This window comes from Ascidiella aspersa, chromosome 4, assembly GCF_963924565.1.
Source record: "Ascidiella aspersa chromosome 4, kaAscAspe10.2, whole genome shotgun sequence".
NCBI classification, from domain to species: domain Eukaryota; kingdom Metazoa; phylum Chordata; class Ascidiacea; order Phlebobranchia; family Ascidiidae; genus Ascidiella; species Ascidiella aspersa.
The window spans coordinates 2,979,600-3,103,418 of NC_139450.1; the positions used below are offsets into that span (position 1 = coordinate 2,979,600).

The window sequence follows — 123,819 nt, forward strand, 5'->3', positions numbered from 1 at the left end:
CAACTTGAAAATACTTTTTGTATTTACCCAGTAGGGTTTGCCGTGAAATTAAAGCTACAATTGTATAAAAATCTACTATTGCCGTTTATTTTTTATTTCAACGTTTTATATTTGTTTTGCAATCCCCAACAAAATTTCGTCCGTACTTTACGTAGACTTGAAGTCGATTTACACACCGAATGAAGCGGAAAACGCTCCAAACTCGAACACGACATCAACGCAGGAACAATTGCCATCATCTATGGTAAATCTACAAGATGTTATAAAATACTTGTACAGTGTTTACCAGGAACCTTTTCAGACTTGAATCATTTATGTCAATGACTTATCTTATTTGTCACTGAAGCTGTTTTCTTATTGACTTTGTTTAACCTAATATTTAATGCTAAATGACTTGACTAAAGTCTTATGTTATTTAGGCAAATTACTTATTTATTTTATGACTTTTTTTTGATAAAAATAAACACTGTTTAAAATTAGAAATTATTGTTTTTTTAAGAACGACGAGGAAGAGACCAGACCTAAAACACTCTCAACAGTTCAAACTGGTAAGATTTTTGTTAGAACGTTGTAGTCAGCGTATAAACGTTTTGAATCAACTTTAATGTATTTCTAACAAGCTTATAAATTATAATACAGAATTACACACTTAGGAAATGGACTGAAGTCTTCACTTTATAATGAGATTAGTTCGCGTTAACAGTTATGCTCTGTATGGATTAAATATCATCACACACCGTGTACGATGTTTTGTAAAATTGACTCAACGTTGTATTGCAGAAGCAAAGCTTGTTACGAAACCAGGAAGTAGTCCAAGTGTTCCGGTCTCCAGTAAGCACCCTACAAATGTTGCTGATGTGCAAGAAGAAGTAAGTTATAGCGATGTAGGCGAGGCTAGACACTCGAATTCGACTCCTGCATAAATATAACACCGAGACTCGGGCAAGAAAATAGATTGGAGTCAGACTCCCGACCCCGACTCCAGCCATTAAAATAAATGGAGTCCCGAGTTAGACCCAGCCAAATTAAGCCCTTCCGTAGAGTCCCATCTGGCCCCTTCTCCACAGCCTGCAATACATCCATCTAAGTATAACTAAAAAACATCACTAAAAAAAACCATAGGGGTGTTGCATGACCCACCTTATAAATACGTCCATATTTATGATTTACTACAATATGCAAACTTTTTTCGCACCGAGCTTTCTACCGCGCAAACGCACGTGGGAATACTTCAGTTTCGGGCCAGACCTTATTTAAAGTTGTTTATGTAAAATTCTAAACACTTTAGAATTTATTTAAAGTTGTTATTAGTTTTGGGATGATCATTTGTAATGCAAAATTTTATTGCCCCCTCTATAATAGTAGATGTCCATTTCGACTGAACCGAGTAACGGCACAACCGGATAAATATATTTACTTGGGAAATGCTGATAAAGCTCAATACAAACCATACCTTGAATTCTGTATTAAAATATTATTGATTTTTGAATAGTAAACCGGACTAAGCAATATAAAAGTTTTACGGATATTCAAAATTTTGGTTTAAATAATTAATTAATCAATTCCAATCTAACTTAGCTTCGGATATTAGGATAAAAACTTAGTGGTTAGGCTGGTATTCTTTCAGTATTTGTTTTAACATTCATGTTTTAAGGGGCCAAGAGTAGCGCAAGACATCAAAGCGAAAACTGTGAACATCATTTCTGGTGACTTCAACATGTTTGTCGACACAAATGCCATCGACCAAGCACAACCGCTATCAAAGGGTACTTCATTAATATTCAAGGGCGTTTATATCTGATATTTAAAATCATAAATAATTTTTTTTTTTACATTTTTGTCAAAAAAATTGTGAATAGTAAAAAAAAACATTTGTCTATGAGTAATGTGTAAAACTTTAAGCTCTATGGCACTTCTTTTGGGTCACTTAACGTTCCACGTATTTTTAAATCTTTCATCTTATTGAGAGCCGTGTAATGATAATTATTACTCAACGTTATAAAATGTATTTATAATAGCTTTGTTGAGGCCATATGTTAGCAAGGCTTCGGATTCGGAGCCAGGACTCGAGACTCGATGGAGTCGGTTAATTTTGTTGAAGTTTGTTTCGGGAGTCGGGACTCGAGTAAGACTCCGTATGACTACCCGAGTCCCAAATCCGACGTGACCAGTTGTCAATTAGGAACTGATAAGGGCGCAAATTGTAGATGGTAAAGGCGGAATAGCATACTAGAATATTTTCCAACCATGCATTGTGGGTGGATGAATTATATGACGCCCCTATAAGTGGATTGCTAAATATCCACTTTATGTTAGATATGAAATGGGTAAAATACAAGTGTACAGTCGTAGCTGGACTCGGGATTTGGGAGTCGAACTCAATTTTTTAGCTGGAGTTTAAATTCATTCCAGTCCCGGCCTCGGCTCGTCAAACGTAATATAAATGTTTGGCTACGGAACTCTGGGGCTTCGGCGACCCTGCCCTGAAATTATTCCAACATAACGTTATGGTAAGATTCGAACTCCCAAACTCCAACAAACTTTGTTTTTGTACAAACCAGTTGAAGCGCTGAAAGAGCAACTGCTGGGTCCTTATCATCGTGGATGGATTGGATGAAGCCGAGTCAAGCGAGATGCTCGAGTCTTCCGGAGCTTGCAATCCTCTGAATAAATGCAAAGTATCAGCACAACTGAAGCAGTTGATCGGCGGGAGTTCGCTCCCGGATGCAACTGTGGTGGCCACCTCTCGTCCCCGGCAAGGCCAGGAACTGCACAGGAATGTCCGGCCTAGGACGGTCCTCCAGTTGCTAGGTCTTGATGAGGATTCCAGAGATGAATTGGGGAAGGATGTGTGTCGTGAGCTGTGGTCGGATGTGAAGGAGCAGATCATGGAAGCTCCGCAGGTTCACGCCATCTGCTATGTCCCGGTCTTCTTCCTCCTTGCTGTGCTCTCAATCCGAGAGGCTCTTTCAAGAGGAGGAGCAAGGGTGCGGCTTGACTCCGTCACGAAGATCCTGGTCTGCGTCCTCGACAACTTCCTGGATTCGGAATCCATGCGCGAACAAATCACCGATCTCCCAAAGCTGGCCAGACTGGCCTTTGTTCAATTCCGGAAGCGAAAGTACATCTTCGACAAAGCGGCGCTTGCGGAGGTTGGACTCAAGGGATGCCAGTCGTTCCTCTCCACCTGGAAGAGCGGCTCCGGGGTAAGGATTTTCCAGAGCAGCGAGAAGAGTTACTTTAGCCACCTCGTTTGGCAGGAGTTCTTCGCCAGCATCTACATTCTCTTCTTTGCAACCGAGGAGGAGTTTCGCGTCGTTCTTGCGCGGCTCCGGAAGCGCAGGTGGGATATGGTGGCTCGCCTCCTCTTCGGACTTTGTCATCCCGCGGTGGCCGATCGGATCCGCGCGATCTTTGACGTGACCAATGGCGTAATGACGTCACAAAGTCAAGAAGCGCTGGTCGCGCGTGCCGCTCGTCACATGCAAGAGGTTAGAGGCAACGCGCTCCGGACGCAAGAGAAGATGCACAAGCTGATGAAGATCTGCTCCTGGATCCACGAGATGGAAGTTGGAGGGTGGAGGATTGCGCGTTATCTTCCTGGAGAGATCAGCGTCCGAGGAGACGTCTTTCCGGGAGATGCGTCAAGTCTTGTAAGCGCCATAAGAACCAGTGGAAATAGAGTGATGTTAAACGTCAGCAACGGGACGACGTTTTTCGGAAACAGCTTGTTTCTGCTCTTCGATGGTGTTTCAAAGACAAACTCATCTGGTTCTTCGGGGCCTAGCACTTCTACAGCCGATGTGGGCCCGAAAGTCCAGGTTTGCCAGTTTGTTTTGTTTTACTTTGATTTTTAGTTTATAAAATATAACTAATAAATTAGATCACGCTGCCTAAATTATTTGAATACTCTACTGACTTGTGTTTGTATGTCCAGTTTTGATGTATTTCTTAAGGGTGTCCCTTTTATTAGGGTTAAAACACAATTTTTCTATTTTTTTATTTCGGCAGGATGGGATTGTAAAGATAAACCGATATATCGACTTTCTCTAATAAAAAGTGGAAAATTAACCCGTGTGTATTGTTTTTTAATGTTCACTTTTTATGTTTCCACAGCTGAGACGCGTTTTTCTCAGTCGAAACAAGATTGGGGACCAAGACGCGAAGGTGGTCGCCCAATGCCTTGCTGGGGCCGAGGTAATCTACATCGATCGCACACAAATCACCGAACGTGGACTTCTTCACATTCTACAAGCGATCGCTGCCCTTCAACCTAACGTAAGAGTTAAGTTCCACTCGGGTTAAAGCAGTGGTTCCCAAACTTTTTTTGGCTTGCGGCTTCAAAAAAATCTTAACTATTTTGCGGCACACTTTGAACAGAACAACAGTAGAGAAATTTTGGCCCTTAACACACGACAAGCTATATGTAGATGTCTCAAAATTATGAATTTGTAATAAATAGTGCGTATTTAAGTCTAAAATGCTTACGTGTATGCCTCTTGGTAATACAAATAGTCAATTTTCCGAAATTAACCCAGTGATTCCCAAACTATACCCAGTTATTCCCAAACTATAAGTGCCACGGCACACTAGTATGCATCGAGAGATAGTCAAATGTGCCGCAAAACTTTTTGTAAAGTTTAGGTAGTTTTTCAGTAATGCGGTGTTCAATGCTTAACGTGGAGCTAGTTTTTGGTACAATCCACAACAAGATCTATTGTGGTCAGGGGAGGTTCCAGGGGGTTAGCAATTTGAACTACGTGAATGCAATAATTTTTCGCAATTTGCGCGTTACGATGTAACTTTGTGACGTCACGTTGGGACGTAACCTTGTTGCGTCACGTTAGGACGTAAATTTGTGACGTCACGTTTTGACGCAACTTTGTCAAGTCACGTTTTGACGTAACTTTGTGGCGTCACGTCTGAAAAAAATGCCACGCCCTTAAAAAAAAGCTAAAAAAGTTAAAAAAAGCAGGTTTATGGATAAAAAAACAGCAACTAATGCTGAAGATGACGTATTACGTGGGTGGTGGTCACGGAAAAGGGTTGAGAAATACTGCGTAAATGTAAGTTTTTCGGCGATATTTTACACAAGATTTTTCCAGCTACAAGAACTGAACTTGACTGAAAACGTCATCAGCGACAGAGCAGCCACTTGTCTCGCCCAAGCGCAGAAGTACGCCCAATGCTTGTTCCTGCTTCGATGTCAAATCACGCCCATCGGAATCAATCTGATTTGCAACGGCATAATAGAAAGAAGCACCCCAGTAAGCTACACTTTACCTAATCTGAATGCCTAGAGCAGCGTTTCTCAACCGGTGCGCCGCGGCGCACTGGTGCGCCATGGAAGGCTGCTAGGTGCGCCGCGAGCGAAGGGAGAAAGCATGTCGAAATAAGTCCAAAATTAATCGGAATAAGACTTTAATGGAAAAAATAACGTTTTTAGTCCCAAAGGCTTTAAGTCCTTTTAAAGATATGCAACTGAAAAACCCATATAATAAAAAATGCAGGCAATTTGAGAGAAATATCGGTACACCTCAAAAATTTCGCGCCCGCTTCGCTCGTGTGGTGCGCCGCCACGTTTTCGTACGTCTCTAGGTGCGCCCCCGAGTAAAAAGGTTAAGAAACACTGGCCTAGAGTAATATAGATACGATCAGGGTCTGATAATATCGGTTCAAAACCTATACCCGATACTAAGTAATAGCATCGGTAACTTATGCCAACTTTTATTAGGCATTTAACACAGAAGCAAATTTTGTCCCAGCTGAAAACCATAAGAAAACAAATCATTGGCACTTTTCAACTGGATAATTTTCTTTATTTTATTTTATCAAATCGCTGTACTTTTCTTTAAAATATCGGGTATTAGAATAAAATACAAATTATATTGGGCATTCTTAATTAAATCTTTGTGTGTGTATTAGTGGAGGTCATTTTAGCAGTTAAATAAAATGATGTTGTGAGACATTTTTGAGTTAATTTTTTACATTGCTCTTTATTAAAAGCAGGTCGTTTCCATTATAAAACAACTTCCACTTAAGTGTTTCAACTTAATTGTATTTAAGCAAAACCAACAAAGATGTCAACTAAATTGAGACACAAAATGTAGTTATTTCTAAAAATTAGGAAAATAGGAATCTACGAAACAGCGTATGTGTCTAAATAGTGCAATCCGACCAACCTACCCCCCAACTAAACTATATTTCGATTTCAAACCTTTTTATCGCAGATTCAGGAGTTAAACCTGCGGGGAAATCCCCTCAACGAAAACTCGGCGTCCGCCATTGCGCAATGTTTGCACAAAATCCGGGGACTTTACATCCACGAATGTGGGTTGGACGCCAACTCTGTGAAATGCATCGTGAAAGCTGTTGGTAGTTTAATTACCCCGGTGAGTTAAGAGGCCTTCACAGTGTTGTAATGACTTAAGTCCATAACTTAAATTTAATTTAAGTCCATAACTTAAATGAGTAAAGTGGAGTTATTGTATATACCATGGCTTCAATGCTTTGTATCAAATGTGAAATATTCTTGCGGCAAACAATTTTTATTAAATGTACCAACATTTGAATCACCAATGCAGGAAATCTTCATCAGTGAAATAACATTGCAACTGGTCGAGAAAAATATTATTGCTTGTCAGCTATATATTTTTCGCCCAGTTGCAATGTCATTGACCTGATGAAGATTTCGTGTATGGGTTTTGAAATGTCGGTACATTTAATAAAAAATATTTGCCGGAAGAACAATTTAACAATTGAAGTCATTGTGTTTAAATGACATAGGCCTAACTTACTTTAGGTTTTTTGGTTAAAAATACTTGACATGGCTTGAAGCTTTTGTACAAAAGACTTGATCTTGTTCAAATGACTTGAAATAATTCTTTTTAATGAAATACAATTATAGTAAAATTAGGGGAAACAAGCGCTGTTTAAATATAAATGGTTTAGAAAATTAAACTGTTTTAAACTGCAGTGTTTTTCAGGGGACTTTCACACTCTGTCTAAAACAAATCTTAAAAAAACGCCAAAGGTAAAACAAGATCCTTCAATAAACAAAAAAATACAAACAATACAACAACAAAACACCCCTCCCCCCTCCACCCCACCAAAAAAACATTAAAAGCTAAAACCAATCTTTGTAAACTACATATTTATTCAGATGGAGGACCTCTATCTGCAATACAACAGCCTCGGTGACCGTGGAGCGGCTGAAGTAGCAGCTTGCTTGCACAAAGTGAGCAACGAACTTCGTATGGATCACTGTGGAGTAACTTCAGCAGGCTACCAGCTTCTATTGAATGCTCACCAAAAGGCTACACAGGTCTTTAGTTATCACGTGTAGATATTGAAATTTAGCAAATGAGTCTAAAATAGTGGCGAAAGAAAGCCGGAACGAACTTCTGGTAAATTAATTACTCCCAAATTAATTGAACAGCGTTCCAGTTAACGAATTTTCGTTTGCTTGCTGCACCGGTGAAAAAATGTCTTTACCTGGCCATTCCGCTATCTAATTGCATGTAGGGGAAAGCGGGGTAAAACGGACCCCCGGGGCAAAACGGACCCCTCACCTTTCTCGTTAACGAAAATTGCCAGCTTCAATATTTGTTTTCTGAACAGTGACTATCGTCGAAAAAACGTTTGTCGACAAAAATCAGACTGATTCGATTTCGCATAAACCAGGGAGGGTAGAAAATGTGTTTGGGGAATATTGATATAAGGATAGCGCAGTAAAATGATGCGTTTATTAGTAAAGTTCAAGTAAAAACGGAGTTACTTTTTTTGCTAAATAATTTGTAGGTAAGGGTGTGTTTATTAATCCGAAACAGTTGGCGTTTTAAGTTGAACGATTTTAAAGAAACCAGGTTTTCATGCGACTGATAGTGTTGGGGCAAAACGGACCCCCAAGCGGGGCAAAACGGACCCCTCACAAGTTAATCTGTTATTACTAGCCTCAAACTGCACTGTTTGTATTTTTGATTAGCCTTTCAGTAAGTTTTACCAAATTCTTTCAGTAAGTTTTACCAATAATTTAACCAATATCTGTTGTAAAACAGCTCGATTGCTATTTGTTTTAGTACATGAGTTGGTATACATTAAGATAAATATAAAGCAGTTTACGTACGGTACGGCCTATTTATAACCATGTGACTTATAAAGAGTGACAATGCTACCAGTACTTAGTGTAGTGCTATTTTGTTTGTTTTTTGTATGTTTTGGCTTACTTTAAACATTTTAAAGCTATAAAGGCGCCATTTAGGCTATACCATTACTTAAATTATGACGTCACGTTGTGAAGTAACTTGTGACAATATCTCTGAAAATTTCTACTCGTCACTTGAACACAAATCCTTGATCCGGCATTTCCACACAACAAGGCACATAAATTATATTTTATAAGTGGGGTGTGTTTTGCCCCGCCAGGGGTCCGTTTTGCCCCGTTTAAAAATCGACAACAAAAGTTAATTTATTCAGAAGGTATGATTCTTTCAGTTGTTTTTTTAGCATAGGAGTAACTTTCAGTAAGACCTTTCAGTTGATACCCTATTCATCAAAAAATATTTTGTGAAACTCGTAATATAACATCTATCCCTTAAGGGGTCCGTTTTGCCCCGCCTTTTCCTATTCGTTTTAATTACATATTTGTGCGCCATATCGAAGAAAAACCTTAGATTTCTGTTTTTGACTTCCAGTTATGACATAACTTTGTGACGTAATTTCTAAAAAAGACATCCTTTCGGCGAGTAATTTATGCTACTTTTGCCCGTGGTTTGCAATGTATAGCAGGGCTACAAACAAACAATTTGAAAATGATCCCCCAGTCAAGTGATTTGCAAAATAACTTTAGTGCGAACCGTGTGAAATCATTTGTCCAAAAGACATAAGTCAAGCCATTTAAAGAAAATAAAGTCATTACAACACTGACGTATGGAGTCTGCATTCAGGTAGACCAACTATGTGAAGAGCTAAGTTCCAACACTTTTCACTTTTCATACGATATTAGGTAAGATAATTTGAATCAAAACACGCTTACTAAATTGACCAAATTAACTATTAGTGGGCCTATTTTCAGACAACCCCACCGGAAATAACTAAAATAGTATTTATTAAAATATTAATTGTTTTCACAGAAACCTGAAGTTTACCTTGGACACCTTTCAGATGGCAGCGAAGAAATCAAACTGGAAAGAGATTCTGGTTAAGCATATCTGTCTAATAGCACCAGATCGGAGCCGATATGATGTCAATTTGATTCGTTTATTTACCTAGCCTTCGTATGTATCCGCGTGATATTTGCCGGATTCCAAAATATTAATTTGATTTACGTGTCGATTGTCTGACTTCGCTAATTTTAAATGTTGACTTGTTTTTATTTTGCCTTAAAGCAGGGTTTCTTCAACTTTTTCTACCGCGGACCCCTAAAATTTTCTTTCATCTCGCGTGGACCACTGTAGGCAACAAAAATTAAAAAATGACGTCATAGATTGACGTCACAATAGAAATATACTTCATAAATTTGCTGATTTTGGTCCAAAAATGCGAAAGTAAAATGGAGTCTAAATACATTCAGTGCAATACCGTTTTATTTTTAATTAAATTGTTTTCTTTAATGAAGGATTACTTCCTAAATATGCACTAATATTTTAATTAGATCTTCATGGACCCCTAAAACTAGTTCACGGACCCCAGTTTAAGAAACCCTGCCTTAAAGGCTGCACACAAGAACCCGTCATATTTACTTTTATGTTTACTCAAATCGTGCACTGTTATGTCGCGTTGTTGTTTCCTAAATGTGATCAGGACAATTTACACTTTGATATCAAATAAGAGGCATTTTTTCTAGTAGCCTATTTCTGACACTACTGTGAAACTTTTATAAACTTTATTGCTTTTTTGTAATATATGCATTTTCACAAATACAGTTTACATTGTTTATATTACGGAGTAGATTTGTGATTGAAATGTTTGTCAATTTTGCAAACACGTTTTCAAAGAGGCCGATATTTCCAAAACCAGGATCAGACTCCTTTGAATGGCTAATGGCATTAAACAGAATTATAATATTTCTTCTTAGCCTTTAAGCTGACCAGTGGATAGATTCTGTTCTAGTGCCCGTAGAAGTATATGCTTGAAGCGGTCACGTCGTTCTACTCGAGCATATTATATTATTTGGGTGAAAGAAGCAATTTTTTCAGCCGCGTAAAGAAGTGCGAATTTTGAAGTTCAAAATTCGGTAAAAATAGCTTTTTTTAAGTAAAACATACAGTGGTTTGTTTATTAAATTGCGTTTAGAACGTCCCTCTGAAAACCTAATTTAAGTAAAGGGTCAAATCGATCGCTCAGCGGATAATTTTTTTACAGCATCATAATTTTTGCGGTTGGCGTCAGGATTGGTTAAATTACCCCAGTTTGGCATTTTTTTTTTAATTTTTGCTCTTATCCATACATATGTGGCGTTACTATTCTACGTAGCCAGTGGATGAGCAGATATCTACTACAAGGCCGAAGATGAAATCTAATCGGGCTCAAATTTGTCAGATCGACGGAATGAGCTGTAAGAGCAGTTCCTTTTTTACTGTCGGAAGAGTTTTAAGAGTCGCCGTGAAACCCCAAAGACCTTTTTACCAGCCGAAGATCAGATGAAGTTATTATTGCTCCGAAGCAAAATTCCTCGACTATAACTCCACCAAGAACCGAATTGAAATTTTAATCAGGCAGGAATGGCGAGAAACGCACAAACAAACGAACAAACAACAAAAAGAAAGGAACCAACACGCGAACACGATCCAACATCACTTGAGCGGTCTCACAAGCAGCAGAAGCAGAACGAACTAAAACCGAAACTTTGAAATTGGCCGAAACGAGCGAGATCAGTCGGTGGACGCCGTGGCGCCGTCTAGCGGTGGTGTGTTTTCGGCTTCACGGACCATCCCGGGTTGTTGAAGGAACTCCTTGAGACTTGGAAGCGAAGATTCTGCGAAGCCAGCGCTCATATCGCGACGCTGCTGGGGAAGGTTGCCCAGACTGCTCGGAAAAGTTTGTATATTATATTAACTGTTGCTACCAGGTAAAAAAAAAATACTAAAACAACACAGCTCCTCTGTGAATTATATTTTTTCAACATTTCGGCGACCTATATTTTTTTTTCAAACATTTCAAAGTAAAATTTTACACATTTTAAATGTTCAACTTAGATGCGAGTGTATTAATCAACGAACACAGTTCATCTGGTAATTGTAATTGTTAACCAACGTTTCTGCAACCTATTCAAGTCGCTTTCTTTAGGGTAAATGACCACACGTTAAAACATTTGCGATGACGAATATAAAAAAAAGCTACGGTCATTCGTTATCGCAAAACGTCTTTATCGCAAATTGTTTTATACGAGTTGATGCTCGCGTTTTAAGGCTGACCACCGACGAGTAACATCTGATTAGTGCAGATACCCGATGCCGAATAGTGATATCTGTATTTAAGTGATATAGGTGAGGATTACATATTAAACTGGCGTCCATATTTCGGTCATGGTTTGTGATTCAACGTGATCAAGAAAAGGGTAATTCTTCATAAATACTAAGTTAATAAGGTTAATACAATGGGTGCCTTAGGAAAGAATCGGTCATCCTAATCAGGATTAAAGTGCCTCAATGCCAGGCTAAAAAAACAACTACAGTCTGTGGTGAGGTTCGAACTCACGACCTCCGATCATACCGGGACTGTTGCTCCACCAACTGAACAACACAGGCTCAAAGGGAAACCGTACGATTGCCTGCTGCGTGTGTTCGTACTTACAACCTCATATTAAAGAAATTAACACTCGTAAAATAAATAAAACAATTTCCTAACGGTGACCAGGAACCATTAATAGCGATTAAATACTGACATATTTCATAAAAACAAATTTAAGAATGCAAAGAACTACACTGAAATACTTACGACGGGTCTTTGACCGAAATTCCAGCTTGACCGGCCGACCGGTTTGTTTCTGTAAAAAAATTACACTGTTAATTGATAAAAAGTGCTTGAAAACTTGAACGATAAAGCTACGGTGAAGTTGTCGGTCAGACTCTAAAACTAGTTTAATTTTTATATTTATCGAACCCGTCGGATAAATTTGTAAGTTCAAGTTTTTTTTTGAATTTTGCAAACTAGTAATGAAATTAGATAGAAGCTAAAAAAATTCGTTCAGCATTATGTTAAGATAGAAATGCAAATTAATGGTTTAAATAAATAAAGGTGAATAAAATTAAATCATATTTTAACTTCATTTTAAATCAAATCAAATTTGGACCACATACAAGGTACCGGTATCTAAAAAAAAGGTACCGGAAAATGTTTAAAAAGAAAAAAATATTAATTATAAATCTCCATTACCCTTGAGATTGTGTACAGGCTTGATAACGCTTGTCGTTCCGCTCATGGGTTGTCCAGATATAAGGCCAGTCACCTCCCTGAAAGTAGAAAGACAATTTAATAAGTTAAAAATCAACGTTTGGCTTTCTCGTGAAACGTTTCTACTCAGAAATTCTTTACTTTAACGAAAAAAAAAAGTTATAGTTATTTAATACAACAGTTGAGTTTGTAATAATAAGAGGTTCAATATTCAATAAACCAGTTTACACAGGAGAGTAAATACAGTATATACAGAACCTCATACAGGTGTTGGTAATTGTGTAAAGTGTTGAACACAAGAACAACAACAACACGCAATGTTCGCCCAATAAATATATCGGAGGAACCGCAAAGTTTCTAAAATAATTGCTGTTAATCCGCCGCTCGAAACTTGGTCAAATATTTTTTTGGTAACTTACTTCAATACTTTAATAAATGAGTCAAATATTTTTTAATAAATTAGTCAAATTTTTTTTGGGTAACTTGGTAAACATTATTTTTTATATTAGTCAAATATTTTTTTGTGACTTCGTCAAATATTTTGTTTGTTGGTAACTTAGTCGAGCGATTCCCAAGGTGCCGAGACTCACTTTGGTCGTTCTGCGACGTAATACTGCGTCTGTCCACTGACTGGAATGTACTGCTGTTGCTGGTGAATCTGTGAAGCACTGTGCGTTGGAGCAACATTCTGGCCACCAACCACCTAAAAATAGCCTACATTTTAAGGTTGGAAATACTATTTTTATCCGTTGACTTAAAACATTGGTTTACAAACTTTTTCCTTGCAAGTCTTTGAGAAAGTTTGGTGGTCTTACGACGAATTTAGCGATTTAAATTTTGGTAATGTTTTAAAACTTATTTGTTCGTAACAGAATAACAAAATCAATCACAGTATATTTTTAGCAACACTGATCTGAATGCACGTGTTGGTGGAATTAAAGTAGGTTTGCACTAATTTTATTTCCGCAATTGAGTTTGGATATAAACCAAGTATGGCTTTCAAAAAGTATCACTTTTTTTTTTCAGTGTAACGAAAACCCAAATTCCTAACATTGTCTTCAAGAAAAAAAGTTTTTAAAAAAAAAAACCTTCAAGTTGTTTTCACTCGCCTGTGGAATAAGCAGTGACGTGGAGGGCTGGTTTTGCACGAATACGGGTGAGGATTGTGGCTGACGATGTGCGATGTTACCTGCGATGCGCATTCCACCTGTGAAAGACAATTCATAGTACAGCCGACTTGGACAACTAAATAATCCTCTAGTTCTATAATCCACTAAATACAGCTAAATGCGGCTAAGTGTTTTTGTTACATTCCACGTGTGAAAAACATTTCACACCACATAAGTGTTCTCAGGTGAAAGAGTAACTTTCCTGTGGTTTGAAGGAAAACGGTCTGAGTGACAAACACTGTATTAGAATTACTATGTGGACAGTTGAGTTAAAATACAGGGTAAACTAATTTCAAACAAACAACCCGGACATATTTGGAAACAGGAAATGTGCTTATTCTAAAGCAACTAGAGTATATTTAAATGGTCTGGCCGAATCTGGCCTGCGGGTCGCAGCTTAATGACCGCTGGTCTTAAGAATAAACAAAGTAACTGAACCTCACATTGGGGCAAACGTCCGTCAAATGATTACAAAGCCTGTTTTAATAGTGCCAGCAAACTTACACATAAAGTTATTAATATCAAAATCCTATGAAAACAATCAACACGTAGCATCCCTATTTAGTACAACACTCACCTGGCGTGTGCATATACGATATCTGCTGTGGTTGTATTCCCATGCTGCCAGGCTGGGGCTGCGATTGCTGGGCCATCGCGTTCATGCCTCCCTGGGCCCCATCGAACGGGGGAAACACCAGGGTGCCGTTGCTATGGTTATACGAGTTGAGGTAGCGCGACACTCTGGCGCCCCTAGTGTTCTCGGTAACGGCGTATAACCACGTGGTGCCTTGGCCTAAGCGACGTCGCTTCGGACGAGGCTGGTAAGTCCAATCTAGTAAAGTAGAAAAAAATTGTATTTTGTGGCTGATCCAAAATTTTGAACTAACAGTCATCAGAGCTACGCGTGGTTGTGCTGACACTTAAACAGTTTTGGTATAAAGGGTCTGGTAAAAAGTTGCCGATTAAGTAGATTTGGTGAGTGGGAGGAAAGAGTCGGTTCTCGTTTATTCAATGTTTACCCTTTTATTTTGTCGTTATTTCTTGTTCGCCAAACGTTTAAGAAATCCTACGAAAAGTTGACAAAATTATACCACCTTTACTGTAGCTATGTGGCACGAATCCTACTTTTGCATGTGGGACTATTACGAAAAGTTGACAAAATTATACCACCTTTACTGTAGCTATGTGGCACGAATCCTACTTTTGCATGTGGGACTATTACGAAAAGTTGACAAAATTATACCACCTTTACTGTAGCTATGTGGCACGAATCCTACTTTTGCATGTGGGACTATTACGAAAAGTTGACAAAATTATACCACCTTTACTGTAGCTATGTGGCACGAATCCTACTTTTGCATGTGGGACTATTAACTTGGTTAAGTTTTATTTTAAGGGTGTAACTTCTTACGTGTCCAATTAACATTATTTTTTTTCGGACAAGGCTGGTAAGTACTATCTTAGCAGAAAGAAAAATAAGAGAGAACTAAGATGTGAGAAAGAGAGGTGTTTGTGGCTGAACCATAATTAGGCAATCTGAGCTTTATACAATTGTGTTAACGGTTTCGGCAAGAGTAATTTTTGGGTGGCTAACGGTTTTAGCGAATGAGAAAAAAATACCACTTCTCTCTTTTTTAACGGCTGTCGCTTTTAAACTGTTTTTATATGCTGATATTTGGTAGAAATTTATCTTAGTTGTGAGCCTTAAATAGTCGAAGTTATCCAGGTAAAAAATTCCCCCCTTAAACGTTGAAAGGGAAAACACTGACATAGAGCAACATGTAACGTACCGGGATGGTCCTTCTTGTGCTGTGCCTTGATCCGCTCGGCTTGGTCGAAGAACGGCTTCTTCTGAGCTGGGGTCATTGAGTTCCATCGCTCGCCCAAACGAACACTGATGTCAGCGTTGTTCAAACCTGGACGAACATCAAGCACGCAACAAAATGGTAAATTGTGGGTTTGAAACAGCATTAAAAAGTCGAAACTTTTTACGAGTTATAAAAAGGTAACTGGTAGATGCAGAATTTAGCAGACACATTTCCATAGTTGTTTTTAAGCCTAAGTGCCTAACCCCTTGGTAGCAAAGGCCCCGTAACACACAACACTTTTTTAAATCTAACGATTTTGTATAAGTTTGTGTTTTTGTAAATTTAAATATAAATCATTTAACAACTCTTTTGATTATGGAAGGGAAAACAAACTTTTTCAACGTGAAACTGAAAGACAACTTACCAAAAGCAAGGGTGCAATAACCTATAAACTATAAGTTGCCACAAGGATGCAATAAAGTATGGTCTGGGCTTCGCTAATGTATAAAAAACAGCTGCTAAATTAATTAATTGAACCTGAAAAAGCGATTTAATCGATCGGGAAACTCTATTTTGCTCTAGAATACTGCAAATAACCTGGGTTTTCACCAACGAAAGTTAGTTATAATCTTTAAGCTTTAAGACGCTATACTTTTAAAATAACCTCGGCTTAGGTTAAATTTCGCTAAATATTCACGTTATATAAACGAAACCCAATATTTTAACTTACTTAAAAAGCTGTGAGACTATACTTGCGTATCTCAAAGCTGAAAGTTGCAAAGCTGCAAATAACCTATAGGTTGGACTTCGCTCGTGCAAAGTTGTCGCAAACCAGCGGTACAATAAACAATGAATTAAACTTCAAAATTATAGTTATTTAAAATAAAGCTTTAAATTTGCAAACTGTAAGTCGCCAGACTTCTGAAAAAAACTGGATCTGACTTAATGAAATGATTTTTTATCCCATAACAGTTGCGAAATACGTCTTTGTGCCCTGCTAACAATTGAACTGAAAGCTGTATACTTTGTCATAGACATAGGCTCCTAGGAATCCTGTAAATAAACTGGATTTGACTTAAATGATTTTTTTGCTAATACAGTTGTAAAAACCTCAAAGTTCACAGGTCATATTTAAACTGAAAGCTATAGACTCCTGCAAGTAAAAAAAAGTTCCCTTGTTATAATCAAACCGAACGCTGTATTCATTGCCATAGACTCCTGCTTGCAAGTAACCTGGGTTCGACTTTGCGAGCGACTGTCTCTTCTGCCTGGCCCACACCATGAAGGCATTCATGGGCCGCTTCACCTTGCTCTTCTTGCTCGCTCTCGCCTCTCTGCTCCTCCCACTCCCCTCTTCGTCGCTCCCACCCTGCTCCTCCTCGTCCTCCTCCTGCCAATCCCGATCCGGGTCGCCCATGAAGGCGTCGAACGGAGCAGGAGTCTTGGAGAAATGGGGGTTTGTAATGTGAATAATGGGGGATTGTTGCGTGTTTTATTTTTGCTCACAGTTTGGTTACTTATATTTGTCTGAGTAACTTGAATTCCATTTACTGACCGGATGACTAGTAAACGTTTTTTAGTTGATCCTTTCGTCACTTTGTTTAATTTTAATTGGTTTAATCTTGAGTTACAGCCTTGTTGCCGTTAGTCTTACTTATTTAGGGCAAGACGTAGTCCTAACATCAGTTTCTACAAATTTTAACTAGTCTCTTCGCAAACAATTCTTTCCTATTAAAAACATGTTCGTTTGTGAAAACTTGATAAAGACAATATAATCTGTTTTACTATGTACGTATAGTAGTTTGGTATTGAATCTGGACAAAGAACTCGTTTAGCGGGTAAAACATTAAGAAATTCTGTTCAACGCGGAAAACTTTGTGTAAAACGTAAACATACATAATTATACAAAGTAAGTAATCGGACTTTTAGCTTAGCAATATATCAATTAATTAGTTTATTTAATTGTGCTCTAAATTTGGTAATAATTAAACGGTAGGGTGGTTAATCTGGACAAAAGAATTCGTTAAAGAAGAAAAAACCATACCTTTCCATGGCAAAGTTACCGAAAAGCGTCTAAAAACATGTTAACAAAAAAATAATGTAATCAAACTTTCGCGTAATGCTAATTAATAAACAAACCTGCACTAATGTCAGTTAAAAAAACAATATAGACATTGTAGCGTTTTCTGAAACCCACGCACGCACACCTACTGTACCTACCTGTAGGTTACTGGTAGAGGCAAGATGATATCCGCCCCTGTATCCACCCACACCTACACCACCGACGCCATAGTTCAGTCCATGAGCGTTATCCACTATCTCATACTTGTAGCCGTCGCCCCCTGGCTGTAAGAAAAAAACAGTATTCAGGAGTGTCCGATAATTAATAATATCGAAGTCGATGCATGATGGCGTGTGGTAGTATCGATAGACGTCCGATATTAGTAGACTTGGAATAGGTTAAAAGTTCAATTTCTTGCATAAAGTAAAAAAATCTTAAATTCTGAAGAAAAATCTGGATTTTAATGTCGGTATCCATAAAAGCTAGAACAAACCTAAAGGAAAACGGCAGTTGGTTTACTGATGATGCCCCAAAATACGACACATATATAAATATTATTAATTTTTTGATAACATGCGCGACCCCCTATTATAGTTTATGATACATGAAACAGAGTCAATAAAAAACACATTTCAAAATTGGCAAAACTCAAGTTGGGAAAAATCTAGACGAATTGTTTTAAAATTTGGCTAAAATGTCCGGATTTCAGTTTGCACAACAAGATAAAGTTACGGTTTGAGGGTTCATTTATTTTTATTAGACATTGTTTGATTGAAGCTACGCTTGATTCATTAATTGAAAAGTGAAATGGTGACGTTCGGTTGCTTTTGCTCCTTTTATACTGCTAAAATTTTATTTCATATTGCTTATTTCTAATAAAGCTTTTTTTTTTCAACACTACAAGGCGATCGCCAGGTTAAAAATCACTGCCTTAAACCAAGAGTCACCAAACTACGGACAGCAGATTTCATGTTACCGACCGGCGACCTATATTGTTTTTAAAGATGCAATTTCAAACTAAATTTTGGGGTGAAATTTTAAATGGAACCGCAATTTATCAAGACGTACAAGAATTTTGTTTCCTAATTATTTATATTCTCTTTGTTCAATGATAATCAAGCCAATAAAGTTCGACACAAAATGTTATAGCCTGCCCGCGATCGTCAGACCTAACATTTTTCCGGAGTTTAGAATAAAAAGTTTGGTGAACCCCTGCCTGAAACATTATCTATAAAAAAAAAAAGTTTGGTGAACCCCTGCCTGAAACATTATCTATAAAAAAAAAAAGTTTGGCGAACCCCTGCCTGAAACATTATCTATAAAAAAAAAAGTTTGGTGAACCCCTGCCTGAAACATTATCTATTGGTCCGGTGCGCAAAAATCATGAATCGCGCCACACTTACCACGGTTCTGAAGCACTGTCCGTTCATCCCAAAGGCGTACTGTGGAACGTACGAAGTCTGGCTGTGCCTGCCAAAACAATACACCATGAACAACAGAGTGGAACAGACGAACCCACACACAGGTGCAGCTTATGATGGCGGTATACCACAATAAAAAAGTGGGCAGAAATTTAGCTTCGTCCATATTTTAACAACCTTTTGCGTTGATCTTGACATTACAACAGGTCTATAACGCTATTGGGCGCTCCATATTTATTGAACAGTTATTTTGCATAATAATTTGGCATGATGTCAAAACCCAATTTTTGCAAAATAAAATGGGTAATTTGTTGGTCTTAGAGGAAAAACTGTATCATATTATCGTAGTAAAATATCGGCCAAAATTTACCAATACAGATATATCGGTAGAAGGCAAATATCGGCCGATATTACCAGTATAGCGGTTACAGCTTGTAGGTTGAACCTTCAACGATATAATGTATACTCACCCGTACTGTGCCACGTTGGAAGGCTGTCCTTGGGCTTGGTAAGCCACAGATGGGCCGGGGTTAGGGTCGAACTGTGCATAGCGGAGTCCCTGTGCTGTGGACTGGATACCGGGCTGTGCGTAGTGTAAGGCAGCGTCGTGGTCTGTCATAACAAAATACGTAAGTATAGCATTAAACAGAACAACTTGTCGTCTCAAAGATACGCAAAGTGTTGCAGCTATATATTAACTTTTAATGCACTTTTCTGACTTTCGATACGAACAAATAAAGGATTGCGAAAAGTATTATGGACCTTTAACATGAAAATCAATAATTTAACTAAACTTTGCAAGGCTAACCCCTGTTTCTTTAAACAGGATGACGTCAAAAAATAAAAGTGGTTGCAAGAATATTGGATTTCAGATTTCGGCTGATACCAAAATAATACCATTTATGTTCTAAAAATTGCACTTTTTGACTGTAGCACTTTCTCCAACTGAACGGGTTACAAAAGAACTTCGATGTTATCAGCGTACCAAGGACGCTGAGTTTGGGGGGCTTAGGGAGCTCCGAGCACCCCTAGCAGAAACTCGGGGTGCTCAGCCCCCCTAAATCTAGTGTAGTAATTAACCAAAATACCTGCCTAGCAAATAAAACAAAGTTTAGGTTATTAATGCAAACGTTTATAGTTATTTTATTATCATATCATGAAGACCGCTGTTTGTTAACGAGACCGATTGGATCATTAAAGCGGCATTCCTCAAAATGCGAACACAATTTGTTTTTGCATTTATCAAGCAATGGATGCATTAAATAGCGAAATTTAAATTATTTTACTCCACAAATAAACTAATAATTTTGGAGGGCGTTTAGTGACGTCATATTTAGCGAAAGATTTTGAGCACCCCTGTAAAAAACAAAAGTCGGTGTTCATGCATCGTACAAGTAGAATTCCTTGATCATAACATACACAAAAAAGCCTACATTTTGCACCTACAAAAGGTTCACAAAAATAATACCAAAAATGAACATTTTTCAACGCATAATAAATAAAATTTTTCCGTCCTACCCTGAATGGCTGCTGCCTGTCCCTGCATCACTGGTGTCTCGCTACTGTACCAATCTGCACCTAACTGCTGCTGCTGTTGCTGCTGCTGGTACAAGGTATGCTGGTCGTAGTCTAAATACTCCTGCAAAACGACAGGTGAGGCGTTAGCAGGCTGACAACAACACTATAGTCTGAATACTGTTTGGGCTGTTTTCGTTCAAGTTGTGGGGGTAATACGTTAAAACCCTGACTTTACTATTACTGAATCCAAACCTAATAGCTCATCTTAAGCATACAAAAATATGGAAATCATTGATTTAGCCCGATGAATTGACTTGGACTTGATTTTATATTAAGTTGTTGATTGTTTTCGTCTTTAAATCAAAAATCCTTGTTAATGATTTTACCTTTCAGATGACTATTGGTAGAATATTACTTTGTTTATCGCCCAAACATGGCAAGGTTTTAATACATTCGTTAGGCGATGACAGCAATTTAAATTTAGGGAAACGAAAAAAATGAAAAAATTGGCCAAAAATGCCAGTCACCAGAAGGCTGGCTAAATTCTGCTAGCCTGTTTACATGTATTTTTGAAGACAAAAGTAGGACTTATTTGTTAAAATAACTTTTACAATGACCTTGCTGGATCTATTTAAAACGACTTGTTCATATTTCTGGCAATCACACAGCACCTGCGGTACGCTCTGGCTAAACGCTGATCTCTGTCCTTGCTCCTGCATCGTCTGTTCCTGCATTGACTGCTGCTGTTGTTGTTGTTGTTGTTGTTGTTGTACACTCGGCATCGTACAATCAGTCATCTCGACAAACTGCTTGCCACCTTCACCTCTGTTGCTGTCGCTTCTCCGAGGTTCGTTGCCAGTCTCGCTGTCACTGCCACCACTCTCCTCGCCACTGGCAACCGCCGCTGCGCACAAGGCACCCGTCATCCTGCCACCTGTCACTAAGCTCGCCTAGTTGTGAACTGTTTGCTCAGCTAATATATATTTTCTATATTGAATAAGGCACATTTTCCGACACAGAAGCGTTTAACTAGGGATGTTTTGCACCCAGATTTACAATCGCTCGTTTACTTCAAACCAGACTCTGGCTCGAAATGGTTTTACTTCGCTTTAAAAAATGGGCGACCAACCTGATCAACTAGCTATTCCTCAGCAGAATAAAAAAAAAAATAATAAAGATATGGACATGGATTAAATAGCGAGTAGGTTTCGCTTTTCGTGCGATTGCAAAAAATTCTCCTCACACCAGACAATTGTTCTGGTGGTATGAATTGGTAATTTTTGTATATTTTAATCTTCGATCGATATAGATACTTTGATCGCTGTTGCATAAATGTAGAATACTAACTTTAAAACTAATACAAATTACCCACTAAAAAGTAACTTAGCATAAGGCATCGCAGATAACCGATGACTTGACTTTTCGCAAAACAACACTAAACCTTAAAAAGACCGAAACTGAAATACAGTTGTTTCAATCGGATATTTAAACAAAACAATTCACAGTATAGCGTTCTGCTTTGGTACCAATTACCAAATGGCGTAGTTACAGCGAATTACGCTTTATCTAAATATGCCATAAACCGCAGAATTCGCTACTCAAAAAAACTTATCATAAAAAGGCGTCGAACTTACAAATGGTGATTGCGATGCGGTCAGACGGTGTAAGATCCTTGCTAGCACTGTCCGCCAAAGAGTAGCTGGAATACAAGAACCGACGGTTAAAAATGTTCGTGGTAAGCAGCGATTGAAGGTTTATGTAAGATCGGCAAAAGTCCGAGTCAAATATCGCGCAATTACTCGCCTGGTATGAGATTACTGAGACAGTTTGCGAAATTATTTGAAAAAAAAAACGGTGTTTCATTTAAAAACGTAAAGAGTCGCAAAAAGTTTTACTAAATCAGTGTTTCCTTAAACTTTATTTGCGACTTAGAGTACCCAATTCTCTTACCATGTTTTTTATTGCTTGAAAAGTTCTAAAATTAAAAAAAATCTTGATCTAACCATGTGAAAACTAAATTAAAAAAGCTAAATTAAAAAAGTACAACGTAAAAGGTTGGAAAATCCAACAGTTATAAAAAAAAAAAAGGAAAATCCAACAGTTATACAATGGAAAGGCCGTCTATGGAAAGTTTTTTCGTGATGATCTGTATTTCGCATTAATCTACAAATCCCCGAAAATTAAGTTTTTGTTCGGTGTATTAAGGCTTTAGGAATATTGTCACGAATTCCAGAGTTTGCCTTGATCAGTTTGGCTGCTTAAGGCAAGACAGACTACAAATAAACATGGTTAATGCGCTTACCTCGCGGCAACTATGTCTTCCTGGTTTGTGTTGCCTGTAAATAAAGCAAAGTTGACGGTGGCTTCTATATTTAAAAGACCAGGAATAGGCCCGATTATACTGGAATTATGCACCTAATGGTATCTTAAAAAGGGCACTTTTTGAATGACCTATGTTACCTAGAAGACAGTGATAAATAAAAACACAATGCCAAACCACGTTTAATTAAAGCGACGACGAGTACTTTAGCGAAAAATATATATATACTTAAACAATAGAAAAATAGAAAAGTGTCTACGTCAAATATAGGTGTCAAATATTACTAATAAATTGCAAATATAATAATTTGACCGACACTTGAAACATAAAAATAGAAACTTGGCGATTTGTGAAGAAATAGGATTTATGAAAAAAACGCTGCCGACAAATTAAAAAAAACTCAAATAAAAAACATTAATCTTGGTTGATATCTATTAGAAAAGACGAGTTCATTACCTGTCGACTGTCCCGAAAGGGTATTCCCCTCGGAAGAATCGATCACCACGGCAGTCACTTCTAGTCCGTTCTCTTTTATCACAGTGGTGTGTTGCTGGCAACATCAAATCAACACAAAGAGGTAATGACTAGTTTAGTATAAAGAATTAAGGAAACACTTTAAATAAATACAAACAAAACAGGTAAGGTAACGTTAATTTTGGTTTTATACGTTTTCTATCTTGAGTAGTTTGCCTCAAATCTTTGGTTGGTAGAGTAGCGGCTATTAATTTCATTTTTTAGTTTGTGATTCGCATTATTTAGTAACATTTCTGCAGCCACAAGTTCTTTCACACTGGCAAAGGTTTTTATGACACAATTTAAATGTTTTTATTACTTTACAGTGAAGTGTTGAAATACAAAAAGTGCTATAATATATAAATCTGCAGTTTGGCTGGATATTTACTGCGTAACAATTTATTTATTCAGAAAAAAAAAACGTTTATTAATTTCATGCCTCTTAAGGGGCAACGACCAAAGAGACAGTTTTTGAGCTATTTTTGTACACCAAAGACGTTTTTCCCAAACCGTTCTTTCGTTTACATTTATTTGTATTTATTCCACAAGCCGTTGAAATATATATTTTTAAAGCGTTTTAAATTTCCACTTACCGAAGGGAATTCCCCGTCTAATCCAGATTCGTCGATAATGATGACGTTGTTCACGCCGCCAGAGGGCGCACCGCACTCTCCACCATCAAGGTAGCCTGGTAAGGAACAAAAATGGCGTTTAAAATAAATGAAAAGGCAGTTTAGACCAGGGCGTAGCAAGTCTGGCCAAAAAAAGGTTTTAGTTGCAAATGTTTTTAGAAACGTTATTTTTTTATAAAAACAAAAGTCTTTGGGCAGACGACTAGTAAAAAGCCCGTTTTTATTGTAACACTTACATTGCGATGCTACATTTTCAAGTGTTCGAAAGTTACTGACCGTTTTGTCCCATTATTCGTTAAGTGAGTGTTTTATTTTTAACTGAACAGATCTTGCTTTATTCGAGTTTGAAATAGCGTTAAATTACTTTTCGATTGTTTAACTTTTGGGGAGTGCATTTCACAAAAAAAACATAGGCGTTTATAACCTGAAAGTGGCGTTACAATTGCGAACGTTATGAAATGACATTTTTGACGTCTACCGAACCAAAATAATGGACTACATTGTCAGTTCAAGAGTGAACACACTAAAAACTAATACATGCTTTCATGGAGGCTAATAAATAGGATTGATTGATAGCAGGTAAAACAAGGAAAACGACTCGCTAAGTCTGTCGATGAGTAAAGCGCACGAGACTTAAACATCGGACACGTGTTTTACCGGTGTTAGCTTTCCAAGATCACGCGCCTAAAAGTGTTGACACAGTTAAGTGCACAAGGGCGACAAGGCAAAAGAAAGTAGGCGAAAATCACATTTAGAATGTAAAAAAAAACTTATCAAAATTGTAAAAAAAATTTGCTTGGTCACTTCTTTATAATTTTTGGGAAATATATTTTTTCCAATTTTTTTAATAACCATTTCAATCAAAGGAATTTTTGTAGAAAGAACTAATATTCGAAGAAGGACCAGACTTCTCCGCTACAATTCAAATTTCAATCTAACACTTTTATAATTATAAAATTGCCACCCAATTATAACGTTAATTATCGTTTCATTTTTTAATGAACAAAGCTTGCTTTATTCGAGTTTGAAATAGCGCTAAATTACTTTTCGATTGTTTAACTTTTTTCGGGAGTTCATTTCACAAAAAAAAAACACAGGCTTTTATAACCTGAAAGTGGCGTCTTGCGTCACGTTTGTTAACGATTTGAAATGACATTTTTGACGTCTACCGAACCAAAATAATGGACTACATTGTCAGTTCAAGAGTGAACACACTAAAAACTAATACATAATAGCTTTCATGGAGGCTAATAAATAGGATTGATTGATGAAAGGTAAAACAGGGAAACGGCTCGTTAAGTCTGTCGATGAGTAAAGCGCACGAGATTTAAACATCGGACACGTGTTTTACCGGTGTTAGCTTTCCAAGATCATGCCAAAAGAAAGTCGGCGCAGATCACTTTTAAAATGTAAAAAAAAATTGCTTGGCCATTTTTCTTTCTCATTTTTCATTTTTTTGAAGTTTATTTTTTTCCAATCTGCCTTACATTCTGACGAAAACCAGTTACACAGATGCTAAAAAAAGAAATGGAATAACCTGTAAGCGGCGTTTATTATGTTAGCACTTTGCTGGGCTAAACCAAAAAATGGCTCGTTAAGTCTGTCGATGAGGTAAAGCGCACGAGACTTAAACACCGGAACACGTGTTTTACTAGTGTTAGCTTTCCAATATCACGCGCCTAAAAGTGCTGACACAGTTTTTTAAGTACACAAGGGCGTCACGGCAAAAGAAAGTCGGTGAAAATCACGTTTAGAATGTAAAAAAAAACTTATAAAAATTGTAAAAAAAATTGCTTGGTCACTTCTTTATAATTTTTGGGAAATATATTTTTTCCAATTTTTTCAAACACCTTTTAATCAAAGGAATTTTTGCAGAAAGAACTAAAATTCGAAGAAGGACAAGACTACTCTCATGCTACAATTTCAAATTCCACGTTTACCGAACCAAAATAATGGACTACATTGTCAGTTCACAAGAGTGAGCCCACTAATACATAATAGCTTTCATGGAGGCTAATAAATAGGATTGATTGATGGCAGGTAAAACAAGGAAAACGACGCGTTAAATATATCGATGAGTAAAGCGCACGAGATTTAAACATCGGAACACGTGTTTTACCGGTGTTAGCTTTCCAAGATCACGCGCCTAAAAGTGCTGACACAGTTAAGCACACAAGGGCGACATGGCACATGAATGTCGGCGAAAATAACCTTTCACTCAATCACATATCGGTTTTTCAGAACTCTCCGGTTTATTATAGTTTAGCCACATTTTTGTGCTCGTTTTTTTTATCTTAGGTGATTTATGGCTTTCACAAAGCTCTGATCCAAATCCAGGAAAATCCGGTAACGACGAAACTTTAAGCCAACATATTTAGATGATATATACATAAACGCATGCGCAGCCATGCGTAAAAGTATAGTTTTTTATTAGGGCAGTAAACAGGTTTGTTTTTAAAGAGAACAAATTTAAAAACAACAGGGTGTCGTTACGCCCTTTTTCGCTTCTTTTTTGCGTGGCGTCTTTCGTGTTTAGCAGATAACTTGCTCGTTTTAAACGAATCCATACCTCCAACTACGGATTGCCAAGAAGTTATAGTAAATAAAACAGGAGTTTATTACTGTCAGTCGGTCAAGTGTGCTGTAAATGGTTGTAAAGTGTCTTAAACCAATACTTCATAGCGTCATTACGTTTCTCGTTCAATTTTAGACGATACGAATTACGAAAGCCTATTATATATAAGCGTTTTTATTAAATTGTGCGAGAACCCAAATAAGTTCGTTAAGTTCCTACAAACCAAGCATACTATTTACGAATGGTATCATAGGCTTGAAAAAAGCGAGGCGTGGGTTTGCTAGAAACTGTTACTGAGATAAGTCAGGGTCGCGCTAAACGTAGTGTGACGAAACATTCACGTCATCTGGTGCGTGCCGACGTAAACAATAGACGCCGTCGCTTGACAATGGGCCGCTATAGCACGCTACTTAAAGCGACACCAATAAATGGTAACATTACCTCCATATGGCAGCAACTGTTGTGGGCACTATTTATAGTTTTCACGGCATAAGTGTAAACTTTTGAAGACGCAACTTTAACCTTTACCCCTGCTGCATATAAGCGCTAAAGGGCATAAAAGTGACTGTCCAATTTCAGTTTTGTTGGTGTACAAAGCTACAATATAATGTTTTACGGGAAATAAAATCAGCTCAAACAACTAAACTAAACTTATAATTCTTTAAGATTCGAATTCAGGCTCTATTTGCTCTATTGCCATTTGTTTTTACGCGATTGCGTGTAATAAATTACAAAAAAATATTTTCCAACATTGCTAACAGTTGAGGTATGCTGTTACGTTGCAGTAAACCATTTCGCAAAAACGCTTAATATGACCAAAAATATTGAGAACCAAGTACTCTACAGGTTAACAAACGCTAAAAACAATATAATAGAAACACAACAACTTTTGCCCCGCGGCGTCAAAACGTAAACGACGTAGTAGTGTCTTAATGTAAATATTTTGAATGTATAAAAACCACTGTCAATAGCGCTCTTTATCAAGGTTTAGTAAGCCAATTCGCCTAATTTTAGATCAAAAGAACGTTTATTCGACAATTAATCGATATATTTATGAGGGTATATAAGTGTACACTTGTTTATAAAACGACATGTAAAATTAAGTGCTGTGATACCGGGACTGTCGCTCTACTAACTGAGCTATACAGGCTCAGAGGGAAGCAAGTCGAGAAACAACCATAGCAACGTTGCCTGCTGCATCCTAATCGTAAAACTAGTCTGTAATGAGGTTCAACTCACAACCTCGGTCATACCGGGAGCGTCGCTCTACTACACAAGCTATACACGCTCAGAGGGTAGCAAGTCGAGAAGCAACCATAGTACCATTACTTGCTGCATAATCTTACCTTGTGCTTGTTTGACGCTTAGGTCAGCGGCATCTTGGCCAGAATCCGCAGCAGAATGATCCTGCGGGCCGCGTGAGGCCGCTGGAGCAACAAACGGCACAGCTTGCGGATCTGGCGTCCTATCTGGCGTCGTGCCAGACTCAGCAGCGCACTTCCCTGTAGCTCGTCCGTCAGGCCGCGCAGAGCCATGCTTCTAACACATGCCGAATAATAAAAAGTGCTTTTTTTACTGGTCGGAAAATGGGAAAAAGTTTTCTTTTGAATGGGAGTTTGTGAGAAAAACGTGCACTGAAAACTAGCGTCTGATATTATTTAAGGCAGTGTTTCTTAATCAGGTGAATGGTTCACCCCAGGGTGAATACAATTTTTGCAGGGGGGAACCAACCAAAAGGGATGAATAAGGGTGAACCGTCAGAAATGTATGATAGATTGCGAAAAAAACAAGTTATTTTGTGTTGTTATGACGAGATAGTTTTATCATATCATAAGACAAGGGTGAATAAAATCTGGAGATAGATGCTAGGGGTGAACAAAACTAAAAAAGTTTAAGAAGCACCGAGTTAAAGCGTTATCCGATGCCGAGTGGTAGTTATCAGTACGTGTGTGATTCTATGGTGGTATCGGTACTGAACTGATATAATCTTGACATTATTTTCAATATATAAACCTTCCACCGTATGCAAGAATGCGCAGAAGTGCATATTAACACACCCAGGCTGGCGGTTTTAAAGCAACTGTCTGACAAGCAATCCACTCCCGCTGTGCTACATCTAACATACAAAAACAGAACTAGTTGGCATTTCTCTGTGAAAGCTAAACTCACAATCAACCAACAGGCTTTATGTGACTGCCTTACGAAGTTTTTCGAGCGTAACTTGATATACAAAACGGTATGTAACTCGATCAGTTGGTTCAGGGAAATAAGCACCAACTTGCTTTTCTAACGTTCAAAACTGTCACAAAAAGGCCAACTTGGCCCTAGATCTAGATCAGCGGTTCCCAAACTTTTCTAAAAATTTGGCCTGGTGGACCCTTTCGAAGATTTCGATATTTCGCGGCCTTATAAAAGTTGTAGGGTCAGTTGACCCATATTTCTCGTAGTATACATTGGTGCAGTTACGATTCTATCTAATATAACAAATTTCTAACTAATATGAACAATTCGCTGATAGAAAGTATAGTACAGCATAATAGATGCTTTATGATGTCACAAGAGACATCATAAAACACGCTTTATTATCGAATAATAAAGCATAACTTGCTGCACGGACCCCAGTTGCTCCGCGCATCCCAGTTTGGGAACCGCTGATCTAGATGCTCCTAACGTCAAATGCTGTGACTAAATTCTAAGCTATGTAGAACGCCGATCGGCGTATCAAAACAACCTTATTCCCACTAAAGCATGAATGCCCTGAAGCCAACGTATTCATGCTCTACGATTTTTGTCAAAAGGATTACCGCTTTAGAACTACAGAATGCAAGATAACGTTTTTAACTGCAACAAATAAAAGTTGTACCATGACATTTGTAAAACGCGTCAACCCACAAAAAAGACTAAACCTAAACCCAACGGACTGGCTGACTGGATCCTTTCTAAGTATACATTTACAATTATCATAGTGGTTTAATGACGTTAAAGGGAAAAGAAATACTGAACAACTCAACTAAATGACTTAGCTTCAATAATAATGATTTAAGACGTTCAAATAACTTCCCATATCCTGCGTGAGCCTGTAAAAATAGACTAAAAGGTTGTAAGCAGTTTAACAGTTATATAAGGTGCTTCAAAGGGCGCTTGGCACAACGCCGCGCTTTCCTTAATCTCCCAATCTCGCAAATATTTGCCTTCCAAAAGGCCGAGGTGCCGCTCGACCTACTTAGGCGTCGGGCGAACCGCGAAGATCTCATTATTAGGCAAAGAAACTCTCTGGCAATTTGGGACCTGTGGACGGGGCAAGCAGGAAAAAAACTGACAACGCCCAATTGTGTAACATAAACAAAAGGCGGCTCTTTATGAGGTATTAGGTGGGTGTGTGACGTAACACTGCGTCGACACGTGGGTGATTAAATGTGGCAAACAAAAGCGATTTTTTCTGTTTTCTGCATACTGATATTTATTTTACGTCTAACTACAACCTCAAGCCATTACCTTAAGATTTATTCGAAACGTTCAAAATATGACATCTATTCTTTACGGGCTTTGATATTAATTTTACGTCTAACTACATCCGGCCATTGTGCTCTAAAGATGTACATTATATAAAACCTGTAAAAATTCGCGGCGACTTGATCGTTTAAGCACGCCGGCATTTTTTCCTGTTCAAAGTCCAAACTCCAAGAAAGCATGTGCTTAGCGCGAAATAGGCTCGTGCTAAAGAGGACCGCTCTAAAATAGCACTCGTCTCGGCCAATATTGACAAATTGTCAAGCCCTTTAATTTATAAACGGTGCCTTGGCGAAATATTGACATAAATTATAAAAAATTGCCCCGTGGACGAAAAAATCACAAAACAAACAAAATGCGCTCTGGATATAAAGAAACAAACAAACAGCAATTAACAAACGAAATAATAAATTGGGACAACCAGGGAGATATGTCGGGCAAAATATATCGAGAACTTCTTTTCTATGTTTTAAAAATAAAGAGCCAAAAAGGTTACACAAGATTACAAATTTCGAACCATGCTTTGAGTTGGTTTTGGGTGTGGATTAGGGATGTCCGATTTGCTACTAACATTTTGTTCCGCCGATATCTTTAAGAAAATGTATCGCTATCTGAGCCAAAACCATATCACGTCAATACTATGCTTGAACAAGCAAAATAAATAAAATTGAAACATCTAACGGTAGTTTTTCAAGGTCAATGTGTCAAAATTTGGTTTAGCGTTACAAAATTTAGTTACCTCAGGTTGTTAACTTGTTATTTTTAGACAAATTTACCTTGCAAGGTATAGGATCGATGCGTTGGTCTTAAATAATAGCTAAAATAACAATAATATTATTGCATTGTATCGGCACCAATACCACACTAATATGAGACGAGTGCCGATACTACCACTCGGCCATAGGTATGGGCTCCTCTACTGGACAATACCAATTGGTATCAGTTAATAACAATCAAAGTTATCGGACATTACGCGCGAAAACTTATATGGGGTTCAACAGCGCTACTTTTAATATCACGGTATATTCTGAACATTTGCAATCACATTTGATAAAATAATGGGTTATAAAAACATTCTAATTGTAATTCTGTTTGGAGCTTGATGCTGTTAACTATAAAAAGTTACAAAAAATTTGTTGCGTCATATGTTGCCATCAAGTACGGCACAACTATTAAAACGACAATAAGTCAACACTCCCTTCAATGCAAAAAATTTCAGAAACGCACGTCTTTAACCTGCAGCTGGACAGCCAATATCGACTTTTAGCATGCCTTAAATCTGTACAAGCATGGCAGCACAGTGAACTGTGAGAAAGGCTACCTTAATACAACCACAGTCGCTATCACCGCTTCAACAGAGAACAGACCTGGCGACAGTTGCGATAACACTACTCTCATGTTGTTAAAATAGCTAAAGCCGTATCAGCCTACATTATAAAAAGTATACCAGAGCCGTACAAAATTGGCTGGCACTGTTTGAATCGCTATTTGGACATTTTCTTTGATATTGTCTATCCGTCTTTTCTAGGGCGTAAAACATGAATCCTGCAAACTTACGTTTAGTTTTGCAGAGTTCTTGATAGGCACGTTTAGCTTGATCGCTGCTAGATTGTTGCCTTTCTTAGCAGGTCTGCCCGCCCTCCTTTTCTTTGGCTCGCCTGCGCTTTGGCTTTTTGATTTGGAGAGCTGAGTCGAACTTTTCTCGCCTGCGAAGAAAATTTGCCGCTAACGTAAAGGCTAAGATTGAAACTGCTTCCGAATTCAGGCCCAAAAAGTCACTACTTGTAACCTAATTGTGAATGAATTGCGTGTTGTTATTTGAGATATAATTACCGATTCCAGCGCAAGTTGTTGTGAGGAAATAAAGCGGAATAAACTGCGCACTTATCTGCATCATGAATTGAACAAAATTAATTCTGGTTGCGATATAGTTTAATTTATAGATTTGTGTATCGTAAAACATTATCTCAAACAGAAAAAACTGTAAAGCTTTAACTTAAATGCTAATATAATTCAAAAAGCTAGAAAAAATTCTAGTTGTTTAAGTCTAATTCACAAGAGCCCAAACGCAAAACGCTACCTTATTTCAGATTGGACTTACAGCCCCGCCTGTACACTTTCACTTTCAGGCCAATTGCCTTTATGTTTAACACACATAGCTGGGGCCGAAGTTCAAAGGAAAGCAACGATTGGTCTTCCTGGATAGCGCGATTGCGCGTATACCACAATTAACTTGCATTTCTGGCTTTAGCTGCAGGAAGACTGACTGCAGAGATATAGATTAAAAACAGCAGCCGTGCGCAATTTGTCGCATATACTCACGAACTAAACATTTGCGTCTAAATGTGACGCTGATAAATACTGGCTTTTAGGTAATGGATAGAGCTATTGCGTCAAGGCCGAAATGTTTTTTCCGTGCACAAAGCCTATTTTTTTATAAGGATGTCAATCGTTTGTAGTTGTCGTCGTATACTTTTAAGGGTTGTCAGAAATGCCCAAAAGTCATTCTGTTATGTGTTTAAAAAGTAAAACTAAATCGTAATCGGCGCAAGTAACCTTTTTTAACAACGTGCGATTTTAAATAAAAATCGCAGTAACAAACTGATCATAAACGCTGTTTTAATTAAGGCGGGGCAAATTTACAGTCCTGGTGTGTCCAGCTAAGGCAATTGCGCTTCACTTCATCAACAGTTAGCCAAATCTATAAGAAAAGCGACTTACAGATTTTTCTCTGTGTTTGCAAAGTATTTTAAAGACCGACGGAGGTTTACTAGGAAATTATCGCTTTGAGTTAAGAACAGTCGCAGGTCCTTGAAATCTCTTTTTATACATACCCATTCCATTAATGCTTTCAGCAAAATCGCTGAATTTGCACATGGCCGGCATTCCCGCCATAACCAAAAACGTAACGTTGACCTTAAAGGCCCGTTTGCACTGCAGCTGCACCGAGCTGAGCAAAGCGTAATTTGCATTTAAATTATATTGTGGCGAGCGTTTCACGCTTTGCTAAACTCAAGCCCCGTGCAGCTATAGAACAACGTTACGTTTGGAGCGATTTTTACGCCCAGCTTAGCTCAGTGCAGCTGTAGTGAAAATAATTTCACGCCCAGCTCAGCTTAGTGCAGCTGTAATGTAAAAGGGCCTTTAGTCTGCCGCTGTTTAAATTTGGGTTTTAGGTAATACCGGCTTTATTTGTTAACGCTACAAGTGTTAATATAATTAGCAACAAGTCACAAGTGTTAATATAGTTAGCTCGCCAAAAATTCGCAACAGAGGTGTCTACTTACGCGCAATTTCGATTTTAAACTGGGTGATTAGGGAATTGACGACCTTGGTAAAAGTAGACAAAAAACAACATTTTAGCGCCGGTCTAGAATCCTACCACATTTTCACCCGGGGGATTATATTGCTCACATTATTTTGGTTAGGGTGCGAGTTAGCCTCTTTGTTTGGGTGGGTCAAGTATTATTATACTTATTCTCCAATTTAAATTTACTCATTTCATTACTGTAAAAAAGTGGTAGGACTCTAGGCCAGCGACTGGAACTTAAACCAAAATAGTTTGGCCCGTCCTATAGCGATTTGTAAAACCCTGCAGAAATATATTCCGTACCCTAAAAAGGTAGAAAAAATAGTTGAAAAGCAACGGCCGGATACTAACAATTTCGGAAAGCCTACCACAACTTTGAAACATTTATTAAAGCATGGGTGGGTCAAGTTTTATTATAATTATTATTTAAGAATGTTGCTTAACCTACCCTAACCCAAACCCCCACTCTAACCTAAATAATGTTCGTTGTGGTAGGATTCTAGACTAGCGCCAAAATTACCAGTAACCTTTGCAGACAGCCTGTGTAGTCTTCTGACGTCTGTGCTTAATTGTAAAGGCTAGCTTTACAAAACCTACATGTCAGCCTTTTTTACAGCTAATCTAACCAAACAAGAAGTTACTCACAATTCAGCCAAGAGTTACAGCAAAACAACTAATCTAATTGCTTTACAGCTGAAACACAAACCAGACTTACCTTCGTTTTTGCTCGCTTCATCAGACATCCTTTCCTAATTTCAATTAACAATGCCCGGCAACAAATGTTACTCACATGAAACAATCGCGAAAGAATGGCCTTAAACAGGCAACAAAACCTTTTGAAACAAATCACGATTGTTCTATTCTAAACAATGCATGATAATACAGGCTTGTGACGTCACTATCAAATGCTGCCGCCGATTTGAACGGATATTTTTTACTGCTGGGTGGGACCTTGAAAAATATATATTTAACTTTTAGGATAAGCTTTATTGTTAAGACTTTGCAATTGGCAATTTATTCAATTAAAGTGCAACCTTTTGTTGTTTCAGCAATAGAAATATATATATTTGAAATTAACTAGCAGAAAGTTAAAATACAATGAATTATTTAATATAAAGGTCAGGTACGACAACAAAGCATAGAAAGAAATATAATGCAGGCTACATTTTGAATAAAAACGTTTTTATGATTCAATCCATTGCCACCACTAATATTACCGTATCTGTAACATCTTGAGAAGCTTCTCACAACCAGACCCAGCAAATTGGGTAGAGTGATAATAGGGATTAGGCCTATGGGTATGTCTAAAACTTGACATATTATTTAGATACAAATACCGTATCTTTTTGACAAAAAGTATTTTAATCTAATTCGATACCAAATGACGTCATTACTGTGCTCAACCAAGCAGAATAAATGAAATGAAAACGTTTAAAGGTGTTTTCTACTGGGTTATTAAGCAAAATTTGTTTTAGCGGTAATAAGTTTAGTAACCTCGAATTGTTAAGCTACTAATCATAATAAATTTATTTTTCAAGGTAGAATCACTGTTTTAAATCGCGAATCAAGGCTAACATCTTCAGTAGAAAGAGAGTGGCCCAAATAATAGATAAAAGATTCATTCTTTTATTAGCAAACGTTTCGGCAAGTGCTTTTGCAATCATCAGTGCAGTAAGTGAGGCTAAGATAAAAACGACTATATAGATCGCCTTGCGGGTGTACTTTTTTCCGTTGCAGTTCTTATCACCGTTACTTCGCGACTTCCTTTTCACTCTCTTTCTACTGAAGATTATGAACAGATCCGTGTTTAGTGTTCCCAAGGCTAAAATTGCTATATAAATTTATAGCCTAGTATCGGACGAGTACCCTGATCCTGTTGGTTTCTTACGACTTGCGAACGGACTCCAGCAATAAGACCGAGATAAGAACAACATCAACGTCGGAAAAAAACACAGTTTGGAGTAAAACCGAAAAAGGACTAATACCTAATAATCGTAAATCGTAATGACATATAAATCGGAATAGGCTAAGTCCTAATCCCGTCGAAATAACGCCTAATTGGGCAGAATTCGGCCTATATAACCTTTTACCTAATCGCAAACCACACCCTAAGTTAATCACTACCCCCCTAATAACTTCAACCCTAATACCATATATTAGCCTACCCACCAATAACCCCAAACAGGGCCAAAAATCCGGTGCTAAAACCGCGGCGCAAAACCGTCGACACCATAACGGCCGATGTCAGATCGATGGTCCCCCGATCTTCCCATACCCTCTCTATACAGTAGCGTGATTTGGGCCTTTTAGGGCTTATTCCAGGGATGTCCAACCTGCGGCCCGCCTGACATTTACGTGCGGCCCACCACTTATTCTCACTTTCAGTAGCCTTTATTTAAAACAATTGTCTCGACTATCATCAAAACGTGTAGAACGCGCAGTATTTGATGTTGGCCTAATCTTATGTTTTTTCTGAGACTATAATCGAGTCTAAAGTCGCATTTCAACATCCATCGACCACTTTGTGCACCAATCATTGCTAAGCAAGATGTGTATTTTTCTAAATATGTGTTTTTGGTGACCGTTTTAAGGAAATGTATCAGCCCAAACATGTAAAAACTCAAATTTTCGCGCTTTGCCATAATAAAAAAATCAATAAAGTCGAGATTACTTGCATATTTGCGCATGAGTTCAATCTCGAAGAGCGGTTGTTTATAAGTTAAGTTGTTTTATGACGTCACGATATGACGTAACTTATGGTGCCACTCCTTTAATTTGAGAGGTTTTGCGGCCTATCGAAATTTTTTTAAGGGGTAATGCGGCCCATTCTGCTAAAAGGTTGGACATCCCTGGCTTATTACAATGAATTTAGGACTCATTCCGATAGGTTGTGATACCTTACTCAGACGATTAGCTTCTAATTCTGTCGCGGATTTTACTGCGTAAGTGGCTTTGTTATGTCGTTGGTAGGCTACTATGATTTTATAGACTGTTCTGTTTAGGGCAGCGGTTCTCAACCAGTGGGCCATGGCTCACTGGTGGGCCACAGATCAATTTAAAAAGCTGGATTTAGTTTCATTTGTGTCGTTATATTTAATTTTACAGGAATAATGGCTTGGGGAGGATTTAAAAAGGAATGTAAATTAATTGTTCAGCCGTAAGTATCTCACTAATAAACGGTTGAATAAATAATCTGTTTTGAAATATGTTCTGCTGCGTTTTGTTCTAAACCCATTTTAAAGCTTTTTCTTTCATAAAAATTCTATTGGGCCACAGAATTTTTTTGCAACGTAAATGGGCCACGAAAGAAATAAGGTTGAGAACCACTGGTTTAGGGTATTATTGCCTTTTAGGTCCTATTGTGTGTTCCCTTGCAAACATACCAACTGACCGACAAATAGTTATGTTGATATTTTTAGTAAAAGCACAGGTCTAACGATTTTGTTACGGAAACCACTAAATGTTTGTTAGGGAGTCGGCAAATAAATTTACCATGTGAACTATAGATGCAATTGTAGCAAGCGATCATCATTTTTAATTAGTAATTCATAATTATTAAGTGTTTATTTGCGTTTGTACTCGAAAATATTGTTTAAAACGTTCTGGCCATTTCCTTTTCCCGTTTGCATCCTGCCTACCGAGGTCGTTAACTAACCAGTTAATCCCTAATGCATTCGCTTTTCCTGCAACGTTAGTTTTATTGGAATTCTAGCCTACTGCGAACTAGACAACGATGTAAATGCTGAATTTTTCAAATGTACAATACATTTATAAGCGACCTGACAGTATGCCCTTTAAAATGCAATAGGCAGTTTGTTTTTCGATTTACTGGAGTTCAGATAGCACGGTGGTCAATGTCTCCCTTGTTTAATTATACACAATTAACATTTAAAACATTTCTAAGATATTAAAAAAGTAATTCATAGATTTATACGTCACAAGTCATGTAACTTTTACATCAAACCGTTATATACTTTTAATTATAAAACGACGGAAAGTACTCGCGTGCATCGTGAAAGCAAGTTCCTTTCATTTGTAGCAATAAACGGACGTCGCAAGCGCATATAAGCTTCCGGTTTCCATAGAGAGCGTTACCTATAGTTCCTATATATGCCACAATGGATGCACTGTTGCTGGCAGGCATTATTTCAATTGTAAGACTGTCCGGCAAAATTGTATTAAAGTGCCAACGTTCCGACCACCTATTCGGGCAATCTTCTTCGGGGCAATATAGTTACAGCTATAGGCAAAAAAATATGTATTTTTTTTTCAGGCAAACAATAAAGGAAAAAACACAATGGACCACGAGGCGAGAAAGACCATATAACCGGGCAATGCGAGGCTGCAGCTTTCTAAAAAAGCGAGGTCTACTCTTCTAAAAGAGCCATGACTCGACCGCCAGTTATTCGGGCATAGAATATTAATATTCATTCGAAAATTCATAAACGTCCCATAACTCCAGTAATAGCCAAGATTTTCAGTCAAACTGTTCACAATAACTTAATGCGACAGTGTGCTCTTTTTGAAAAGTAGACTAGTACGCATCACCCTATGTAGGCACGTTTCAATTTTAGGGCCGAATATGACTGAAATCCCAATATTCGTAAATATAACATTACTATACTTTATTGATAAAAGTCTGATTGCTATAGCTAAGTTGGCGACTAATGTGTAAAAATTTCTGATCGGTATCTTGTTTACCTCCGGGGATATCACGCGACAAATTTTTTAGCCGCGTTCTTCCCTTTGGTGTCCAAACGTTGGTACTTTGATATAATTTTACCAGATGAACAATTCAACTGATGTGTGACAAAAAACAACTGATGTGTCACAATATTTTCGTATTTTTAGTCGCTCTGACTTTTATTTGTATTATTACACTAACAATTTCGGTCCAATATTTGTGGACATCAGTATACATATTGTAGCACAGTGGGTGCCAACACATTTTTAAGGCGACCCATTTTGAAAAAAAAAATAATTTGGTATAATCTTGCGACCCAAGCAAATACAAGATTGCGTTGCAAACAAACTGCACTACAAAAGCAGTTACTTTTTTCGAAAATAATATGTTTATTAATTTACTAATGAGATAGTTGTGCTCGCTTGCTCTCAGTGAGTTTTTGAAATCGAGGCGTTATTTTGCTTGAGCATATAGAGTCACGCATGTCAGCTTTAACTTCCAGCCGGTTTCGCTGTTTAGTTTTCACATTTTGTGATTATGATTTCCAGTTTTGTGAAAAGATACAATATGCCTGAAAAACAAGCGACCCCAAAAAATAATCAGGCGACCCAACTTTGGGTCGCAACCAATGCGTTCGGAACCACTGTTGTAGCATAATATCACACTGATATGGCAATCAGTGATATTTTGGCGGCAGAACGCCTGTGAAAAACAAGATTCTAATGGACAGAAAATATCATACAAAAACATTTATTTTCAAAAACGAACAGGATTTTTATGAAAAAAAAAATTTCGTAGCGAAACAGAATACAGAAGAAAAAACACAGCCATTGCAGACTCACCGAATCTTTCGACCAATGATGCAAGCAGGGCAGACTAGAAAAACAACTAGCCTGCAGTGAGGTTCGAACTCACGACCTCCGGATAAGCCGGGAGCGTCGCTCTACCAACTGAGCTATGCAGGCTCAGAAAGGATAACATGCACACATATGTGCGTGCATGTTTCATTCAATAAATAGTACTTTTTTTGCAGTGGTTATTTTTTTAAAACAATTCTATGAATATTTTAAAAATTTAATTTTAATTTGCGAATAATACAGTTATATTTCAATTAGGCCTTTATGAGATTGTTAAAACTAGACATGTTTTAATTGAGGGGGGTCCATGGACCCTAGATTACGAACCCCTGATATAAATGCAGAGAAAGAAACGGTAGCAGAATCAATAAAGGGTACACTATGCACGGATCTATAATGTAGCTTGATAATAAATTGCAAAGCTTATCAACACCGCTGTACTTGTTTAACACCTGAAGGTGCTAAATAATGGCCCAACTTTCGAAACTCAGACTGATAACAATTGCGTCCCATCTCTTATAAATGATGCTTAATGTGCTTTTCAGTCACATCAACTGAAGATGATACAAGCTCGTATCGAAACGTCTTAGTCAAGATGATGTCGATCTATACCTTTTTGGCTTTGCAATTTATTATCAATAACTACAAGGTTGTGGAATTTAAGGCAGTTAAAGTATTTAGAACACTTTTCATATTTCGCAAGCCCAAAGAGAATCCTAAAACACTTTTACATCCACACAATGTGGAATTAAAAGTTGATTAAGAAATGCCAAAAATTGCAAAACTTTATTATTTAATTCAAAAAGTGTTTTAAATGGATCCAACACTGAACTTCGGCAATAGTTTAGAAATCACAACAGAACAACTTACGTAATTCAAGGTGTTTTTAAAAGTTTTTCGAAGTTCAATAAAAAAATGTATATGCATTGATAATAATTGTAAAACACACAGAAAATGCTGGATTTAACATATAACACAATTTAGTTTGCTTTACCATTGACATTTTCAAACATCGAAACAGAAATAAAATTATACTCTGTCCTCTTTTAAGAGTTCAAACATAACAATAAAAAAAATCATAGGCAGTTCTTTAATTAACCCGTTAAAAAAGTGAATAAAAATTTCAAGCAATTTCAACAATATGTTACATTTAAAAGTATGTAAAAACGTTGGCGAAAAGAGCTTACTACAAACTAGCTTTGGAAATGTTGTCCACGCGCAAAGTGACAAGCAAAAGTTACTCTGTCATTGCAGTCTTTACCGCACACATTGCAACAGAACGGATTATTGTAGCCATGGCAGCCCATATGTACCGTAAACATAACATAGTCTTGAAAGGCGATTAGGCAGTGTTCGCATTCATGATTTTCGGTGGGAGGCCTTGATACATTGCTAGGCGAATGTGCCTCCACAGTGGCTAAGCTGTTATTGTGTGAAGGATCTTCAGCAGTTAAAAAGTTGGGCATCGAACAGGCAAAACTGGAAGCGCTTTGATTGTCCGATGATAGAGAATCGTTCCGACTTTTAGGGGAGCGATTTGGCAGTGGGGATACAGGGGTAGTGAACACTGTTCTGCTCTGATTTTGAGTGGTTGAAGGTAAATTAAAAGAAAGTTGTTCCTCCATTTCATCACTGTCAGTAAATATTCCAAGGGCTCGGTTACGACTCTCATTTCTATTGCTGCTAAGTCCGGCTGGATTGTCACTAGCAATGTTGGGTTGATTTAGAACATTAGATATGTTGCTAATATCTGGGAGTTGATCATCGGTTTTGCCGGTCAAATTGAAACGCTTATTTGATTGCTGCATTATTTGGGTGAAGTCGTTTTTGTTTTGTAAGTGAAGACTCGCTGTGTTTGGTTTTGCGACAAACGGCACGCTTCCTTGGGTGAGCGCTTGTGAAGACCCTGGCAAATCAGGCTGCGTGTTTGTTTGCGTATTTCTATAAGAAGACTGAGCTACAACAACGGAACTGGTAAAATTATTCAAAGCGCTGGATTTCTTTATGCGGGAAGCGTTTGCGATCGACTTTTTGGCTGCCTGGCTGTACGAGCGGCCAGAGTAGATTCTACACATCGGAACTCGCTGAAGCGTGCTTTTCAAAATCGACAGATTGGTCGGTGCGGAGTGTTTGCGCTTCCGGTGGCTGTTCAAGTTGCTTCGATCGCTAAAGGCACGCTCGCAAAAGTCACAGCGGAACGGTTTCTCGCCTGTGTGACGGCGCATGTGGACGCGGAGATTTCCGGCATAGTGCGAGGAAAAGGAACACTTGAAACAGGTGTAGAGCTTCTTGGCCTCGTTTTCGTCCGTCTGTAAAAGTCCGCCTTCGATCGAGCTGATTTGCAAGTCGGATTTCTCCACGGCCAAATCCATATTTGAATATTTATTTTTGCAAAAACCACAGTGGACCTATACACAGCTTTTACAAACTGTTAAAACCAGCTTTAAAATCTCGGCCAGTCTGAAAAAGTTTATCTGTTTAAAATTAAACAGATATTCTGTTAGTTCATCAACCAGGAAATGCAAAAAATAGCGAATGGATATCTGTACTTAAGTTTACAAAAATCCTAACATATCACAAAATATTTTGCTTATTTACCAGTTATACATAGTACTAAACATATTATATAATTTGCGGCTGCCAAAGTTACCCGCAAAAAGTTTTTGGCCAAAAAGTCTACTTTTCATTGTAGCACCACAATATTTTAGTCTAATGACCTCACTGGCATTGTTTTGGCAACATTTTATGCCAAAGATCTTTGGCGGGAAGGCTCTGTAATAAATGTAGCGCATGACAAATGTTTAGATGGTACCAAAGGTTGTAATAAATGTTTAACACCCTATTTATTGTATTGTTTTTTAATTTAAGCCTGGTCTCAAAACCAATAAAACCAAACAAAATAAAAATGTTTTACATTTAAATAAGAAGATAAGAAGAAAAGATTAAAATCAATAAAAAGAAATCTTGTAAACTTTGACGCAAGGGAAACACACAGCTTGAAAGTTTATTGTGTAATATTTCTGGAAGTAAAAATGTATTGAGAATAAATTTTGACACATTACTTAACACAACATAACTTAGCGAGTAATCAGACTTATCAAAAAAAAGATTTCTTAAGAATCATATTAATGAATGTTAATAATAATATTCAGTCTCATTCGGTCTTAAAAATCAAGCATGCAGAAAGACTCACATAGGGTAATACCTATGGATCTACTCTTTAAAAAAACATGACAGGACCGCCAGTTATTCAGGGATATGGTATTAATTCATTCAAAATATCATTAAATTATGTCAAACGTCAAACTTTTCAAATTGGGCTAAACAGGTTTTATGATATATTGGAAATATATATTGGGTTAGCATATGAGAAAACTACTACTGAATACCACTGTAGTAATTCACCTGATGTATCAAGTTTATGTATGCTGTTGAATTTATTTCTGTTTGAATTTATTATGTCTATTTTAAATGAATGACATGTCACTCACTAATTTGGAAATACATTTCAGCAAGCAAGCTAAACACAGTTTCCAATTTTAGAAAAGTTTTAATCTAAAGAAATATTACATGTGAAACGTGAAAAATGTCGGCGCTGGTCTAGCATCCTATCACTATCACCTATCACAACGAACATTATTTGGGTTAGGGTGCAGGTTAGCGGGCGCTCGTCTAGAATCCTACCACAACGAACATTATTTGGGTTAGGGTGCCGGTTAGCGTTTGGGTTTGGGTGAGTCCAGTAATAGTGTTAAACAATATTACTTGACCTACCCACACCCAAACACTAATCGACACCCTAATCCACATATTATGCATTGCTTAATAATCATTTCAACGCTGTGGTAGGATTCTAGACCAGCGCCGGTTAGCGTTATGAGTTAGGGTTGGTCAAGTATTATTATTAAATAATGAATGTAATAATACTTTACCCACCCACACCTAAACGCTAACTCGCACCTTAACCCGTGCGTTGATTTAATAATAGTGGTAGGATTCTTAGATCAGCGCCAAAATGTCAAATAGTTCCCTTGAAATTCGTGTTCGCTGTTGGCATATAACACCCAGCAATGAATCTTATGAATTGATTTGGGTCATTCATTGAGTTGTGGTGGTAAAATTGTTAGATTTAATTTCCTAAATGCTCACTTAGACGGTCACTCAACGCTATTAAAAAATAAAAACAAAAACTTTTAGGAGATCTCTTTCAAGTAATCTAAAGTAAAATCATGGATGGCTGAGATTGCGGAACAATTACAAGTGCACTCAAGTGTAAAATAAGGAACCACGATACGGAAAAAACTAAATGTGGACAATTTGGCGCAAATCAACCGCTTTCCTGACGATTGTTTTTTAGTAGGCTAAGTTTATTGCAGGGGTGGTCAGCCTTTTCCTAGTCGCGGGCCGAAACTAAACTCAGAAAGGTCTCTGCGGGCCCTTAAATTTTCACTATGTAGATTTTACGCATTTTATTATAACAACCGCTTCGACTATAATCAGGGATAACACTATGGTATTTTGAAATCGAAAAGAATCTAACAACACGTTACACTCAGAAGAAAATATGCGCAATAAAGCGCAAAAAATGCTGTAACTTAGTTGAAACAAGCAAAAAATAAATATAAGGAATGATCTCGTGCCCAGATTGTAAAATAGGTCGCGAGCCGGATGATTTGCGTTGGCGGGCTGGATCTGGCTCGTGGGCCGTAGGTTGCCCACCCCTGGTTTATTAGGTTTCAAAAGTAAATAATCTGCATTTGGCTACTCTAGGTCTAGGACAAATTTTTACTCAAAAGAGCATCAAATGCCAGAGACTCAGAGTGTATCTAAGAAATTTTTATATGAACAAATGCTTTTTAGTGGTATTAAAACATTTTAAATCCCTTTTTTAGTTGGCACGAATATTTTAAAACCTTTTTAGCAAATACCTGAACAAACTAGAAACTTTGTAAATTAGCGTTATATTTTTAAACGTCTTTCTATACCTTATATCGTCACTGTATGAGGTTTGTGCATCAAACTTCAAGTTTGATATGAATTTGCAAGCCTACGTATATATGCACATTTATTTGTGAAGTAAAACGGAAATCAACGTCATTCAAAACAAGAGGAGACATAAAATCATAATAAGGAAAGTCATTAAAATAAATGGCAACAATTATTCGTATCACTGCAAAGTCACTGTGGTTTTGCAAGTAAATGCATCATTCAAATCTACGCAAGTGTGAAATAAAGACAAGAGGCAAAAACAAAAAAGTTGATGTTTCTAAGCTTTGCTGTCGTCCACTGTAGCACCGGAGTCCTTGGCGTAATGGACAGGGGGGCTCTGAAAAAAACATAACGGAAAATGATTTAACTGCTTAAATTTTGAACCAATGTTTGAAAGCTTAGGCCTACAAGGCACTAAAAAATAGGAAAATTGCGCCAAACAGTTTTCTTAAAACTACTGAAATGCCAGAATATCATCAGTTAGTTAACGGTAAGCGTACATTTATGTATTGCATGATTTGCATGCTAACCGTAATAAGATTAGATTGTTTTTGGAAATAACCACACAAAAAAGAAACTTGCGAATCTATAGTCTAGAATGTACAGTGTACACTAGTGTAGGGCTGTAGGCCTATATGTATATTGTCTAACTTCGACCAGCATACATAAAATGCCAATTAAATCACCTTAAGTTTATATATAGTCAAATACGAGTATTGATATATAACTGTTAAAATTGATATTATGCCAATTATATGGGAAATCTAAAAATCTCGGAATTTTAAAGAAAATTCGTCAGGCATTTTGCAATTTATGTATCCGACAATTTAATAAAATCAGCGGCAGGTTAACCGACGATTTATTTGGACAAACCTTACAAGTTTAACTCACCACTTCTTTGTCCACATCAGTTGGTGGCGGTGCGTTGCCAGACATTGAGTACAACTTGTTCACGATTCCTGATGGAATTTCCGAAGCACTTTCGGCTGAATAATGCAACATAATAAGTATTTGGTCTTGGGTGTCTGTTAAGGCGGTGGTTCCCAAACTGTTTTTTTCTCGCGACGCCCTGGTAAAAGTTTGTTAATCTTGCGACGCACCTAGCTATAGAAATCTAATATTTTTTTACTTATTTGTGTATAAAAACGTACAAAATGTATCAAATAACGTAAAAACAGCGAATAAGTCAAATAACATATTATGTTTGACGTCTGGTCTTGCTCATAATCGGACAAGCTTACTAATTTTGATAGTTTTAAAGTTTAAGTCTTATGACAAAGACCTGACTAGCCCGAATTATGGCTTGACCAAGACTTGACCTGTTCGTTATTTCAAAAAACTTGACTTGAACTTTACTTATTTTAAAAATTACGTGTTTACTACGTTTTATATCTTAACCAAGGCACAGCGAACAATCAATCGAACATCATCGCACCTATCTTGCTTGCAGTGTCGGGCTGCTTCTTAACGATGTACACAATTGTTCCTGTGATGAGTAGAACGGCGAGCAGTATCCCGATAATGACACCGGCGATAATTGGACCGTTTCCAGCTTCGCCGCGCTCTAAGGATGCAAAATGAGGTTTACGTGAGAGCCATTGAAAAAAAACGTGACGTGAGTTAGCTTTATTAGGCCGGGTCGATATATTTTATTAGGCCGGGTTGATATATATAAAATTATACATAATATATAAATCCTATGTTGTAATCAGGACTACGGAGTCGGACTATGGGCTCGGGACTCGTTGGTTTGTTTTGCTGGAGTGGGCCCGGGACTCGACACTAACAGATACCCGAGTCCAGCGTGCGCATTTTCGGTAGGCTACCAAATTGGAAACCAATAGAGACACAACTGTAAATTGTTAAGGTGTATTAGCAAATGGTTGCATATGTTCCAACCATGTGTTGTGGGTGTATGAATTATACGACAACTCTTTGAGTGAATTGCGTAATATCTACCTTATTTTGGTTACGTAAATGGGTGAAATACAGGCTGTAGAATCCAAGTCAGACTCGACGGAGTCGGTTTGTTTTGCTGGAGGCGGACTCGGGACTCGGGTTATTTTTAACCGACTCCGCAGGCCTGGTTTTAATGGCTTAAGTCAGTGTTTTTCAACCCATGGGTCGCGATCCGAAATTCGAGGGCCGTTTGATTTTGACCGACTGCAGTAGTTCGCCATGTTGTTTTGAGCGAGTTTTCTCCAAAATTTGAGAAAATTGGAGGACAAACACCAAGACATGGATCATAATAATTAATTTGGAATTTATCCACGCTTAAAGTCTCCTTTGTGTTTTGTTCAATTGCAAAAAGTTCAGTAAAGAGAATTGGGTCACCTAAGCTTATCGCTATTATGTTTAAACGCTCAGTATGTGGGTCGCCATGAAAAAAGGTTAAGAAACACTGACTTAACTCAATGATTTTACTTAAGTGACGACTTAAGTTGAATTAACTTTGGAGCATAATGGTTGGAGGTTGTAGTAAGACGTAATAAGAATATCAACGCCCATACAGAAGTAGGTATCATTTTGAACGTTTCGAATAAAGCTTTTTAACATCAGATGTTGAAAATGAATAAAGAGTTATTCGAAACGTCCAAAATGATACCTACTTCTGTATGGGCTTTGATATTCTTATTAAGTTGAATTAAGTTTTTTGTACAACTGACTTGACCTCGACCTAAGTCAATGGATGATAAAACAATATTATTTCTTATTTAAAAAACATTAACATATTTTGTAACTTACCGTCAGGCGGGGCTGGTGTAGTGTATCGAATGACGTTTCCGTCTGAGTCAGTGCCGAGCGCTACACAAGAAATAACAGCGGTTAATGTGAGGTCGGTAACTTACACATTACCTTAGCGAACACATCAAATGAAAAAAAACGATAAAAACAGGTATAAAAACTTATAAAAACAGGTATAAAAAAAACCTCGTTTCACAAAATTATTACAGAAATATATATTTCGCCTTATGAATAGGCATCTTCTGTTTTCGTCCAAAAAAACAAACATGTATAAAAGGCCAAAAATAGTAGTTAAAATATAGTAAAATATATATATATATATATATAAGACCGCCTACAAAATTCTAAAACAACCTTAAATCAAATATTTTGTCTCTGACCTTTGCAGGTTCTTTACAATTTTATAGGCGATCTTATATATATATTTTACATTTTGACTACTCTTATGGCATTTATGCATGTTTGGATTTGTACCGAAACTGATGATGACTATTTATAAGTGTTATAAATCTGTTTTATGAACAGTCTTAACATCATCTGATACAAAAGCATGAATCTTTCTTGCATTTTATTGTCTGCGTAAGACTCCTTATTTCCGAAAGCTTTTTAAGCTTAGCCAAGAAAGGGAATCATTTTAAATACCTATGACTTATTATGCATTTTTCACATTGGCACCAAAACACAATTATTGTCGTCTTTGTGAACTTTTAAAATTAGTTTGTGAATAGTAAAAGGTTTGGATGCGGTAAAAAAACATTAAATAAAATCTAGCCTTGTGGCTTCCTGTATTTTTTCTGCAAGTAGGCTTTTAAAAAAACAAATATTCAGAACATATCTATATTATAACCAGACATATAGAAGGGTGTGTCTTTATGGAATCCAAAACCATTGGTCGCAGGTTTCTGCTTGTCGATCGCTGTTCCGCTGACGCGTGTGTTTTTAATTTTTTTTACTTAATCTATACTGAATCCGAATGTTATTGACTCTGTTTTATAATTTTATTATTATTTTGCTTTGTATATTATGTATTTTACTTTACTTATAGGAACTGACGATGCCAGTATAAGCAAAATATATATTCCTTTACTTTGGTTTTTAAACTTTGAGTTTTATTGTTTATAACTAAATATAACTAAACATACAGCGCACCTTTTGGCGAAATGCACATGTATCCCTGCAGGTCAAAGCACGATATGTCGTTCCATTTCCCGGTGTCGCCGTACATTTCCACGCAATCCTCGCCGTCTTCCCCCGCGTTGTTCGGTTCGCCATCGCTCCAGTACATAAAGGATACGGGACGACCGTCAACCCATGACCAACCGCCTGAAAAAAATAAAGGAAAGCTAAGTGTGAATAGTTTTGAGTGCACTTTTTAGTCGGTAGAACGACGGTTCCGATGTTCAAACCTCACTGCTGGCTACTTTTTTTTAGCATACCTTGCTTGCATCATTGATGGACAGATTCGGTAAGTCTGCGATGGCTTTCGGTGTACAGATTCGGTTAGCCTACACAGAAAAGCCGCTTTCGGTGACTCTTTGGTGTAGGCTAACCGAATCTGTCGATCAAAGCAAGACAGGCCAGGAAAACAAGTAGCCTGCAGTGAGGTTCGAACTAACGACCTCCGGTCATACTGAGGCCGTCGCTCTACCAACTGAGCTACACAGGCCCAGAGAGGAGCAAGTTAAGCAACAACCATACGCCAAGGCTTACTTTTATTTAGTTTATTGCCTTCTAATATTTTTGCGTAGTTTATTTTGACCCTTTTGTTTTGAAAGAACAAAGTCGTAAAGTAATTGAGAAGCCACAATCGAGGCCAATCTGTATCACGAAGACCCGTAAACGCAACCTCTGCCTGTTGTATGCCAAGTTGTTAAATCAGAAAGTCAACATTAAATAGTAAAATATGTAAATTAGACCATGGGCTTGCAAAAACAATATATAACACTTACCCTGAAAAACAAAGTGCTAAACACCACTAAATGTTAAGTAAACATATTTATTTTGCAGGTAAAATCATGTTCAAGATACCAACATTTGCAAATGGCCGTATTTGTCTGATTCTAAATAGGGTAAACAGGTGGCACTATATAAAGACAAATTGTATTGAATTTTCGACCAGTTTTCAAACCACCGTGCTTCATCAGGCCAATTTAGAAATAAAAGCAATTAAAATGCATGAAGTAAAAGGCGGTAAGAATAATGAGGTACAATATATATATATATATATACATTTTGTCTTTATTTGGTGCCACCTGATTAACCTATGTTAAACATAATATAGGATACGATGTTAAATATAGGATACGATGACTGTGGCATAGACGGTTTAAAATACTACTAAGTCACCTTGTCCGTTGTTTCTCAATCCGATCCATAAAGCCTCCGTGCTGTTATACCAAGACTTCATCAGCTCGAGCTCGTGTCTCGATGTGAAACTCGCAAGATGTCCGGCGTAAGTCTGGCATTCCGCCTCCGCATCGTTCCAATTTAGTTGCCTTATTAAAAAAGAACAGTAAGTGTGTTTAAGGTCAGTTTGCAAAGATCAGAGAATAGTGCAGTGAAAGTAAGTGTGTTTGAGGTCGGTTTGTACAGTTAAGATAATAGCCTCCCGTTTCATTTAACCCTTAAAAATAATTGGGCTGAATACACTTGGAACAAAAACGTATTAAAAACGCGTGAAAGTTAAAAGAGTATTTATTTAGTAAACGTTAGCAACTAATATAGTTTTTGGGGATGGGCTGGTTTCCTTCCTTAAATCCGCCCCTGTTTGTAACAATGCTTTTATAAGCTCACTGCATTGCAGCCCACACAACAGACTATACTCTCTGGCTTGGCAAAAAAGCGTGGAATAAAAATTCAAAGGCTCTTAACACTTTATGCCTAATTTACAGATACATACCTCACGCCATAGCGGGGGCCGTGCAGCAACAGAGCATTGAAGTTTCATACAGACTGTTACATTTATGTAAATTGTACCTTTTCAAGTTCGAGCTACGGAGATAACCTAATTAGTGGACGACTCAGTTGTTGCCGACAAAAGCGGAACATACGAATACAGTTCACAGAAATTGAGGGTAATTTTAAAGATCTTAGGCGGACCGTTTTCTACCTATAGTCTTAAGTGAGAGGAAAAATGTACAAAAAGAAAGACAATTCGACTTGTAAATTGCAATTGTATGCTTGAGTAAACTATGCACGGATTTGTAACGTACCTTGATAAAAAATTTTAGAGCTAAAAAGATTCAGTAGTTTGGCATAATCTTGAATAACACGTTTTGATACGAACTTAATATACCATCTTCAGTTAATGCGGCAAAAATCGAGTTTCACAGCTGAAAATATGATACAAGTTCTTATCGAAACGTCTTAATCAAGATAATATCGATCTACTCGCCCTTTTTTGCTTAGAAATTCATTATCAAGTTTATACAAGTACAGCAACTAAGCACTTACTCATACTGTCCGCTCGTTGTTACGAATGCCTTGATGCAGTAACCTCCATATTCGTTCCACGTTGAGTCCTCACAATCTCCCTCAATATAACCGGGTGTTGGAGGAATCGTTTCTGCAACGAGAAGTATTTAACTTAATAATGAATGTCAAATCAAAAAATGTTGAGTAAATCGACATCATCTTGATATAAACCAGGGATGTCCAACCTGCGGCCCGCCTGAAATTTTTGTGCGGCCCGCTGGTCATTTTCACTCCCAAGTAGTATTTTAAACCTTCAATATTAGCCTAATTAAAATGTACCAGTCAGCTTTTAGGGGCGCACTAATAGTATAGGATGAGTAAAAAAATATATATAATTCTAAAGGCCCGTTATAACTCTAAAGAGTAATAATTAATCTTGAAACTTAATAGGTTCTGCGGCCCATTAAATTATTTCAAGTGTCAATGCGGCCCACTATAATAAAATGTTGGACATGCCTGATATAAACGTTTTGATAGGCACTTGTATCATCACCAGTGCATGTGACTGAAATATATACAAACCTCACTTATAAAAGGTGAAACGTAATTATCAAAATGTGTTATTCAAGATTATGCCAAACTACTTAATCTTTTTGGCTTTAACATTTATTATCAAGCTGCATTACAGAATGGTGGATAGTTTATAAAATCTGGAACGCAATGCTGATCTTAGCAGATGATGATATAAGTGCCTATCGAAACCTGTTTATCAAGATGATGTCGATTTACGCGACCTATTTGGCTTGAACATTCATTACTAAGCTACATTACAGATATGTGTTCATAGGGTATCTAAGAAGAATTTCAAGTTTAAAACTTGATTTATCTGAGTTCAATTGGTCAAAAGTTAATTTACGACTAAGTGTTAGGCATCTTGTAAGTTGCCAAGTGTTTCGATTGAACATTTTTATTGCGTCAAGTTGAGGAAAAGCCATTGATGGCTAATCATCTTTCAACCATTTAATACAAGTAAATTTTTGTACATATCTTTACCTATACAAAGTTTGAGTAAGTATTATTTTAAATGCTAATTCCAAGTTAAATACAAGATTTTATCATTCTATTGAAAGCGTTTAAAAATTACAAAAAGATTATTGTCCTAAATGTTACACATACAAAATACAACAGTTGTATTTTGTTGAAAGGATAAATCACGTTTCACAGAGAATTGATATTTGAACAGTTAGGTATACATTTTATTTGAAATTAATTAATTTAAAGAGATTGTTTTTTTAAAATAGGCGACTAGTTCGAACCGTTACCTATCTCCATGCGCCAAATAGAGAGGCACCATGAAATGTGAAAAAAACTTTATGAAAAACAACAATAAACAGGGGTGATTGGAATTAATGTTGCCCCCCGGTGGGTTAGCGCTCAATTACCCCAAAATATGGGGCTATAACCCAGGTATTGGCCCCCTTACCTGTCGAGGTCTTGCAGACAGAGGCATAACGCTCGCTACAGCCGGCTGTAACCCATTCAGATCCGAACAATGAGTCTTTGTTGACGACACACTGCTTGCTGGGGTCAGGGGTCGGTTCACCCTCGCCCCAGTTGCTGATCCAAACCGGCCACTCGTCCACCCACATCCATTGTGACGTGGCCTGGGGTTAAAAGGGATTCACCGTTTACGTTAGCATTCTATGTAGTCGAACAGCTATAGTTTTTAGGACGGTAAAAGCGAGAAAGAGGCTAAACTTTAAAGCATAATGATCTTGTTTCTTGTTTGTACGATGACTATGAAAAAACAAACAAGGCAAAAGACGCCAAAGACTTAATATTTTGGTGTTTTTTGCAGTAATTCTGTAATTGTGTACAACTTTCTTTAAAAGAAAATGTTTTAGATAAGAAATTTCCAAATGATGACTGCCCATAAGGCTTAAGACTAGAAATGTCCAATCTTTAACGTTTTATTCTGATACCGATAACCGATATTTTGGACAAAAATTATTGCGAATCGATACCAAATGACGTCATTAATATGCGCAAATATATAAAACTGTAACGTTTAAAGGTAATTATCATTTAAGGTAGAATAGGTACTTTTGGTCAGAAAGCGTGGCTGAAATTTCTGTAATAATTTGGTATCGGATCGGCACCGATACCACCCTAGTATCGAACGAGTACTGATACTGCCACTTGGCATCGGGTATCGGCTCCAAATTAAGACCGGCAAAAAGGACTGTCATTACCACTATTAAACACATTACCACTATTAAACACTTAAATTAAGAGACTGAGGGTTTGAAAAAATGAGACTTTCTATCTCTATAGTCAAGTAAACTGATCAAAATATATGCATTTCGTTCAAGGGTTGAGTTTGATGGCTGCCAAGGTTTTTAACAGACCGCAATTATTTTATCGAAGTCACAAAACTAGGATGTATCTTGAGAGACAATTAGAAAAAAAATCGCCCTCATAGAAACACTGGTCACAGGTAAAATGTTCGACCTTTCTAAACTATCAACTTACATCGTTCCATCGCATTCCGATCCAAGCCGGCACATCCTTTATGTAGCTTGTGATAAATGCTTGCTCGTAGTGGGTTTGCAAACTTGCCAGTTCCGCTCCAAGACTCCTACAGTTTTCCTGAGCTTCGTCGAAAGTACGAAGTGTGTTGTCCAGCATATAACACATGTAGTTGTCGTTCACAGCATCGAACTGGTAACAACACGATTCAATCAATTTATTTTACCACGCTTTAACTTAGTTAAAATAAATCAATTCGAAAGGGATTTAAGTAAATTTGATTTTAACTTAATGTGTTTTACCGTATAATTAAATGTCAAAAACAACTGCTTTTAACGATTTTTTAAATATCAGTTTTGGAACGTTGAATTCAAACTTTTTTTAACAGAATGCAACTTTATTATACTATTTTAACACAATCCAATACAGTTTAAGCAATAACAAAAGTTGCTGCAGTCCTTCTTTAACACCTAGCCAGAAAACACAGTTTATTTTAGAGCAGTTTGGTCGAAGGTTTTAGTTAGACGTAGTAGAAATGAGAAAGTCCATATAAAAGTAGATAACAACGTTTCGAATGCTTCTTGATTCAAATTCAACATCGTCCATTTACCAACATTAAACAAACAGAAAATTGAATCAGAACAAACTCATTCAATTCATTGCAAAATTATAGTATACGATCCAACATAATACAGCCATACAACACAACTAAGTAAACTGTTTAATTTAGATCATAACTTAACTTGATTTGATTTGTCACAACGCATCAACATCAAGCCTGACAAAACTTAATAGCAATATGATCAATTTAATTCCAATTTACCACGATTCAATTCAACACAACGAACCTGCATCCTACCAGAGGGTACTTTTTGTTAGTTTAATATTAAAATAAACACAGCGTGCTAACACAACCAAAGCAATCTGGATAATTTGATTACAGTTTGATATTCGAGCAAAGACAACTAAAGCAATCTAGCCAATTCCTTTACAATTTGACACGCTCCAATTCAATAGAACGCACCTGTGTCCAACCAAAAGGACAGTTTTTGTTGTACCAGTTTAATATTCGATTCAACACGACCTACTAACGCAATCAAAGCAATCTGGGTAATTTCAGTTTGGCACGCTTCAATTCAACACAACGAACCTGCATCCAACCAGACGGGCACTTTTCGTTGTTGTTGATTTCCAGTCCCGGGTTGATACCAGCGTCCTTCAGCTTGGCGCAGATGTAAGGGGAAGTGTCCCCGCACATCTTGTCGTTCCAACGGCCAGCAATCGCCTCCGAACGTATCAGTTCAACGCAGTTTTCTTCATTGTTGTGGTTGTTTGGTTCGCCTTTGAACAAACAAACAAAATTCAAGTCAAGTAATTGCCAAAAAAACAAGGCATTAAAAATATATAAATATATACTGGTTTGGGTCTAGACTAGACATTCTGTGATTAGACGAAATAGTTTTACAGTCAAAATACACTGTTTCTCAACAGCCAATAAAGCTAAAAACAGGCAATAAAGAACCCCTAAAATAACTTTTTGGTTTGACTAAACCAGGGTCAGCAAGAAGAACTGTGATCTATGTAAAATTAAAAAAACACTAAATAATTTATACAGAGCCAACTAAAGTACCCAATCAGTAATGTAGAATTACCAGCGTTCCAGTTTGTGTACGTTACGTCGTCTCCATTTGCCCAGGTGTAAATTCCCCAAAGGTCGTTTGTCATTCCGATCCACATGTTGTGGTTGACCCGACTTGCGTGGGCAGTTATAAAGGCTGAATATGCGGAAGTAAAAATTTATGTTAAAATCTACAGTTAGTATAAACAGTATACACAATGGCGAATCTTTACGGAAGCCAAAACCAAAGTCAGCAGGTTTCTGCTTGTCGGTCACTGTTTCGATAAAGCGTATATAATATATATTTTACTTTGAAAAAGTTTGAAGTGAGCTAAAACTAATTTAATAAATTTAGCCCTATTTAAACGTTCGATTTTTTCAGATAGCATGTCGTTGTGACACAATGTGATAACGCTGCTTTGTTAAACCACTTCTAGTTTACATTAAAATAATAAAATGTGATATCCATGAAACACTCGAAAAAATGTAAAAATATCCATCATAAACTGAGCAACCGATTGAAACCAATCGTGTAACAGCAATGATTCAGACCAGGGCTGCGGAGTCGGTTTATTTCGCTGGAGTCGGACCAGGGACTCCATAGGCCTACCTGAATACCGGGACCGACGTGCGCTGTATTTGAAACTAATAAGGCCAAACTATAAAGGTGAAATATTTTCCAACCACGAGTTGTGGGTTGCTGGGTGAGATTTCTATCAACCCTATTTAAAATATAAAAATGACCTTATTAGATTTAATTATGGTAAAACACAGGAAAAACAGGCATTATGAAATTGTTGTTTCGTTTACAATTCAATCAAGGGTTTTTTGGGATCCAACAAACACTTCGGTTAATAAAGTATAGTTAACTATATTGTAGGAACCTTTGGGAAATATGCGGCTGTCCTGAAGAATTAAAGAGGCCGGATCTGGCCAGCGTGCCGTAGAATGGTGACCCCTGAATTAAACCAACCAATCTTGTAACAACAACCAATTCTTACCGTTCTCGTACTTGTTGTGAATCGACAAAAGGAAGGAATCCATCAAGTTGCACTGCTCCACAGCGCCAAACCACGAGGCAGTACAGTCGGAGTTATCCGTGTCTGCAGGGTCGCACACGCTTACCTCACCGTGGATTTGGTAGCAGTAGTTGCTGTACATGAGCCAGTTGGCGGGGCATCCACCTGTGGGAGAAGTCGCAAGCAATGGTGATTTATGGGTTATAAGTGAAAATTGTTTGACAAAGAGCTGGACGGATAGTCAATTTTTTGAAAAACGCGTAAACCTGCGATTTAATGAAAAAACAGAAATTAAAATTAAAGAAAAAACATTGTAAAACAACACAGTTTTACAATTTAATTAAAGCGATTTTTATATTTCAGCGATATTACCAAGTGGTTTACAGTGACAATACAAATCATTATGGTCAGTTAAAGTTAAGGTGATCGATTCGGCGATGTAATATATGGGATTTTTGCGTAAAAATAATGTTTTTTGTCGAGACAAACCATCAATAACTGAAAAAATTACAACATTTTTTTTACAACTTTATATATATTTTTTTTTAAACATTTTTTTTACAACTTTATATATTTTTTTTTACAGAAAAATATATATTTATATATCACTGTAGATAAAAAAAAAGAAAAATATATATATCAGTGTAGAAGTCGAATACCATCCGATTTGTAAATTTCCCCACAATACGCCTTATATAACGGCCCACCAGTTTTTAGGGGTCCATTTTACCAGACAGGGGTTGTGTGGGTTAAGGTCTAATCCTAAACCCATTTCCCTGCGAAAAGTCAGTATAAAAGGATTTTTTTTTTAAATTACAAACTTTTAGAAATCCCCAAAAAGCAAACTGATTTTTATGGTATATTTTACCGGGCAGGGGTTGTGTGGGTTGTGGGGGGTTGGGAGGGGCACCCAGGTACTTCTTGCAGATGTACGCGGCGATCTCCAGCCCACAGTTCTCATCATTCCACTTGCCGTTGTTCCCGTACAAGGTAACGCACTGTTCGATTCCGTGGGCGTCGTTTGGTTCGCCTGCAAAGAATAGAATGGTTGGAAATAACAGAAGAATAGTCTAGAAAGCTTATAGTTAAGGCAGTGTTACAATTAAGTCATTTTAAAAATGAAGTCCAAGTTTGTAAAAATAACTTAAGTCCTAGTCAAGTCATTTAAAAATAAATTAAGCCCCAGAAAAGTCACAAGTCTAAGTCAAGTCATTTAAAAAGTAACTTAAGTCCGTGTAAAGTAATTTAAAAAGTAACTTAAGTCCCAGTCAAGTCATTTGTAAAAATAACTTAAGCCCCAGTCAAGTCTTTTGAAAAATAACTTAAGTCCGCGTAAAGTCAATTTAAAATCACTCAAATCCCAGTCAAGTCATTTTTAAATGACTTAAGTCCGTGTCAAGTCAATTTAACAATAACTTAAGTCTCACTCAATTCTTTGTAAAAATATCTTAAGTCCAAGTCAATCGCATTTTTTCAAATGGTACCGAGGTTCCAGTTGACGTAGTCGACCGCGGTCTCATCCGACCACACGTACTCTCCGTTCACTCCTCCGGTTTCACGCAGGCCGATCCAGAACGCTCGAGCAGCCGGCATTTGCTGCGAATAATTAATTGCCTGTTAAACTAAACGACTTGAGCTAATTGATGGCTTTAACAAGTATAATAGCACTGTGAAATAAAATCGCCCATAACAAAGATGCCTATAGTAGCGGTGAAAGTTTAATAATTTACAGGTTGCGTTAAAACGGAAGATCTATAACAAGACCTTGCGAAACCTGCGTAAGATCATCGGTGCACAAATATCAATCTTAAATCGCACTTTAAACATATTAAATGAGGTGATAGCGCGGTAGTCTGGTGAAAAAAGAACTTTGCCGGGTAAAAATGCCTATTTTTTTTTTATTTTTATTTTTAGACAAATTCTTTACCCTGGAAAAATTAGTTTACTAGAACACCGGTTTAGACCATTCCGGTTTACTTTTACCACTTTTGGTAAACACTTATCGCCACCAATGCTGCCACAAGCAGTTCTTTTTAACGTTCTCTTGCTATGTTTTTCCAATTTTAAGGTCAAATAATTTTATCTAGTGAAGCACAGTTTTCTAAATCTTGTCAATATTAAAATATGCCGTTCGACTTTACTTTTAACAAGATCATCCTATATATATATATATATATATATGGCTTTGATATTTATAAATTTTATTTTGTTTACACGCAATTTACTTATAGGTCCACTAAGCTTACCATTAACAGTTTAGTATACGCATTGTTTATATACTGTGATCTAGCCCTTCTGAAATCATTCTGGCAAACGAGATGAAAATTCCCCCACAAATTTCATGGGCGTCAATTTACAAAGCTTATCTAGTAACACAGATATGCTTATCTAATGAAACTTTTCTATCTTAATCAAAGTCAGTAGTTTATAGTTTTTAAGAGAAATATATTTCACCAAAATGGATAGGGGCTGAACTCACCTGAACTTGGTTTGTCAAAAATGAGCTCGTTATTCCCGAATGTACTGAAACCAGTTCGCCACCCTGAGTCTTACAAGCCTGAAATAACAGGTTAAATATAACATGTATCTTTATGGAATACGAAAGCATTGACAGCAGCTGGTCTCCGTTCCGCTAACGCGTATATAAACAATAAAACAAGTTTAACAGCCCGATTGAAACACAGAATCAGATATTCTTCCCAAATCTCCCGATTTCTGTAACAGGGTTTATCTTTATGGAATCCAAAATCATTGGCGGCAGGTTTCTGCTTGTCGATCGCTGTTCCGCTGACGCGTTTACAAACAATGATTGATTCAATTAAGGAACTGACGATGCCAGTGTATAGGCGATATACACGCCCCCCAATAATTCTGTGTTTTACTCGGGTTTTTAAGTTTTATCGTATAACAGTTTAAATTACCAAGTGATTAAAAAACGTATCCAGAAACGAGTCAAAGTCGCATAGCATATAATAGCTTATTTTAAAACAAATCGATTCCAAATCAAGTAATTTGCAAATCTCCAAATATATATATATTGTAAAATTTGAGTAATGAAAATTAAAAAAAAATTAAGTCAACATAACCCATTTAAACGCAGTTAATCGAGTTTTCATTTCACGCAATTACTACGCTTCAAAAAATAGAACACCTACACAGAATAACATACAAAGTACACCAAAACAAAATTCTAGAATCCGTCCATACCTCATCGGCCACATGACGACTGACATGCTCTTGGTCGTTGAAGAGATAGCAGAGACCCTCATATTCGATCCAAGTACCAGCACTTTCGCTTCCACAAGCAGCATTAGGCTTCCCAGTGGGAGGCTCGGTTGGCTCAACTGGCTCTATGCCCTTAGGGATCTTGCATATCCAGTCTTGCGCCTGGATGAAAAACGAGTATGTTGGTGCTTGTATTTAGATGTTAAACGGTCATTGTTACAGAACTGTGACTTGTTTTGTTAGTTTTAGTTGATTTAGATCAAAATAATTTCCCAAAACACACCTTTTTTAAATTTAATAAGAGTTAATGATACTATAACAAAAACAATTATATAAGCAAGGTCAGGCTATAAAAACAACTAGTCTGTAGCGAGGTTCGAACTTACGGCCTCCGGTAAAACCGGAACCGTCGCTCTACCAACTGAGTTATACAGGCTCAGAGGGAAGCGAGTCGAGAAAACAATCTTACAGCAATCAAGTGATACCAACCACTTCATATTGAAGGGGATGTCTAACAGAGAAATTAACTTTTTCTAGGGTTTTTAAAACTATCCTGAAACTTACAACAGTTGGAAGAAATGGAGAAAACTTTTCATTTCAAGTTATAAATTAGAAAAAAAATGACTTAAAAAAAAGAATCATAATATAAAAAAAATCAAACCTGTAAACAGCCGAGGTTCTCCCAGAAGCCGATGCCTAGCACCTGATCGTACTTCAAAGCAACGCAAGAGTCAGAGTCGGATGTTGGTGATCCCAGAGCCCAGCTGACGTATTGCACCGCGGAACCATCGGACCATGACCAGCCAATCCCGTCTCTGACGTGATTAACAATAAACGTTGCACCAAAAATGTACTTTTGAAGATTTTAAACTAAGCCATTGCTGCTGTGATCCGACTTCTTGAACTTAAGTCACTGCATTTAAATGACTTTACAAATAGTTCGGGCAAATAAATTGACTTGGATAAGACTTTGAGTCAAATGACTTGAAGGGTTAAAATTAAGTGTTTCATAAAACCAAGGTAGTGGTATTTTTCAAAACTTTTGCACCTAAGACAAATAACTTTAGTTATGTTATTGTTCATAATTGAAAGAGTTTAGAAAAATACCACTACCACCAATGTTAATATATAACGTTTTATTTTTATGTTAATTACTTGACTTGCTTGACTGAGACTTTTACAAATAACATAAGTCCAAGTCAAGTCATAAAAAAATTAAGTCAAGTCCCAGTACAAGTTGATATTTGCCCAAGTCAAGTCTCAAACAAGTAATATTCAGAGCAAATTAAACTGAGTTATTTTTACAAATAACTTAACTTTAACTTAAGTTATTATAAAACAATACTAGTCTGATCTTTCCAAAGTCTCTTTTATCAACGATATAGGCAGACATATTAAAAGCTGTTTATTTAAGGATTTTTTGAGCGACAAAGGCCCTACCCGAATTTACTTCACAAACTGCAGCACTTTGGTTCGTGGCTTGCTACTATACTAAGTCAAAAAGTAAATTAATAGAACAAGGCCGTAAGTTAAGCTGACATGTTGAGTTTTACATGAAACAAAGTTAGGTGAGTAAGGTGCTTTTGCAATAGTAAATTATTAATCCAATTACAAAACTGTAAAACACGTTAAATATAAACTGTATACCCGCGAGTTTTAAGGGGATACGTGGACTAGTTTGTTGGATTCTTGAAGTTAAATTTTTTGTGCACCATTTAAAAACGGTAGTGTATTTTTTTTAAATAAATTCGCTTGAGAAAAGACTTGGTCCCCTCTCTTTGATTGTAGGTATCTGGAATTATTTCACATTTTCAAGTGAGTTTGACTGAAATAAAGATCTTAAGTCTACTCGTTTTATGGCGCCAATTCTGTTCCACGGAAAGCAAAATAATTCAGAGGTTCACGTTAAAAAATGTCAAGCACTCCTGATCCTTGTAATATAATTTTTAGGATGTAACACACTTTAGTCGAACCCCCAAATCGATCTTGTTTCTTGTGTATTTACCTTTTATGCTGCTGCCAGTGATATTATCTACTTCAATAATCGTACACTGCTAGCCAAATGTATTGTCAGGTGCTACCACTGCATGCTTGTCAAAATATACCAAACGCATGTAAAGTACAAGTTGTGCTGAGATTCCACAAAAGATATTTATTTTCGATTACCAGCAAAAGCTGATTCTATTTGAATAAGAAATTAGCAGAACCGACGATGCTTTTTGCGTAACTATATAGTATTATGTGTTTGTTGAATAAGTTGTTTTGAATCTTTTTACAACCTTTGTGGTTTTTGCTTGATTCTTACGATATGGAAAAAAATCAACAACTAGAAATGTCGGAGCAGGCTTAGATCCCGATATTAACGAAAAAAGAATAATAACAATATTATTATTAGGACGTAATAAGAATATCAATGCCTATACAGAAGTAGGTATAATTTTGAAGGTTTCGAATAACTCTTTATTCATTTTCAACATGATGAAGAGTATTCGAAACGTTCAAAATGCTACCTACTTCTGTATGGGCTTTGATATTCTTATTACGTCTTACTACAACCTCCAACCATTATGCTCCAATATTATTATTATTTTATCAACACTTCAGTAGACTTACTTGTTGTTGAGTCCGATCCAAACGTACTGACTGATGACACCGATCTTTGAAAGTTCCTGGCTCAAGTACTTTTCCTCGTCCTGGTTGTGGATTGACACCAGGTCGCCACCGATGTTCAAGCACTACAAGGTCGAAATATTTGCTCGGGTGAGAATCGAACTCACACCCTCCTGATCTACGCATGCAACTCAAATGAAGTGTCATGCGTTCTTAAATGAAACACCAACCTCAAGAAATATACTTATATATCTAGGGCGAATATTTTTTGACATGTCAAAAAAAGTCAAAACTTTGTTAAAATTTACACGTATTAAGTCAAAATCGAATAAAAATGCACATAAATCGTTTACAAAATAAAACAAAAACTATAGTTTCAGTTATTTTAAATTTATTGTTCAATTTTATTGAAAAAATTAGTTTTGATTTATATTTAAACCGTATTGTATCTTCATAAGAGCAATATATGGTATAAAGAATAATGGGGGGGGGGGGAGAGTTTATTTGTAATAAATTACCAAACTTTAAATTTGAAAGGAAGCGTTGCGCATTAGTCAAATAAAGATACTAACATATTACTAGAAACAATATAGTTTAACGGACAATGCACTTCGTCGAGTTTACGACCTTTTACATAAATCATTTTGCTTAAAAGTGAAAACTATTTGGTAAAAATTGAAAGAATTACTATTTTTGTAATTACATAGTAAAAGTTGGCAACGATCCCTAGATCCGCTCCTGGTGCCAAGTACAATGTCAATACATATGCTCCGTGATCAAACTTTAACCTTAAGGTCATAGAAAACTTACACATTTAAAGATGAGCCTTTTTCAAGGGGGCCATGAAAAAATTTAAAAAATAATAATTTTTTAATTTATCCTAAGTCTACTTCACTATAATAAAATAAGTAAATTAAAAGTTAATTATTTTGTGTTGTATTTATATCATTTTATCATTATAACTACCGGTTGCTATAAACCAATTTTTTAATTAAAATTTTTTTATATTTTTTTTTTATTTAAAATGTTTTTCAATTTTTTTTAAAAGGTCGAAAAAAATAGTGGGGCCATTGATTTCTCAAATTTTTTAAAAGGGTCACGGTGTAAAAAAGTCTGGGAATCCCTGGCGTAAAGTCTAGTATTACCTGCTGCTTTGCGTTTTCCCATCCCTGCTTTTTGTCGAACTTTCCAGCCGCCTCTGGGGCGAATATCTTGTAGCAGAAGTTGCTTTCCGCATTGGGGGTCACCCAGTCGTGTGCACAACCCCCTACGGGCGGGGGTACGGCTGTGGGGTAAAAACATAACGTTGGCGGTTGAATTTGAGAAAACTCGAAGCCTTTTAGACCATTTCTCCGTAACGGTTCCATATTTAAAAATTAAGATTTTTTAAGAGGTACTTAATCAGAACACTAAAACAGTAGAAATTACGGGAAACATGCACATCTCACCAAGGCAGGCAGTTTGACCTTATCTTATATCCAAGTGCAATTCATTAACTTTTCTTAGTATTACAGCTGTGTAGTAAAATCACATGGCCGGTGGTTAGAATGCGAGTGAGACACAATAATTAATTGATAACTTCAGAGTGGCGTGCATAATTCAAAAGATCAAAAGATTATTTTTCACAACTTTGTAGCGTACGTGGCATAAAGGATGGGAGGCCACCTATCTCACTAGATAATCGGGTATTTTATTTTGAAACCGATCTACTTGGGTCGCCGCCAAAAAATGTTGAAAAATCACAAGTTTAGGCCATTGTGGTGTTCTTAGTTATTAGGAAAAAAATGAATCGTAAGGTTCTTTTTTGTTCAAACATTATAGCATGAATAGAGTGCAGTATATTTATATATCACTCCCATAAGTTAGTGCCGTCAAAAAAGCTTTACGTCAAACACTCAATTTGTCGATGCGCTCTTATTTGATGCTCTTTTAAACCAAAACTGTTTTGATTATTTTTTTTATGCTAAAAAAATATTTTTGATACTAAAAATATTTTGCCTTAGTAAAATTTTCTATCTAAATCCTAAAAGGCCATTTTACTACAAAAAACAATTCACTAAAATTTCTATTGCACCACGTGTTCTTCCACGACCGAAGAAAACCGAAGGCAAAACACAAATAACGTATTTAAGTAACGTTTACTGGTTTAACTTAACGTTAAGCAAGCCATACTTATAGGAGGCTCTGTCCATCCGTCCCTCGGCTTTTCGCAAATCGAGTAGGCCTGCTTTTCACAACGATTGCTGTACCACAATCCTATGCCGAAAGGTCCCCCGTAGAACACAGCGCATTCTCCCTGGTTTATGTCTGAAAAAACGCATAAAATTTGTTTATTTTTTGCAAATTAGGTAAGGCACTAAGCCAGGAAATATAAATGACCAAAAAAATCGTTTTTATGTATTTTTTTATTGGCATTTCACTTGTTGTGTTCAGAACAAAATCTAGGTGGTTACAAAGGATTTAAATAGCTTTGAGAGAAAAATAAAGTAATATTATTGTTTTAAACATCGTAAAAAATATTATTTTAAAAATAAGTAAAGACAGTATTTTAAACGAATGATTTTTGTCCTAGTATTTGTGAAATAACTTAAGTCAAAAATTAAGATAAAAAACAATTTATGAAAAAAAAAACAGTTTTATGCCAACACTTAATTTTATCCCAAGTCATTTAACTCGATGGATTCAGTCAAAGTCAAGTCATTTGTCCAACAGCCTTAAGTTAAGTCAAGTCTTTTTTCGCGAAAACCACCTAGGTCAAGTTATTGACTTAAGTCTTTACAACAGAGTAAAGATTTATCAAGACTTTAAAAAATTGTTATTAAAACGCCGAAACGTTTCTGTGTTGACAAGTGCCGATACCATATCGGACGGGGCGCCCGATACCTACCCGGGTTGTTGACCCCCCAGTTGTCGTAGTTGACGTCATCACCACTCTCCCAGACCCAGGAGACCCCGGTTTCCCCGGAAACGAGCGCGTGGAGCCCAAGCCACCATCTCCAGTCCTCGGCTCCTATCACTGTGTGGAGGAAGCTCTGAACGAATCTGGGTAAAAAGTTGAATTTTGAGGTATATTTAGGCGCTGTAAATTAGGTTGTTTTAGATTTTTAGGATATTTTTTTATTATACAGATTTTAATGAATAATTTTTAGTGCATTTTTAAGTTAGCATCGTTGTGTGAAGGAGGCTCTGGACGAATCTGGGTAAAAATAAAGATAATTAAGTATTATAAAAAAAACCTACAATCGTTATTTTACGGTTGATATGTCCACAAGATTTTTTTCCAGTTTATTAGCCGTAAAACTGCGTTAGCGTTGAGAAATTGAGTTACCTTCAGTTGTTAACCTACCTCTTTTGAGGTAAAACGATAAAAATCACCCTTTCTTACTATCACGTTAATACACGGGTAATCTTGCAGGACCAACACAGTTTACACTTCCACATAAACTCTATCGCAAATAGACCTTATCGATTTATTACTTGTTCGGTACGTGGACGTTGAATCCACCAAGTCCCTCACAAAATGCTTCCGAATCTCCTTCTGTCTTTAAATCTCGCTGGAACAAGTAACACGTGCCTTCGTAGGGAAGCCACCCTGAAAGAAAAACATTGTTTGTATGTATTAATCAGAATTTTCTTTCCAATAACAGAATTTGCCCGAATCCGAATGGTGAAAAGAAACGATTCTGGTTGCACATCAATGATAAACATTAAACTAAGTAAGAAACTTAGTAAACCGAAAATCAGTTTGTTTAGATATTGTATTATGATAAATATATTTCGCTATTAAAAGCATCATCAGCATCTAAAAACATAACACAATATAAGTCAAGAAGTACGCTAATAAAAACTAAAACCAACTGTTTACAGTACTGATGATGCTTTTAATAGCGAAATATATTTATCATAATATAACATCTAAACAAACTGATTTCGGTTTACTAAGTTCTGTACTTAGTTTGATCTTTATTCTATATTATTATCATTACTGTTTGTTGTAGGTTTTCTAGTTTCAATTTTTTGTGATTTTCTATAGTTTTAACATTGTTAGTTGTTGGTGTGTTTTTAAGTATTTGTGGTTGATTCTGGATACGGGGAAAAAGTTGGTTTTTAGTTTCATCACGTGTTTGTAACACTACTAGAGCAACAGACGAATTTTTTAAAAGTGTTTCTTTCAACCCGCTGGAACAAGTAACACGTGCCTTTTAGGGGATCCACTCTGTTAGAAAGTTAACGATGGAATTTAGTTGTGAGATCTTTGCTTGTACCGAAAGGCCAGTTGTTATTATTTTGCCTTGTGTCGTCCTTAGTGTATTGCAGTATTTTATTAAATAACACATCGTGCCTTCGCAAGGGCCAGCCGAATCAGTCAGCCTAATCAAGATTTTCGGGCAAGCAAGGTAGGCTAGAAAAACAACTACAACCTGCGGATGCAAGCAGGTCGGGCTAGAAAAACAACTAACCTGCAGTGAGGTTCGAACTCACGACCTCCGGCCATTCCCGGAGCGTCGCTCTACCAACTGAGCTACACAGGCTCAGAGAGGAGCGAGTCGAGAAACAACCAGTACTGTTGCCTACTGCATTCTTTATTATTGAAGTGTGTTAGGTTTTTTTAAACTTTTGTGATTGATTTTCGATCTGTGAAAAACAACTTTGGGTATACTTTTAACACAGAGTTTTACCCAAACTAAGGCCACAGACCAAAAGCAATACTATTTAGGTATACGCTCTCAGGATTTTTAGAGGAAATAAATCGAAAACAGTGACTTGTCATTTGTTTATTTAATGTGGATCAACACAGATCTCTCTCTTTTGGTTAACCTGAAATAAATTAAAAAAGGGTTTTGTGAACTTTTTCATTTCACGTAAGTACTTCTAGAATTTATTTTTTTAACTTAACATTTTTGTTTCGCGTGTTCTCACCTTCGGGGCATCCCGGGGGTGGTGTGGGTTCTTCAACATCGGGGTAATAATCTTTCAGCTTCCTGCAAATGTAGCCCTAAGCCAAAACAAAACGTTGTCAAATAACTAGAGCTAACTTGAGGGCAAGAATTATTTTATAGACCAAGTTTCCTTTTTTTTCTTATTCGTTTTTCGACTAAGAATAATTGGCATAAGATGTTGCAATTAAGATATCCAATTTCACTTTTTTATTTATTTACAATTTAGATATTTTTGCCGCTAAATTGTGATAAAAAAAATAAAAAAATATTTTTAGAGCATAATGGTTGGAAAGCCTGTAGTAAGACGTAGTAATAGTGTTAAAGTTCATACAGAAGTAGATGGCACTTTGAAGATTTACTTTTACATATTATTAGGTAATTCAAATAAATAATAAAACGAATATCTTATTATTTATTTCAAAGAGATATTGAAAACGTTCAAAATGCCACCTACTTCTGTATGAGCTTTTATATTCTTACTAAGTAACATATTAAAAGAACATTTAACGTTAATATGTACAAAATTGTACGTTTTTCACAGTTACTCAAGACACAAATTACGACTATACCATTGGTTCGCAAAGTGTCCAAGAAAAAATGTTTATTCTGTTTTAGAGTTTGCATTTAAAGCTTTATTCTATGAGAAATTGTTTAGGTTTAAAGCGCTTGCGAATCTGTTTATAATTTGTCGGAAAAGTTACAGATTGAAAACTGCTGCAGCTGGTTTATCTATATCTTTTGCAAATTGTACATTTAAAACTACAGCAGGTTAAACATTTTCAACAATATACTTTAAATTTCGGATTCAAAACTATTAGAAACTACAGATTAAGACCGTTTCGAATCAAGGATAAAAACATAGCACAAATAAGTTAAAACTACCGTACATTACAAATTCAAATAATGCGACTCACTCCTGTTCCGTCACAAAGGTAGTCGTTCCACTTGAGTGTGTCTCGAAATATCTCGACGCAGTTTTCATTCTTCCCTTCCCAGTTGTCAGGTGCGTAGGGCTCCCAGGCAGTGTAAATCACCTGCAGAAGTTTATTTATATCAAAGTTGTAAAAAGAGTCGTTTTGAAATGAGTTGAGACTCGCGATATTTTTTGTTTTTAACAGTTTAATCATCATCTACTTTCTTTTACATTTTATTGTCTGCGGAATATTACTTACTTTCTGTTAAGTTAAAGATTAAACTAAGTATAGAACTTAGCACACCGATTCGAAAGAATACTTTGATTATTTCTGTTAAGTTATCTAAATTGTTTAAGTTTTCTATGTTTTCTTATCTCTGATGCGGTTTAATTCTTGTATTGGGCTCATCTGATTTTAATCTTAGTTTGTCCTTTACTTTGTGTTTGTACTTCAAGCAGTAAGGAGCTACAGACGTTGTATTATAGCTTTAAGTTGCAGTTGCTTACTATGCTAATAAGCTTATCATTATTATTATTATATTTACTTGTTTCATATAACATTGTTGTTTTATATTCTATTAGAATAAGTTACACATGTTACTGTGGTATAAGCTTATGTAATTATAACAGATAAAAACTTCTGTTTGTTTACGATTAAACTGGATTAACACTTCTGCAAGTATTTTAGCCTAATAGAACAAAGAAGTTCGAACTAAACTATCAAAATACGCAAAACCGAACTCAGGCTCGCCCCTGTCGTAAAAAAATCGTCAGCATAGCGCCACCTACCGGATCCCCGTCGACCCATTCGTACTCGTTGACCGATCTAAGGTCGTTCAGTCCAATCCACACGAACTCGTAGGCTCCCAGCAGCACTTGTTGCGACACAAAGTCCTGCTCTGTTGCGTCACGAATCGAGGTCAGGTGAGCTCCGAGCTGGACGCAGTTGGCCTCGGCTTGAGCCCACGTCGTGTTTTCGGCTGTGTGACGTAACAAAGGAAAACATTACGTAATGCAGGGCTATTACACGTCCTCTTTTCATAAGAATAATGAAATGTTTTTTTGAGAAATTTATTCCATTTTTCGAATTACACATGAAGATTTAATTACACACAAAGGTTTCAATTAATGCCTTCACGGTCCCCTTAAAACTAGTCGACGGACTCAAGTTAAATACACCTGCTCTAGTGCAAATAAACTTAAGGCATTTAAAAAAAGTCAAATCATTGTCATAAAAATAACGTTAAAAACTATTACAAATGCTAAACACGTCCTATTATATGAGCAAAAACTTTAAGATAAAGAAACAAATTTTATAAACTAAAAGTCATTTATACAAATAAATTAAGTCAAGTTATTTCATCCAAAAGCGTAAAGTCATTACAACACTGCACCACGTCAAGAATTCGCTTGGCGTACGGCCATATAAGTAGCAGTTAAGTTTGACAACAGTTCTTCATGTAAAAGTAAGTCATACTTGCTGTTTTAGATCGCAGTGGTCAATTTCACAAATACAGTAATGTTTCATGTTTTAACTTACGTCCGTATAAATAGCAGTAGCTTCCGTAGGGAACCCAACCGGACTCACAATTCTTCTCATTGTTGGCGAACGTGAAAGCCACGGGGTAGTAGCTGGGAAACAAAAGTTTACACTTAATTATGTTTTAAAGATACTCGGTTTGTGAAATTTAACCACTATTTTGGAAAGCGTTTTTTAGTTTTAATGCACTGCAACATGGAATGCCTATTTTCGTAAAACCTATACCTTTTATAACATTCGGATCGTTTATAGTCAAGCATAATTTTATGAAAATTCAACAAGCACGATTGTTCTCTAACCTGACTATCAAAAATAGGAAAAATACATAAAAAAAAAAAAAAAAAAAAAGCAGTGTTGTAAACTAGTCATTTGAAATTACTTAAGTCAGAGTCAGGTGCCAGTCGAAGTCGTTGCCTAAGTCAATTAAACTTTTTGTGTTAAAAAAGAAGGTATAGAACCCATTTTTACGATGTTTCTATCAATTAAAAAAAACAGGTCTAAAGTGAAAAAAAGTCCAAAGTAGTAATTCGTCAAAACGACCATAGTTGAGTCAAATATTTTGCTGGAAAGACCTAAGTAAAGTAAATTTGTTTGAAAAACAGTAATTGAAGTGCACTCAAGCCAAGACATAGACTTAAGTCATTACAACACTGGAAAAACAATGATTCAAGACCACCTACTTGTGTGAAAATTAGCAATGTATTGAATAAAATTAAAGGTATTGGGCCGAAAGCAATTCTGATATTAGTGTCGATCTCTGATATAAAATTGGCATTCAGCTAAGCCATGTGCAGTGCTTTTAACATGGATATATGCCAGGAAAGTTAAATTTGCCAGACAATAGTAAATTAATATTCCAAGATTTATCAAGCGTCCAATAACAATGAAGTCGGGTTTGGCTTAATAAGCCTAAACACAACGCATGTTTTACATTTGACAGTTTCTCGTAGTATAAAAAATAGTAGCGATATCAATAGTAATATTGTTCTTCCGGCAAAATTTAATTTAAGTACCAACTTTTAGACCACCTATTCATGCAGGCTTCTTTAGGGCAAAATAATTGCAACTATAAGCTCAACAACAAAAAAGTAGCGATATCATTCCGATTTTTTAATGCAAAAAGCAACGTTCCGACAAATTATACAAAAAAACAGTAGTTTTCAAAACTTACTCGAGGTCCCGTGATATAACGTTGTTCCTAACCGAACCGACGTATGTGCTTTGACCAGTTTGTTCTAGAAGGGTGACCGCACCTCCGTATCTGTCGGTGATCACACCAGCGTGGACAGCAGCACTACAGATCTGAGAGCTCTGGAAAAAAAATGATGAGTGTTGCAAAGTTGCAAGTCGGGTTATACAGGACGAAGTATATGGTTGTAGATCAGTGTTTCTTAACTCGTTTTAATCCGTGGACCGCACTCCGTAAGAACATCTCTAGTTCAATCTTGTTGCTTAAGTGTAATAATAAAAAAATAAAAAAATAAAATAAAAAAGTTAGCCCATCACTGGCCTAACCGAACTTTAATATTTTCCAAAATCTGAATTCCCTAAATATGTCAAACAGCAAAATTACCTTAATTTGAAAATCATATGTTGAAAAATGAATCAAAAATTGTCGTATTTTCCATAGAATTGCCCCGTATTCTTACACAAACTCCTAAACAGCTTAACCCCAAACACAAGTGTCTCTAATTTATCACGTTGGTAAGCTCTTCCGAATATAAGCAATATACCCCAACTAAAACATACCTAAAAAAACATATATATAAATAGCTTAATTTTATAATAAAATATTAAATTAAAGCACTTGCTTTCACCTAAGTCATTTCACTCAATGAAACTCGTTAAGTCATTTTCCCCAAAAAAATTAAAACTATTGACTTAAATGCACTTAAGTCAAGTAATTGACTTAAGTCATTACAACGCTTAACAGTTTTGTTTCGAATAATAAAAAATAAAGATTCAATGCAGACAAAAACAAAAAAGTTTCAAGTTTCTGGCCATAAGACCGTTGCCCATCGAGATGAATATGAAAAAGGTCCAGTTCAAATTGCTGTACTTAAAAATATTCGTTGCACTTAAAAGTTAAACGGAGTCAATTATTTTGGCCTCTGTGCCTTTGGTCCGAAAATAATCAAAAAATAAATTTGTCAAAAAAAAACAACAACGTGAAACTATAGTGAATGTTTATAAATATGGTCGCAAACGCACAGATGCATTTTCGTAAAAATATATATAATTTTTTTCTTTGTGACGTCACGTTTGACGCAACTTTGTGACGTCACGTTAGACGTACTTTGTAACGTCATGTTTTGACGCAACTTGTCCTCTAAACAAAAATCCTAGATCCGCGCCTGTTGCGAACACTCTACCTTTAGACCCTAAGTAGCCCCAGACAGTCCCAGCTTACCCCGGAGTAGATGCTAGTCCCGTAAACTTCTGGGGGTGCTTGAGTAATCGGACAGAGGGGAGGGCAGTCGGCTTGAAACACTGACCCGTCTTCGGAGTCCAATAACAAAACGTCTCCCGTCTCCGTGCAAGTCAGCTCTCCTAAAACGTCAACGCAGTCATTTTCACAAGGCGTCAAACAACAAAAGATGTATTGTATTCGTATCATTTAGCTCGCCAAAAACGTCAACGCAGTCATTTTCACAAGGCGTGTTAAACAACAAATGGTCGACTGTACTCGTGAGTTAACAAAGTTCATCCGAATGTCATCGCATTTCAAAATATTTTTCAGTTTAAGAGGTTGAAACAACGAACCTGTTTCTCAATAAAAACGTCGTAACTCCTATTTTTGTTTTTAAATTGGATAAACGAAATTCAAAAAGGAAATGCGCAAGCTTTGACAGAACAAAATTAATTTTATAATTAGGCTATTTTAACTTTATTAATTTGTTCGCTTAAATTAATCAGATACCAATTCACTTAAGAAACACACTCAACTAAATATCATAGATATTACAAGACAACGACAACTCACGTAGAGGTTTACATCCGGTGACCTCAAAGCGCATTCCTATGACGTCACCATTCCATCCCAGGGGGTAAATTCGTACCCCGGGGGTGAAAATGTGCTCGGCCAGAACCACCCTCACTGCAGTCGTGCGATCGCTGTTCGCAGTGAAGTTCATCTAAAGAGGAAGAAAAAACAGCGATGACGTCATTATTACGTGTTGTGACGTCATGCAAAACGTCATCAGTGTTCTATTATTTAATCTACGCCTTGACGTTTCAACAAATTACAGTCAAATTTGCACTTGTACAATTGAAGTATTGGCATATTCAGTCAAGTTAATTTGCAAGATGTAAAGTACAGGTCTAGTTAATTTGCAAGATGAAACGGACAAGTCAAGTAAATTTGCTAAATGTAAAGTACAATTCGAGTTAATTTACAAGATGCAAAGTAAAATTTAAGGTAATTTGCAAGATTTAAGGACCATTCAAGCATAGCAAGACCAAGCAACGTAATTTGCAAGATTTCCTAAAAGATCATAGTCAAGTCGTTTAAGCTAATATCAATTCAAATTCATTCCGTTTGTAAGTCAAGTACAGATTATAAACAAAACTCGTCTTCGTGCGAAATCCATTTGCATTCCACTTACCAAAACAGCCTAGCCCCAAATATAATAAATAACGGAATTTCATCCATGATTTAATTTTAGCGCAGGGATTCTTCATTGATATGAAACAACTCGAGGTAACCCAACTTTTTAACGTTAAAGTAAAACTTTGGCATCACAACCTGGCAAAAGATCGTTTGAACATGTCCTTCATCTATTTTGCTTGTACCAAATACTTTTTGTCCTAAATATTTGGTTAAAGAATGCCCAAACAAGGGAAATACATGAAATTGAAATTTTTATGTTTAACAGAAAAAAACGGGAGTATTTTCCACAGAAAAAAATTGTACTTTTCACAGAAAAAAAATGTATTCTCCACAGAAAAAAAACATCGTATTTTTTCAAAAAATAAAAATTATCGTATTCTCCATTGTCTTCATGCAAAATCCTCTTCATCCCAGTCCCCCAAAACCCTTCCCAAAAACAAGGGAAAAAAGAGTCTAACTTACCACGTCTCCATCCAGGTTGTGGTAGTCAGTCCATTGTGTGAAGGTGTTGTCGTTAGCGAAGGAAACCCTCAAGTTGGTCACCCATCTATCCTGGTCCCCGGCCCCCTGGGTGATGAAACCTGTCACCCTAAAGTTGCTGGGGAATGTCACCTGGACCCACGACCCTGGAAAATAAGATGGGTTTGTTTTAACTAGAACAATATTGTCTATAGTCTGGGTGAGATTCACCAAAATTGACTTTTTTAAATTAGATGTACGATTGTACCTTTTACATAGTTCATAAGTTTCACCAAGTCTAAAATAGATCGATCCCTTAAAGCAGGGGTTCCCAACCTTTTTACCATCTCGTACCACTTATCAACTGATATTTTTATTTTACAACTAGCAATATTCAATTTCAATGCTAGTTGTAGCTTAAGCTATAAAACACTAGATGATATTAATTAAGAGCAATCGTTTCTGTCCCACAGCGTTGTACGCCTTTTCAAAGCAACTGCTTGTTGACAATTGTCATGACCTCTATTTTGAATATCGTAATGGTACGAAACAACGAGAATAGTTACGTAATAATAGGAATAGGCTTCGGGAATTTTTCTAGTAAACAAACCAGATGTACAAAATATAAAGTTGTTAATCCAGGTTTTAGTGACAAAAAAGCTACTCGCTTACCACCTGAAAAACCTTCGCGTACCACCTGAAAAACCTTCGCGTACCACTAGTGGTACGCGTACCACAGGTTGGGAACCCCTGCCTTAATAAAAACCATACAAACCACTCATAGGTACAAGCCAACTTGCAATAAACGCACGCACCCCTTTTAAATTAATCTATCTCACCATCGCCCTCTTGTGTCGCCCAGCTTCTTTCCGCGTTCAGTCTGGCGTGGATTCCGCGATGGTTGTTGTCGATGTAGGAAGACTCGGAGATCTGAGAGTCCGATATTCTGCCGTCTTCCATTCCGAGTGCCTCGAAACAAGCTGGAAACAGGGGGAAGAAAAAGAAATGCTTGTATTGAGTAAGTAAAAAATCGTGAGATGGTTCTTTTTGGCAAATTGACATTCTAAAAAATAGTAATTTTAGATAAAACAAGAAAAAAACTGACGAAGTCTAAATTTAAAATTTATTTTCATGTTAATGACTTGACTTGAAGTTGATTTGTTCTCATAAAAATTCGACTGGAGCATAGCTTTGGCAACCGATGACTTTAAAATGGGACTTGACCCGTTAATTTTTGCAAAGATTTGACTTGAACTTAAGTTAATTATTAAATATTTGAATGGGGCATATGTCATTTCAAAATGACTTGTTTACAACATTGCTAGTCTACACAGAAAAACAAATGTGCATGGACAAGCAAACACGATAAAAAAATGAACAACTTCAAAATTTTTTATATATATATATTTATTTATGTGACAAGCAATGGACATCATATGAACAATCTTACCTTTTTGCTCGCAAGTGTAGATAACGTTGAGGTATTTGTAAACCCCGTGACAAGGATCCCCATACACAGCATTGGAAGCTGTAAGGGTGCAAGTTTCCTGGTTGTTGCATTGTTGCGACACAATGTCCAGAGTGTCACTGGAATGACACCCGCCGCTCGGCACCGTTTGACCGTTGTTGCAACTGTGACGTAAAAAAAATTGTGACGTAAGAAAAAAGGGTAATGGCTATAGCACCATTCAAAGAAGATAAACCTACCTCGTTAAAAATCTATTAAAAGTGTACACACGAATGTGTATAAAAAAATATATTTTTTGATTTTCTGCACTCTCCAATAGAGGTGTCACCAAACTTTTTTTCATGAAGGGCCTGATTGGCCTGACGATCGTGGCCGGATATACCATTTGTGTCGAAATTTATAATCGTTAAACGAAGGAAATGTAAAGTACTATACAGCAGCAAAAAATGGAGTGGGCCTTAAATGCACCAGATAACATTTCGACTGAACCTTATCTTTTTAAGGGAAATATGCCGCGGGCCGGTATAATTAACTCTGAGAGCCGGGTTTGTCCCGCGGGTCGTAGTTTGGTAGCCCCTGCTTTAATACCATACAAACAATTGCTTGGAGCTAAAGAATCTAAACCACCTTCCATTAGAACCAACGCTCTATCGTAAAAAGAGAACCATGCTGTTGAATTACGAGTGTTGTCAATTAATCTCACGTTAAACAACATTTAGTCTCTAGAAACAATGACTCCCTAACTTGATGTGAGATATTATCGGGGCTGAAAATCTGATAAGAAATCTTTATTGCTACGTCAGAATTCGTATGAAAAAAAGAGAGGAAAGAAACGCTAACGCAAATCACATTGTTCAACAACCATGTCCGATACATGACATTTAATTCCGATACCGATACGCGATATTTTTACCCGATATTAAATGACGTCATTATTACGCTCGATTAAGCATCTTGGATTAGAGAAACGACCAACGTTATTTTTCCAGGTTTTTAGGCCCATATTTTCTTTAGCGTTCGGCAGTTTAGTTACTATCAGTTAATCTACTATTTTTTTTAGAAAATTTACCTTCAAAGGTAGAAATTGCTGCATTAGGGGATAATCCAGGGCTAAAACATATTAATTTAGTATCGAATCGGCCATAGTACCACTCTAGTATCGGACGAGTAGTGATACTACTACTTGTCATCGGGTATCGGCACCGATCCGATATTATCGGACGTCCCTATTGCTCAATAATCTGTTTGAAGACTCACGTCAAGGCGTTGGATCTGCCGTATGAAGCGTGGTTGATGACGATCTGCATCCCAAGGCAAACAAGGGTCTGTGTCTCCCCCTCACATATGTTCACCACGTACTCGTCTGTAAATATCGGGTTATTGCAGGGGTTATCAACCTATTCTGTTCGCGTAAAGGCGTTTAACTGTCGCTGCGTTAACCTGCTTTAAACAAAAACCATTTAGCCTAAATTTAGGTATGCCTATGAAAGGAAATTACTAAATTAAAAATTATTAGTTTTTATGTGGTAGTAAAATAATATATATAATATATTATATATTCTAATATAATTATTAGTTTTTTATGTTTGTGTTTTTTACTATTGGTTTTATTGTTGATTTAGGACTTTTAAATAAAGCCTTTTTTTATGAATATTATGTTTCTGAAAGGCGAATTCATGTTTTAGGTTCCACCTTACCTTTGGAAGAATAATTTTGTTTGTTAAATGGTTATAAATTTTTAGGTATTTCACCGTGATTTAGTGACGAGCAACAAAGTGATCAAATAGTTGTTTAAGTACATAAAAGCAGTGGTCGGCAAACTGTTGGCCGCGACCCAATTGTGGGCCTTTGAGAATTTTTTAGTGGGCTGCGGGCTATTTGTTAATATTTAAGTTATGTCATATGGTTGTGTACCGCGGGATATCAGTATACTTTCACTGTACTGAGTTTTAAAAATGGTATGGCTAAGAGTTTTGCTTATTTTCGCATCATAGTGCCACCGTGCTATGCACCCCCAAAAAACTATAATTCATTAAATCATTAAAGCTCAAAGACGCTATGCACGCTATGGGATGTTGCGCCGTGTTACTTATAAACGCTACAAAGGAAAATTTTTATTAAATAAAAGCATAAACTTTTCGCACTAAACGCAGGATTTTTTATGATTAAATGTTTTGTGAAGTAAATTTGTGACGTAGTCCCTACAATTTCCGGCAAGAACTTGGTTTTACTTTCACACTTGGTCCTAAGTTATTCGTTGACGTTATACTGTTTCTGAGTGAAAAAAAAGTAACGTTCGTAATTGATTTTTGATCTTACTATCTCCAATGGGAAACGGAGGAACCGCGTTGGCGAACTTCTTGCAGATGGTCCCCCTCTCTACGTTACAGCTGATGTCATTCCACTTCGAGTCGGATGTATAGAGCTCCACACAGTGCTCGTTGCTATAGCGACCGTTCGGCTCACCTGACAAATAAGTAGGTGAAAGGTCACGGGTTCATCACCGGAGTAAGAGTAACATATACGGTCCTACGTAAGTTGTAGAAGAGTGAAATGATAGCAGAAATTTGAAATAATTTGTAGTAATGTTGCAGACGGCTTTATGCAACAAACACAAAAACATAAACAATACGTTGACGTGCCTAAAAACTAGATATTAAATCAGTACTAAACTTATAAACAAACCATAAAACTTTAAAAAATCCGAGTAACACCAGGATCAGATATTTGTCAAAGAGAAATGGGAAAATATTCCTTTAAACATGTATGATCTTGGTTTTACAAGTTTTATTGTTAATATACACGTCAGCGGAACAGTGATTGACGAGCGGAAACCTGCTGCCAACGCTTCTGTATTCCACAAAGACACTCCCTTTTATAAAGAAACAAGTTTGATTGTGTTTTTTTTTCGTTTTTGCTTAAACTTTTTTCCAAATTAGAATAGAATTGTCTATAGGTGCCCAAGTTCACCTCTAGCCTATGTTTAAGTTCTCTTACCGTCGCCCCAGTAGAAGTAGTTGAAGGGTTGTCCATTGGACCACTGCCAGCCCGACTCGGGGTCGTTCCTGTTGGCTCCAATCCAAAGCGCGTGCATAAGAACGAGGTTGGAAACTTGCCCACTCACGTAGGAGTTCTCGGCCCTGAGAACACGTATAGTTGTAAATAAATAGAATGTTTCGACTCAAACAGTTAACCCTTTATCAGTGTTGTAAACAAGTCATTTTGAAATGACTTAAGTCCAAATCAAGTCATTTTTGAAAGAACCACGTTAATACTATTGCGATTTAGGAGCCACTCAACTAAAAAATTACACAAAATGAAACATATAGCAAGCAAACTGTTTATGTGCAAAACCCAAGATAAATAACCAAATTTTATAATGAAAAATGCTTGAAACACTTCATTTTAAGTCAAGTTATAAGTTCAAAAGACTTAAGTCAGTTCAAGTCATTTTGTTCAAAAGACTTAAGTCAATTCAATGTAAAACAGTGACTTAAGTGAACTTGAGTTAAGTCCTTTTTTTCTTCTTAAACTAGCCTCACAAAACGCACACAACTTACTTAGAGTTGATGCTGAGCAAATCAGCGCCCAGTACTTGGCAGTATTCCCTCGCCTGGTTCCAAGTTCTCAGCTGATAGTCGTTGAAGTGGTAGCAGTAAATCTGGCCGTGTGGGTCGAAGCTGAAGTCCTTGCCGCAGCGAGGGTCAAACTGGTCTGCGGTGAAATAAGTCGTGCGTTAGTTCTTATAAGCCGGTTCTCAGTTTAAAATTACGAACGATTTTCATTACGAGTTCTTGAACTACACCCGACGCATTTTATGGGACCAAACCGATGAGGCCGCCTTAATTTAATGACCTTAATTCAGTTACCTCAAAAAGAATGAAATACAGGCTGTAGAGTCGGGGCTGCACTCGGGACCTAATCTTACGTTTCACCGCAATCAGACTCGCTTTCATTTTTCAGCAGCTGGCTTTGGGTTAATTTAACCGATAACATTTTAATTTGATAATGAAATGCAAAGCTAAAAAGGTCGAGTAGATCGACATTATTTGATTAAGACGTTTCAATACGAGCTTGTATCATCTTCAGTTAATGTGTCATTGACTCGACCTTTTTGGCTTTGCAGTTTATTGTCAAGCTACATTACAAATCCGTGCATAGTGTGCCCAAACATTTTTAACAGGCCTTAGTTTGGTGGTAGTTCGGCTTTCCTACACTCCTACAGTATCAAGTTAGCCCTGAAAGCTTACCTGCTGGATAGAAGCACCACAGTGTGTTCATTATTGTGCTATCCCAACAACAACCTTTACTGCGACAAGTTGAGGCGTCGATTCCAGGATAACCACAGTCCAATCGCTCGTGCGTCTGAACCGAAGTGCAGGCTGCAAAACAAGTGAACGTTAACTACAGATACCGACGCTGTGATGATTTAGTCACTGTTTTCAAATGACTTAACTTGACTCAAGTCATTTGGATAAACGACTTGACTTAAGTTAAGTTAAGTCGTTTTTTACAAATGAAATGGTTTGAGTTAAGCGTTTTTGACAAATGACATGACTTGAGTTAAATGTTTTGGGAAAAAATGCTATGACTTGGTCGAAACGTTGGTACAGTTACTAAATATATATATATTTGAAGAAAAAATTGTTTTTTTACAATCGATATAAAAATAACACAAAATCGACATAAAATCACAAATCGATATAAAAAGTAACATTTTTCGTACTTTGGTCGGGTGAGGTTGTGGGTAAGTCGCCCCCAGTGTTGGAGCACCCCATGACCTCCATCCTAAGTGTGGGGTAAAAGGTGAACCCATGTGGGTAAATTCGAACGTACGACGCCACTACGGGGCTGTTGAATCGATTTGATACTGGGGTGAACGAATCTGCGTTGCCGGTGAAGGTCTGGAGAAAAAGAAATAAATTTTAAGTTTTATTTTTTTGTTATTTTTTGTCCTAATTCTTACCTTTGGGGCGATTATTATAAGTTTTTTAACAATTTATTTTTGTCAAAGTTCACATGTGAGGTGAGACATTCTCAAAAATGAAAACACAAAACATTGTCGAAATGGTTTACAAAATGTAATTTACTGGTTTAAAAAAGTTTATCTAACCGCTTAGGTGTTGGCTATGTTGCTAACCACAATTTAAACTTTTTTAACCACAATTTTTTTCACCAAACTTTTTTATAATTGGCCTTAAAACTGTATAGATTGTAATTTAGTTGACAAGACCCACAAAATGGCTAACCTTAAAATCTGAAAACAAGTATTAAGGTAACATTTATTACATTTAATAATTGGATTAAACAAAATTACTAATATGTAACGAACTAAAGCATTTTTTTAGTTTAAGTAAAGTCATTTGCTTTCTTCAAAGTAAAGTCCACAGACTTAAATCAATTCAAGTAACTTGAAAACAGTAGCTTAAGTGCACTTAAGTCAAGTCATTGTGCAGCAAGCAAAAAAAAAGAAAAATATATACCGTTTCTCATTGCATGTGATAAAGATTTTTACTATTTTTTAACTAAAGGAATGTAAAACTAAAATAAGGGTGAAGGTGTAGTCTAGTGGCTGTATTCAAAAAAGGGCAAGAATTATAACTGCGCATCAGCATAAGGTTAACATTCTGTTTTTTTGTGACTCTAAGTTTTAAGTTTTACCGCCCAAAAAGATCCGGTTTTACAAAAATGGCGGGAAACTACCTGAATGATCAGTGATGTCAGGAGGTATGTATCAGATTTTACGATATATAAATTTAATTATCGCAGCGAAAAAAAAACAGTAAATAAATAGGCTAAAACAAATCTCCCGCAGACAATAAAATGTAAAAGAAAAATTCTTGTTTTCGCATGAGATTATCTTAAACTGTTTAAGTTTTATCTGTTTTTATAAACAGTTTAAGATTGTTAGTAAATAAATAGGTGTTTTCCCCAAACAAAAACCGAACCTGTGGTGATCCGGAGCGGTCGCGTACAAAATCGAAGTTGGTTCCGTCGCTAGAGGTCGCCACCTGGTAGCTGGTGACGTATTGCTCGAGTTCGGCGGGTCGGCCCTGGGTAGCGACCCCTGACACCGTCCGGGCCGGAACCAGTTTCACCTGGATCCACTCGGAACCGGGGGCTGGGGCGACACCTGGCGGAAAGTGAAAAAAAAAAATAATAAAAAAATAATAAATAAAAAAGTAATAAAAAATTTGTTTTAACTTTTTATTTTTCTTTTAGTTCAAATTTTTTAGTGTTTTCTTTCATGTCAAATTTTAGGTATTTTTGCTTTTTTAATTTTTTTTTTTTTTGTCAAAATCTAGGTAGTTTTTTAATCAAATTTTAGGTGTTTTTCATTTTTTTGTCAAGTTTTAGGTGTTTTAATTTTTTTTTAGTTTTTTTTTGTTAAATTGTAGGTGTTTTGTTTTGGTGTTAGGTACAACGTGGTGCAATTTAACAGGTCGGGTAAGATTTCGATTCACTCTGTAAAAGCAACTGCAAATCAAGTCCAAATGAACGCTATTTCCAACTAAAATAAAAATCATCATTTTGGAAACTATAAGTATAGTTTTAAAATTGTTATTTGCCTCAATTTAGAAAAAACAGTCCTATTTTGACAGATTGTATCGTACCTGCGCGACCTAATGTTTTACTCAATGTTTGGGTTGCGACCTACACTTGGAAATTATTGTTATAAAATAGGGGGCACCAAACTTTTATAACAAAGGGCCGGGGAACCGTTAGGATTACGATCGCGAACCTGATATAATTTTTTTTCGAATTTTATCACATTAACGAAGGAGATATTGAAACTAATGCAATATAAACTTTAGCGAGTCTCAATTAGTTGTCGTATAGTTTCAAATTTTATTAAAATTTAATTTTAAATTGCAATCGACATCATTTTAACTGCACTTATCTAAATTAAGGAAATATGCCGCGGCCCGATGAATTGACCTGATAGTTTGGTAAGATTTTATTTTTTGGTAAAAGTTTTTTTATTTCTGAGATTTTTTGCCTGTTATAGGGCAGTGTTTTTTAACATTTTGAATTGTTCACCCCGGGGTGAATAAAATTTTGGCAGGGGTGAACCAACCAAAAGGGGTGAATAAGGGTGAACAAAAAAAAATTGAGTCGAAAAACTTAGCTTAAGTTAATCTTAACAAACATCGAAACAAAAGTAATATTGTGCTGTTATATATAGTCAAAATAGTTTTATCAAAGGGTGAATGAAATCTGGAGATCGATGCTAGGGGTGAACAAAACTAAAAAAGTTTAAGAAGCACTGTTATAGGGGATTAGGCCATACTCACCTTTTGCGAAACAAACCGTTGTGTTCGGGTTGGTTTGTTCAAAGCAACATCCGGCAGCCACGCAAGCTTCTTGATTCATCGCCCCGTAGAAAGGATAGTTGCAAGTGAGACGCTGCGCTGATGGGACAGCAGAACAATCTGAGAAAACGAAAAAAATGTGAAGTTTAGAAAGTTTTCAGCTTTTTCGGCTTCAAATTAGGTAAGGTTAGGAGAACACAGTGACGAGAACTACGTATTTTACGTTGACTCCAAATAGGAATGTCCGGTTATATCGGATCGGAGCAGATACTGGATGGCAAGCGGCGTGGATTAAACATATCAGTTAGACGCCACCCCGAAATGCACCGCCGTTAATTTGAGGCCTTTTCAGGAATGGTATCGTCTAAGGAGTTTTTTTTAGCGCCTGTCCGTAATGAGTATTTAAACTTAGGTCTTTTGTTCTTTTTTTAAGAGGATAAAAAAATGTTTCGTTTCGGTTTAGAAAGTTTCAGCTTTTCCCGCTTTAAACGAGGTTTGAATCAAGTCTAACGATACCATGTGTATTTTACCTTGACATCGACTATGGATGTCTGATCATAACGAATCGCCTGCCGAATTTAAAATTTTGTGTCGAACTTTATTAACATGATCGTTACAAAGGCAATATAATCAAAAAATTTAGTGAGAAATAAGCCGTTGTTTAGTTTCACCAAAATATAGGTTGGATTTGCATCGGCCAACACTTCAATTGTACTTTACCTTCACCCACAAAAAGTACGGCGAATAAAAATGGGTCGCCAAAGCTTTTCTGTTATACTTACGCTTAGTATTTAGGACGCCGTGAAAAAAAGGTTGAGAAACACTAGTTTACCACGATGGCTTACGCTTGGCAAGTTGATTCATTAATGAAATAGATTACATATTAAACCATTTAAAACACAACACAAGAAGGCAACGTCGTTTGAAATAAGGACAAATAAATACATATTTAGATATGAAAAAAACTTTGGGCTAGATGGCAAACCATAGATAAATTGTACAAATAAACTCGGTTTCGGGTCGGCAACTATACCAACACCACCTTAGCCAACAATTCGGAACACAAACTACCAACAGCAAGATACACAGAATAAATCAATACAAAATTGCAGTTGAAGCACGCTTAACTAAGCAATTGCCCTTTACCTATACACCAAACGCCAGTTTAAAACGTCTACTTACCCATTGCCACAAGTTGTGGGGACCAGGCCCCTGTGGAAGTGGCGTCGTTGACGTTATTAAGTCTTGCCTCTGTAGCTTCCCACCCAGGAGCAAAGTAAGAGGAAGAGGAGATCTCCTTCTCCAAGATGCGCCCGTCCTCCATTCCGAGAGGCTCCCAGCATTCTGTCCAAACAATGGACCATTGTTCAAGTAACAATAATCGTATATATATATATATATATATATATATATATACAGGGTGGGCCAAAAGTAGGCTTACTGTTATTTGGCTTGGAAGAAGAGGTAGCATTAAATGGCTACCACGCTCACCTGACCTCACACCAATGGATTTCTTTTTGGGGGGTGTTGTAAAGAACAAGGTGTATGAGAAGAACCCCAAAACAATAAATTTACTTTTAGACCAAACCCCAATCTTTTATAACTGTAAGCCTACTGTTGGCCAACTATCTATATATATATGGGAAAATAGGACTCCAGCCATAAGACCGACATTACAACAACCTCAACGTCGGAATAAAACACAGTTTCGAAAATTGACAAATATCTAATAGTCGTACTAACGCCTAGAAAATATATCTTTCAAAATTTACCGATATCGATAAGAGCGGAGTATCGACCGATAATGTCGGTAAACCGAAATATCGCCTTATCTCTGGATTTAACTATGGATATTATTGTATTATTGACTTGGGTAATTTCTTTAAAAAACACTATTATTTGTATTTATTTGTTTATTATTATTATTTTTTTTTGGGGGGGTCGATTGCTATTGCTGATCGAATTGCAGACTTTTTTATCTATATATTTTCAGTTTGCAAACATTGTAGTCGTATAGTACTGCCTTTTTTCAACACCACATGTTTGAATTTACTGTACCTATACAAACTATGATTTATTTAAACATGATTTAGTAAAAAATCATTTAGAACTTATGTTAAAGAATAACCCCTGATTCTAAAAGTTCATTCGAATTAAGAGACTCATTCGAAACTTTTTTTAAAGCAGAACTGACGATGCCGTTTTGGCGTAACCTAAGTATTCTGTTTGTTTAATTAGAGTTGTTTCAGATCTTTTTAAACCTTTGTAGTTCTTTTTAAATAGCTCATGATTTTGACTTTACAATTTCTAAACAAGCAACCAAACCTCTTATCACATCGTAATCAGCTTTATTTGAGTGCAAAAAGTTCACTATACGCAGCGGTATGCACCATTAAGTGGCATTAACGTTTTGTATTGCAGGTTTTTATGCTTCAGAGTTGTTTGATTAGGGATTTTAAAGCGCGCTTTATAACATTTAACTGACATTTAGGGCAACTAATAATGCTGACTTAAAACAACATAATACTTCAATTGCTGTTTTTTATTGCGTTGATTATGCACTGTCGCCGTTTTTTGCCCAGTAATAGCATAAGTAAGCAGTTAAAACAAGCATCAGAAAGTGATTTACTGAAATAATTTGCTCAGTGCGAATTCTTTTGGCGATAAAAAGGGTCTGTTTGCTGCTTTCATTGTGTATTTTTAAGTGTGTTGACTTTGAACGGTGATAACCACAGTCGTTAAACCCTTACATAACCTAACGACATGTAAGGGACATCACATGTAGGACGAGACATTTAATTTTGAACTACAGAAAAGGTTAACAAAAACGCGGCGATGATTGTCCATAGCTTAAAAATTAATATTCTGTGAAAAAAATACCCAGAAAGATTTTGGTCGTTAAATTATTTTTTAAATATATATTTAGAGAGATACGCAAGTTTGTTACCGATTTTGTTAAGTAATGTAGAAAATTTAGGGCATTTTCGTTGAAGAATGTTATTTAGGGTATATACACACTATTTTAATTATAGTTATCAAAAAAGAAAACATCCCCTTAATTTCGTTCTTAAAATACCTGAAAATGAAAAACGCAATTTTGAAGAACGCAATCCAAGATTTTGTGTTGGTTGCAACACCCTTTAAAAAAGTACGTTTATTTCTAGAACAACAAAAAATACGTTCTTAAAAACACGTTTTTGTCAAAAAAAAAAATCCAGGATCTTGTTTTTGGTTGCAATACCCTTTAAATAACATATATACTATGAAGATGTCTCACCCTGTTCGTGTTTCTTGCAGACGTACTTGAACACGTTGTTGCAAGGCACATCGTCCCACTTGTAGCTCGCAGCAGCCCAAAGTTGACCGCAGCCGTTTGCATAGTTCGGTTCACCGGGATACCAGTCGGAGAAAGTCTACGAAGAATTAAGCATAAGAACCGCTTTAACATGGAAAAAAAATGAAATAAAAGTTAGGGAAGAATTTGTTTTCAACCGGAGTTGTTTTCTCAGAAGCAATTTTTTATTTCTTTTCTAAATAGCACATTAAGCGCTAATTTTTTCCAAGTTGTTCCAAAAATGGGCGTTAAATCTATGTCAATTAAGTAAAACTGAAATAAAAGTTTGGGAAGATTTTGTTTTCAACCGGGACCTGTTTTAAAAACAAATTCTGTTTTATTTATCATTTTTTAATTGTTTACTAAATAGCACATTTAGCGCTAAATTTTTCCCAAGTTGTTGCAAAAAGAATGTCAAAAGGGCGGTAAATCTACGTCAATTAAGTATAGGCAGCTAATATAGACACAAGCCCAAAATGCACGGATAAACCACGTGAGACTTGAAAAATCAATAAAGCTTAACTAAAGATAAAGGATATAAACCTAATTTACCCGGCATGTTATAGTTAACGGTTAAATGTACTTACCCAAGGTGATCCGTCCGACCAAACCCACTGGCTATCGACGGCAAGGTCATTAGCACCAAAGTACATGTTCTCGTTCGCGTGGCCTGGAAATCAAGGTGATAAGGCGCTGTTAAAAATGGGCTTTTCGGACAAAGCATTAACGTAAATACTCGAGTATTACATGTGAATGTAAAATGATTGCGAGTTATTTAATAAGGACACTATATCACAGCAAAGCTGTAGTTCTCGACACTTTCTGATGTCTATTTTAAACGTAGTTCTTAGCCTTACGAGCATTACCTCAACTAAAAAATACCAAAAACGCAAAATACAGTTAGCGAATTGTTCAAAAATTAGGATAAATAACCCAATTTTATAAAAAGTGCTTAATGAAAACACTTCATTCCAACCTAAGTTATTTGAAAAAGACTTAAGTCAAGTCAAGTCATTTAAAAACAGTGACTCAAGAGCACTTAAGTCATTACAACATTCTTTAATTGTTGTACAAGTTCCATAAAAATACATTAGTTATAAAACCAAGAAAAATCATCTCACCGGTGACAAAGGCGTTCTCTTCTCCTGACAATATGCTGGCGAGATGACCTCCATACCCCACACAAGTATCCTCAGCTGCTTGCCAAGTCCCCTGCTTTGTGTGCTCGAAGTAGTAGCAGTTGCTGTCAAACCAGATCCAGCCTGGGTCGCAGCCCTTATGCGTTGCTGGACAAGATAAGGAGTGAATGTTTTCAAGTAACAAGGCATATTAAGGATGTTTGTTAAAAACACGCGTTTTACTTATATAGGGTAATCAGGTGGCATTATATAGCAACAAATTGTATTTCAGAAAGCCTTAAGTCAAGTCATTTGAAAACAGTAACTTTAAGTGAAGTCAGAATATTAACTTAGGTCATTTCAACACTGTAAGCTCAGTTAGGCTTTTAGCACAGTTTTTCAAACAACACGGTAAAATAAGTATCATATGAAATAACACAAATACAAATGCATCAAATTGTGCCACGAGGTATGTTAAGGATGTTTGCAGTGTTGTAGACAAGTCAATTTGAAATGACTCAAGTCCCAGTCAAGTCATTTGTAAATTAACTTAAGTCCAAGTCAAGTCTTTTAAAAAAATAACAAGTCAAGTCCCAGTCAAGTCATTATGAGAGCAAGTCAACTTCAAGTCATGTCATTGACAGAAAATTAAACATTAAACCAGTAAAATTGGTAAACTCGTCCGATTATTAGCAACAGTTGAACTAAAAAATAACAAAACTGTAAAATATAGCAAGGTAAATGTTTCTTAAAATTTAAATTAATAAATTAATTTTTTTAAATTGTTGAAATGAAAACACGTAATTTCAACGCAAGTCAATTGACTGAATAACTTAAGTCAAAGTCAAGTCATTTTCCCGAAATACTCAAGTCATGTCCAGTCATTCTAAAAAAACGGCTCAAGCCAAGTCATTTAAAAACAGTGACTTAAGTCATGACAACCCTGGGTAGTTGTAAAAACAGTCGCTGTTTTACTTATATAGGGCAATCAGGTGGCACTATATAACGGCAAATTGCGTTGAATTCTTGACAAGCTTTCGCACAACCGCGCTTCATCAGGTCAAAGTCTCTACTTAAGTTTGCTTCGTTGATCTGTAATTTAGCTTAATAATATATTTTGAAGCCGGAAAGGTCGAGTAGAACGACTTCATATTGATTAAGAAGCTTAGATGTTTCATCTTAAGACTTAAGTCATGTCAAGTCATTCTAAAAAAACGGCTTAAGTCAAGTCATTTAAAAAGAGTGACTTAAGTCATTACAACACTGGGTAGTTGTAAAAACAGTCGCCGTTTTACTAAATAAGTACATAATTATCATATTATGTAGGGCAGGTGCCACTAAATAACGACAAATTGTATTAAAATCTTGACAAGCTTTCGCACAACCGTTCTTCATCAGGTCAAAGTTTCTACTTAAGTTTTACTACGTTCAGCGTAGACCATTAAACTTTTGTGCACTATGTACGGATCTGTAATGTAGCTTAACACTAAATTCTAAATCCAAAAATCATTTTGATTAGGAAGTTTTGAAACGAACTTGTATCATCTTCAGTTAAAAAGGGTCGAGTAATTTGACATCATCTTAATTAAGACGTTTAGACACCTGCTTGCATCATTATCTCATCACTCATCAGTCAAAAAAGGTTTATTGTGCCACCGTGTCTGAGTAACAATAATTGATGATAATACACGCAGATATCAAAACATCTTAAGTAATTGTTAATTGAAACTTGCGACCATTCGCAAAATTGTGTATGGTGGTGATATGGTTTATGTGTGATACACCAAAATTGGGTGATCTAGTAGGTTTCTAGTAGATTTCTAGTAGGTTCAAAAACTGAAAGGGGAGTTGCGACAACAAAAAGGTTTGGAACCACTTGTCTAACTCCCGATTTTATTTTATGTTGCGCTAATATATCCAAACCTCACTTATAAAAGGTGAAATACAAAACTGTACCTTTGATAAGTGCAAGGGGTTTGGATTTGTTTCAGTCACATTAACTGATGATGCATTCAAGTATCGAAACGTCTTAATTGCTTGTTAATTGAAACTTGCGGCCTTACTTGCGGGTGGGTCCAGTGGTATGGGGTCAACCCCGGTGGGTAACTGGCAGATGAACCCCTGGGCCTTGAAGCAGTCGTCGGTCTCCCAGACACCAGATGTAGAACCGCTGAATATCTGCCCGCAATCGTACGCTCCCTGAAAAGTATTTCTTGTTAGTAAGTTTGTCATAAACAGGGGGTTGTTGGCGGTGTGATATAGTGACTTAAGTCAATGACTTAAAGTAAGTGCACTTAAGTTACTGTTTACAAATGACCTGACTTGACTTAGGTCGTTTTGGTAAAATGACTTGATTTGACTTAAGTCCTACGCACAAAAGACTTGACTTGATCTTAAGTCATTGAGTCAAACGACTTGGGATGAAATTAAGTGTTTTCATTTAACATTTTGTTATAAAATTGAGGTATTTCTCTCATTTTTTGCACGTAAATCATTTTGCTACTTGTTTTTTATTTAGTTGACTAATTGCTCATTATCGGACGAGTTGACCAATATTAAAGGTTCATCTGGCTTGAACTGGAACTTGACTTGGACTTAAGTCATTTTAAAATGACTGGTGTGCAAAACTGGTTTGTATTTTCACAAACTCAAATTTAAGTCGCACTTTTGAAGCCACTGCCATAAAAAAATATATATATTTTCCTCACCGGCTGGTCTCGGAACTGATTGAGCCCGAATATATTTATTGCGGTGAATATGATGCAACTAACAACTACACTATTTTGTTTGTATTCGTAGTCACTTATGGAAGAAGTTTTCAGCTGTATTTCCATACCGGCTGGTCTCGAGGTTGATTGGGCCCGAATATCTTGTAGTTGGCCGAGGTGGCCGATTCTCCGTCGGTCCAAACGAACTCCCCATCGTCCTCGGTGTCCGAGAAGCCCAACCAGACCCCCGGGGAGCCGGCGTCAGCGAATTCGGGCAGGTGGGCTATGACGTATTTTTCCTGGTCGTCGCTGTTTGAATAAAGGGTGAATTTATATGTTAAGGAAAGTATATATACGTCCAATAGTCTTTAAAAAAAAATTACAGTGTTTTCATGTGGATACCAATTGTTGGTGTTGAAATTACTTTTTTTAATTTATAATAGCATAAAGTTTTGATAATGATTTGTCATGCTTTGTCAAATTTCTGAAAAATTCTGTAACAGGTGCAAAGAATTTTGTGAAATCAGTTTAGTTATATTGCTAATCTCTCATCCGCTGTCTGCTGATCGAGAACTAGAGAAGGTAAAACAAAAAAGTTTAAAATTATTAAATCAAAACCTTAAACGCCAAAGGAGGCCGTAGCTGATTTGGAACATTCGGGAAAGATTTCAACTTACTTTGAGATTCGCATGAGTTTGGCTCCCATTCCTTCACACAATGCATTTGCTGCGACCCAATTGTGCCAGGCATTTTCGGCGACGGCCCAGAAGTAACAATTGCCAGCAAAGAGCCTCCATCCAGGCGCACAAGTTCCTGATGATGTAAATTCGGAAAAGATTTTTAACAAATGTGTCTTAATCTTTCCTTCTAAATTTGTTCAGTTGGTAGAGCGAAGATACGGGTATGGCCGATGTAGTGAGTTCGAACCTCACTGTATAGGCTAGTCCAGCGGTCGGAAACCTATGGCTCTATTGGTGGCGCCATATGGCTCTTTTGATGATATAATCTTGCTTGCAGATAAAGCTTCGTTATTATTTCTCAGCAAGATCTCAAAATAAACTCCACGCGGCCGTGACCGCTTTCCTAACTTTATATTTTCTTTTTTAATTCACGTAGTAGCAAATTTTCGGCGCTTCGGTCCTACTTGTAGTTCGAGACTGTTATTCCGGCCCTGCTCAATTTACTTTTTTTTACAACCTATAACTGGATGTTAAAAAAGTATTATATGGCTGTCGTGGAAAAACAACCAAGAATATTTGACTTTTATGGCTCCCTTAGCTAAAAAGGTTTCCGACCCCTGGGCTATAGTCTCACAAGCATGATGCAGCAGGTAATGGTGCTATGATTGTTTCTCGACTCGCTCCCCTCTGAGCCTGCAGAGCTCAGTTGGTAGAGCGACGGTCCCGTTATGACCGAGGTCATGGGTCGAACCTCACCATTGTCTAGTTGTTTTTCTAGCCTTGCTCTTCCTTATTAGGCCAACTGATTTCGAACAACCCTTTACAAAGGATGTAGTTTTTATTGGTAAAGGGTTTGCCATTGGTCAGTATGAATTGAGAATAGTTAAATCACAGATTTACGAACGTCTATCAGTAATTCAGTTACTCTTAAGTTAGCAGCTTTTTTAAAGTTAATAACGGCTAAACTTAACCCCCCCAAAACAACCAGAAACCTTTTTATATTGCAAATTGTTAGAAAAACTTAAGGCTTAGAAAAATTTGGTCTACAATTGTCTTTATTTTATTAACTATCTGCGATAGATAATGTAAAACAACTGTGGTAAAAAGGACATTTATATTTGCTCGCTTTTAAACGCTTTAGTTAAAGTACTTTGCAATTAATTTGAGTTGTGTCTTGCATATGTTTTAAAACTCATATATCGAAAGAAAGAGCTGGACCAACTGAATTTAAAGGATCCAACTAAAACTCCCAAATGTACAACTCTATGCACAATAATAAATGTTTACTTTTAAATCTCACCTGTGAAACTTGTTTCGCAAATGTAGGAGTGTGCATTGCCGCAACGGTCCACTACCCACGGCCCGTCTGTGACGAAACAATAGGTTTATTAAGAACAACAACCTTACTCCAAGTATGTCGCCTTTTTATGAATTGCGTTATGTTGTCGTGCAAATTAGGATATTAAACGCACAAAATAATTATTATTGTCTAATGAAAAAAATCCTAATAAAAAATTATGATTTATTTTGTGAGAGTTAAGAAAATTGCGCAATACAGGCCTTGTCAATATTAAAATAAAACATTTTGTAATAATTAGCCAAAAATATGGTTTTATTAGTAATCAAGTACAACGAGTAATTGGACGTAATTTTACCATTCCATTTTTAAAACTTTTAATATTTTTAACACAGATGTCCATCAATTTATAAGATAAAAACCAACGGCAGGATGTAAAATTTATTTAAAAATTTACAAGAATATTTAAAGACATAAAATAAATTGAAAAGCTCACACAGAAAGTCGCATTTATTTTATTCGAAAAAAATACCAACTATTTTTGCACAGGCTTTGATATATTCATTCTACGTCTTACCACAACCTCCAGCCATCAAGCTTTTTTTATATTATGTAAACTTTCGCAATACAGCATTACTGTATGTTAAAAAAATATATATTCAAAATGTTCACCAAATGCAGTTTAATACTGTACAAACTTTGACAGTCATTCGACGTCAACTACAACCTCAAGCCATTATGCTGCAAAGCTTATTTGAATACAATATAAACACTTTAGCTTACTTTGTGCAAAATCCGGGTTGATTTCCACGCAATTATCGCTGTTCTGGTCTATGATTGGTTGCCCTGGAGGCCAGTTGTTGTATGACGTAGATGTAAATTCATCACCGTTACTCCAGAAAAGCTGGTTGCTCTCGTGACCCTGTGGGTGATAAAACGGTCGTCGCTGTAGCGAGATCAGAGTTGTACAAGATTTTAGCATCTTGACTAAACGCCACAACAAATTGCTGGTTAATGTTAGCGCACTATAAACGGTTAATCAGATGGGGGCAGATACCACAGGATTAAATCTTTAGCATTGTACTTTAGTTCCGCAACTGTATAGAGTTGGCACTACGAAGATGACTGATAATATCCGCTCGGATGGGCTACCCGAAATCACATCGTCTCGTCCGAAAATAATCAGTGCTGTTCTTGTTTTAAAGTTATTTGAACAAGTCAGCTATTTATTTCCTATATTTTGCTACTTGTTTCGTGTTGTTTGGGAATCGTTTTAAAAAGTTGGCAAAGGCAAATTCAGTACAAAAATGTGAGTAAAAATAACATACTGTACCTGACCTTTGACAGTTCAAAACAAAAGTAATGAAATCAATAAAAAAAGACATAGAATTCGATAAAATAGACCATTTTACTATTTTAAAACGTCTCGCCAGCAAATTAAATAATTACTAATGATGGTTCGTTTTTTTTATTATTATTGAAGATTTTGATTGTAATTGGTAATTATTAAGAAAACCCGTTCCAAAAAAAAATCCTTTATTTATTTAAACTTTGTCAGAATAAACAAGTCCACCTTTTTTTAAGATTAATGTTGTTTTTGGTGTCAATGGTTAAACTTTGATTTGACTTGCTAAGGCAACGACTTGGGACTTAATTTGCTATTTGTTGAAAATGACCTTACTGGGTCTTATGGCATTTTAAATGACATTTTTGGAATACTAACAAACGCATATTTCCCGCCACTTCATTTTGTTAATCAAACTTTTCACTAAATGCATAAGAAACGCTATAACATTTATTACATCATCTACAAATCGATAACAAATGAAATAATTACAAGGTGTGTAATCAAGTGTAAGGTAAAGGACTAAAGGTGGCTTGTTTGTTTGTAATTCCGTTTGTGTTTAAAAATACATGTGGCAGATTTAGCCATGTGGCTATAGGCTGATCATAAGGCAAAGTCTGATCGTTTGTAATTAGCTTGAAAGGAGTTGAGCATTAAAAATAGCGGTTTGTTTAGCGTGAGGTTCTTTGGTTAGCCTGGCAAATATTGACACTGGTTATGAAACAGCTTGCGTAAGGTATGCGTCAAACTTAATGCACCGACGGTTCTGTACACAAACTAAATTCGGCTATACACTGTTTTGAATCAAAGCGCATCATGTTAAAGTGGCGTTTAACAAGTATCCATTGCCAAGCGTTTTCCTCAAGTGATTTTTACTTTGTTCTGCACGTTCTCCTAGGGCGAGAGTTCGAATACCATCTAAACCCGATTTCGCACAACATTTTAGCATGTTTCTTATCAACACTTATTACATCCAGTGCGGCAAAAAGGCAGAAATGTTGCCCAAAATAAACTTTACCATGAAATAGAACACCTTTTATTTGAATGAAACAACCTTTATGGGATATTTTTGCTTTGTATGTTTTGTTTGTAGTGATGATTTTTTTCTAGTTTTTACTTTCTTATATAACCATTGACTTAAATGGTTTGTTGCGAATATTCACATTTTTTTAAAGTTACCTCCTTTAACAAATAAAAATAACCTTAAAAAACATCCTTTTATTATGCAAAAAAGAATGTCCAATTTGTTTCACTATGCTACATTTTGAAAAGTTTTCCTATTTTATGTGAACATTCTCAAAACTATACGTTTTTTGACGAGTGTATCGTAGCAACACACAATCTGACAAAATTGAAAAAAAAACGCGTAATTTGTAGCATGTTACTCGCTAAGAAATATCTAAGCCAAATAGGTCAAGTAAATCGTAATCAAAAACATATTTTAGGACGATGTCGATCTATACTCGACCTATTTCGCTTTGGCACTTATTTTTGAGATACATTACAGATCCGTGCATAGTCTACCTATGTTACTAACCCAACAGGTTGATCAAAAACTGCGCATTGGAAGGTCACACAGCTATAACAGATCTTTCAAAAAATACAAAAATAAACTATTTTTCCACCTTAAAAAAATGCGCATTGGAAGGTCACACAGCTATAACAGATCTTTCAAAAAAATACAAAAATAAACTATTTTTCCACCTTAAAAAACTGCGCATTGGAAGGTCACACAGCTATAACAGATCTTTCAAAAAAATACAAAAATAAACTATTTTTCCACCTTAAAAAACTGCGCATTGGAAGGTCACACAGCTATAACAGATCTTTCAAAAAATACAAAAATAAACTATTTTTCCACCTTAAAAAACTGCGCATTGGAAGGTCACACAGCTATAACAGATCTTTCAAAAAATACAAAAATAAACTATTTTTCCACCTTAAAAAAATGCGCATTGGAAGGTCACACAGCTATAACAGATCTTTCAAAAAAATACAAAAATAAACTATTTTTCCACATTTTTAATTATCCTAGCATACAGCAAAAACATATTTTCTAAAAAATATTAAAAAATGTTTATTCCAAACTTTTTAATTAACCTAGCACACAGTAAAAACAAATCTTCCAAAAAATACTAAAAAAAAATTATTAATTCCCAACTTTTTGATTAACCTAGAAAAAATGAAAATAAACTATTTATTCCCAACTCTTTGATTAACCTAGCACACAAAAAAAACAAATCTTCTAAAAAATACTAAAATATATTTTTTTCCAACTTACAACGGTCGAGAGACCGATCCAAAAGTGAACGTTCTTGTTGTTGACTTCGTTTGCAAGGTAAAGCTGCTCAGAATCGGATCCAATGTGAACCAGTTGAGAGCGGATCGCCTTACAAGCTCTGCTCGCCTCAACCCAAGGTAACTTGTTATCCACAACCATATAACAACGACCATCGTACTCCGCCCAGCCGTTTGATTCCTGGCAGTTGGCACTCGGGACTGAACAACAAAAGTTGATATAAAAGCATTAGGCGCAGCGAGAAGCAATTAAAATCTTTTTAAGGCCTTTAAATTAGAGATAGACCGATATATCGGTTTACCGATAATATCGGCCGATATTTGGCTTCTACCGATATATCGGTATCGGTAAATGTAGGCCGAAACTTTTGCCGATATTTTAGTACAAAAATATGATATAATTTTTTCTGTACAACAAACAACTTACCCATTTTTTTATCAAAAAAATTTTGGTTTTACCATCACGCCAAGTTAATATGCAAAATATTAGTTTAATAATTAAGAAAGGTATATAAACTAAAACATTATTAGGATTTTATTTTCAATTTATTCAAGTTTTGAACATTTCCTACGTATATAAAAAAATCAGTATCGCTATCGGTCCAAAAAATGGGTATCGGTCGATCTCTACTTTAAATCCTTTTTTTTTAGTTCAGTAACAAAATCAAAAAGCCAGGACACTGTTTACAAGGCGAATAAGAATGCTGAACGGGAACAGACAATAAGACATTAAGACCAACGATATAATAAAGACAAATACGCAGTAATATCGGACAGAATAAGATCGAAATCGTCTGAATGGGACATAAACCTGCCATAATAAGTAAGGCCTGATTGTCCAAAATAACGCCTTAAAGACTTCACTTTAAACGTCCTGTTTGCGAACTTAACTTATCATTTTTTACTTTAAATATTATTTATATTAAAACCTTTTAGCAGCCTTATACCTTTCCAGCCTTATACCTAGCATATAGGAGTTTGTCTATCACGTTGAAGATTTTGCTTGTTATTACGCTGAAAAGCGAACTTAGGCTTTCGTTGACCGCCTAAAACTAGTCCACTAAATGATTGGGGTTTTCGCCTCTATATTGTTTCGAAAACCTATTAGTCTTTTTGAAATGATCAAATCGATTATTTTTTTAATGTTATCATTTGCGCTTTTCATCCGTAGCTGTAGAGTAGGCACTATGAGGGATGAGGGTGGCCAATATTATCGGATAGGAAAAGCTACCCGGAGCCACATTGTAGTATCACTCGCCCGAAACTAGGTCTGAAAACTATCCGTGCTTCTTGTGTTAAAGTGCGATAACGGTAATCGATAAAGAATGTACAACTGAAACTGCCGATATAAAATGTGCGGTTTAAAACGATTTAAAATGCAGAAAACACCGATATTGAATAAACGTAAAAAGCAAACGATTTATCAGGGTTCGAACTGGTTCCAAACTGAACCAACTAATTTCGGTTAACTTTCGACAGCTCAAAACATTTCTAATGTTGGACATTATTGGTCCATCTCTAATCTTAATAATTAGCTATTGAATCCACATTCGGATTTAGCAGCAAACGGTGATATGGTCGTTTCTCGACTCGCTTTCCTCTGAGCCTGTGTAGCTCATTTGGTAGAGCGACTCAGACCGGAGGTCGTGAGTTCGAACCTAACTGCTAGTTGTTGTTCTAACCTGCCCTGCTTGTATTATTGATCGACAGATTCGTTTAGTCTGTGATGGCTTTCGTTGTACTGTAATGATGTGTAAGCCGTAATCGTTGGTCAAAACGCACCTTCAGAAGGGTTAGATCACAGTTGTTTAACACGTATGTGTGTGTATCTTTCATTCATTCGAAAGACTATGAAAAAAGTAGGCTCACAAATTTAATTGTAAATCCAATATTGTCGGATTGGAACCAATATTAGTCTTAGATATCGATGGACCCTTAATCACTGCCAGTTTGAATTGGGACAGGACAAAAAAAAGACCAAAATCGAAGAGGTAATTAACAACACTATCGAAAAAAAACAAAGAGGTATATAAATTTGATAAGGTAATTAGATTCAAAGAGTTACCAAAAAATCAGTAGTAAATCTGGTCATTTTGGAAAGGATTAGTTACAAGGGTTCTTAAACTAGGTTGTATTGATCCCTTGGGGGCACGTCAACTAGGTTCAGGGGTCCATCAAGGTCTAACAAAAATTATGGTGTATAATATGAATTAATAAAAAAAAAATACAGAATGAAAAATAATTTGGCGCCTTCTCCTTAATTGTATTTAGACTTTATTTAAGTTTTACATTTGTTGGTTAAAAAACAGCAGGTTTACTCGTTTTATGACGTCAATTTGTGACGTCATCTATAACATTTTTATGCCGACCCTGGTCGAACCAAACAGATTTGTTAAGGGGCCGCGTAAAAAGCAGTTTAAGAACCCCTGCCTTAGTTAATTTGATATCTTACCGGTGTCCACGTCTCTCTCGCAGACAAAGTTGTGTCTGATGTTGCACGAAGCGTCGTTCCACAAACCGCTATTAAACTCAACGCAATCCTCCTGTGAAGCTGCTGCTCCTTCCCAGTTGTCAGGTTGACCGTTCGCCCAAGCTCTGAAGTAACATTAAATAACACGATTAAACAAATAACCAACAGTTATGAGTGGGGCGATTTATTTTTTGATCTAAAAAATGAAAAAATTTTACCAAACAAATCAATTTTCCCCAATTTTTAGGGAAATATATTTTTGTGACAATATTTTGACCTATTAGTAAAACAGTGATTCAAACAACACATTGTTGTCCGAAGTACTGCATTGGTGTCTTGGCGTCGTCAGTTACTTTTAAATAACAAGATTAAATGAACAACCATCAGTTATAAGTAGGGCAACTCATTTTTTGACCTAAAAGATGAGACATTTTGACCAAACAAATCAAAATTTTGGCAAAAAATATAGTTTTTTGACGAAATACGAATACATGGCTCATTTTATTAGATTCGAAAAAAATATAGTTTTTTGACGAAATTTTGGCCTAATGGAAATACATTGATTTAAACAAATAATTTAAACGTTAAAAAGTTTAGTCACCTTCGGTTGGTTAATGTTAACCTACTATTTTTCATTAATTTACCTCTCAAAGAAAAAAATCATCACGTTGGATGGGAAATAATATCTGAAAACTCTACATTAATTTGGTATCGGCCTAACACCGATACCAACCTAGTACCAAAGGAGTAGCAATACTGCCACTTGGTATCGCGTATCGACCCAAATCCGATATTATTGGACATCCTCATTTGAACCCATAACAAAAAAAACGGTATGGAACTATAAATCTATTTAAATATATAGAAATATTTCGTTAAAATCTGTTGCATCTTTAAAAGGCTTCAAATACCTCTTTGCATTCTCTTTTAAATTAGTGCTTTTCGTAAAAAGTGACCTTTTCCGTTAACAATAAAGTTACTTTAAAACTTTTTTAGAGTAGCGAAACAACTAGAAATGTTCACATAACAGAAAACCGTTTTAGAACAGGAGTTAACTGGGGTTTATGGAACCATTTGGGGGTTCGCGGAGTAGTTTTCCTTCATGGAAAGGGGGGCATGAAGGACTGTTGAAAATCGTAGTTAATAATTAAAAAGATCAGTTTCGTATTTGCGCATATGTTTGAATTAGTATAAATTTCTTAAGTCAGCAGATTTGTTCTACATGTTTTATGACGTCATCATGAAATTTCATAAAGACCGATTGTCCACGTCTACTTCATTCAGGACCTTATCTTCAAAAAAAAATTAAAAAAATTTCATGCCGCCCCTTATCTCCGCGAGAACCAAAAATATTACGTTTTAAAAAAATTTAATAACCCCGTTTTTATCGCGTACGTAAAATATTTAAAAGAACGCAAAACCAGTTCATATCGATCCCTTTATTACAGTGTTTATTAACCTGGGTGGTCCTTTTGTTTTGGATCAGCCGCCGGCTGCAGTAGTTTTCACATGGTTAGGTTTACGGAGATTGGCTCTGAGCAATTGATTTCTCCAAAATTTACGAAAATTCCGGAATCAATACGAATACATTGCTCATTTTATTAGATTCGAACCTAATAATGCTACTGTTTTATTTCTTTTTTGTCCACTTTGAGCTTGAAAATACTTCAGTGAAGAGAATTCGATCGCCAAAAAAATCCCTGATAACTAAAGCTCATAGTATTTGGTCGCCAAAAAGTTTTTGGTCGCCAAAAAAAGTTTTTGGTCGTCAAAAAAAAGTTTTTGGTCGCCAAAAAGAGGTTTTGTGTCGTCAAAAAAAAGTTTTTGGTCGCCAAAAAGAGGTTTTGGATCGTCAAAAAAAAGTTTTTGGTCGTCAAAAAAAAAAGTTTTGGGTCGCCACGCAAAAAGCACTGATTTATTGCCAACCAAGATGTTACTTACGCATATGTAAGATCCGTCCCGTCCACCCACTTCCACGCCCCTTCCTGGTTAATGTCGTGCAGCCCGATCCAGTGTTGGCCGGACTCGCCAAGTTGGGTGAATATAAACGTCTAAAAAACAAAAAAAAAGTTTGTTGAAAAAAGGAAAAACAATAAAAAACATCATAAATTACAAAAATGTGTTTGTAATTGTAAACATAACTGTCTTAAATGGATAGAAATCGCTATTCTGGTGAAAACGAACTTATTAACCGACGTTTAAGCAGCAGATACCGGCTGGCTTAATCAGGGTTAATAATGTAAAACGATAATGCGGTGGATAGCTGAAAAATTCAATTACCATGGAGTAAAAATAAAAATAATAAACCTAGAAGTCGCTGTATTCTGAGCTGCAAAGCGACGGAGTCATCCAGTGCAGAAACGCACAGTCGGATAACTTATCAGCCATGGCTTTTAGTAACCCACAAGACGCGAGTCATTTGTGTTCATGACATTGGCTAATTTGGAAATGTCTTAAAAAAACGGGAAAAAAGTTTAAAAAACACACACATAAAAAATGTATTGAATGTCTCACTAAGCATTTTTTTAAAACAGAAGAAAAAAAGGTCTTTGAATTAGAAAACTGAGTTTCGGTTCGGGACCCATTCCTGTTTAAAGAAAGAAATATTAATATATACAAGTTTTTACCAGTTTACCAGTTTTACGTAGACATTTGTGTTAGAAAACGTTAACTAAAGCGAAATACAGGGTAACATAAGTCATGTGTACCATGCACGGATCTGTAATGTAGCTTGAAAATGAATGTTAACCCCAAACAGGTCAAGTAAAATCGACATCATCTTAAAAAGACGTTTCGATAGGTACTTGTATCATTATCAGATCATGCTAAATTTTAACTGAAGATAATACAAGTGCGTTTTAAAACGTATTTTTTTAAGATGATGTCGATCTACTCTATCTAGTTGGCTTTAAGATTCTTTATCAAGCAACATAATAGACATTTCGCCAGGCTTTAAAAACGCAAATTTTGACTTTTATGGAGCGAGGAAAGTTGCTTGGAATTAGGATTATGCATGTTAGCTGGCCAAAATGTAATAACATGGCCGTAAGCATTTTCTTCGTAAATTCTATTTATCAAATATATGTTTCGATCATTCCCCAAATACTACGCCATAATTGAACCCCTTTCGCATCAAAACAATTTTCGGCTCATATCTGTTTTTGCTTCGCATTATGTACAAACAAGGAATTGGGCGCTATAGAAAAAACGTATTTCGATTTTCTTCCTGCAAGGCTGAATGACTTTCGTTCTGTTGTGTGGTCAATATTTTGGCATTGAGAAGCAGGGCTGCGGAGTCGGACTCGGGACTTGTAAGACCGCGTAAAACTACCTGAGTCCCGAGTCCGACGTGCGCATGCGCAGTATCAAATTTTAAAACTGTTAAGGCTGCAAAATGTAAGTAGTAAAAGTGTAATAGCAAATGGTGAAATATTTTTAAACCATGTAATGCGGGTGGATCAATTATGATACCAATATGAGTGGATTGCAAAAAATCCACCTTAATTTAGTTGCGTAAATGGGTAAAATACAGGCTGTAGAGTCGGAGCTGGACTCGGGACTCGAAATAATCTTACATTTGGCCGGAGTCGGACTCGGGTATTTTTTTTGGCCGGAGTCGGACTCAGTAATAGGACTCGGGTTATTTTTAACCGACACCGCAGCCCTGTTCAGCAGTAGGCTAGCTTTTCAATAGATTTTAAAAGTCCACTTACATTTTCACTGTTGTCGTTGATAACGACTAGGTCACCATGAATCCTTTGGCATTCTGATTGGGCTTCGTGCCAGCCTAACGACTGACCAAACTTGGTGGAAAAGTAGTAGCAGATATCACCACTCTGGTCCCACTCGGCTGGACACTGGCCAAAAGACCCTGAAAAACAGTTGCGATCAACTTAACTGGATAAAAAATAGCCAATGGTTCTTAACTTCGCCTTTTTCTTGCTTAAAATAACATGGGGACCGCGTACAGTTTATTAGAAAGGAAAATTGAAAAAATATTGTGAAATATGACTTTGGGTTAATATCAATGAGACGGATGTGTTAAGGGATGTCTGATAATTGACATTTTATTCCAATACCGATAGTTTGCACTCGCGGTCCGATGCCCAATGAAGCCTTACGGCAAACCGAGCAAAGTTAATGAATATTGAAACGTTCCAAGGTATTTTTTCCAGATTATTAGGCCCAATTTTGCTTTAGCGTAACAAAATGTTGTTACTTTCAGTTGTTAACCTACTATTTTTCAATAAATTACATTTCCCGGTAGAATCACTACGTTGGACCGCCAAATCATGGCTTAAATAGCAATATTAATTTGTTATGGGTGGGCCACCTTAAAACCTTCTCGCAGACCGCAATGGATCCGCGAAACCTAGTTTGAAAAACGCCGAACATAACTATGAACTAATTCTGCCGTTTTCGAAATCCTTAAAAAAAATCCTTTTCTATTTTTGTTTATATGGCTTTATTAATCAACTTCAAAAAACAGATGCCCCCAATCAAACAACAATTTAAGTAAAACAAAATAAGTACAAATAAACGCACAAATTTGGAAACAAAATATTCCAAAAAAAAAACATTTCGCTATAACAGTAAATTGAAATTCAATAAATAAATTATGAAAAATATAACTTATTACCTGCCACGAATAGAACTAAAAGACAGGCGGAATTTAACAGCATAATTTAAAATAAATTAAAACTCCTAGGATCGCAGCCTGCAAACCGTAAAGAACATCTCGTTTAGAGAAAAAAACAACGACAAAGTTTTACTTAAAACGTCGAAAACTTAAACTTATTTCGTCTTTGCGCCTTTTAGGCTAGAATAACTTTCGTGGAGGCCTCATGAGACCAAGGCATAATCACATGTGACAAACGAGGCAATACCCCTTAATTGTTGTATAAGCGGTTGTAAAAATGCTAAAATAACCGACACAGTCAATAATAGGCTGCTGATTGTACACGTCGCGGCTGTATATTAACTGCATTATTGGTTCAGTGCAAGCCGGGAAGGTTCAGCGTATCTCGTAATAAGTCTGGGTTTTGCGAACAAACATGCGTTAAAACAATAAAACTGGGACCTAGGTGCTGTTACCCTGCACAGGTCTGTTTATCATTAACACCAAACGCATGACTGATGTGCGTTGCATTTTCGCGACGCATTTAAACCACTCCGGGTTCATAAAAGGTGAAACTTATGACGAGGCATAGTTCGTTTTCTTTTGCATATTTTTTCTTGCACCTATTTTGCCAGTTTTACTTTTATACACCTAAATCACAGAGACAAAACCTAACCTTCTGGATTTTTAAATCGTAAATGCATTCTAGAACAAACATTCGAACAAATGACATTGTTGTCAATTGTTTCAAAAAGGATCAAACATCAAATGATATTTCGGTGTTTCCAAAACTTTGCAAAATAAATTCGTGTCACATCACGTAAGTCTGTTTTGCACAATTCATGGTGCAATAACAACATATATAATAAAAACATATAACATATATAATATACATCCATACATTGAAAAGAAAAATATCACAATATATATAATATGTAAAATGAAAAAAATGATAAAATAAACTAACATACCGGTAGTAAGGTTTATTAGGAAGGGTTCACTTGCTTCTCTTCATTTACCTTTTGTAAGTTGGATTTTTCACGACTAAAAACTTTTCTTTGGGATGTAAAAACACCGCTTGAAGAATCTCACTTTAGAAACACCTGTGTAAGTTAAACTGCATTAAATGGCAGTTTTATTTAGCAAAGTGAAAGTTGTAATAATTGGTACGAAAGTTACCAAATTAAAAATCAAACAAAAATGGTTATTTCTCTAACAAAAGTGGTATTGGCTAAAATATATGATAACTAGGGCGAAATTTACACGTTAGGTCAAAATTGAATAAAAATGCACATAAATCGCTTAAAAAATAGAAAAAAAAAATAAAGTCAGCTTTTTTAAATTAGTCGTTCAGTTATTTTGAAATTTATCGTTCATTTTATCAAAAAAACTTAGTTTTGATATATGTTCAAAGTCATTTTAACCGTATTATATCTTTATTAGAGCAATATACGATATAAAAAACGCGTGATTAACGACGCCTAGGTTATTTAAATCAATGTATTTCTAACAAGTCAAAATTTTGTCAAAATTAATTATTTTCAGGTCAAAATTTGTGAAATTTTAATTTTTCAGGTCAAAATTTCTCATTTTTAAGGTCAAAAAATAATCGCCCTAATGATAACTAAACGTCAAGTTTCAAACACAATAAAAGGCCTATTTATTGCGACCAACATTAGTATTTCACGTTTTAAATACAAGCAATTTGTTTTATAAAAAGTTTAAGCCTGAAATATTTAAGAAACAACAAAAAACAATGATTTGATTTGATCATAGAAATTACAAATCCACCACTATGTGTCGCGCTTTCGAAATGCAATGTGCGACGTCACGCGTCGCCTAGCAACCAAAGCTGCTGGTTTTACCGGGAACAACGAAAATCTAGTGAAATCGAACTTAGAAAAACTAAAGTGAGATCTAAGCTAAAGTTATACCGCATTTCGGCGCTGGTCTAGAATCCTGCCACAGCGTTCAAAAAATTACTAAAAGCAAACTTATCAAATAATAAATACAATATTACTTGACCCACCCCAGCTCAAATGCTAACCCACATGCACCCTAACCGAAATAATATGCGTTTTGGTAGGATTCTATACCAGCGCCCGAGTTTCTCCTTATTTACCAAAGTTTTTGTTAAGTTGTTTTTGCTCGGTAAAAAATCGACCGAAAAATTAAAAAAAAAAACATTAAAAGTGCTTTTAGAAGCAATTAAGCCTTTTTAAGAATTACAAGAATAACTAAAAGGCTTAGGATTAAAGTTTGTATGAAATTGGTTAGCAGTGAGGGTAAAGCCTGTATTGGTTTACTGGTTATAAAATGAAATTTTAGCAGTTGTTTATATACACTTATATCATATTTTGTACCGTAGTTGGTACACTGGATGGATGCCTTTGGAAAGATTTACCGAAATCAGTCAGCCTAATAAGGATTATAATGCAAGCAAGACTGACTGTAGAAGGGCTTGATCACAGAATAGGCATTTTGTGTATAATACACTTCAGTTTGTAGTTAGTAATCATTATTTTTCCTGTTTGTAGTCTGTAAATATTTTCCCAGGTAGTTAACCTTTCTGTATTTACTTCTGCGATGGCTGGAGCACAGAGTGACCCAGAAAAATGGAAAATGCCAGGGTGGCGAATCGAGCAGCGATTTTCAAACAAAACCTTAATTGGAAATTGGTGTGAAGAAACAAAGCAGGTAATAAACTAACCTGAAATGATTGTGATGTGCGTAAATGGCTGTCTTGTGCCTGATGCCCTAATTCTTTTTGTTTTTTCAACCAGGATCCTGCAGTAAAATATAAACCAGTTTTTAATGCTGAACAACTAAACTACAAAAACTTTCTCTACTATCTTTTTTCCTCATCAATTATGATAGCTTGTTTTCTTTTGTTATGAGATGTAAATACAATTTGACTTAATTGCAAAGAATAACAAGAATGCGAGTAAAATTTAAATCAAATAAAACGCCGGATCAGGCATTTGCACGAAGAAACATATACTTCACCTATCTGGCATCATAAGTTTCAGAAAACAAAAAAAAACACAATCAAATTGAGTTTTACTTATTTATATCTATTTAGTAGAATGATTAGTTTTAAAACCGATTAATATATGTGTTTAATATATTGGTTTGTGCTAGTTTCAAAGAGGGGCACATAGTAACTCCAGCACACATCGGACAGATTTCCGTCTTTACCCTGAGCACAGACCAGACACAATCATAAGACGATCCGCTTTAATGAGGAATGAAGGTTTAAGGAAACAACACTTGTTCACACACCATGGGGAGAGGTGACTTAATGTTGCGCAGTCGCACAACTTTTTTATATTTGTGATTTGGTACAAATTACCAGAATATAATAAAGACAATAATATTGATTTTTTACAATTAACTGGGGTAACGTAAGGCTAAACCTCAACCTTCTGCTGCAGTGCTGTTGTAATGACTTAAGTCAATGACTCAACTTAAGTACATGTAAATTCACGACTTAACTTTATTTACTTAAGTATTGAAAACATGTGATTATGCTATTTTTAGTTGAGTTTTTGCTCATATTCAGACAAGTTCTTATTAGTTAAACATTTTATTTTTTTATATTTTTGGTATTTTTTTTATTTTTTAAATGACTTGACTGGGACATTTTATATCATGGAAGTGTTTTCAATTTTATATTCAGGCTTGTCTTAAATTCTTGTGATTATGAGTAAAGATTTACTTTTACACAATGTTAAGCTTCAATGTATTCGTATTTTGAAACTTTGCTATTTTGTACACAAACCTCATATATATTTTACTCTACAGGTACAGCAATAACATGATATCTTGGTACGACGAGCAATTTAACAAAAGGGAAAGAGAAGGCGACAAATTACCAGATCTGAGGAAATGGGACGGACACAAACTTGCCTGGGCACCAGAAAGATCAGACTACCCAATGCAAGGTGAAACACTACACTAGTTCAATTGATACAACCTTTTGTTTTGATGTTTGGTGATAAAAAGTGACTGAAACCCTATTATGTATGGTATCCAGTTGTAGCAAAAGAATATCTAATATAATCCTAGCTTCAGGTTTTGCTTTAGTTATTTAACATCTAATTTCATTTTGTAAAAGGCGGACCACTAACAATAGTGTCCCCATAGTAATAAAACACTGTTTAGGTTGTTATTAAAGTTTCAAAGCAATTATGGTGTACTTTCTTAACTAATCAAGATTTTTCATATGTAAGACTATAGTATAAATATATTTTTCAATAAGCTTGTTTGTTTTGCTTTCCGTATATCACACTAAAACACCTTGAAATTCTTTAACATTTACAAAGAATACAATACCAAAGTGTCTTAAAGAAGGTTTAAGAGGCAAAATGGTGTTCATGCCTCCAAAAAAATGTTACTACAAATTTATTTGCAGTTAATATAACAAAATAATATTGGTTTATTAGGTAATGCAACCAATTATGGCCTTCATGACAAAATGAAAAGTCGATGGGTGCGGGAGTTAAAGTCGGAAAGAGAAGGACATTACTCGACTGACTATCGGAGAATGTACACACCGCACTCTCACTCTGCGTACCCCCATCGATATGCGTCTGCACCTAAATACCTATCAAGCCATTTTAACCCAATTACGAGGGTGAGTTGATTAAATTTCAAGCAGTTTTGGTGAAATGAGGACAACCAAATGTGCCTATACGCCTCCTTAACTGTGAATATACCTCATAAAATCAAAAACTGTAAAATATATAACATGAGCAATTTATTAAATTGAGGCTGTTTTCTGGTGCCATGGACAAAAACATAACTCTTAATTATAATTGATTGAGTTAAGCGGGGGTCATTAAAATCACACAGCATTTGTTTGTTTTTTTCCAATGTTTCAATTGGCAATGTTCGTCACAGATTGTTTAAAAGTGAAAAATTGCTTTCTAAACTAATAAAAATTTTGGGTTGTAAACTATTGCTATAAAGATATACACATTTTTTTTCAATTTGACAGTTAAGCTTAAGAACAAATCCTCTTATTCGGAAGGTCCAATATCAATTTACTAGAATGGTCACCCAATACTCATTACTAGGCGGCCTTATCAGTATTTATCAGAGTTGTACTTGTATAATAGTGAGTTCCAACCCAAGACATAGAGCTTTAATTTTTAGGGGAGTTTGGGTTTTTATAGACATTTTTTTTAATTATTAGTATTAGTATTATATTTGCATTGCTAGAATATTAGGAGTGACATAAAAAAATATTTGGAAATGTGACATTTAATGCTCACTAAGGCGGTTTATAGTTTTCAAAGTACAAAACACCATATTTTCCAGATCAATAAAGACTTATGGCTGCGAAGAACTCCGTTCAATATGGCTCCTGAATATCCACCCAAGGTTACACCCCCATCTGCAGTCTAAATATAGTTTTGTTCTTCACGTTATGTGTGTTTTTTGCTTGGCACTTGTTTTTCCATCCTTGACAGTATCTGTTTAAATGTGTTAATCCACTTGAAATATTTTTGTTTTTCGTTACTGTCGTTTTATTATTGCACTTTTCAACCTACTGAGATAATAACCTAGATAAGTTCAGTTACTAATCGTTTTTGGTTTTGCTTCGCTAAGACGTATTGAAATGCCAAACGTGTGTTCCATTTTTTTTTGTGTTTGATTTGTCACAATAAATTTTACTATTTTGTATGTAAAAAAAATCATGTTGATATATGTTAGTTCAGTGCCAAAAACTGTTAAAAGATCTGTAACGTTTCCTGAAATAACTGGGCAAAATATGTCATCAATGTTTTATTAAGTCGATAAAACCAACAAAATTGTAAACAACAGTAAGTTTAATGAAAATTGCATTGCATAAAACTAAACTGGGTCGTTCTGTAAGCAAAGGGACAACAGTTTAGTTTACTTTACACAAACACAGTAGTGATCACATCACGTTGCATTATAAGGCCTGATACAAACAGAAAAAGAAATTGTCTCAAGACAAGGTTCCCAAACTATTTTCCTTGCAAGAAAAAGTTTATTAGACTAAGTGATAAAAATTTTACAATCAGTTTGAGAACCTCTGGTCTAAAGTATAGAATTAGTCAATATGCTAAAACATTTAGGTAACAAACAATGGTACTATAGTTATCGGTATAACACTATAGTGAACAAATATCTTTAATAAACATTCAAACCTTTTAAAATAAATGATGTTTTTAGTTTATAATATTTTATCAACCAAATTAAAAAAAAAAGTTCAATTACTTAATACTGTTAAAATATCAAGTGAATGAAAACAGAAAATGCGAAGAGTAAAATAACAACAACAAGTTTAGTTGTATTTCTTTTTTATAAACCTGCTTTTTACTGGAATTATTACATTGTGGCGCTCTGGAATTAAAACGCCCAGTAGCATATCGATGAAAAGCGCTGTTAAACCCCAAACCCTAGGATGTGAGAAAAATACTGGCAGAGAATAGTCGGCGGCGCCCGGCATGTGGTGATTGACACGGAACTTTGTTCTGGCCTGCTTGGAAAGCAAAACAGAAATGGGGACGGCAAATATCTTTTCCACCTGTTGAACAAATTTTCTATTTATTTCTATGCAATTATAAAAAGTACTAATAAAATCCTGGTTTCTTTTTAGTTTTTTGGTTGGCAGCAGACACACAAATTTAACAAACACTGTCCAGAAAGAGCCTTGATAATGACAGCTAAATACAACAATATATTAGTTATTAATTTAAAAGGTAGTTTCCCCCAAAAAATGAAACCAAATTATGAGTAGAGTATCCAAACTTCAATAAACAAAGAGAAAATAACATAACTGTTTCATTGTAAAATATTATAATAACTATTTATACATCTTCGGTTTAATTGTCAATTTTTCTGTTAATAATTTCCTCATATTCTTCACGATCTTAACTTTCAGACAAAAGATAATTATTAATATTACTTACCTCGTTTGGGTTTGGCAATAATTTAGGAATATCAACATGTCCAAGGTAACCAACCACTGGGTGGACGACGGTTGTTACTGTCTTGAAACAAAAAAGCCATTGTTGCTTCAAGTATTATAAAAACACACACATTATATACTTACCAGCATTTTTCAACTTTTTTTCAAACATAAACAATAGCCGTTGTCAAACATAGCAAGAACGACTAAACTTGCATGAAACTAACATAATTGGGTACTGATTTTTCTCAGTTATAAACAGAAGTTTTCAGCCTTTAAAATGATATAAAAATATAAATTAAAATGTCTTCTTTATTTCAAATAAGCTAAATACATCTGTAAAAGTTATTTTTTTTCTTAACCAACAAAATATGCAAAATAAATTTTAAAAAACAAAATGTAAAAAAATAAACAAAACAAAGAACTGCTAAAAAAATACAGGTATCTACTGTAACTACTTCGATGTTTAATTTATACACACTTTATCTGGTGCTGGAACTAACGTCGTCCATACATCAACTTCAGAACTTGGAAATCCAATTTCTTCTTCTGTTTCTCTGAGAGCAGTGTGAATCACTGAAGGGTCACCATAATCGACAGCACCCCCTGGAAAGCTAAAACAATTTCACGCCTGAAATCAATCACTGTATGTGCAGTTTAAGCAGAAAAAGGCTTTCTTGTTTCGTTGACCTGGTTTCCAGCAGGTGCCTAAAAGCAGTTGTTTTTAAAGAATGGGTTGGAACTACACTTGAAAAAAGCAAAAAAAAACAACACACTTAAAAAAAACATAGTTATTTTATGTGAGGGGGTTGTAGCTAAAATCTATAATTTTTCTATATTTTAGACTTTTTTTTTTAAGGTTCACAATTAATTGCAGCCATTGGAAGTCATAATGAATGCTATGGATTTCATTTGTGAAGAAAATTACTTCCATAAAAAACTTTGCTCTGTAAATAGGCAAAAGAAACAACCTTGCCTACTATTAAATTTATTTTTAAAAATTTAAAACTAAAAAAAAATGTAAAATTCAAAAGTTTAAAACTCACCTCACATCACCGGTGTGACTTGCAAGCTTTCTTGATCTTACCGTCAAAAGTACGCTTGGCTCGTTGTTAACATGACAAAGTGCCACAAGGACAGCAGCAGTCTTTTTGACCTTGAGATTGGTTTTGTAGGTCGATACGAGGGCCTCTGCTCGTTCGACAGTTTTTTGTTTGTTTTCGTCTGAGAAAATGTGTTCTAAGATTTCATTATTGTTGCTGGAAAAAAATCGACCACCTAAAATAGTCAACCTTCTAGCCGGTCTTATGCATAGGTACATAACAAATCCTGAAGATGAAAATCAATTTTTATCTTAATGTAGTAATTACCAAAGGGAAGTAAGCAGCTCGAAATTCTTTGTGTAATATCTCCGAAAGTAAACAAGATATCGATCAAAAATTTCTAGAAGGCTATGTAATTGAAATGGGTACATAAAAAATAATGCAAAATTTGAAAATTAAATTTCATAACACCACCACTAAACACAAACTCTAACTGCAACACTAACCCAAATAAAAGTGTAATTATTTATGATGGGTGTATGCGTACCTAAGTGATCCAAGAAAATGGCTACATTCATTCATATTTTAACACTATGTCATTTTTGACCTTTCTTATTTCTATTAAAAACGATAACCTTTCACAACAGAAAATTCCAATAACTCATTGCAAGTGAACTAAATACTGAATACGTACATTTTTTGGTCATATGTTGTCTGTTCGACAAAAAAACAAACGAAAATTGTTTAAAAGGTTAAAAGAAAATAAAACTTAAATTTGTCCTTTTATTTTAGGAACTAAAAGTAATTGTTGGGGAATTCCCTAAAACAGTAGCGTAGCATCAATAGCGAATCACGTGATATGTATATCAAAATGATATAATTGTCATGCGAGGACAGATGGCAAAACGACACTAGCGTATCAGGAAAACCTGCTTGATGACAGTACCCTCCAATAAATAGAATTACACAATAATAAAAAACGTGATAAAACAAACAGCAGTAAACCGACCTGCAAAATTAAAAGTTTTAGAAGGTAACCGTCAGGTGGCGACACAGGGTCGCATTGACTTGCAATTTTTTCGTCGTAATACGAGGGTTATTTAGTATAGATGGTGAGAATATAAAATTGTGTTCGCTGCCCGCACCGCACTTTAATAAGTTGTTCGCAAGCTGCGCTCCACCGCAAATTATTTTCGAAATCTTAAGCTGGGCTGCACCGCAAAATTTAAGCACTATAAGCAATATATTCCAACACTTATAAAAAACATTACAAACACCTAGAAAACTAATTCAAACATAAAAGTACGGAAAACAGCTTACTTTTTAGGGATAGAACATTCACGTGCAAACTGCTTGCTTTTCTTTTCAATTACGTAAAAAGAAAACTTTAACACGCTTTATGCAACACGGCGCGGCAAACTGTTTAGATTTATTTACGCGCCGCTGTGCGGTCACATGGCTAAACCGCGCAAGCGCTCGCAAACGCTGCGGTTGACAACTCTATTATTTACCTGTGGGTAACTAATTACCTCTAAAAGTAATGTGAAAAATTAAGGAGGTGACTTTGGCAATGATATGAGATTATATATTTGACCGCTAAAGAGTTGAAAAAAATTGAGCCTTGTTGTTTTAATTTAAATGTTTGTTTAAATGCAAACTACACGGCCATTCAAGTTTTGTTAATTAATTAGCGCAATGCAGTTCATAACGTTTTACTGGTTGAAAAATGGTACTCTGTTAATTTTCTTAGTGCTAATGAAACTACCAATGTTAAGAACCACTATTCAATTGATACTTCGGGAAAACCAAATTATTAAAATATCTCAAATGTTTTTAACAACAAAATACGGCTAAAACTAAACAACTTACAAATTTAGAGTCAGATTTGTAATCGGTTGTCAGTAGTTTATTACAGGCACGAATAATAAAGAGCACGAAATGAAGAAAAATTCCAAGGAACTTGGCACCGGCACAAATAAAGATCGCTACTCACAAACAAATCCACACATCAGCTGCTATAATACAAAAGAAAAAACACTCGGCAGTGGTAAACGTTTCAGAAACACAAAAATCAGGCAATTCTTTGGAATTTTAATAGAGAGACGCTTTGTATATTTAACGTATTACCCCATTGGGCATGGAATGATTTGTTTTGGCTTTATGTGGATTGAAATAACATAGCCCCAAACAAGGCAGTGTATTGTAGTTTCTGTATCCCAGAAAGCTTCTTAATAATTTGTGATTAAAAATGTGTGTTACGTCAAATATGCGATAAAAGTTTGAAATTTTACAGAATAGAATTTGGAAATATTTGTCAATATAAGAGTAAATAAATTGGCGAAGAACTTTGCAATTCTTTTTACTTTTTCTAATCACAAGAACTATAGCGCAGGGTTTCTTTTTTTTAACGCACCCTCCCCACTAAAAACGTCCTACAACCAGCAGTGTCAAGAAATAAGCTGCAATAAATTTAGGGAAAAAGCGGAATAAACTTATTTCTTTTGAAATATTCATTATATATTTTAAATTATATTCAAGGATTTCAAATAGGCCTTTGTGGACCCCCTAATATTAGTTCACGTACCCCCAGGGAATGCACAGACCCCAGTTTAGGAACCCCTAAACTAGCCTGAGTTTGTAAGTATGAAAACATTTTGTGGTATGGGCATTTTCTTCGGCCAGTTACACTATGCAGGAAAAAAAGGTTCAACATCGCAAATAGAAAGCACTTTAGCATCTCTGGTAGAGAGTTGTTGTAAGCAGTTAAGCAGGGCGGCGGAGTCGGTTCATTTTGCTGAAGTCGTACTCGGGACTCGAGAAAGACTAACCAAATCCCGAGTCCGGCCTATGCAGTATCGAATTCGACACCGATAAAGTTGCTGTTTAAAAGTTGGAATGGCATGTAGTAGAATATATTTTCTTGCTGTTGGTTAATTCATTTGACACTCTATGAGCGGATTACTGTATATTCACTTTGTTTTTGTGAGGTAGGTGGGCGGAATAGAGGCTGTACAGTCGGACTCGGGGCTCGACGAAACCGTACATTTGGCCAGAGTCGGGCTCTGGTTGTTTTTACCGACTCCACAGTCCTGGTTTATCAAGGCGTGTTGAGATAACAGCGGTTGTATTGAGCTCACCCCATGTTCAATGGGCTAATTACACGCGCATGGAGCAAAATAGCTACACTGCTTTAAAGCTCTATGAAAAACAAATCTGAGGCTATTATTAGACCGCAAGTTTCTTTATAAAAACCTCGGTTGTCGTCAATGAATGCTTCTGTTTTACGAGGCTACGTTAGTCGCACATGAAGGAATTGAAGCGCTCTATTCTACTTTAAGGACCACAAAGTTCCTTCGTTGTATAAGGGTGCGTTATAACCATAGTGGCTAACACGTTTTTACATACATTTTCCCTGAAGAAAAAATTGAAGAATTTTAATTGCCACCTTTTTAAAAAACAACAAGTTATGATTTGAAATTTAAAAAGTGGATAAACAAAATATGAATGATTGGACACCTTGCATTTAAATATCTGTTGAAAAAAAAGTTATAATACCAATTTTTCACAATCAAGCTCTCTTGACATTATCTGAAATACAATCATACCTAAAATTTATTTTGAAAATTGGGTCTTAATAGGACGCCTGTTATAAAGGTAGACACCGTACAATAAAGTTACTAATTTAGAGTGTTTGGGAATTTTGCAACCCGTGGTCCGTATCGCTATGTCTACATTTCCTTTCATAAAAAACAGAAAAAAGGTGAACCTGATCGTATATACGGGTCAAAAATAACAAAACAAATGCGGATTGAAATGGGCAGGGTCAATTTGCCGCGTTTGGCTGCGCCGCCGTCATGGGCGACATTTTGGATTGGAGGTAGCCGACCATCGAAGTTTGGCCGGCGGGCGGGGCGCGCAAAAGCGCCGGGGAAAAGTGCGGGTTTAGCGCGAGGCCGGGCGGCGCGAAATAATTCAGCGGGCTTCGGGCGCTCGAAAAGCCGCCGATGGGCAAAACAATCCCTGATGTCGGCTTGTGGATTCGGCGCAGGGCGGCGGCGAAGGCGATCTGCTGTTGCCAGTTGGCGGCTGTAAGGTGCGAGGGGCTCTTGGCGTCTTCAGAGCTTTGCTGAGGAACCGTGCTCCTGTATAGCGAGCGTAGGAAGGCTGGGTCGAGGAACGAAACGTTGGGAAAGGACGACATGCTGGAAACTAAGGGAGAAGCGAACATTCCGTGCTTCTCTCGCTTTCGCCATTTGGCGCGTCGGTTTTGAAACCAGACCTGGCAACATAAAGGGATTTTAAGGGTGCGGAAAAATATGCGCGTTGTAAAGTTGTCGTAAGCGTTGGAGGGAATTACAACTATATATCTGAGCGAGTTTACCGTTTAAAGAATATACCAGTCAATAAAGAAGCATTTTAAAGGTTTCGAATATCGCTTTATTTGTTTTCAGCAATGAATAATGAAATGATCAAAACGTTTATAAATGGCCACCTACTTCTTTATGGGCTTTGATATTCTTACAACGTTTAAATAAAACCTCCAACCATTGTGCTTCAAAGTTGACCGTGGATTGACATTTAGGAATCAATCGTGTATCGCAATAAAACACTTCATTTTAACGATTGTTTTTTCATTTTTGTTTTTGGCAGTTTCACTTGGGTATTATTAAGTATTGTTTGGCAACAAAATAAAAAAATACCTCTAATGCGCAAATATATGTTAGTATTTTGAAATAAGCTAATTGAAAAGTAAACAAAATTCGTCCTCTTTGATAATCATATATGGGGTTTATATTAGGTATTTCTGAGCATTTCTACTCATCACAGGACTCAGCCATTCATTTCCGAAAATGAAACAAGTTAATTCCTATAATAATAGGCTATTAACCATTCTCACCTGAACTCGAGCTTCTGTCAAATCAACACGAAGGGCAAGTTCCTCTCTGAAATAAAACAAAATTTCGTTAAAATTTCGCTAAAATATTTTCTTAATAAAAAACAAAGGAACAATATAGAAACCTATGTAAGGATGTCTATAGCATTATATAAAGGAAGCTTTGGGGTTAAATTTGAATTTATAAATATTCTTCAATAAATGCCTGATCAATAAAAATCATATTTCTGTGCACGGCACAGCTGACTTGAAGATCTTTTCTTAGGCCCTTCGCTGTGTCAGCCATGAATTTGTTTTTAGTTCGACAGTTGCTTATTTGTGCTTATCCTTATGCGTGGCAAAATAGACTACCTTATCCTAGTTACTTACCGTAAAATGGGAACAACTAAAATTCAATAGATCTTGATGTAACCAATGATTTTAATTGTACTGATTAACAAACAAAAACATATCCAAGACTGTTTAAGACTATAGCAACATCAAATTTATTTAAACAGCATGTTATTTCCCAAAACTTCTCATAAGTTTTAGTTATGAAACTCATGCAATCAATTTCCACGAAATTTCGCCTAGCAAACATGCCGGCGAGACGCACCTGGTAAACACATCGGGGTAGTGAGTCTTTTGGAAAGCTCTCTCCAGTTGTTCAAGCTGAAACGCGTTGAAGGTTGTTCTGTAGCGACGCTGCTTACGCTTTGGAGTCGTATCTTCACCGAGCAAAGGGGCGTTGAACGAAGACGAACAACTTGTGTCACTTCCGCTCGATTTATCCTCCTGGTCACGTGACATATGCTTAATGACGTAATCGTCGGGCGTGGCGGCGCGGGGACTAGGGGTCAGGTCTCCGCGGGGGCTAGGGAAAGCCCCGGCTAGAGGCGGGGTACCGTTGGTCGCGAAATCGCCGCGAAGGCCGCCTGGAATTGGCTCGCTTGACGTTTTAGCGGCTATACTCTCGTTGCAATGGCGGATCAGGTTCATAAGGTGATCGTGGTAGTTGACGTTGCAAGACTTGCCCTGAAAAGAGCGCTGGCCGCCCAGTGGGTTACAGGGCGACGCCGGGTCGATTTGGCGGCCATTTTGTGGCGCCGCCAGCAGGGTTCCGAGGGGCGCGTGGGTTCCTTGGGCCGCGCAGGGCCCGGGGGAGCGCTTTGGTGGAGCCGGGACGCCCTGGGGGGACTGCGCTTCGCTGGGGTGACCTATATCGATCAATCAAGAAGTTAATTATTATTTGACAAAACAAAGCATGTTTATTAGGCATGTATAATAAAGCTACGGACTCATTAAGCACAAATTGATTGATGTCAGATTTAAAAAGGTGTAAATCTCATTATTTTAGTTGTGTCGTTTAATTACCAAATATGATTTAAATGTTGTCAACATATGCTCACAAAAAACAGTTTTTAACACAGTAGCATAAAGTGCTTATTTCTGGGGTAAATTGTTTTTTTCGTGTCGAATAGGAAAAACTTTAAAGAAAGTTCAAAAGTAATTAAAATCTTTTTAGAAAACTTTTTTTTTTGAACAAAAATATTTGCAAAATGCTCTATTTTTTGTCCGAACAAAAAATACTAAATTATAAGTTAAGAAAATGATAAGATATTGCAAATGTTTTATCTTTAACAATTTAAATTGAAACAAAGGCAGTGTCGTAAGCAATTGCGGAGCAAAGATCATTAGTTTTGGGGAAACATAAACTTACCATGTCCTACTGAAAAGTTCTGCAGAGTGTCTTGATGCTGAAATTCAGTGTGTTTTCGCTTCAGTCCTTTGCCAAACGAACCGCAACTTTTGTTATTGTCGGGCTTTTTAAGCAGAAAATCTATCGAGTATGAAGATATGTGCGACATCATTTACAAGCTTATGTATTCGTGCTAAAAATTTCTATGCCTGTAATCCATTACAATAAGTTTTTTTGTGTTAAAATTCCAGCCCTGAGCTTAAAAGTTTACATTTATGTGGCACCATGTTTTATGAAGTTATAAATTTTTATACTCTGTGGGTTAACAAACAAATTTTTCTGTAAATATTAATTAAAAACTAAACTCTTTTTCTTGAAAACTAAACTAAATTATATCTAATAAATTCCTAACTTAATCTTTCTTTTTTCTAAGTTTTAAATTTAATATATCTTTGCAAATTACACTGTATATACTTATTGTATTCAGAAAGTCAATGAGTCCATCAAAATTATTTAAATATTAAGAGCTTTTTTAACTACTTTAAACAAATTCTAAACTATATAGTTTCTACCGCTTTAAATGACGTTTTGAAAAAATATTTCTAAATGGAAAAATTTTGCCCTTTATATCTAAAATATTTTTCTGCATATTTCTATATTTGAAACAAAAATCAATAAAACGCGTCATAACGCGCTACATAAGGTTACATAAGCAAAAAATCGAATTCTAAATATGTTTTCTTACCTATTCTAATTGGTTATTGCATACCCTGATATAATGATGCACACATTAAAAGTAATGAAAACCGACGTTAAAACAAAAATCGAAAACTCATTATTTCTGCTCTAAAACCTTACAAAATCATCAAATCAATCAGAAGGGAATAGCAATCAACACATTTTCAGCAGAAATTACATTGGTTAGCAAGATACAAGGCTGTTTGTTGATGGGCTCAAACAACAATGAGGCTTATCTCGCCTGACAAAGGGAATGGTCTTTGACTGCCTTTTTCTCCTAAACGCCGAATAGACTTCAAATAGTTGTTCGGTGCTGCGTTGCATATTTTATCTTCAGCAGGTGCTTTCATCGATTTGGGCGTTTTTTTAATGCAGTTAATTACAAAAAAATCGGGCAAAAAACGCTAACAAAGGATCATGAGCTGTTGACAGCAAAAGCCTTCACTATATATTGCTGTTTTATATAAAGTAAAATGAAAATCTTTTGAACGATAACTGGCGAAAATACAAATTCGAATTTACAATTTTTTAAAGGCGAACAACTTGCTGTTGATTTTACGGTAAAGTTTTCATCCAGCGCAGTGCTTTTTAAAGTATGTAAGTGTCCTTTTTTGTTTAAACACATATTGAATTATACAAGCCTACAGTTTGAAAATAACAAAGTCATATTTCCTGCCATTAATTTAATAGTTAGCAACACGACGGCCATTTGATTTGTATTCAAATGAAAATACAAACTGACAACAGAATTTTTAAAAACAATTACCCATTTTTTTTGGTGTTTCTCTTTTTGTTTAACAATATCCAACACTTAATAATTGTCACTAACTACTAGAGAATCGATGACTAAATTTAAAAAGGGGATTTATTTATAATAATGGTCTAATACTAAGACGATTGATAGCCTAACTAACAAAAATAAATAAATATTTCTATTTTCTGCTGCTTCCTAATTTAATTCATCTAAAAAAAATTGGCAGTAACGAAGTGCAAAAGGCCCAGCTAATTAGGGAGCAGCAATTTATTAATTTCAATTGGCGTATTCCCAAACTTATTGGCAGAAGCTTTAACACACTAAAATACTTCTATATTCGTTTATGTTTATTTTTTCTGTATTTGTTTATTTTTAATTTTCTTTTAAGACTGACTAAATAGCAAAACAAATCGACAAGCAACAATTAATTTGTTTTCCTTAACCTGGACCATAATATACACAATTAACGCAAGAAAATCTTATTTTGTTTGTGTTTTTTTTACTTTTGTTTTAGATAAAATAGCCAAAATGCGGTCAACAATCGACATAAATAATATTCCCCTATTTTGCGTTTTATTAAATATTATTATTTTTTGTTGACACAACAAAAGACGAAAAAATCTACACACATCAATACATTTATTTTAATTGATCAAATTCTTAGCCGATTCGCAGCACATTTAACTTACAACAATAAAAAAACATGTTTCCTGATTTAAAAAAAATTGGTTTTCTAGTACCAACAAATGACGATCAAATTTATACACACAGCAATTTATTTGTTTTAATTGATTTAATCCTTAGCCGATTTGCAGTAGACTACATTTAACTTAAAAACTAAAATAAACCAATTTTATTTTTTTTTATTAGGCTAATTTATCTTTTTTGGCACTAACAAAAGACGACCGAGCCGCGGCATAGGACAATCTATTTATTTTAATTGATCTAATCCCAATCCGATTGGGGCTTTACTAACTGGTCGCGCGCAGGTGCCCACTAATTCGCCGGAACAGCTCTCAGTGTGCAACATAGAAGCGCCCCATTGTTCGATCATAATCAGTAGTCGCGCGGCTGCGTCGAAGCTAAAAGACGGCAGCGACAAAAGGAAAGCCCGCTTGGCTGGATTTGGGAAATGGCGAACTGGCCTCTGTGCGACGCTTGAGAATTGTCAGGCCTCGGACCGGCCGAATCGGCTACTTTTAATGCTGGATGTTTTTTAGATAAACTTTCCGAGCCCGAAAATCATTTTTTTCTGCTATTTTTTTATACTTACAAAAATGCAACGAACTCAAACATTTCCTCACACTAATACACTTTATAAGTTGCCAGGCCTCGGACCGGCCGAATCGGTTACTTTTAATGCTAAATTTGGAACGCAGGTTTTATTAACAAACTTTAGCATACTAGTCCGATACTTTTTAAGTATTTTTTTAAACACGTATACAACAAAAATGCAACGGACTCTAAACAATTTATCACACCCATACACTTTATAAGATGTCAGGCCTCGGATCGGCCGAAATGGCTACTTTCAATGCTAAATTTGCAACGCAGGTTTTATCAACAAACTTTAGCTTACTAGCCCGATATGCTTAAGCGTTTTTTTACACGTATACAACAAAAATGCAACGGACTCCAAACATTTCATCACACCCATATACATTTTATAAGTTAGATATCTTATACATGTTAATCATTAAAAGTATCGATTAGTTTACAAGAAAAAGTTATTCTTACTTGGGAATTTGTTGAATTAAGGCTGCAATATATCCTGAAAGTTTTAAATATAACATTAACGAAAACCTAATTTATGATACAGCACTATCATTCATAAAACCTTCAGTAATAATAACAAATGTCACTTTTCACATTCTGCCATATTACAAGATCAATTCAAAAAGCAAGCCACTCTATTTTAAACGCTTTTTTGCCACATCAATTTTAAAAAGATTCAGCTGCTACTAAATTTTTTAAGTAAACTGTTCTAATGTCTGCATTTCTGGACCAGGCATATCGCCTCTTCAAAAAAACTTGTAATAGAAAATAAATTAAAACAACAGTTTTTCTCAGGATAATACCAAGCAACAGAATTCGGACAAGGAAAAAATACAACCTGCTGAAAGAAAAAACAAATCACGAATTTGTAATCCAGATAAAAATTCAAAGATTTAAGTTTTTCATGATCTTGCTTAACTACAGAATGAGCCTAAATACGTCTGTTTGGTTAAATCTTACCGCCAAATTTTCGGGCCTAGCCACATACTTTGGCCGGCCAGCAAATTGCTGAGAAAAGCAGGCCTGAAGACACACAGCGACTGACAAAAGGCACCTTGGCATTCCATTCCGAAAACGGCGGGAATCGTAAAAGCCGGACATGCGCTCAGATTGAGACTTTGTACGCTTTTAATTTCGCCTTCTGTTTTGCTGTTTGTTTTTGTTGCTCGCTGGGAGATTTAATTCGGTTTGGGTGCGCTAATTGCTGTAATCCGCAGATTCGGCGAAAGTGTTAAATTCGCTCTTTATTTGAACTAATCGCTCTGATTATAACGTTTCATCTGTGGGAAAATATAAATTTGCTCATCGTACAGAAGCACAATCCATCTATTTCTGTGCAAAGTCGTAAAAAACGCACAAAATAATTTTTTTTAGAGTTTTTAAGCGTAAATTTAAAGTACAAAGCTACAATTTTTTTGTTCAAAGTCTTCCTATTGTAAGTTGAAGCTGATTTAATTACAATTAATTAGCTTTCAGCTCTCGGAATAATCTACTGTTCAACTTAAAGCTGATTACTTTCCCTAAAAACAATCTTGGCAATCTTTGTTATTGTTAAAATAAACAGTTCTCAACCTAACGTAGCCTGTGGTCGGAGTGTAAAACCTCAAGTGTAAACAACAGTTTTACAAGGCCGTAAATTAAATTTAAGCCGTCAGTCGCTTTAAGCTTGCCAAGGTCCCCGAACCGCAGTTGAACCGTTTTAGCAAACAAGCTCAAATTGGAACGTGCCGCGACGCCTTTCGTGATGTCATAAAGGCCTAATTGTTTCTGCAGCTGCGGCGCGCGATGCACAGTCAAGGGCAGTGGGAAGGGGGGCTAGTGCAAACAACTTTTGTTTCATTTATTACGAAATAAAAGGCGAGACAATGGAAAAAATAACTTGCCCCCCGTTGACGCGAATGTTTTGCCAAGGAATTAGGATTCCGGAGATATTTTAGTCTCCTTTAAGTGAAAAGAGCAATCCTGGGTTTTCGACTGAGTTGAAGGAAAAAAACAAACATTGACCGCTTACTTTTAATTGCCGCGAAATGAAACGAGCAAATATGACCTCCGGGATTATATTACTGCTGTAAATTGGTTTTACGGCCTAAATGGAATTGTTATTGAATAGTTATCACTAAATGAAAACAAAAAATAACATCTTTAAAGCAACCATAGCGATTTATTTATATGTTAAGTTCTAAAAAACCTTTCACGCAATGTATGACCTTACAATCCAATGACAGGCAAATAAGCAAAAAAGTGTTTTGCTAGCCACGGCCAAACTACAGGAAGGGGCACAAGCTATTTAAATCAAAAATGTCAAAAATAAACAAGGATGGATCCAAGGGGTGGGGTTGGGGGTAGCACGTTGCCGTATTACCCCCATAGTATTTTGTTTCCTATATTAACTACCTGAAAGCAAAAACTTAAAGCGTCGTGCGCCTCATCGCACCGTCTAAAATGAAAGTTTTGGCAACTTAAACAATTTCAACGCACAAGAAAAAATAAGCGAACTGTGTGTACGTATAATTGTTTTGAGGGTACTTCTTCATAGAGTCAAGTTACGATGTAATTTTGTGACGTACATTTGTGACGTCACCTTCAGACGTAACTTTGTGACGTCACGTCTGAATAATTCCCACCCTCCCCTCAAACAAAAATCTTGGACCCGCGCCAGCAAGCTACCTATTTTTTTATGTGCTTTAACATTTCTTCTTCATCTTACAAAACCTCTAAACATTATGCTCCAAAATTTGTATTATTATTGCCACAAGTTCAATATGTATCACGCGGCGTTTATTACCTTGTCTCGCTCATAACCAAATTGCCTAAGTCATTTTTTATGATTTTCAGAGTTTTTGCTTAAGTCACTCCTTGTTATAGAAAAAGTGCTTAGGTCTTTTTTAGGTCATTTTCCATGCGCTTGTGCAAAAAATGACTTGGGCACTGTTTCTATGGATTGCGATGGTAACGAGGAGTAACTTAGGCAAAAACTCTGAAGATCATAAAAAAAATGACTTAAACAATTTGGTTATAAGCGTAACGACATTAAATATGCTCAAAGAATGTACCGACTAGTTTTTTAATTTAGGGTATTCCCCAATGGAAGGCACACGCGTAACACTCTGTGAGACAAGTGTAGAACACAAGGCGACCAATACAGGCGTGTGCTCGGGCAGTCTTCAGTAGTTTTGCCCTTTCAAGTCGCCGCCGACCAGAAGAGATACAGTCTGCTGCTAAGACAACAACTCTTCCGCCGAGAGGCTTTACCGGCGCATGACTAGCACTCGAAGACAGTGGCGTTTTAATTGCTGCACAAAGCGTCATCAGACAGGTAAAGTGTGGCCCGGCGGTGTTTTGATGTTTCTCGCATTCCGCGGCGTTTCTTATGTCGACTTTCAGTGCTTAGTTTTTTTTTCGACGGTAGCAACTTACGGCGGTTAAATCTAGGCCAGGGGTCGGCAAGGTTTTTTTGTTGCCAAAAAATCATTGTGTTTCGGAAAAGATTGCAAATTTTGTATAAATGTTACCCAAAATTACATATTATATTGTAATATTTTATTATAAATATTATTGGTCAGCTTTAAAAGGTATGGCCCACATAAATAAGATTTGGAGCATAATTGTTAAGAGTTTTTAGTAGGACGTAATAAGAATTTCAAAGCCCATACAGAGGTAGGTATCATTGTGAACTTTTTAAATAACTCTTTATTCATTTTTAACATAGTCGACTGTGTGGATAAATTTATATCATTAGATAAGTTTTAGCAAATTACAGACCTAAAAGCTAAAAGTAGCCTTATGAATTAAAAACACAATAAGAGCAATTTCGTAAATGGCTTAAGCCTTAAGAAGCAATGAATAACGTTTAAACTAAAGCTGGTCTAGCCAATCGATTCCAATTATAGGTTTTCACATTTTGCCCCTCACTACATTTTTAAAAAATGCGTCACGTAACATTCCAAGGCTGATCTCTGATAACATAAAAGACTGTCACGGCTAAAATATCCTGATTTTAACGGTTACACTAATCAACATGATCATTACAAGATTACTTTTAACTTTATTTGAAGCTGGAGAGTTGTTCAACGCAATTCGATTCCAGTCCGGCGTGTTTGCTTTATTTAAAGCAGCATTACTGGTTACAACGTAAATTAAAAATATCTACCGAACCAGTGGTGGGATTTCGGCGGTTCGTGCAAACCGCTTCCAAAAAGTAAAATGAGTTCACAAAACCGGTTTCGGACCAACTTCTATTGTTTACCAACTTTTACTCTGTTGAATTTGAGATTTTTTTAAATAAGCGAAAAAATAAACTTTTTTTACTAGCCACAGCCACTATAACAAGTGGCACAAATAAAATGTCAGGAATTTATAAAAAATACCCAACATCTTTGAATTATCAAACTAAATCGGTATTACCAATATAAAAGCTCATATAAAAGTAGGTAACATTTTGAATGTTTTGAACAACTATGAATAAAGAGAACTTAAACCACTAAAAAATATATTACGCACAATGTTTTAGCGATAAGATCCCATTTAGGCTTTAATTTTTAATTGAGTGTCGTGAGCAAGAATCCTAAAGAGTTGTTTTTGCTATGGCGTAATTTTTGACGTCATTTATGGAGATTTCCAAGACCTACCCAAACGAAATATGCAATCAGTAAATAATAGATAAACTATATAAATAAGAATAAGTTCACCTTTGTAAAAGCGAACCGGTTGTTTTTCAATCCCACCACCGGGCCTAACCATACAAAAATTGCTTGTGCATTAGTAATAAATAAATATACCATTAGGCAAAAAGCCCAATGTATAGTATTATAACATAAAACGCAATAGCCTATATACCTTGTTTTTAAATTTACTACAACTATGTCAAAACTAACTGCAACTATGCCAAACACACTAACCAACGAAAATTTTTTTTTTAAGTTTCCAATCTAGAGCTACAATTTATCTAGCAAATCTCAATGTTGATGACTAATTATAAAATAACTGGAAAAAGGTAAATATTTCAGCAAAAATATACCCAAAATGTTCTTGCTGCTGCGTTGCTGATCAAAATTATCTACTGCTGAAACAAAATTGAACCGCATTATTTCCTTGAAACTGTAATTAGTCCTTTTAGTGACAGCATTGAATTAAACAAGAGTTTACAAATTAATTTAGGTCTAATTGTTACAATGTGAAAATATATCCGTTAAATTACGTGGTAAACCACTTGCGTTTGTATTGTTGAGAAATTAAACAAAGGACCCACTTGGTCTCTACATTATGTTATGAAAAACTGATGGACTTAAAACTACGCTTTCATAGCAGCTTTGTTAAACTAAATACATCAACTAATGTTGAACGTGGATTTTCTTAGCTCAAAGTTCGCGGAAAAATGTTAATGTTTTAGAAAGAAAGAATTGTTTTTAACCAAAACGATTGGAAAACAAGGGTTCTGAAAGACGTTTTTGATTCGTTTGCTG

General features: G+C 36.2%; 6 protein-coding genes and 2 non-coding genes across 8 annotated transcripts; 2 read left to right on the top strand and 6 right to left on the bottom strand.

Annotated features, from left to right (window-relative positions):
• Positions 1 to 2,597: 2,597 nt before the first annotated feature.
• Positions 2,598 to 9,836, top strand: LOC146146662 (NACHT, LRR and PYD domains-containing protein 12-like). The gene is made up of 6 exons (XM_083386955.1): positions 2,598 to 3,821; positions 4,117 to 4,278; positions 5,106 to 5,267; positions 6,231 to 6,392; positions 7,163 to 7,324; positions 9,132 to 9,836. The coding sequence occupies exons 1-6, from the start codon at positions 2,634 to 2,636 to the stop codon at positions 9,201 to 9,203; spliced, it is 1,908 nt and encodes a 635-aa protein (XP_083243081.1). The 5' UTR covers positions 2,598 to 2,633; the 3' UTR covers positions 9,204 to 9,836.
• Positions 9,837 to 14,380: 4,544 nt separating this feature from the next.
• On the bottom strand, positions 14,381 to 33,974 carry LOC146146663 (uncharacterized). Its single transcript, XM_083386956.1, has 12 exons — positions 33,947 to 33,974; positions 31,479 to 31,627; positions 27,758 to 27,950; positions 23,798 to 23,892; positions 23,148 to 23,241; positions 22,674 to 22,707; positions 22,006 to 22,070; positions 19,324 to 19,465; positions 18,836 to 18,902; positions 17,591 to 17,716; positions 15,353 to 15,478; positions 14,381 to 14,394 (listed from the first exon to the last, which is right to left on the bottom strand). The coding sequence occupies exons 1-11, from the start codon at positions 33,972 to 33,974 to the stop codon at positions 15,473 to 15,475; spliced, it is 999 nt and encodes a 332-aa protein (XP_083243082.1). The 3' UTR covers positions 14,381 to 14,394; positions 15,353 to 15,472.
• A 4,651-nt stretch (positions 33,975 to 38,625) lies between these two features.
• Positions 38,626 to 41,217, bottom strand: LOC146146664 (uncharacterized). Its single transcript, XM_083387193.1, has one exon. The coding sequence runs from the start codon at positions 41,142 to 41,144 to the stop codon at positions 39,966 to 39,968; it is 1,179 nt and encodes a 392-aa protein (XP_083243319.1). The 5' UTR covers positions 41,145 to 41,217; the 3' UTR covers positions 38,626 to 39,965.
• Positions 41,218 to 44,038: 2,821 nt separating this feature from the next.
• Positions 44,039 to 101,096, bottom strand: LOC146146665 (uncharacterized). Its single transcript, XM_083386960.1, has 54 exons — positions 101,054 to 101,096; positions 100,128 to 100,285; positions 98,356 to 98,465; positions 96,397 to 96,539; positions 93,928 to 94,145; positions 91,085 to 91,223; positions 90,305 to 90,370; positions 89,002 to 89,137; positions 88,453 to 88,633; positions 87,680 to 87,815; positions 85,620 to 85,784; positions 85,086 to 85,168; positions 84,442 to 84,577; positions 82,347 to 82,508; positions 81,147 to 81,284; positions 79,800 to 79,984; positions 78,578 to 78,755; positions 78,102 to 78,233; positions 77,412 to 77,565; positions 76,849 to 76,991; positions 76,171 to 76,317; positions 75,109 to 75,214; positions 73,834 to 74,015; positions 73,223 to 73,363; positions 72,387 to 72,550; positions 71,298 to 71,448; positions 70,725 to 70,864; positions 69,486 to 69,625; positions 68,315 to 68,406; positions 67,564 to 67,754; positions 66,776 to 66,895; positions 65,842 to 65,917; positions 64,399 to 64,513; positions 63,809 to 63,963; positions 63,094 to 63,228; positions 62,067 to 62,206; positions 60,925 to 61,046; positions 58,973 to 59,126; positions 58,294 to 58,473; positions 57,566 to 57,643; positions 56,571 to 56,682; positions 55,955 to 56,116; positions 55,069 to 55,251; positions 54,102 to 54,224; positions 53,600 to 53,790; positions 52,453 to 52,641; positions 51,404 to 51,584; positions 49,960 to 50,071; positions 48,853 to 49,001; positions 47,656 to 47,829; positions 46,507 to 46,566; positions 45,197 to 45,325; positions 44,653 to 44,747; positions 44,039 to 44,098 (listed from the first exon to the last, which is right to left on the bottom strand). Exons 1-54 carry the CDS (start codon positions 101,094 to 101,096, stop codon positions 44,039 to 44,041), a joined length of 7,455 nt encoding a protein of 2,484 aa, XP_083243086.1.
• On the bottom strand, positions 48,098 to 48,172 carry Trnat-agu (transfer RNA threonine (anticodon AGU)). The gene has a single exon. It is a non-coding gene; the product is annotated as a tRNA-Thr (tRNA).
• Positions 65,379 to 65,453, bottom strand: Trnap-ggg (transfer RNA proline (anticodon GGG)). The gene has a single exon. It is a non-coding gene; the product is annotated as a tRNA-Pro (tRNA).
• A 2,477-nt stretch (positions 101,097 to 103,573) lies between the features above and the next one.
• Positions 103,574 to 106,761, top strand: LOC146146668 (cilia- and flagella-associated protein 107-like). The gene is made up of 5 exons (XM_083387286.1): positions 103,574 to 103,729; positions 104,174 to 104,325; positions 104,837 to 104,976; positions 105,478 to 105,668; positions 106,355 to 106,761. The coding sequence occupies exons 1-5, from the start codon at positions 103,619 to 103,621 to the stop codon at positions 106,439 to 106,441; spliced, it is 681 nt and encodes a 226-aa protein (XP_083243412.1). The 5' UTR covers positions 103,574 to 103,618; the 3' UTR covers positions 106,442 to 106,761.
• A 46-nt stretch (positions 106,762 to 106,807) lies between these two features.
• On the bottom strand, positions 106,808 to 109,595 carry LOC146146669 (mitochondrial coenzyme A diphosphatase NUDT8-like). The gene is made up of 4 exons (XM_083387285.1): positions 109,022 to 109,595; positions 108,457 to 108,589; positions 107,977 to 108,057; positions 106,808 to 107,591 (listed from the first exon to the last, which is right to left on the bottom strand). The coding sequence occupies exons 1-4, from the start codon at positions 109,294 to 109,296 to the stop codon at positions 107,349 to 107,351; spliced, it is 732 nt and encodes a 243-aa protein (XP_083243411.1). The 5' UTR covers positions 109,297 to 109,595; the 3' UTR covers positions 106,808 to 107,348.
• Positions 109,596 to 123,819: the final 14,224 nt, after the last annotated feature.

Coding starts and splice junctions, on each gene's coding strand:
- LOC146146664 (XM_083387193.1), bottom strand. CDS start 41,144: ATGGATTTGGCCGTGGAGAAATCCGACTTGCAAATCAGCTCGATCGAA.
- LOC146146663 (XM_083386956.1), bottom strand. CDS start 33,974: ATGTCTGATGAAGCGAGCAAAAACGAAG. Junction 22,708..23,147: donor CCTTTCGGGACAGTCGACAG/GTAATGAACTCG, acceptor CTTTATTTACAG/GCAACACAAACCAGGAAGAC. Junction 17,717..18,835: donor GACAGTGCTTCAGAACCGTG/GTAAGTGTGGCG, acceptor TTTTTCTTACAG/CCAGGGGGCGACGGCTACAA.
- LOC146146669 (XM_083387285.1), bottom strand. CDS start 109,296: ATGTACCTATGCATAAGACCGGCTAGAAGGTTGACTATTTTAGGTGGT. Junction 108,058..108,456: donor TAGTTCCAGCACCAGATAAA/GTGTGTATAAAT, acceptor TTTTGTTTCAAG/ACAGTAACAACCGTCGTCCA. Junction 107,592..107,976: donor TATTGCCAAACCCAAACGAG/GTAAGTAATATT, acceptor TTTGTTCAACAG/GTGGAAAAGATATTTGCCGT.
- LOC146146662 (XM_083386955.1), top strand. CDS start 2,634: ATGCTCGAGTCTTCCGGAGCTTGCAATCCTCTGAATAAATGCAAAGTA. Junction 4,279..5,105: donor TCGCTGCCCTTCAACCTAAC/GTAAGAGTTAAG, acceptor AGATTTTTCCAG/CTACAAGAACTGAACTTGAC. Junction 6,393..7,162: donor TTGGTAGTTTAATTACCCCG/GTGAGTTAAGAG, acceptor ATATTTATTCAG/ATGGAGGACCTCTATCTGCA.
- LOC146146668 (XM_083387286.1), top strand. CDS start 103,619: ATGGCTGGAGCACAGAGTGACCCAGAAAAATGGAAAATGCCAGGGTGG. Junction 103,730..104,173: donor GGTGTGAAGAAACAAAGCAG/GTAATAAACTAA, acceptor GGTTTGTGCTAG/TTTCAAAGAGGGGCACATAG. Junction 104,977..105,477: donor ATCAGACTACCCAATGCAAG/GTGAAACACTAC, acceptor TTGGTTTATTAG/GTAATGCAACCAATTATGGC.
- LOC146146665 (XM_083386960.1), bottom strand. CDS start 101,096: ATGCTGTTAAATTCCGCCTGTCTTTTAGTTCTATTCGTGGCAG. Junction 96,540..98,355: donor GGGACGGATCTTACATATGC/GTAAGTAACATC, acceptor ATGTTACTTCAG/AGCTTGGGCGAACGGTCAAC. Junction 70,865..71,297: donor CACCGGATGTAAACCTCTAC/GTGAGTTGTCGT, acceptor TTGACGTTTTAG/GAGAGCTGACTTGCACGGAG.